Here is a 144,179-nt window from a genome sequence, read left to right as displayed (position 1 = left end):
ATACGGATGAGATTAACATTGAGAAAGGTCAGAGTCTTTTTAATAAGAACTTGAAGTCCCAATCCATATGCTGAATCCTGCTGGATGTATTCCCTTTTCGACTATGCTGTAGAGCATGGAGCCGTTGTCAGTCATGGAGCCACCCCGAACATCTTGGTATTCAATTTTGCAATCATAGTACACACCATACAGAAAAAGTTTAACATAGTCTCTGGTGTTTCCATTCGAATGAACAAGGAAAAAAAAAAAAGTGGTATCTTGGCAGTATTAACTTTTACATTAACATGTAATATTGGGTATATCCACAGGCAGCTGCCTGAATACTGTTTAAGCTGGGTGCTGAACTAGGTGCATGCAATGACAGGCAGTAGTTAAGTTGCTCTTATCTTTTTTTCTTCATGTCATTGATAATGATGCTCTAATTCTTTTCAAACTGCGTTCCTTTGGCTATGTTTTGACAGCATGGTTGTTATTCCAGTGGTCTATGCTATTCTCTGACAGTGTCATTTCTGCCAGAGGATTTTCCCTTAAATTTCATTTTTGAGCACCTTTACAAAAAAATTGGTTTTCTTCATATTTTCTAGTAATCATTATTGCTCTAAACCACAAGGCTGTCCTTAGGGACAGTGGTGTAAATCAGTGTAGTTTTTTTGGAATTCATAAGAATGTTTGCAGCTTATACCAGCTGCTTTTCCATGACTTGAACTCTGAGATGACAGATATTTTTTTGTTACAAATCAGAAATTTTATTATTTTAGCAGAAATTAAGGAACTTTTCAGAATGTTCTACAAGATAATATCTGATCTGAATTTAAAAGGACAATTTATTTATTTATTTAATCTACAGTAACATAAATCAAATCTGGAAATTCTTGCTTTATTGAAAAATTTTACTCTGTTCTTGTCAAAGTCATATAATAGCCAAATGTATTCTAAATTGTGGATGACTAAAGGTGCCTTGTGTATGCTGATCTATCTGAAGAATGCTCTACAGGAAGTAAAGATTAGATTTTGATAATGCCTCTTATGCGATATCTTCCTTTGCAACTTTCAGTAGGAGCACTCCTGAAGTCAGATAATATGAAGTGTAAGAAAATGAAAATCTATTTCAAAAGCTTTTTTTTTAAAACAAACAAACAAACAAACAAACAAACTTGCTCTTTGAATCTTATACCTTGCTAAAGAAAATGCCATTATTAAAACCACACAGGTAGTTTGCCAAGAAAAGCATTGTTTATCCAACCTGCATTATTCATTTGTATGGAGCTGCCGAATTGTCTAGGTGTCACCAATGGTCCCAACAAAGGCATTCTTGAAATAATGAGATTCTCTATGTTACCCATTTGGTGACAAGAACATTTGGCCTGTAGACAACTATTGCTCAAACCCAGTAATCCATAGGAACATAATAGTGACCGAAGTAGACTGGCTTCATCAAAAAAAGGTCCGATGTGAAGTAAATGGGGCATCTCTGTGCTTCAGAGGAGTCACTTAAAATGTGAAGATTTGTTTAAATTTGGTGAGGTGTTCAGTATAAAGAACGGCAATCTCAAAAAATTTGGCAGAATACGGTATGCCTTAGCTACTTTATTGTCTACAATTGCCCTTGCGTCTTCAAGGCTATGAGAACAGAGAGAAAAGAATAGTGTAGGATGGGACAGAGATGGAACTCAGGACTATAAGGGTGACTATGAATAGTACAGATGTTAGGGAGACAGGAACATGTAGAGCCATTGGAGAGAACAGAAGGAAGCCATACTTCCATGGATTTTGAAAAGCACATTACGTTCCTTGAATTGCAACTTTACTCCAAGTTGTGAAGCAAGTAGTTGTGAAACATACTGTAAAGCTTTGTCCCCATCACATTGCTAAGGGCAGATACCTGAAGAAGATAACATCCTCCTGCTTCCCATTTCTGTTGGTTACTCTGCATAATCAGTAGAAGACAATGTGGTGGAGGCAGACATTGCAATCCCATTATAATTCCACTTAATGCAGTTTTATGCATTCATTCTTAACTAGGGACACAATGTTCTTGTATTTTCATTTGAATTTAATTTAGGTTGCATGATCATATGGCCAGAAGCCAGGGATATCAGCCCTCAAGTTGTCAATGCAATTTGAACTTGGGTCCTTTTACAGGTTCCTGTTGCTTATGTGTGTGATCATGAGTTTTCTTTTATTGCGTCTGTGTCATTCAATAGGACAGAATAAACCTGCTGAAGGAACAAGTCGACATCGACTAGTGAATAAAGATTTTACCATAACATTTGCACCTCTCTGGTAGCAGGATTTGGAAAGTGTGCAGTGGGTGAGGCAGGAAGAGATTGCAAGACTTTGTGGCAAAGGCAGGATAATACTCAAAATGCAATTCTACCCTCTTAGTAGCCCAGAATTTCTGTGCAATTCTGGGAAATCCATGGAAATAAACATGCATTTGGGATGCTGTTCATCTGTGTCCCATTTTCCTGCAGTGTCAGTTTCAGGCACCCAGTGGCAGCTTTGCAAGATGTTAAATATATGAGAGTTGAATTTTAATTTTTTTTTAAGCTCTCAATCCATAGAATGTTATAACAAGTGAAAAATTAGATCTGAAAAATTAGATCTTAGTTTTTTCAACTAAGGAATTAAGAAGGCCTCTGAACTGTTGTATATGCCTTAGCTCTTCATTTATGAAATGGGGAAAATCCTATGCTCTCCTCTCATAGAGAAGTTTGAAAGATCAAACTATTAATACTTGGGAACAACAAAAATAATTAAAATGCTGGGCATCAATGAAGAAATTGATATCTCTGCATGTAGAACAAGATTTATATGCTGTCTTCTGCGTCGGGGTTAGTGCATGGGGCATTATGGAAAGAATATTGATTCCTGTTGTGGAGGTGTGTTCTTTCCTGCACTCTGGGTGAGGCACGGAGCATGAAGAAAATAGGATGTGACTGAGTGGTTAAATACACAAAGCTGGGCTCAGTTAAATATTCACAGGCTTGACTTTGTGGCCTAAATTTTCTAATGCACTTGATATTTTGGAGCAGTAACAGTCTAGACATTTTCTTCTGAGATGCCTGTAACCCTGTGTATCATGTATTACTCATGCCTGTAATATGGTTTTAACAGCTATTAGTCAAATATTAACATTTAATAAGCCCTCTGTAAGTGCGTCCTTAAGGTGACATGCTGTGTGAGACTCTTTCCCTAATTTTCTTCAACCAAACCTCACATTCCCAGGGATTTCTCAGGCCCACTGACAGTATTTAACAGCTTCTAGTCTCAAAACACAGGCAGTGCTGCATACATTATAAGAATTGCAATGTGCTGAAGGCAGCTTTGGCATCATTCATCCAAATGGTCAAAAGTCACTTCCAAATCTCTTTGCTCATTTCCAGGTTCCAAAAATTTCATCCCATGGGAATGAATTTCCTGAACGTCTTTTACTGTGAATAGCTAGCACACCCACTCAAAGCCACATACAGCCAATCGATGATGAGGCAGAACCTCCTGAAATAATCTGAACAATCTTAAAATAGTAGTCTTTATTTACACAGAAACCAAAAATGACATACTGTTTTTCCTTTCCTTTCTTTTCTCAAGATAAACTGAGTATTTTCTGTGAGTTTCACACTTCAGTTACTTCCAGAATCCCAAGCTGAGACTCTTGACCTGCGGTATCTGAAACCCACTGTAGTTAGGCTTTCCAAGCCAGCGCTTCATTAATTACTATTTTATGGAGATGGAGTTTCTCAGAACTGCAAGAAATGACTATCCAAATAAAACCAGTGATCAGATTCAATGTTAAGATTTTTTTTTTAAAAGTGTGTAATACTTGTTACCACTGCTCTCTGCCTGGCTAAAAATCTTCCTTTAAGTCAGTGTTTTGTAATTTATGTCTCAGTCTCCATAATGTTAGTGAGATATTAATATATGCATGAAGAGCAGCAGTCAGTGTAATTACAGTGGCAAAGTGATAAATGCATAGCTATTTTGCCTGGTAATATTGTGTATTTAACAGGTTTATTTGTTCAACAGTTCTTACTTTAATTATATTTTGCCATTTGGGAATTTTAGGCAGATAACAATCATGGCTCTTCCATGAATATTATTCTTAAAATAAGTGTTCATGCATTATTAAAAATGCACGTGTGTTTGCCTACTTATTTATTTGCAGTGATTTTTCCCCTCTTTTTTAAAAACACTGATTTTTTTATTTTTCTAAAAAACTTGGAAAGAAAAAAACCCAACTCATCTGTTGTAAGGAAGGATATAAGGCAAGTTTCTTGCTGTGGACAAGCTCTAATTAGGACTTATGCCATATTTCATGATAGAGAAGCCAGAGGTAGGTGCCACTCTTTGAAGACACGGCTCTAAAATGTTCCATTTGTCCTGTGAATGTACAAAAATAGTGAAAGAAAATAAACAAGAAATTTGGATTGCAATGAATGGACAGACACAATGGGGCAGTGTTAAAAAAAACCAGTTGATCTTATTGCTATTGGGCTCAATTGTGACAAAATACTTCCTTGGAATATTTGCACATTCCAACAGTGAAGTTTTGGGTTAAACCTATCTGGGATGCAATTCACCAAACATACAGAGAGCTCTAATTCAGACTGTACAAACCTGAATACACTTTTACCCCCTTGTACTGAATACTAGATTATACTCTGATTCTTGAGGAACACAGAAAAATACCCTTTTACAAGTAACTTGCACATTTGTCGGAGTATATGCACTGTTGAAATTAAGAGACAAAACCAGATTCTCAGTTGATGTAAGTTGATATAGCTCAATAGAGCAATTAAACTTGTGTTAGAAAGTACTCGTTTGGATTGTGAACTTTGTAGTGAGCATTTGTGATTTTTGTCACAAAGCTCACAGTATGTTTTTTAAAATCTCCATCTCATTGAGTCACAGGATTTTAAAAGAATTGCAGCCGTTGCTGAATGATCTGGAAATCAACATTCTGGCCTTCATAGTCAAAAAGCTTCAAAAAATATCTCTTAATGATTTAAAGTGCAGAGGACAAAAATAGCAATAACATTGCATCTCCCAAAAAGTGTCATTATTTTTAAGTAAATCTTATTTCTGGAGCCTGACTCGTTATTTTTGAATGGTGATGGCTTTTCAGAGTGCTAGAAGCTTCAGTGCTGGGGACATTTCCTTCAAGCTCAGCAGATCGAGTTTCAGAATATTTCCTCCCTGAAATCTGATGGATGGGAAGGCAACGAGCTTTGGACTGACGGTGGTGGGGGCTTGTTTGCTGAAGCTCAAATCCTTAGTGAACAGTCCACTGCAGCTCTAATTATAAAAACATTACAGTTCTAACAGTTGCCTGGCCATGAATTATTCTGACAATGTTTAACCTGCAGATAAGAAACCACTATCAACCTGTCACATTTCCCCCACTAACGAGTTCAGCATCAGTTTAAAAGGAAGTGCAACTCATGAAGCAATGGCTCTGTGTCATAAATTATAGGTATCCGGCATGCATTACAAGGACAGAAACAGTAAAATAGCATGGGACTCTTTATTATACATTCTGACAGTGACAGAAAAACAGCACTCCGCAGTGTTTAATCTACCATAGCTTGTTTATTCCCTTTCACATCCAAGCCAGTTTCGAAACACTTGGTGCTGTATTCTGCAGCTATCTGCAATTAGCACAAGTATTTATTTAAAGCTCAAAGGGAGAGAAAGAGGTTGTCTTTGACAAAAAGCATTGGACTCTCTAATCACACAGACAGTGGAAAACGGTGCTGTCACAGAAGATTTACTCTCATTTATTACTTTGTGCATGTATATGTGTGTGTGTGTTATTTTAGGTGAGTTTCTTGTTTTGTCTTTAATGAAGTAGGCAATCCCTTTTTGAAACCTTTAAGGAGACCTGTGTTATTGAAAAAGGCATGGTGTACACTCTCAGGAAAAAAAAGAACTGAAACAATCAAACAAACAAAAAACCTGTGATGATACCTTGTCCTGATAATAAAATGAAGAGAAACATTACACTAAATAAAAAGGAGACATGCTTTCACAAATAGTTGCAGTTGCATAAAGTGCATGAGTCACGTTTGCTAGTATGAATGGGCATGATACAGCGGCAGGAACATAGGAGAATATTGCTAAAAAACTTTCTCAGTTCTGCCATTGTTCTTGGACGTGTCCTCCATTCCTCTTTTGGAAACCAGATAAGCAAAACACATGTATAGCTTTATCACAGTAGTGTTTAACACCTAATTACGTAGAGTCAGATTACAGTATTTCTCTTGTAAATTTGCACAAAAAGATGAGGGGAAGAAGACTCTTCTGCTGATGGGACAGCTAAAAGCAGGATGAGAATCTATCTGTGAACAGAGAGCTGACCGCAGAAGAAAGAGAGGATATGTCAATGGATACAAAGAAATGCTGAATTATGAGAAGATACTCATTTTCTCATGCTTCAGGAAGGAGAGGAAGGAATTGTAATGTGGTATCCCTTTCCTGAATCATGGTCTTAGTCAACGAGCAGTCGGGTAAAAAAAAAAAAAAGCCCCTCTATTCAGTAGTTTTGTATCTCTAGCCCTTAACTCCTTGAACTAAACATTTCATTTTGTATTCAAATTGGAAAAGGGAAAAAACCCAACAAAGCCTAAACCCTGCTCTTCTTCTTGTGTTTTAATGAGGAAAACCACAGCAAGACATCTTTATTAACTCAGGATTGGACTCTTCTTTCCTCAGGCTTTACTTCACTTTGGCATGTGAACAGAAACCCCTCCTGCTTACACCCACGTGCTCTGGATCATTGTGACCAATTGCCCTCACTCTGGTTGCAGGCATTCCCCACAGGGTCATTTGAGTTTGGTCCTTGTGCAAAGACTCAAGGTGTGAGGAATCATAGAGGCAAGACTTTGGGGTGCTTATCATGTGTTGCTAGACTTTTGGCAGGTAACCCAGTTTCTCTAGCTCTCATAACCAATGACATAGGCCAAAATTCCTTTAAACCAAGAAGCTGGAGGGATTGCTATGGAGATTTGGTCTTGGAAAGTGCTCCTTGCGGCTCAGAGAAACAGGAGGTATATATTAGGTGGAGAGATTTAAACTTTGTCAGCAGAATCAAAAGCCTCAATATTGCTGCAGTAATCCTGCCTAAATTTGATACAATTGCAGGAAATGTTTAGATGGCTTCATGATGTTCAAAACGTTTCTTCCAGGCAGAGACTGAGATCTTTTAGGAAAAACCATATATATTATTAGTAGATTATTAAACATACAAAATACTTGGAATCTTGGTCTTTTAGATTATTTGTATAGAAGGAAAACCAAATTTCTTTACCAGTAATTTTATTTTTGTGTATAAAAATAAGAGTAGAATTTTGGTCCTGTTACGCTTGTAAGGAGTGGTTATGTTGATGTAAAGGGTGCAAGAAGAAGTTTGGAGCATGGTAGGCATTTGTTACTGGGTTTGGAATACTTCTGATTTTTACCTGGATGGTCCCATTAATTTCCTATTTTGTACTTTCAGCTATGAAGGGCTGGATACACTATCCTGGAGAGGTAGAGAAGCTACCTGACATCTGTCATTTTTGGTATACACAGAGGAATAATAATATTATGAATATTTTGAGCCCCTCAGTTCTATAGCACTTGAACTGCAAGTAACTTTGCCTTGAATAATTAGACCTTTTAGCCACTTTCCCTAGCTTTATTCCAGCTTGCCTTGCTGGTTTTGGCTTTTGTTTGATTCCTCTCTGGCACTTTACTGGATAGATTCAAGTCTGCTGCTGGAGAATCCAGTGGTCTCCACAGAAAAGAGTCAATCTATATCCCCAAAGTATTGTGAAGGCGTATTGTAAAAATATGAGAGGCCAGTGCCTAACATTACCTGAAGAGAGTCAGCAGAGGACTGCTGTTTTCCCCTTGTTAAAAGCAGGATATCTGCAGGCATCACTGGGTAAAAACCATCCTGCTTTGCCTTTCACTGGCCTTGTCAGTTAACACAAGAAAAGAAATAGCTTCTCTTAAGAAATAGATCTGCAGCAACACCCAGTTTTGTCCCACGTTCTTAAGTGTCACCCTAGTCTGGGTGATAACTGGCCTGCCTCAGGCGAGCTGGTAAACACATCCTGCTTCCAGGGCCGGTGAGGGCTCTCTGCCTTCCACCTCTCCTCCAGCTGTGTCTGTACTGTCCATATTTGACAGGTGTGTGAAACTGTTGAAACATCATCCTGTGGATGAATCCACGTCAGCAAATCTGTGCTTTACACTGTGCAGTGGAATTGCTTACTGGAGTGAAACAAGCTATTCGCGTTAAAGGATAATCTGTAGCTATAAGTACCACTGCACCGAAGTGTGATTTGACGTTAGGTTTGCCTGAACTGTGTGGGGTTCCCAACCCTTAAATGTGGGTGATGTTTTAGTCTGACGGCATCTGGGTGACATCGTGGTGATATCTGGACATGAGCCCTCTCCCTAAACTGCCAATGTTTCCACAAAAATTAAAGACATCTTCCTGTCTATCAATCTTCCTAGACTAATACACAACATTGTTTTCAATGCCTCATTCCTCTTTAGCGTAGGGCTTTTTGCTTAGGGTACATCTCCTGCAGTTTGGCCCAGGGAAGAAAAGGAAGGAGTGCGGGAGATGTAGGATGGCCAAAGAGGTCTACCAACTGATGAGCCTGAGGCACAAAGTAAGCAAACTCTGTGTGTCAGGAGGTGTTGTGACAGCACATCTCAAATCATTATATTTTGCATTTTGGCCAAGATATTTTCATTTTCTAGACATTTGTCTCCCACCTCCCAAAAGAAAACTAAAGCAAATCACAGAACACCAAATGACCAGGACAACATAACTCAAAACAACATGGAGAACATATGCTGCTATGTACAATTTCAACTTGTTGAAGACCGACATATTTGTTGATGGTTTTATGGATGTTTTTGACTATTTTCAGTACCAGTAGATGGTGCTCAAGAATATGTTGCACAGTTTCTGAACTTTTTAGAATCAATAACTCTTCCGGTGATTCAAGTTCCCCGTGAGAAGTTTATCTGGAGAAGTTTATTTTAACTATCCCTTTATACACTGGAAGGGGTATCCCATGCAGAAACTCTCCTGCAAAAACACATAAAACACTTAAGTGCCTTAATTGCAGTAAATAAGTTTCATAACATCACTACGATGTAGATTTAAAAACCTCATCCCACTATATGGATGACCTAAGGAGAAGATTTTCTCTAACTTGATCAAGGCTACACTGAAAGGAGTAGATGCAAATTTATTTGAATCCTGGTTGCTTGTTCTAGTTCTCAAAATCCACAGACATTTATATTCATCTGTAACACCTGTAAGCAGAAGCCCTGTTAATTTCATACTGTGCAATTATCAAGACATGGAAGGAATATAGATGAGATAGATATTTATAAATAAAAGTATTCCCTCCTTCTTTATTCATTAGTGAATCAAGCCAGTATTATACATATCAGGCATAGAAATATGTATCTATATACATATATGTATGTTCAACATTATTAATTAAGGGCATTTTCAGCTGTCTGGTTTCCTTTTAGCCTGATAGCATATGTGGATCTAAGTATGATACAGTGAATGTAAAGGAAATGCACTTTTATGAGGCTGCATTTAGAAAAAGTATGCAAGTAATATGGAAATAATTACAGGAATCTTTTTTCTTTTAAATCTGAAACCATACACTCACTACAGATGAAGACTACCCATGTATATTAAGGATGAAATCTACAGTATTCAAGAGTTTCAAGACGAACAGTACCGTCTTAACACATCCCTCAAGCAAAATCTGGTTGATATGAGGAAGTGCTCTTTTTGCTTTTATTCTGTGTGTGTTATTGGCTTTTTCTACATTACTTCTGCATATGGTAGTCTGTGGAAGGGGGGAAAAGAGGTCAGTGTAGGTTCCGTTGTCAATTTTATGCATATTTAGTATTTATGGTGGCACTGCTTGAGGAAGCCTGTGATTAATGATCAGCGCAACCCCTCTTTGCATAAAAAAAGGCTTCCTCAGTGGCAGAAATGCAGCATATGCAAGGGTGCAACTTTCAGTCAACAATAGCAATCAAGGCCCAGTTTGGTTTTTTTACTTTCATGCTGCTTGTATCATGCAACAGCAGCAGTCACTACCAAAAATTTTTACTTTTATATGCCATGTAGAAAATACTCACTTAAGGTTTCCCTAAGTCATGCTTCAAATCTTACTTTCAAGGTACTGCCAGTCTCTTCTGAAAACCTGTGGTTTATTTTCTGGAGTTTTGGCACAATGTTTAATCCCCAGCCACTTTCCCATTTATAGCTATATAACTGTTTCTTAAAGCCTAGGAGGTAGCTGCTTGAAGACTGGGGTGAGCTATGGCAAATGATCAAATTTAAATAAATATAGTAACACTTTGAATGCATATTTAATTGGTTGCTCATAACTGTCACTGTAGTAAATAATGTTATAAATAGTGTGCTGTCAGACCTTTAGGCATTGTCTAGTCTGCTATGATTTAAAGTACATTGAAGTTTCCTTCCTCCTAAAGCACTACTTAAGGCTTCAAAAAAGTTGAATCAGATACATTTTTTCATAGAGGACTTAACTGACGATTTCAAATCAACAGTACAACAATGAATTAGGAAGTAGTAAATTTACTCTGGGCATAGCTTTGGATATTGGGATTTTACTTGGTTTTACTGTAATAAAGAAGCTTGGTCAAATTTTACCACAAATACTTATCCATTTGGTCTGGAAGCTTTCAAAATTTTTCCAGCCTAAATATATCCAAAAGTGCATTAGTAACTGAGAATCCCTTCAAAGGAAGCCCTGTCTCTGTAACCGTTTAGGAACTAGTGTAATGCCCATCATCAGAATACCAAGCACATGTTCACTAGCCATGCCTGAGTCTTGCTGACAAAGAATGAAAAGGAAGAGATTAGCTTTGTCTTTACATCTAAACATGAAGATGCACGTAGACAATTTTTTTGTCCTCTGCATGCCAGAACCTAGGCCAGTTACTCGTCAAACAATGTCTCAGGAAGCTGGTTGTGGTACTCTGGGGACTCCTGCTATCAGGACAGACACGTCACAGGTTACTGGAGCTATTTGTACTTGTGCAAAAGGGCAAAAAATAATCTCCCTATCAACTCAAAAGGACATCATGCTCTTCTTCTGAGAAATTTTTGCCAAAATGTTGCATCAGAAAATGTGATTTGTGGTGTTCAAAATGCTTTGTCTAAGGCTCTCCTTCTACATTAAAGGATGCCTTGATGAGCTGCACAGTGCGTGCCTGAGATGACTAGCTCCTGGACGTCTCCTGTCCATGCTCTCCCACTTGTACAACACACATCCAAGGCCCGTGTTTGGGCTGAAATCCAGGGGATCTAGAAGCAGTGGCTCTAGACTGAATGCATCTGCGCCACTTCACACCTGAACTAATAACCCTGTTTTAGCAGTGTGCTGTGACGTGGACTTACCAGCCTCTGGGATCCAAGAACCTTGTAAGGAAACATGTAAGTTTTGGAAATGAAATTTCAGTTTAGGTGAAGATCTGTTTATGCTTCAAAACTCAAAATTGCCTTAGAATTTGTTTTTTGATATTGGATAGATGTCTAACTTTTTTAATCCTCCCCCATCAATTGGAATTATACTTTTTATAAGCTTCGAAAATTAGACTTTAAACAGCAAAGCTGTAGATGATCTAGCATCTAAATTAGGCGTTTATGGGATCCTGCGTCTCATTCTTGTGGTACCCTGGGCACCTGGACGCAAGTCCTCTATCTATCTAATATTAGTATTGGCCGCATACTGCCAGTGTGAACCCAAACAAAAAGAAGACTCCCTCTGGCTAAGCCATTCAATGCTGTTGCCAAGCGTATCTCAGCTGGAAGTGGCTTTTTCCATATCTTCCCAGTCTCATATGAATTGTTTTCTCTTCCAAAGGTTGTGAAATATCTGGGTCAGCAGGTATAATAGAAAAGCAAATGGAAAAAAATCTATTTTTGCAACTCCTGAGCTCCGTTCCCAACAATTTATTGAAGTAAGATGTCATGCATGCACATGTATCATTGATTTCAGATGTATGGTAAAGTTGCCAAAGATATACTCAGCAGAAATAACTGTAATTTTTTCAGATCGGCTCTTCTCCCATCAACTTGGCCTCCAGAACAAGAATTCAGCAGTGAAACACATTTCATATTCCTGGGCACCTGCTGGTTCATGTCCTGTCTCCCAGCTCGGAGAGGACGGAAGGTTTGATGCAATCATGATATCTGCCGTGAGCTGGACTTGCTCGCTTTACACCTTACCTTTTTTGCGATTCTCTTGTCTTTTGTAATCATTGTTTTAGCCCAGATCCCTATCTGATATCGAACTCTCATGCCGCTGATGCAGGAGCAGCAAACAACATGCTATAGTGAGAGAAAAGACTGGTTTTCAGTGCTTTTAGCAATGTGACCTTACGTATTGATTTATTGCCTGCTGCAGTGCTCTTGTGCAAAAGGGAACTGTGGTAATTAAGTTAGTATCTGCGCTTTCCAAAATAGTGCTGAGCTGCAGCAAAAAAAAGAGACCCTTTATTTTCCCTCTCTGCCTCTCAGTGAATGCAGATGCGGGCGCTGCCCTCTGACCCTGCTCAGCTTTCCCCAGCTGCGGATTATTTTTCTCTCTCTGTGCCTTTAGATGCTGATAGACGGAGCAGGACCCATTAATTCCTGTGCCTGACTTTTCTTTTTTTCGTGCGGGCAACGAAGCAAATTTCTACACTTTGTACCTGACTTTTAAAACGTGTGTCCTTATGTGCATGAAAAAAACAGAACAGTGGCCAGGGAAATACAGGCAGCATTAGAGAATTCAGCAGGGTGGGTGGTCATGAAGTGGCTCAGACTTGAAAGCAAAACCTTTCGCATGAAAATTCCCACTTCTCAGCATGACACATTATTCTGAAACTCATGTATAAGGTAACAGGGTAAACACAATGAAAAAATCTCTTTTGTATTCCATTACAGTCATTAGAGAAATAGGCCACAAAAGGTAATGGCAATAAAACGGAATACCTTGAAGTAAGCATGCGAATTACATGCTAATGTATGCAAATTAGCGCACCACGTTCAACGTCCATAAAACTACAAAATATAGCTAATTAATGGTAGGTAAGTTGCTCCATTTTATATTCACAGAGTTACAGGGGAGGCAGTATATTTTTATAATTGTGGAACGTTAGCCTTGGGGAATGCATCAAACGTTCAATTTCTCTCCTCTGGCAAATTCGTCCGGTACATTGGAAGCAATCGCCTTTCCACTTCCTCACCCAAGGACTTACTCTGAGAGCAGGCTCTGAAATTAGAATTAAAACAAAACAAAAAAGGCTCCCAGTTTTACAATTACTATCCTGTGGAAGTAGTTCTTATTAATGTTAATATAGTCTCTGTTCAGCAAAGTACCTAAACGCATTCGGTATCCTCAGCATACCTAAATGGATTTAACGACTGAATCCCCAAATGGGTATAGGCTTTGCAAAGCCCAGCTTTTTAGGCAGTCTGTTCCCAGCAGAATTCACAGTTCAAGCTCCCAATACAGTGCGAGGGGAAAATGGAGCACCTGAGAACAGGTTCAGCAAAACCAATGGACTGAGCGCAGAGCAAAGTAACTCACCCAGGAAGAAAGGCAGAAGGAGCGTGTGGGTCAAGCCCCGCTTCTGGCGGGGACGGGTAGCACAAGCAGACGCAAGCTCCTCTGCCCACATTCTTGAATCTTGCACGGGAAACAGCTCTGGTTTGGAAAACATGTCTATCCTGTGCCTGAAATCAATAGTCCCGTCTCTCAGCCTATCCAGCCGACAGAGGGAAGGGGCCCGGGTCAAGGTGGAGCGAAGCCCTGTTAAAGGCATGTGTGTGTGTGTGCAACCTGAGAGAAACCTGCAATGTCAGTTGAAAGGAAAAAAGAGCATTTGAGGGTACACCTAAATTTTAGTATGAAGAATGAGGAGAGGCGGGTGGCAACCCTGTGATGAAAGCTCTTTTGAGCTCCCTTCTGCTGTAAAGGTGCTCAGCCCGCAATTTGCAGGAGCTCCCTGGGCAGCCACCTGTGTGCCGTGGGGCTGTGGCCGTGCAGGTTCCCAGCGAGACCTCTGTTGAGCCCGTGCGAAGGCAGGTCGGCTCAGCCGCTTTGCAGAGCTTCAGGCGCCATCCAAGCTGGTGGGCGACTTCTGGATGCAGCACCTGTGCCCCCATACCAGAACAACTCCAGGGTGTCCTGCTGCCCCTTGCTGTCCTGCTGCTCCTCTGCCAGGAGTCCTTCCACCGCAGTGGCTGCTTCACTCTGCAGAGGTCCAGTTCAGCAGGGGAATGAACAATCTGGAAAGAAACCCCACTCCTCCTGTGTCACGGATGAAGGGAGGATGTGTTTTGTGCAGGGTCTTATTTGAGAGGCGCTGAGATGAGTGATGGTGATGAATGTAATACGTCTCAAGTACCCGAGACAGAGGTTACAATTTGCCAAATACTTTTCATGAGCCAGCGGTTCTCCTTCTGGAAAGCTGTTCGGTTTCAAACCAAAACATTTATCTTATGTGCATGTATGTATATATATATATATTTAAAATCTACACCTGTTTGGCAGAGCGGTTGAACTTTGATCAACTTCAGGTAAATGCTTACCTTGCACTTCATGTAAAAATTAACCCCAGTGCTAAACATGTGCTTAAGTGTTTTCTGATTTAAGATGGTTTTCAGGATCAAGGCCTTAAAGGGGACAAAGGAGTGTAACTGCTTCAAACACAAGAAAATGGAGGCTGGCAAAAAAAGAGACACTACAAAGGGGAAAAAGTATATGAAATATTGTAAGGACTGTTAAGTAGAAGAAGGAAGAAGATGTATGATAAAAGTAACATGCTTACAGAGGGAAGCAACATATGAAAATAAATGTCAGAATAATAGAATGAGGGGGAAAAAAGGAAATAGAAAGTGGAAATAGGGTCTACTGGAATGTTAATTTCAGACTGAATGCCTCCTCTTAAGTTAATTATTAAGTTAATTATTAAGTTAATAATCGGAATCACAACATGCTTGACTGATACTCACAAATTCAGTTTCTACTCTTGTTTGTAGCCATAACACCTCATATTTTGTCATGCTTCCCTGTGCTAGGGAGTTTTGAGAAAACGTGCTTGGAAGCCTCGTATTGCAGGGACTCCCCATTGCAGGAGGGATGCGGAAACATCTCAGAACGCAGAGCTTTGTTTTCTAAGGAATAAAGGAATTATTTGAGGGGGAGGGGGGTAATAATTCTAAAGAATGGGGTATCTACGGAATAATTTTCTTGAGACGAAAAGTTTAACTGTACGTCAGTCACTTTTCAGGCTACCAAGAAACTAGAACTGCCTTGCTGCCACCAGGCATCGGTGCCTGTCACAGACAGCACTGTCTGGAGGGCTGCTGATTCAGCATGTGATGTGCAGAGGGCTTGCGCTGACGTAACCGAGTGACCGCTATAAAAGGTCTTTAATGATAGACGTACTGTAGTTTGACAGAAGAAGGAACAGTGAGAGAGAGGAGTGGAAGGATCTGACCATAACCTCCTCCAACAAAATATTCTAGTACTAAAGCTTTTTAATGTCTTCGGAGACCTTGGGGCTAATCAGATACACTGAGTTATTTGCATCAGTTATGTACATCAGAGAGGCAATCTGGAATTAAAACTTTTTTTTTCTTCATCCCTGTCACCTTTTCACCCTGAACTAAAACTATTAGAAAAGTCAAGGTTCTTGCCCAGGTTGTGACCATTACCACGGTCCTTTTCTCCCCTTCTCCTGCTTTCCCCTGCTACCCTGTGTTATATATCTTGGAAAGACCACAGCAAATCTAAAACTGATGGCCTTGTTTCTTTTGCTTTTTTGGCCCAGCAAAAGCTCAATACCTGCACAAGAGGGGAGCGGGATTGGCTTGGGAAAGAAAACAAAAAGGCCTCCGCCAAAATAATAATCATAATATTAGCACACAGCTGTAGGGAGACATTTTTGGCATCCAGAGCAAATGCTACCCGTTCCCTCCCCTCCCTCTGTCACCCCACTTCTGCTTTTTAGCTTTCCACTGGCTACCAAATTCTCTGCTTCCCTCAGTCACCTCTCTATGCCACTAAATACCTCCACAGTCCTGGGACTGCTCCTTGGTGGTGGCAGTGGCAGAAGCATCCAAAGGGACTTGGGTGCGTGTATGTGTGTGTGTTTGTACTCATGTGGGTGTGATATTCCTGCAAACTTGAAAAGTGCTTCAAGGACCTGATACAATTTTCTTGATCTTGATCTCCTTCATTTGGAGGGAGGAGGAGGGAAAAAGCGAGGGGGAGAGAGAGAGGGAATGCTGCTCTTGGCAGAAGATACAGGCAATTGGCTGCTTTATGGCTTTGCCTTGATGTGTGTTTAAAAAACAGCCCCAAATTTGGCACAGAGAGATTTTTCCCACTTGTTTTACTTCTAAATATTCTTCAAAAGCTTCCACGGGATATAGAATATTGCTTTGATCAGACGAATATACTTTGTGCTGAAGTTTCTAGTTAATGCCGACTTCAATTCATATTCTGCCAATTTTTTAATTTCAGATTTGATTTCAGATTTTCTCTAGCCTGTAGACAATGGAAAAATATGACAATTTCCTCTGTGGATCATGTTATTTTACTGATGTGGGCTGAAGTTTCGGAAGATGGGGAAAGGGTGAGTGAAGAAAATATTACCAAACTTGCTTCCTCAGCAAAATAAATGCATGTCCAAGAGGCTGAATGTACACAGGGACCGTACCCCAGACCAAGATGTTTTGGAAAAGGTTCACAGCTTGAATTTCTTTCAGATAAAGCCCCCATATTTGCGTTCTCACTCAATCCTTATCTGAACTGTTTGAACTACTCACATTTACGAAATTTTCTGGAAATGTCCAGGTATGGGCTGTCACATGTGATTCACCATGCTTCCTGTTTCTCCCCAGTCAGAAAACATCTCCTACAGCAGCCTTTGTCATGCTGCTTAGGAAATTAATGATCTCATTTGAAGCCTAGAATGTAAACACATTGGGTTTTTTTCCTCCATTAGTGCTGTTTTTTGAGTATTTCCAAGACCCAACGTCCATTAAAGGTCAATAACAAAAAAAAGCCCCAGCACTTAAACAAACTTTAATTGTGATGCAGTGGGTCTGAGCCATGAACGCAGAGCTCAGTTGCGTGGGACAGTGTTTAATGCATGCCTCCTTGCCCTCCAGGCTGTGCTACTGTTGTGTTTCTGCCTTTAGCTGCTGTGGTAGTCTGTGAGGAAGATTTGGGAGTCTGTGAGGTAGAGTTGTTCTGCTCACTTATTTGACAATACCAGCTTTGCAGTTTGTGTGTCACCTGCTCTTTTCAGTCCATCACAAATTTAACATAGCAGTCACATACTTTTCATAGGCTGCCACAGTCAACAAGAAGCTGTTCCTTCCTGCTGCAGTCCCAGGGGCTGGTGGAATAGAGAGACAACATTTTTAGTGAAGGGTTTTGGATTCTGGACCTCATGTCACTAACCCAGAGTTGATAATCCCCAGGGAAAGAAAACTTTTCTTTATTTATTTTGTCCGAGGCAGTTATATATGGGATGGTTTATTTAGCTGTGACATCAGTCAGTAGTTCATGTAAAGCCATAGTATTGTTGTAATCTGAGAACCCTAGGTCTGCTCCAAGTTTCTCCAGTGCTAAAGCTTTAAAGATGGAAGAGCGGAGGCAGGAGAGCACCAATAAGAAAAGTGAATCAGCCCCAGAAAATTTCACACTGGCTTCTTAAGGAAGAAAACCAGAGTCTATATGTGTGAGCCCCTGTCCTGAAACCAGTGGAAGGTAAACCACTGACCTCAAATGAAAAAGGATCAAGCTCAGATGAAAAATCTCTGGCCATATCTGCTAAGTCTGCTAGGCTAATCCTAAGGAGCTTCCTCACAGAGCAATGTAGGGTGTGTGCCATCCAGCCTGTAAGCTTTTCATGACTCTCCAAGCAAGCTTGTTCACATTACAAGGGGCTGCTTCAACCATCTGTGTCCCACAGGCCCTCTGGCATAGTCCTTCCAGACACAAGCCCCAGACCTAATTCATCTCGATCACACACATCCTACAGACACCCAGCTGCCTCTCCATCACTTGCGTCCTACAGTGCCATGCCGATCCCCTTGTCCAGAGTGTGGCCCACAAAGATGGGAGGGCAACAGAGGGAACAGTGGGCTGCCAGGTGCTCTGCCTGGGGAGAAATGAACCCACTGCTATGACAGCCAGGGATAGGATGGTTCCCATAGCCTGTATTAACGCAGGGGCTGTTATTCAAGACTAATGCCCTCAGCAAACACTCCGTGACGGAAAACAGTTTGAGCTTTTGGTTTATGTTACAGTGTCCCACAGGGGGAAGCATGTTGCCCTCCAAAGATGGAAAAACAGAGAGCAAGAAGATAGTTCCAGGCATAAAATGCCACCTCCATGGCCCTTTGGAGCAGCTCCTACACAGGACTGGAGAGGAAAGTGCACCCACTCCTCAGCTGCCACCCTGATGTCCTCTAGACCTATGCCACAGCAGTACAGCATTGACAAGTACACCATTATTTTTACCCTGGAGGTCTGCAATGTCATGTGCTTGTGATCTGTCCTCAGCTGCTAGACTGAGACAAGTTGAATTGTCCAGGCAACACTGCAGCACTGGAGAAGCCCAGCTGTGCCAGAGCCATAAGCAGGACAGTGTTTTCTGTTTGGTGCCCATCAGAAGGGAATTCATGTCTTTTACTAATATTTCACCGTATGTCAGGACTTTGCTGGTTGGTCCATGAGCACCACCTTGTGCTTTCCAGAATAGATGGGTGGCACACAGATGATGGGTATGCAGAGCACGCCTCCTAGCTGAGCCATCCTATAAAGGAAAGTGACGTGAGAGGTGAGGGGCATCCCATGCAGACTGGTTGGGTGCGTGTTGGCAGGAGGAAGATGCTCCAGGCAGTGGTGCCTGACAAGGTGGTTCAGCCAGATGGTGTGTGTGGGACGCTTTGGTGGGTGCTGTGAGAGCTCTGCGCTCCCGATGTTTCCCATGTGGCGTTGCAGTCAGGGGAACACAGGCAAGCTAGGAATATAAATCAGGGACCAAAACAGCATAGATGCTCAGGCCCCAAAACTGCTGCCTGAGATGCTTTAATAGGATGGTGTAAACACAGGCAGCTGTTTGTCCCCAGAGGGCATTACATGTTGTTTTTAACTCTACTTGCTCTTGGGGTTTCTGCTGTGGGAGCATAATACACATTTCAAAGCCAAAGATATGTCACAGAAAGGTCCTAGATCCTCCCCCCTCACCCCAGTTTTAAGCCATGGTGACCTCAGAGAGCACGAGACTGTATTTTTTTTAATCTTTGTGAAAGGAGTCTTGTTTGCTTGCTGGCCCTTACACACCAAGGCACTGTTGTGTTACTTAAAATTGTAAATTATGTCTGTTTAAGAAAATGTCAGTGTTTTTTAAAACAGAATAACAGAACTGGAAAAGACTTGGCTGTGCTGCTTGTTACACAAGTTGCAGGCAGGCAGAACGATGCATTCATCATTATAAGCAGATTCGAGGAGACTAATGACTGCTATACAATATAGCTTCAGTTCTTTCAAGTAACATGATAGTTGTTTCTTAGCTTGCCAGCAAGATTATCTGAGCAATGTTAATGCTCGTGCACTGATGTATAGAGGAACCATCAATATGGGGCTGTGCCTACCAACAATAACTCCCTGCCCCCACTTACTAATTAAAATGACCTTTCTATAAAAAAAAGGGGGTTGTAAGATAAATACAGCTTTGATAGAGGGATATGATTTCTCTGGCACCTACCATTTTGCATATGGGTATTTCTTGTACTTTCCCCAGGAGTTCTGTAAAACATCTATTCTGTAAATATGTATCTGTAAAACATTCCTTTAGGACAGGAATAAGTTATAATGAGTATTCTTTGCTGCCAGCCTTTGAGAGCATGCTAGGAGGCTCTCTCATACTAGATAATACTGGTAAATGCTTAACAACTGTGTCGCTTCCAGTATGGAACAATCCCCAGATCCTTTGAGAAAGAAAGTGAATTAAGAGCGGGAAAAAAATCCTCGTTTTTCTGCCTCACCACTGTCATCTGTCAAAGAAATTCCTCTTCTCCCATCCCAAAATGGAGACTTACCTTTCCTGAAATTAGCAATAGCAAAACAAAAAGCAGCTGGATCTTTGCTGTCAGTGTCCATTTTATGTGGAACAATATACAAACACTGAGGAGCTTAGAGCAGGAGCTGTTGCGCTTCACAGTTTTTCATCATGAATTGCCACAGGAAAATGGCCTAAACATCTGGACTGTTTCCCTGTAGTTGCATGAGGCTTTGGCTTGGCTTTGATTCACCTTAAATATCCAGAAGAAATAAGAAGAGGTGCACTGACTTTGTAGTGGCTGCTTTGTATATTTTTGTTTGTCCACTTGTTTGGAAATATTGTTCACTGCTTCTACTCTTTTCCTCAGGGGAGGTGCTGCCTTTCCTGTGTTTTTTCACCAAACATTGAGGTTAGGCTCTGTGCTTCAGTGGTGTCATTTTGGAAACCCATAAGTGAGGCTTCAGCCAGAAGAAAATGAAAAAGATTGCATTTATATATATGTTTTCTTACTAAATAAGGAGAAAAACTAACAGAGGGCTGGAAACTGGATTTGTCTGTGTGGGCAGACCATGCTCGATGTGAAACGTGTTTACCAAATTTTTTTCCCATGAGAATCAAAAATTCCCCCGTCTGACATCCAGGTTTCTCGTCAGAGGGACTGTGTAAATATGCTATTTCAGCCACCGTTTTGGTGATTCAGATCTCTGGCCCCTCGAAGGTAACAGGTCTGAACTCTGATTGCCCTTTCGCCTTTCACGCTTGGCCACAGAGACTTACCTGGGGCACCAAGGACTAAATGTCTGGGCTCTCTTTCTGTAGGTATAGATTTTGAAAACTTAAGGTTTTTGGAAGAGATGTAGGGTCTTGGAGGTCTAATACAAGGGATGAAAAAAGGGAAAGGGGCCTGACTTTTATAGAGTGGATAATTATTTTTGAAATTCAGACCACCTTTGAAACCTGAGATTCAGACTAGGTGTCCCTAAATACAGCTGAAAACTTCGCCCATGTATTTGTCTTAAGCTGATGTTAATGGGGATAATGATATGATACTTATTTCCTAAATATTCTTCCAAGCCAGAACATATTAATCTCTGTGACCAAGTTGTCAACTTCTGGTTCACAGGTGAATGAGAAGATCTATGTTTTTTTGAATGTCTGACAGATTTATAGAAATCACAGCCAATAGCACCAGATCTCCCCCAAACCAGGCAAAACAGGGAGAAAAGGTCTTATTTCTCTGGCTAGCAGCCACCATGTAATTTTAGATGCAATCTTCAGAGCCTGTAGAGCGGGGATTGCTTCTTCCCCAAAACATGATTTCCCCAGCCTTGACCCAGACTGGACCAAGTTACTATTCACTGCTAAATTTGCTTGCGTGCAGCTAAAGCCTGATAATCTGAGGTCTCAACTAAGCCAAAGCTCTTTAACTTGTTTTACTCTACTAGGCCACATTAAAAAAAAAAAAAAAAAAAAAAAAGGAAGAATCAGCTCATTACACCTTACTATTTAAGCAGAATTGGGTTGGGTTAGTACTTGAGACACACTAACAGTCCAGACGCTGAAGAAAAGCCTATTAATATTTCAAGAAAAGATGGGGCTTCTGGCTCCCTACTGAACCAACATTTTAGCATGGAGTTCATACTGAAAAAGAGAAAATTAAGGTGCTATTTGTCTTTATTCAAATACCAAGGTAACTTTCACATTTGGGGGGACCTAGTTTCGGATGCAATTGTATCTAGTTCTTTAGGTTCACTTTACTGCACTATTTGGATTTATGCTTAAGCGCCTGCGATGCTCACACTAGTAACATCACACACTGAACAGCTGCTTCCCTTCCAGAGAGGAGTCTATTGTAAAGGGGAAAAAAAGGCCTGATACTGTTCCTTTACTGTCTGAATATCATCCCTGCTACCACACACACACACACATATGTGTGTATATTTATACATACATATCTAGCTTTCAGTAGGATTCCTGGCAGATTAAAGGTTATGTTTATTTTATAAGCATATTTATACTTCTTCTTACGTACAAACAAGGTTCCTTAAACTCATGTTTGTAATTCTCTAAATAAAACTGAAGACTGTAACTGAGACTGCAGATTTATTTTATATTTAGAATTACTTTTAGACATGACTGCATTTTTTCCCATCTTACATTTTCACCTTGTAGTTGCCCTCTTCAAACTATGCTGAACAAATCAGTCCATAAGGGCTAAATCATATTTCTCAAAACTGAATTGGAGTATCTCCTAAAATATGTAAAAAAAAAAAAGAAAAAAAAAAGAAAAAAAAAAAAGAAGGCAGTTGTGCCCTCCTCTTTTGCATGGCTCTACTTCACACCATTTTGGTTCTACTTCCATTCCTCACTGAGATCCAGGAGGACTTTCAAGTCTTTCATCTTAAATGCAGGAAGGAAACAGCTTATAGTCCAGCAGCTGGGTTTTAGTTTCTCATCTCTGCTCTGACCTCACTTTCTTGCCTCTGTCATTGGGCGCAATCATTTTTTTTAACAGAGTGAGAAAGTTCCAGTTATCTATTCTGCTGTTCAGTCCCCATGTTCTTTAAGTCTGTCCTCTAATAACAAAACCTGGATCAGCCAGCCGTGTGAATGCTAACTTCATTCCTCAGTTAAAACACCATGCTTTATCTGGCTGAGGGTGGGATTTCCAAGGGAGCCTAAGAGGGTTAGGTAGCTGAGTCTCACTGAGATTCAGCAGATAGCTTCTGTAAAAAAAAAAAAAAAAAGTCACATTTTAAACCTCATATCATGTGGAAATCTTTTGCTCTCAGAAAAAAAAAGAAGGTCCCTGGGAGGCTAAGTCTGACTTAAGTTCTCTACTGAAGTCATGGACCACTGGGGGCCCTATTCAAAGTGTTACTTTGAATATAGACAGCCCAAGACTGTGAAAAGCCAATAAAAGGAATAGATAGGACACAAGGGCTGGAGAAAAGGTTCATACTTGTTTTTCTAACCGTTAAGTTAAAAGCAATGAAAGTCTGTTTCTTTTCTCTTCCCCTCCAGTAACGACGCTCCTTCAAATAGCTGGTGGAGGCTTTTACAAAGGTTCCACAGGACTTGCTTGGGAAAAGAGAAGCTATGTAGTAATCATTGGAGCAGGAGCAGGTTTCACCCCTCCGTCTGTCTGTCTGTCTGGTTGGCATCCCCATAAAGACATCAGAGGGATCACTTGTGACAGTCAACACTTTTGAAAAAGAGAATTCAGATAAATAAATATCCATTGATTGAAGTCAGGTGATCAGATGTTCACAGTGTGGACATGTGTTTGTGGTTTGCTTTTATTTTTTAAGATGCATTGGCCCCAGCTCTAAGGGTGGAAAGTACATAAGGAATTTTAATTGCCACTCCTTCTCAAAATCACATTCTTGAGCAAACCTGGCTTACTGGAGAGATTAATTTAATGTATAGACATAAAAACAAAACATGGTTTTCCAAAGTTCATCTTTGGAATATGCTTGGCAAGCATATTCCACCATTTTCATTCTTTCCAGGTCAGCATCCCACTGCAACCCCAGCACTCCCACCACAGCTGAGGAAAACTAAAGCTTAAAGAACAGGCATAAGGCCAAAGAGTGATACTTAGCCACTAGCCTGAATAGGAGGCAATGCAAAGTCACCCTGTCTGGTGGGAGTCTTGGAGAGGGCAGGACCTGCTCTTCAGCGACACAGAGGGAACTGCTGGGGATGGGGGCACAGAAGGTGCCTCCTCCCCCTTCTTCTTGGCATGGCTCCGGCTCCCAGGGGAGCAGGGGGTGGGTACCGAGGTGGCTCCTGGAGGTGGTGAGGCAGCTGCACACAGGGCTGGGGAAGGAAGAGACTCTGCTTGTGCTCCTGGCACTTGGGAAGAGGCTTTGCTGGACTCAGGAACATTTAAAGCAGCTTTCTCCTGCTGCTTATTCCAATATCCGTACTTCCTCCGATCAGGGGAAGTCTCACCTACATGCCTCTCCCATCTACTTTCACAATGTTCTGAATTAATAACATCTTTATATTACAAGCCTGTTCTAAAAGGTAAACAAACAGGCACCGGCATAGCTCCTAATACTGTACATTTTAAGATTAATGCCAGCCAGCAGCAGGAGGGGAAGCTTGTGATCCTCGTGAAGGCAGAAAGAAATCCTACTCAGAAAGAAATTGCCTTGGTTTCGCTTGTTAGAAAGCTCTCAAAAAGCTGAGTTGGTATAAGAGGAGCTTTACCAACCCCAGCACTTGAGTGAGCAGCAGCAGCAGCTAACTCCTGCCTGTCCCTTTCTGGAGCGGTGACAGCTGTTTGCTGGATAAGGAGCGATCTGTGAAGCCCTTGGTGTGCTTTGGAGAAAGGCGATCATCCCAGACTGAGAATATGTTAAAGCCTTCTCCAGCACTGCTATTTCACTGGGATCCAGCTCCATGACCACTGTGTGGGGTTAAGAGGCTGGAAGGAGGGAGAGAAGCGTGAACAGGGACAGAGAAAGGCCATTCACTGATGGGAGCAGAGTCTCCCACGGTCCCATGTTTCTCCAGCGAGCTGATCTGTCCATCCAGCTTTACCTGAGCTCAAACACCTGGTATGCTCCGCGGAGGGGTTGGTGCCCCTGCATATAATGGCAAGGCTGTGCGTGCATGACACACAGGTGTTTTGTTTTAAAGCTGCTCCCAGTCCACGGTCAGGAGTTTTTTGAAGGGATTATGAACAGTTGTTTCACAGAAAGAGAGAGAACACTGTGCAGAGGCAGAGAGACTGCCCTTGATGTTCTCATCACCTTGCTGGCCCACCACATCCTCTGATGTAAATCGCTGAAGCAGATGGGGGCAACACTGAGCCCTTTGTCCTGTCACCGGCATCTGACACAGAGCTGCTGGAGGAGTCTCTCCACACCCTCTAGGCGTTGATGCTGGCAACCGGACTGGCCGCACATTGAGACCTGTCTAGAGGTTTCTGTAGTTTGGTGGAGGACACAACGCCCTTCCTCATGTACCCTCTCCTGGTCCTCTAGCCTTCTCACCATATGGACACATCTTTGCATGCTCCACCAACTGCCAAACCCGACCCTTATCCTTTCCCTTCCAACCTGCAGGGTTGGGAATGACTTCTAGGCCCTTTGCAACCTCTTTTCTAATCTGTATTTCCCTGTCTCGCCTTGTTTCCCAGTGGCTGTGTGTCACCCCCTGCTCCACCCGTCTGCGTGCACAGCTGAGAAACAGCTGCAGAGGTGGGAACGCTGCAGCCAGATGATGCTGACAGAGAGAGAAGAAGAGAGGGAGAGCTGCTGAGCATCTGCCAAGACAGAAACAGTGCGGAGAAGCCTTGAAGCCTTGTCATAACGCCACAGAGAGAACTATTTTGTCATTTGAACCCTTTAGAAATGAACCCTGTTACAATGGGGGTGTGGGGTTTTTCAAGCTCTGCTCTCTAATTCTTCTTTCATCTGGAATTATCTTTCCGTTCCTACCCATGCAACTGCATTTTGGGGCAAATTTGCATTTTCTGAAGAACTCGCTGGTCTTTAGCCACGATACAGTCTTGGGATGTTGGCCCCAGCTCCTCTTCCCTGGGACAAGAGTCTGGAAAACATGAGGCCATTTTTCCAGACCCAGAGTTTTTGTCAGCTCTGTGGTCATGATATTATCCCATAGGTCTGCTATCCATTTAACCAGGCAATATGAGCAAATATGAGTCTTGTGTGCATTGTGTGTACTTACACAACTGCCTTAGGAGGGCATCCAGCATTTATCGCAACTGGGAAAGCAAGCAGTTTGTCATCCTTCCTTTTAGTTTGTGGATAAGGCAGGATTTTTACCTGCCTTATGGAGTTAAGACCATCCAAGTAGACTGGTGAGTCAGATGAATGCCAGCACAGAACTGTTTTAGGCCGCGGGGGTAGGAGCTAGCAAAGGTAGGTTTTACACCAAGCCATCCCACTCACTGGGCCTATAAAACCAATCCTGTTTTCCCACTTCTTGAGAGTGCACTGTCTTCAAAATTAAGACTTTTTTTATTATTATAGGAAATATGGTAATACTACCAGTGATCTGAGCTGCGACACTCTAGGAATTAAATCAATAGAAATCAATGTTAATGTGAAGACCCAAAGATAAGATGAGGAAAAGATGGCCTGGAGGCCCTGATTGTTTTTTGGGTGAATTCTTAGTGTATCTATGCATTTTGGAAAAATTATAGCTAACTGTATTCTTCGTTCACCTATAGCTGCTGCTGTCATCGTCTCCATAGTCCATTTTACTTCTTGGGAGTTCAAGGACTGTCTGTATCAAACAGTATTTGTGGCAACGTCAGGCAGTGATGACAAAGTTGGAGGCATATATGGGAGACTTTTTTTTCCCCCTTTTTTTTCTACACTCTATGCTTGTAAATGGAAGACGAGAAAGAAGATATAAGGAGGAATAAACTTCATCAGGACTAAGAGTTTTGCATACGAAATTTTTCTTCCTTCAGTAAACTGGGTGTCTCTTGATGTAATAAATTAATTATGCTTTAGGATCAGAAAATCAGATTAGAAAATGTTTCTGTACAGTTCTCATTAACATCCAAAAGAGATAGGAGTCCGTAAGGCCACTTAAAATGCCTGTTCTGATCTTTATACAAATGGTTTCTTAGCATGTGGATCCTGTAGTGGTAGTGATTTTAGATTTCTACTCTTCCTTCTTTACTGTATATTGTATAAAATGACCTCCTATGTTTTAGCTTTTAGTGATTGTACACATATATGTATGTATACATATATACATGTGTATTCATAACATGCATGTATACATACATTCATACATGTGTATAAATACATGCATAGACACACATATGTTTCCTACATTTGAATAGGACATTATCATATGCTGTTTTGTTATAGTTATTTGGTCATAGATTCTATAATTGACAGGACAAAAAAATTGAATGGAATTTTATTCCATCCTGGTAAACTCCCGACAGTGGTTTGCGGAGAGGCACAGATACAGGAATGGCTGGACTATGTGTCTAGGTTGCAGTATGGGCTCAACGTTGCACAAGAAGGCTGTGTGACTGCCAGCAAATTCTTGGCTCAAGTTACCACAAGTGACACATCAGTCCTGTTGGTTTTACTCCTCGGTCTTCTAGCATGCCATGCACTTATAGAATCATAGAATGGTTTGGGTTAGAAGGGACCTTAAAGATCATCCAGTTCCAACCCCCCTGCCATGGGCAGGGACACTTCCCACTAGACCAGGCTGCTCAAAGCCCCATCCAGCCTGGCCTTGAACACTTCAAGCCATGGGGCATCCACAGCTTCTCTGGACAACCTGTTCCAGTGCCTCCTCACCCTCATAGTAAAGGATTTTTTCCTAATATCTAACCTAAATTTCCCCTCTTTCAGTTTAAAACTGTTACCCCTTGTCCTATCACTACAATCCCTGATAAAAAGTCCCTCCCCATCTTTCCTGTGCACCCCCTTTAGGTACTTGAAGGTTGCTATAAGGTCTCCCTGGAGCCTTCTCTTCTCTAGGCTGAACAACCCCAACTCTCTCAGCCTGTCCTCATAGAAGAGGTGTTCAAGAGGGACAGGGAACTACTGGAGCTGGTCCAGCGTAGGGCAACTAAGATGATTGAGGAACTGGAGCATCTCCCTTATAAGGAAAGGCTGAGAGAGCTGGGACTCTTTAGCCTGGAGAAGAGAAGGCTGAGGGAAGACCTTATTATGGCATACAAGTATCTAAAGGGTGGGTTGAAGGAGGATGGTGCCAGACTCTTTTCATTGGTTCCCAGTGACAGGACAAGGGGCAATGGGCACAAGTTAGAACATAGGAAGTTCCGTTCAAATACACGGAAAAACTTCTTTACGGTGAGGGTGACAGAGCAGTGGAACAGGCTGCCCAGGGAGGTTGTGGAGTCCCCTTCTCTGGAGATTTTCAAGACCTGCCTGGATGCAGTCCTGAGTGATGTGCTCTAGGCAATCCTGCTTTAGCAGGGGAGTTGGACTAGATGATCTCTAGAGGTCCCTTCCAACTCTGAAGTTTCTGTGATTCTGTGTGTTCCAACCCTCTGATCATCTTCATGGCCCTCCTCTGGACCCGTTCCAACAGGTCCATGTCCTTCCTGTGCTGAGGACTCCAAAGCTGGACACAGTGCTCCAGATGGGGTGTCGAGTAGAGGGGTAGAATCACCTCCCTTGGCCTGCTGTCCACACTTCCTGTGAGGCAGCCCAGGATGTGGTTGGCTTTGATGGGCTGACGCACTGCTGGGTTATGTCGAGCTTCCCATCCACCAATAGCCTCAAGTCCTTCTCCTCATGGCTGCTCTCAATTTATTCTCCGCCCGGCCTGTATTTGTGCTTGGGATTGCCATGACCCAGGTGCAGGACCTTGCACTTGGCCTGGTTGGACTTCATGAGTTTTGCACAGGCCCACCTCTCAAACCTGTCCAGGTCCCTTTGGATGGCATCCCTTCCCTCCAGAGTGTGAACCATGCCACACAGTTTGGTGTCATTGGCAAAATTGCTGAGGGTGCACTCAATCCCACTGTCCATGTCACAAACAAAGATGTTAAACAGCACTGGTCCCAGTACTGACCCCTGAGGAACACCACTCATCACTGGTTTCCACTTGGACATCGAGCTGTTGACCACAACCCTTTGAGCGTGGTCATTTAGCCAGTTCATTATCCACTGAGAGGTCCACCTATCAAATCCATACCTTTCCAGTTTAGATACTAGGATGTCATGCTGGACAGTGTCAAACGCTTTGCATAAGTCCAGGTAGATGATGTCTGTTGCTCTCCCCTTATCTACCAATGCTGCAACACCATCGTAGAAGGCCACCAAATTTGTCAGGCATGACTTGCCCTTGGTGAAGCCACGTGGGCTGTCACCAATCACCTCCTTATTTTCCATGTCTTAGCAGAGATTCCAGGAGGATCTGCTCCATGATCTTGCTGGGCACAGAGGTAAGACTGACTTCTTCTCTAAAGCTGTAAAAATAGAAAGAGCTATGAGATCCAGCAGATCTCATTTGTCTGGCTGGATATACATGCAATAACTTTTAAAAAAATGAAGCTAAACCACTTGCAATTCAAAGTTAAATTCCTATTCAGTACGGAGGGATTTATTGTTGTTGCTGCTACTGTTATTTGCATTTTAGGTGACACTACCCAATAACTTCATTTATCTGGACAGACATTTACAAATACCTTGTGCTAGATATTGTACAAATACATAAAAGATAGCTCCTGCTCCAAATAGCTTACATAAATTTCACAGGCCTAACTCATTCAACAAACTTTCTGAAGAAAAATGCTGGTGCTGGTGTAGGATCAATAATTTTCTAGCAGTTGATGCTCAGTATGGAAGATGTGTATTTTTAAAAGGTAGGGAAGATAATGCACATTTTCTTTCTTTTCATAATTTTTTCTTGTTTTTCCATTGTTTTCTGAAAATTGTTTCTGATGATCTGTTTCCATTAAACCAATGTCCTCTTCTCCATAACAACCCACTCCTTCACCCTGGACCTACATTTTCTATTATATTCTGAGCAAATACAGAGTATTTATGATATGTGTAAAGTGAGATGCAAACTGGTAACATGTGAAGCACTTCACTCAGAGCAGTGAAAAGTAAATCTTATCCCCATCTGAGGCGATACCCCCGTCCCCTCTTGGTCAAAAGCTGCAATGTGCCCTAGGAAGTAGGATTCATAGCTTTGTCTTCTCAGTTTTATCAGATGGTTTTGGAAAGGAGCTAGTCCATATTAATCAGCCAATGGACCTGGAGGTGGGCAACGAGAAACATGGCCTTGCTTCCAGCAGTTTCTTCTTGCTTCTCTGCAATGGTTTGTTCTCTGGGTTTGGCTCCCAAATGAGTGAGTACCAGCTCTACAGGATTTCCTGTGTCTGTGTGTTGCTTCTAAAGGCAATTCAGGGGAGGACAATACGTGAGAGGCAATCTGCATGAGTCCCTTTAGTTAGTAGCCTCAATGAAAAGGCTATTGAGACCCAAATTAAAAATTTGTCCCTGAAAAAAAGCAAGACTGAGTAATACAATATGTATATAAATTCCATTCAAGAGAGGACTACTAGAATCCTATGCAAGGAGACTACACCAAACCCTGTTCAGACTAGATCAAACAGAAGAAAATATTTCACAGAAGAGTGATATTTTAAGTATGTAAGGGTTTTTTTGCCAATACATATGGAAAGAGCCATCATAGTAATTAAAGCCAACTAATTTTGGGGGAGGAGAGTCCTCCTTTCACATTCAGGTCCCCTTACGCTGTCCCTCCATTCAAAACCACAATATGTATTAAGATCACTTAAGAAAAAAGCACTTCTTAAAAGTTACTACCGTTTTATAGTATTTGATATTATTATGCACTGCTACTGCTGCTTTAAATTATTATAATGGCATATATCCTCATGAATAATTACAGAAATACTTACATAAGTTACATAAATATCATAGATGATTTATACAGATGACACAAATATTTGGTACCCAGACTCAAAACCTGCAGATGCCTTCAAAGATAACATGAAGAAGGCTATTTCACTGTAAGGCTTCGTGCTTTATAGATACCCAAAAGAAAAACAAAGGCAAAGAAAGAGGAGACATGCAAACCAATCTCAAGATTAGAATGAAGTGAAAATGAAACAGGCTTTAAAGGATACCAGCAATGTAAATAAGAAGCACTCAATGGAACTGTTCTTTCTCCAAAACACCCGTCGACACCCCACCCCGCTTTCAAAATTACATCACTAAGTTAATCACTTAGCTCATCCCATGGCCCAAGGCAAAATATGTTAAGATAAATACTATATATTATATATATTATATATAATATTTAGGATTTTACACAAAAGATGGTGGATCTTGTACGCATTTGCCTACTAGCAGTCAGTTCATCTCCTGGACCGCTGGGTGAGTCCGCTCAGGGTTCAGTCTGTCAGGTAGGGCGGGAGTTTTCAAGTGTAAGGTTGTTCCTACAAGGCACTGTCAAGATACACCTGATGCAAATTACTGATGGATTTCAAAACACGAGTAAGGACAGCAAGCTGGGAAACTCAAGAGAAGATGTTTAAGTTAAGTTTTACATCCTTAAATTGAAATGGCTTTGTTTCCAGCAAAGCTGGTGATCTCCAGCTCCTATAGATTGATTTCTTTCTTCCCTCCCTTTGCCCACATCAGCTTTTTCTTCCTCAGTTTTACCAGTTTTTATAGCTTAAAGGTGAATATACATCTACAGTTAATCTACCCACTTAAGATTGTCACCATTAAGGAGCTTGTAGTGTTCTTTCTTGAGTGTCAGCGGACAATACTTTAGGAACCTACAGTAAATGTTGACTTTGTAATACCATCCAATATATGTATCCATCACAATATAAAAGATATGACCTTCTGCATAACTCAGTCACCCCAGGCCAGACCCATCTAAATGACATAAAAATCATGAATAATAACAATGTATGAGTTTTTGTTATTCTGAATAAAATTGCTAACTAGGACATGCTGACGTTATCAATTAATTTCGATTTACCTTGAAACCTGAAACAAAGAAAAAGGCGAACACTGAAGTGGGCCAACATTAGTTTTATTGTTGCAAATGCAATGCTAGCTGGTGTCGCAAAACGAAATATGAAATCGTATTCTTTAAAACCAGTTGAAACTAATTGTACTCAAAGTATGCAGGAAATTTGTGAACAATTGCTGCTTTATGAAAGAGAATGTCTAGTGATTTCTGACCCCTAGTGCTCAGCCTTTTCACTTGAAGAGCCCTGTTGAAGCAGAGAAAATTGCACATTGCTTTTAAGTGCACAAGCAGGGAATTACAATACATTAGTATATGAGGGCTTTATGTACCATAGCTTAGCTTATGTTCAGCGTAGAAATATGTTCAGCCCATCCTGAATGAAGTGCTCATTGGCTTTTCTTCTTTTTTGAGATATGACTCTTTCAAAAGATAATTTTATTTAATTGTTCATTTCTCTTTGCAAGCTTTAATAGAGCCTACCACGTCTCATCTCTTCTTTTTTTTTCCCTTGCATAATCCTGTATGTACACAATACATGCTTTTTAGGCCGTCCTGCAGTAAGAAATATTCAAATAGAAGATAATGTGACATATATGATTTTTACTGCAGGAGATTTTTCCAGAAAAAGAAAAAAAAAAGGCAAGTTCTGTAGCGGTCTTCACATAGCTCACATTTGTAGACCCATAGTAATCTTCAGATCTCAACAGTGCAGATTTAAACTTCTGGGTTTTATTTGTATTAGAGACATTGAGCAGGAAAAAAAGGTAGGGTAAAAGAAAAAAAAAAGAAAGAAATGAAAAAAAAGGAAGAAAAAAGGAATAAGTGAAAAAAAAGGAAGAAAAAAGGAAGAATTAAAAAAAAGAAAGAAAAAAGAAAGAGAAGAAAGATAAGATTAAATGCAAGAACACTACTGTTGTTTAGTATTAACTTTATAAAGAAAATATTTCTCTTGCTTCTTTTGTCATGCTACCAAGAAGAATGGTATTCTTCATCAGAAGCCTCTTGCAAAAAACTGGTTTGCTGTTGAATATGTGACTGTAACGTCACTGGACTAGGACTTTCAGTTTAAGATCAGGACCACCTGGGAATCCAGAGGATGATACATATGGGTATCTCGATGACATCCAACTTGATTTCTTCTTGGCTGTAGTTATTTCTAATCTAGCCATTTCAAATCAGAAAATGGTAAGCTCAAGCCTGCTACATCTTCTTTTTTTTCCTTACCACCAACTTTTTCTTTCTCTGGCCTGAATCAAAAGTGCTATTCAGCCTGCAGCCATATGTGAGCAATCACGGTTTGACACAGGGTACTAATAACACCTACTCCAGCCATCTACTTTTTAAATTGGAGCATTGCCATTGATGTGTGCTGGCCATGGCTCTGGCTTATGTAAGTTGCACGTGAGGAGCAGTGGGCACTGCGGGAGAATTAGCAGCCAGCCCCCGCGCTGCGAGGCCAGCGGCCGCGCCAGGCGTCCAGCAAATGGAGCAAGGCCATCTGAAAATGGAGCGAGGTCAGAGATCACCGCTCAGCCTGATTTCGTAAGTGGCCCTAATGTGCTCCATAAGTATAGATCAGCAAAGAGAGTCTGAGTCAGACCCCAGATTAACATTTGTTTTCATTTTTCAGTGGCTTCAGAACACACAGGGGTCATTGAACTGTTCGTGCTGACGCTATTTAGCATTCACAGTCTGGAGGAAAATAAAGTCCTAACCTCTGACCTTTCGTTAGAGTAGAGCACACAGGGGGTTAGAGGTGAGGGGGAAGAAGAAGGGAAAAAAAAAGTGTTATTCTCCCTCAGAAAATAAGTGGCTCCTGTTCACGGTGCAGGTCTGGCTTGTCATTAGCACAGGACTGTATTTGCTAATAGGAGAAGTTAGAATGTGCTGTGGTACAGTGAAGTACCACAGAAGATTAATTTTCCATGAGCATAGCTGGAGTAACCCCTTCCTCTGAGTTTAAAACTCGTTGAGAAAAATAACAGCATGGCGTGTCAGGATTAAGGTCCATGCTAAGGAGGTGCTCAAGTCCAAGACATCTAAGCTGTTAGTTTTACTGACGACTCCAGTGTCCCTCAACATTTCATTCTTAAATGGTTTTCACTTCATTTACATTGTCCCTCTCCTAAGATTTTTTTTTTCCTCAAGAAAAGTAGTTTGTTTTTATTTTTCACTCAGATGCATGTGCTCCCTCTGAGAAAACATGGATTGGTTTCACCCAGCATTATTAAAATAAATACCGTCCATAAATCTCAGTCAATGCTACGCGAAGTTCACTGCCGAGCACTGGAACGAGGGAGTGGGCTTGTGCATCTTTCTGCAAGCCAGCAGACGGAAGCAGTTTCAAAACACTTCGCGTGCATTACCCATACCACCTAACTATTTCAACAAACGGCCTGATTTTCCACTGCTTTCCCCAGTCTAGTAATTGATACGGATGTAAATTGTCGGTAAACTACAGCTTCTGGCTGAAGCCAAATGATGTACTTGCTCTTTCCATGGTTTAAATGGCTGCGCACAGTGCAAGGCAGTGCAAGGCACGGGAACAGACTGGCAGGCCAACAAAACAGCTGTACATCTTATACCTCTCCTATGAGCAAACAGAAAAATTAAACCCACATCCCAAAAATATTTCAGTGCCTGAGGCTGGCGGGGCTTGCCCTGCCCTGGAAAGGACTGCGCTTCTGAAACTTCCCCAGGGGTTTGCCAGCTCCCTGCTGCTCCCCTCCCCCCTGCGAGCCTTCTGGGCCAGAGAAAGCAAATTCACTCTTCTCTGTACCTGGATGTAGTTAGATATTTAGGCCCAACTCCAAGAAGACCGGGGCAGATATCCAGGGGAATTTAAACCTGCAGCATGCTGCTAGAAGTCTTTTTGCCAAAACGAATCCTGCCTCAACCCCATCAGGATGCCGTTCCCGATGGCTTCTGTAATATTTCAGAGCTGTTTCACACGGAGTAGGAGCATGTTTGTGAGGTTGGTTTAAGTTAGTGGTAGTGGGAGCTCAAAAAGCCTATGGATTAGGTAGAAATACATAAGTTGTGTTTGACAAAAGGATATTTGGACAGAGCTGCAGCTGTAGCTTGCTGGCAAGCTCTTGAGAGATAGAGGGATCCGTGCGTGTTTCCCTGGCCTCGCTTGGACCTCCCTCCTTCTACTGATGCAGTTATACTGAATAATCAATGTCTTGCCTACGGTACGTATTTTGAAACAGCCAGTCAGAATAGTTTAAAGAAACAGTGTATTTGTTGTATAACTCCTCAATTGTTACATTTAGGATATACCAATTTTAGAAGTTTAATTTTTCAGCTAAATATATATGCTGTGTTTGTTAATTTTATAGTATTGTTCGCTTCCCTCTTTCGGTGACCAAAGTAATAAGCCAACGGAGAAGAAATTTTGAAATCCATATCTGGGTGTAACATGAAAATTTCACTCTGGTATGGTCACACTGTTATATTGTGCAATCAGGAACAAAAGCAAAACAGTGTGATTTATGTAACTATTCCCACTGAGAACTGTGAGTTATAAACACAGAAATGAAATTCCCCATTTGAATTGTGAATGTCCACAGTCAGCCTACAACTCAGCTGAAATTTGCTAAGGTTGAATGAAGTAGGAAGAATTTTATTCTGTAGATTTTCACACCGGGGAGCTTGAGTTTGGAAGGGTTCGTAAGAAAGGTTTGTAGAAACCTTCACCGAGAAATTAACTTTCTATTAGCACAAATATTGGAAACAAATTTTCCTCACCCAGCTATTTCCTGAGCTGTAACGGGGGAGCAGAGGAGACCTGTCGAAGGCTGAGATGTGCTTGCGTGGGTGTTGAGGGCGAATAAGCCGCAGCGCAGTTGTGGTGCTTACACAAGTAATGGTGAAATTGGTGAGTACTGTAAACAGGGTGTGTACCAAGGAGCTATTCTTAGCCTTGATCCCGAGTTACTTGAGGGTGTAACTGAGATACTGCCCAGCTCGATGTCAAGGTGTGGCTCCCCAGAGCGAATTTCTGAGGATGCATGCGTGCTAACGGAGTTTAACTTAACCGCTGTCAAATCTTTCTAACTCCTATGGGGCCACAGACCTGTAGGCATGAGGTGGTACGAGAAGTCGATATTCATGAAAAATGCATGGTGCAAAGTGAAGAGAGACTTGTGCAGCACTGTAATACAGGAGGGATGCTGTGTAACCTTGCATCTGGAGGAAGAACTGTGAAAGAAACTACAGATAAATGCCTCTGTGATGAGCACTGCTACTGATTAATTCCTGCCCTCCATACATATATTCTGTGTCAACCTTTCCTGCCTGCTTTCAACTGTGGTTGTCACCTATACAAATCTAACAAGCAACACCATTGTTACCTTATATAAATAATTTAGAGACGGTGTAAAAAAGCATGAATTTAGATACAATATTTCCCAAGCTCTGGGCTCACTCTTAAAAGAGGTGAGACATGCTCCTAATTGAGTTTCCAAAAACACTTTCTTGAAGTCAGCTGGGTCCTTAGAGGGAGTTACGTTAGGAAAGGCTTTTCTGAATCACACCTAGTTGTGAACTGTAATTAGCCTTCTCATTATTTAGGGAGGAGAAGTAGGCCTGCAACAAATTTGTCTCCATGGCTGAAAGAAGCTGGATGTGGGATCTTGTCCCGGGCTGGTGCCTTGAGACTATGGTGTGTGCAAGTTACCTTGTATTTACTGTGAGCCCACAGACAGCGATCACAGGCCAATCTGAGCAATGTGAATGTGACTGTGAGCAAAGACAGGACAGCTGTGGATCTTTTTGAGGGAAAGAGAAATGTCACAGGACACTTTTTTTTCAGAGGAAAGGAAAACCCAGAAATTTTGGGAAAACTTAAGCTATTTGTCTTTATTATGTGCTTATGAAAATCAAACTTCATTTGAGAGCAAAAAAGTCTGCTGATTTAGCTAGCTAAATATACTTAGTAATTTAGAAAGTATTAGTATATAAAATAAATGTGTGCAGGTACTTTACTTTTGAATAATAATGGCCGTACCAAATTCTGAAGGCACTTCCCTCCACGCCAGTGATCCTGAGTGTATTTGCTACCTGTTGACATTGCAAAGATAGGCAGTAAAAATTAAATCTTGAAAACAGAAAGCAAGAGTGGTGCTGACACCACGCACAAAACAAGAACCCCGGTGTCTGCGGCTTTCAAAGAGAAACCCAAACAGCGAGTGGAGTTTAGCTCTATAATGCAGATAGGAAAACTCATTTCCAGAAACAATGATGAACATGGGCATCCTTTCTCTAGACAGGCTTAGCACCTGCTTGAGTTCAGGCCCTGCCTCTGCTGGTCCTTGGCTGGGTTCAGCAACCTTTTGGCATGCTTGGGCTTAATTTTAAAACTGTAGGTTACTTTATCCCCTTGCTCTGAATGGCAGGAAACTTCAGGCCACACCAGTATATTACAGAAAGATGCTTGTGAGCCTCAGGATTAAACCAAATCAGGTTGTCCACACTTGCAAAAGCTGTCAGCCTCGGGAATAAACACCATTCCTCAAACCTGGTCAGGGTCGCACTTCTGTACCAGCCAGGAACTTAGCTTAAGTTTTCTATTTTACACATCTGCTCTATTTTATCCTACGTTACTGGCCCAGATCTTTGTCTCAGTCCTTTCCCCAGCCCTAACCTTGCTACAGATTTAAAAATTTTGGAAATGTTGCAAGTTGGGAAAGCAAATATTTTCCTTGGAAACTATGGAGGGGGAGAGGATGGAAGGAGATGTTCAGAAAAACTGTCCATTTAGGGAAAAACTCCAGTATCATTGTAAACATTACTTTAAACATTCTTTCACTGTTCATTCTGACACAAAGTATTTCACATGAAAGCCTCTGGTTTTGTGGGTTTTTTTTCCCCTACCAAGGAAAAAACACTCTTCCAATGCTAACTTTTTCTGTATATGTTTCCAGGATTTTTTTCCCAGGCCCTGAAGTTTCTAAACATGTTTTAGGCCCTAAACTTGCAAAAGTGTAGGTTGTACGACATGTGAAAGTCTGAGTCACCTGTGGGAGTGGTGGTACCCATGATGTGCTAAGCCTGTGGGAAGCAAACCCTTCCTTCCTGTGTGAATGTGGGATGGAGCTATCCCAGATTCTTTCAGACCTGGAAAAAGACTGGTGTGGCCAAAAGCCTTCCTGGATTTCCCCACCCAATTCTGTCAGTCGTTCTGTTGATAGATATTGCGCCATCCTGCCTACTTTCTTGTACCATCACAACTTAGACCATCACAACTACAAGATCTGAGCAAGGCTTTGTGGCAGATGCAATGGAGAGTTGTTTAGCAAGCGGCGTTTGGCTTGCCCTTCTATAACAACAAGCCTTTGCAGTTTGGGGCTGGCTTCCACTGTCTTGTCTTGCTGTTCAACTCCCCAGTCTTACCTATAGTTTGAAAAAAAAAACAACACCAAAAACGAAAACAAAACCAAAAAAAAACCCAAACCAACCAAACAAAAACCCCCACCAAACTTCTAGAGATTTAGTAGGACTGGTAGGTATTTCGGGAATGTTGGGACGCATATTGGTAGACATCTATGCATGCATTCATAACAGCAGGTAGCTCCACGTAGCCAGGGAGCACAGTTCACTTGCCCAACAGAAAATGCTGTTAGGTTTTCCTTCACCTGCTATTTCAGGCTCTACTGTATTTTCCTCAATGTCTCTCCAAGTTGCCAGTATAATCTTTTACCGTCTGATGACAGATAGCCTTGATTCATGCAGCTGAGATGTGGACTCATGCAACTCCTCCTGCTGTCTGAGCGTTTTGCCATGCTGTCAGGAGTTCATGCTAACGAAGAGATACAGGACAGGGACCTGTCAGCCCACAGGCATGAGCTGTGCGGCAAGCCATAATGCATACGGCACGCTGGAAACTTCCACACTAGCAGAGGGAACGCTGCTCTCCCCGATTTTATCACACAAATATATACATAAACATCTAGCTGAAGTGGTAGTTAGCTCTACAGAGAGGGGACGAGAGACGTGGATACGAATTAACATGTATGTAGCAGAATGCAGCTTTAACTACCATGTACTTAAGCATTTCAGGCTTCCTAATAACATCTTCTGTAAAAAAGCAAAGTGTAGAACCTGAAAATGGTTTCTACAAGTAACTTTATTTTGTGTATTATCCTGCACTTTTGCTAAGTCAACATTTCTAGTCTTCCAAAGAAAAACTGATTTATTGATTCAAGATTTTTGAAAGCCCAGTCCTTCAACAACCGTGTTAGAGGAGGGGAAGGGGGGAGGGAGGAAAACCTTCAAAAAATTAGATGATGTTTTGAATGACTACAGATTGAGCTTTCTTGCCTGCATTCCTTTTTCTTTTCCTGCAGGGTTTATACGTTTCCCTGAGAGACGCATGGGCCAATAAGTCAGAGCAATCAAGGCTTTGATGTGGAGGCCGGCTACCTGGCCAGCCGGCCAGTGAAGTGGACCCACAGCCAGGCAGCAGCGCCAGGGTCAGAGAGGCGATGGGTCAGCTCTGAGCTCCGGGCTGGATGTCAGGGCCTCCCAAACGCCTGGTAGCCAGAGGATGGTATAATTGTCTACAGTATTTCATCAGGGGACAAATCAAATCGTTTGACCGGCAGCAAAGCTCTTTGTTGCCCTCTGCAGGGACAAGAATAAGGAACCTTATTTGTCAGATCCTGGAAAAGGAAAAGGGAAAATGGAAAGAAAAAAAAAAAAAAAGAGGTGGTTGGAGGAGTCTTGAAAGACTATATATCCATGGCAGTAAATCATGATGCATTTCTGGTTCTCTAAGAGCCCTTCCATTGTTCAGTGATTTATACAGCAGGCTCTATTTTAAAGAACTGACGAGTTTAATGCTTTAGAAAGGTGAGGGATTTCTGCTCAAGAAAAAGGGGTGTATGTGCCCCTTTTTTCACGAGTTTTTCTGTAGGAGATAGTGTGATGTTTGCTGAAAAGATGTCACTTTGGTTATGTATATGTCACTAAAATGTATGTTGTCCATCATGAACTTATTTGTAATTGTTTAATTCCTGCTGCACAAATAAAGATACTTGACTCCGTGAAAGCAGAGCCGGGCGATGGCAGGGGAAATAACTCTTTTAAAAAGGCAATACTGTCTAGAGGGTGGCTATAAGGAAGGTTCTGATCCAGTTTCCTTAAAGGGTCTGTGGAAACATGGTGTTTTATTCTGCTGTGTTACAGTTATTTTTAAATTGCAAAGTAGCTGAAATAACTAAAAGGCAAAAGGAAAATCGTTAGGTAGAAAGCAAAAATAGAACCAGCGCTCCATTAGCAAAGTACCTTTCTATGCTGTCTCAGCTTTTCAAGGCTGATGGGATGACAGCTTCTTGTTTAAGTTTTCACAGATTTCTTTACAGGCGCGTAACCCATGAACTTATGACTGAGAGGTATACATTATACATGCATTCATAAATGAACATTGATCAGTCTTTGGAATACTTGATGATGAACTCGTGCTTCTTATGTTCCTTGAATATTAACACCATCTTACAAAATCAAATGTATTCAGGTGTACCTTACGTTTTACAGGGTATTTCGGGCTTCTGCCATTTAAAGACCTCAGAATCATATAGTCTATGCTGAATAAGGAGATCAGGTGGCTATGTCCAGAAGCTAGAGTAAGGATTTTATTTAGATTAATCCATCAGGTTATGTATTTGCTGTGTAATTCTACCCTGGAACAGAAGGAGGAAAAAAATATGATAAACCAGGGGAAAAATACCCTATACCACCAGGCTTGCATTTTTTGGCTGATCCCATGCCCTAGCAGAGCTCCCATTGCCTTCAGGAGGTGTGTCCTAGGGGAGCAGAAACAAGATGAAGATTTTAGCTCTATATTTTGTTTTGTGATGTGTTTCAATCAACAGGTGAGGCTGAAAATGCTCCGCTGTTCACCATAGATTAGCCTAGGCTGTAGGAGCACGTGTTCTCTGTGCCGCAGGCAGGATGTGTCACCCTCCCTCACAGGGTAACTGATCGTACTGTTATGGCCACGGTCTCTCTCCCTTCCCCAACACAATAAATGCTCCCCCTGGCCCTGTCTCGAGGTGATCCCTGCTTCCCTGGGGGAGCCAGGGATGGGATGGGAGCCTGCCAGGCTGATGGCTGCTGCTGTGAGGGAGTGGGGAGCTGCAGCTCTCTCTGGCAGAGGCTGCACCCCCAGCAGCCGCGGTTCATCTCTCTGCTGGGTTAGGAGTGAGTGTAGATGAGCCATCTGGGTGGCATTTGCTTCTTGAACAGCTATTCCTGGACTCCTCTGGGAAAATAGAGCAGGCCAGAGTGCTTTATTGGCCAGATCTGGTGCATTGGCTGCCAGTTAATACAGAAGGGTAAGAATGGCTTTCTGGCTCGGAGCAAAGACCCCTGTGGAGCGGTCCCGGACAGATGTGTCAGGAAGGCTACAAGAACAGGCAAGGGTATAGCGATGCTTCCCCCGCTGCCCGTGGCTCAGGGGTGTCCTGCAACAACCACAATGCCTTTGTGCTCCGTAGCCTTTGTTTAACTTTTCTCGCCTTATCTTGTCTAATCACTTCTTGGAGCTGTGCAAGTTTTTGGCATCCACAACATCCTGTGGTAATGAATTTCCATAGTGTAATGGGTTAAAAGAAGGTACTTCCTTTTGTTTGTTTTAAAGCTGCCACCTGTTAATTTCATTTGAGGTCCCCTAGCTCCGGTATTGTGACAGGCAGCGAACCCTCAATCCCTGTGCACCTTCTCTGTGGTGTTCTTGATTGCACAGACCTCTGAGTAGGTCTCTTCTGATTATTAACTCTTCCTTTTCGAAAAGCTGTCCCTTACCAGGTGGTATGGGCCTTGCAAATGGTCTTAGCCTCACTGATGCAGAAAACAATGGATGCTTTAAAAATCCAACATGTGCTGCAACGTATCTCCTAAATACTATCTTTTCTCTTTCTTTAGCAATTTAATCTCATCATATTCCAGGTAGCAGCAGTTGCAAGTCTTCTCCTGTCCTGAACTTACTGATGGCTGATTACAAATACATAGCAACACATAACAATAACATGGCATATTTTACATACATGAAAAAATATGGACATACACCTGATCTATCATGACTGTAGATGATTTCTCTTACATTCAGGTCACCCTCAGTCACAATAACTCTTAATTAGCATGAAAAAATAATCTTGTTTTGTATTTTTAGTATGTGGAATACCTTCAAAGATGAACATGAATAAAGTTGCAATTGCATGCAGTATCTGCTGCAAGGGAACATTCTTAAGTTTAATGTGTCTTCTGTATTTTAAATCAATACGATATGCAGGCCTGCAAGCGATAGGGAGAGGGAAATGTGATAAATTACTGGTTATACAAGGTGAACAAAAAATATCAGGACTTACAAAATTATCATGCAGATTTGCTGGGAGGAGGAAGGGAGCTGAGTAGTTGGCTGGCTCCTTCTCTTCTGCTTAAAACTGTTGCTCAGTCCCTAAAGTTGCCAGCTTGTCTGTTTGATGGCTTGGCAGGGTTCTGTCGGGAAATGTGCAAATTGCAGCTTGTGGGAACAGGGGGAAAACACAGAAACTAGACTAATGTGGAAGAAGAGCATCTAACCTCACAAAATCAGTTTTTAACCTGGAACTGCCAGGCCTGGTTAAGGAGAGGGATTGGTTTCTTGTAACTTTAATCACATTTGAAGTAGTTAGCCTATTAAGCCTCGTTTATTCCATGATTCTATTAGCAGCTTTGATCCATGTCTGCAGCTCTTCCCCACATTAGGGGATGCATAACGTGTGGCTGCACAAAAAAGAAGCGGGAGGAAACCCTTTGCACAGTGCTGCAAAAAAAATAGCGGTCTTGTGTACAGTTCAGGGAGCTTGACGAAGTATTGCCTTACTCTGAGCATGCGTGCCCCTGGGAAAATGACGGCAATCTCTGGGAAGGAGGATAGGCATAGGAAGTAAACACTGCTTGGCTGGGTCTGACAGTCACACCTCTTAAATAACCATCCTGGAAGAACAGACTTCAGTCAGCCAGTGGTCAGGGCAAGCAGAAGTATCCTGGTTTTGGTTGGGCCATAAATATTGCAAGAACAGGAATATATGAGGTATTTTGATACTTCTGCTGTCCCTTTCAGTCAAAGCCTGGCAGGGCAGAGGTATGGGGAATCTGCAAAAGAAACCAGACTAAACTTTAGATCTAAAAAAAAAAAAAAAATCATGTCACTTTGTTAATCCAAAACCACAGGCTTCAACTTTATGAGGACACTTGTGTTTTCCCTTTTTTCTGTGGTTAGATTGCCATGGTAGAAATGAAGGGTTCTGCTTACACTATACAAGCTCCAATTTAATACCAATTAAATATTCTGTAGATGGTTGAAAAAGCACTCTAGATTCAAATTGTCTTGTTTCATGGTGAATGTATTTATTTTCATTCTTCATTTGATCACTCAACAGTCTTAAACCTATTGCAGCTATGTAAATAACTCTTTTGCTGTTCCCCTCAGGGTTTTGCAGGAGCCAGGCAATCTAACTGCTAACTGTTCCTCCTGTGTAATGGAAGTGCAGATTTATAAGCACAGGTCTGTAGCAGATATAGTTACTTTACCAGATTCTCTCTAATTTGCAAATCAGATTCTGTCCTGCCAACCTGAACGCATCCTGACACTGGAGCTCAAGAATCAGTTTTTGTGGGGCAAGAGCTGTGGCAGAGCCAGGATCCTCTTCCATGTGGCCTTCTGGCTAAAATTTAATGTACAATTTCATCGTTAATGAAGAAACACTTTTCTACTGGGCTTCAAAGTGAGTAAGAGCTGGTCGTGGCATCCAAAAGCCTACAGTTCCCTTTCTCAGTTACCTCATCTGTAATGTGGGTGAATGATACTTATCACCCAAAGGTGCAAAGTCTTTGCTGATAAAAGTGTTCCTCAGCCCAAAGCTGTTGCTCATCCTCTTGGGTTCTGTTCCATCCACAGCTCTTCTGTGAAGTTGCGAGTCTGCTGGCAACAGGAATCAAGTCTTCTGGCTTGGGAGCGTTTATAATATTCCACAGTACTGTCTACCACTTTTGTCAGCAAACTCAAGAATGGCCTTACCCCTCTCTTGGCATTCATCTCTCTGTTGTCCTTCAGGTCTTTGACTTCCTTACTCATTTGCTCTCCTTTTTGTCCTTGCACCACCCATATGATTTTTCTATTCTTTATCTCCAGCATTCAGTTATCTTTTGGTCTTTTTTTTTTTAATTACTCCTGAATTGTAGGTTCACATGTGACATTAAAAGCCTAGGAGCTAACCCTTCAAGGTGACAAAGAAAAGCTGGATCCATGAGACCAGGGTGGATACAATGAAACCAGAATATGTACAGAAATCAAATTCCATCTAACTCTTACCTTGAAGCAGAAGTATCCCAAGGCAGACCCCTCATGTCCAACAGATGTTAACCTGTTCTTAAAAGGCTCTACTGAGCCTACTCTACTCTCACAGAATCCCCATGTGGTTCACCCCTCACTGCCCTCATAACTGGAATTTTTTTGATAGTATCTTTCATGCAAAGAAAACCAATGCCTCCTTTTAGTTGACTTGAACACCGGATCACCATCTGCTTTACAACATTTATTTTTTACATGTATGAAGATTTCCCATCTGCTGTACTCCTATCTAGTTCATGTCTGTTTTCAAAAGATGTTGTAGAGACTATTGATGTACTCTTTCTTGTAAAAGCAGCATTAAAAAAAAAATCCGTAACATGAAGCTGCCACTGGAGGGGAAGGGGTGAAGGGGGTTGGAGGGCGCGGGGGGTGTGTGTGTGGGGGGTGGTGGCCATGTAAGTTTCAAATCTTTGGAGAGTTTCTGTGTACTTATTTATATCTCTGAGGACCCACATAGAAAATAATTCTCTGAATTAGAATCTTACATACTACTAATTGGATTGGTCTATTTTTGGTAAGTGCTTAATGTCTTGAAGGACTGTGTCCCTATATTCTGTCAGAATTGGTCAATTTTGCTATGGCTGTATTACTTCACATGTAACACTCTACCTTCGGAAAGTAAGTCTACTGTCATAAAGCTGATAATATGCCTGTAGTAAAACTGATTGTAAAAGTTCCCATCATATTAGTTTGGGGAATATAGCTGTTGGTATATTTGCCTTCCTCAGCAGGACTCATGAAGATGGAGCCAGGCTCTTAACAGTAGTGTGTGGTGGGAAGACAAAGCAATGGGCATAAGTTAAAACAACAGCGGTTCAGACTGCGTAGTAGGAGAAACTGCTTTCCCATGAAGACAGCCAAGCAGTGGATCAAAAGCCTGGGAAGGCTGTGCAGTCTCCATCCTTGGAGGTTTTCAAGACCCACTTGGATAAAACCCTGAGCAACCTGGTCTGATCCTGCAGCTGGCTCTGCTTTGGGCAGAAAGTTGGGTTAGAGACACCTGAGGTTCCCTCCAGCCTGAACAGGTCTGTGATCTTGTAATCCTGTGACTCTCAGACATAAAACCAGGACATAGACAAATAAGATAGAGAAGCAAACAAAGGTTTCTGATAATTTTAGTACACCTCTCCTGGGTGATAAGTCTTCAGTCCTAGCACTCACTTTCTTCTAGTGAATTAGTCAGTCAGAAAAGCAATTCACTACTGTCGTTTCCCCAAACACAAATATTAATGATACTCATGATATATTTTTAAAAAGAAACACTTAATTTGGCTCCAGTCCCTTGAATAAGTCCCTGTGTCTGCTTGGGTGTTCTTGGTCTCTGGTGGTCTTGGGCTTCCTCGGAAGCAGAACAGATCATCTGTCTTCCTTGCCTGAATTTCTGGTACCTTCAGAGTTTTCATTTCCTGCTGCTATGTTGGTGAAAAGGTATAGGAAATAAAGTGCAACCATTAGTTATACCCCAACAGATGCAACTCTGTTTATTGACGTAGAGATGGGGGTCTGGAGGAGCTGAGAGGACCCTTCACTGGGTCTTCTCTCCCATTGTTATGATTTGCTGTATGTGCCATTGATTTCAGGGGGCGCATCAGGTAGCAAATGAAGCTGAAGGCTGCATTTGCAGGGCAATTACCGGAGATGGGTTAACAAGGAAATGATTCCACTTGTTGCAGGTTCTGGATCCCTTTTTATATTAACTACCTGATCCCTCAAAAGGCTGGTCACTGCTGAACACCTTTCGCATTGGCTTGCCAGCTCCCTTACCAGTGACCTATTTCAAAGGAGAGCAGCTGGACGCTTTCTCACTCCCAAAGGACTCCCCCAGCCATGCTTCTAGTGAGGATGTGCTGTTTTGTAGAGACCACTGAGCAGAACTACGTTACCTAAGCCTTTGTTTCAGATCAATGGTAAAAGCTTCTGGACTGTCTTTTGCTCAAGTTGCTTCTACTTCAAAGAGCTGAATTATGTGCGTGTGCATGCACAAGCATATAAAGCTTATTCTGTAACCACTCTGTGCTGGATGCAAACATTTGTAGTTCTGTTTTGTGTATGCGTGGGCCAGTTGGCAAAGTTTGTCATAGCAGTTTAGCAACCAAAAGTGGCATTGCCTAAACATTGTTCTGTTTTCATAAGTGTATTTCAAATTAACGTGGCTTCCAGGGCCAGGTGGTGACACCCCTAAGGAGTACTCAAGAAGTGCTTCACTCCTCTTGCGAGTCTGTCAGTCAATGATAGAGTTGCTTGAAGAGGAAGAGTTGACTCGTGAATAAAGGCATCAGCATCTGGCCTCAAATTAGCAATAAATGGAGGCAAAAGATGACTTATCAGCTAGTATGTTCCCCACATATATATAGTTGTTTATATTTTTTCATAAGAAATTGTGTGTTCTAGTTACAGCTTTTATTTTTAATTGTTAGCTTTTCTTTTCCCCCAGGATTAAAATAAGCTTTGTCTATAGTACACAGGCAAAATGCCTCAGACTTATTAGATTTGAAATTTGAAAGATTGGTTTTCATTCTTGTGGTAGAAAACTGGCATCTGCAACACAGATTTTGAAAGTTGAGGTTGGATTTTCCCGAAAGCCTAACCAAAATCTCCCACTGCAACTTAGGTTCATTACTTCTGCAACTTCATCCCTTCTTCCTCCTCCTCAGTGATTCCTTCCTCTCCAGTGTGCAAGCCATGAGTTGTTGTGGATGATGACAAAGTGGCGTATAGAGGTAGGTTTGCCAAATATTAGGCTGAATGTTTCCCCTCAATTCATAGACTAAGTTTTATGGAGAGCAGGAGAACCCTGAAGCCCTGCGGCCCTCTCCTGTGACTTAGAAAGTTGTACCTAGTATGTGCTTGAGATTCTGATGGCAGCTTTCTGTCTTGTTAGTGACGCTTAGTGAAACTTATTTTCCTAACCTTCCATAGTCTGAAATGTAATCCTTTAAATGTATGAACCCTTTTTTCTTTTTTTTTTGGTCTCTCTTGCTTTACAAGAGTAGCTTTCTTTATAAATCCCATCCACCGTTACAGTTAAGCAGTCTCTGTCTACAGCATATATGCAAGACAAAAGATTATTTTCTAATGGACCATGGCAAATCTTCACAGAAAGCATCTCTCTGGCTTATGAAAGAATGTAATGTGCAGGACCAAACCTGTCAGCTCTCACCTATTTCAGCTGAGACTTGTTCATTTTCAAACAGCTTTTTACAGCACACTATCTCACTCCAGCAAGGAGCAAATTTCGCAGTGTGATTCAGTGAGACTTCTCACTCATTTAGCTGTCATCGCATGAGAATTCCTGTCTCGTGAACAGAGGTAACAGGAAGGTGCTGTTTGTGAGACATCTCAGCTTTATGAGCTGTTCTACATCCAATAAGGGATCAGGGAAAGTTCTGTTTTCCTGAGAGAAAGAGTCTCTGCTCCAAGCCAGCAGGAGCTTCTCCATTTCCATCAGTGGGCAGAAATGCTGTATTCCAGCTGTAAAATAAGTACATTTGTAAGAAAACATCCTCACAGTAGTGAAGGTCTGTAGCAGGCTGAGGTCAGATAAAAGATGGATGATTTTGCCTTTGTTAGTCCTGTGTATTATCTGCTGTCAAAGAATGATGTTTTTTGAGCAAAATGTGCTCAACTCTTTAACCCTGCTGATAAGTATTTAACAGCAAAGGAAACATTTGTCTATATGGTCCCTACTCTATGCGGAAGAATTGGAGTTGTGTCCAAATCACCACCCAAAAAAACAAGTAATGAAATACCTGCATTTAGTCTAGGATAATAACATACATGCCATTATATAAAATATTGTAAAAGTCTGTTCATTACAAAAAAAAACCCAAACCAAAGCATAAGAAAGAAAGCAAAAGCAAGCTAATTGTACAGTGCAACGCATTTAGAGGCCAGGAAACCTTTTATAGCTCCTTGTATCTCTGTCAGACAACCTTAACCTTGCTGGCATCTCAGAAACATGGCCCATGTTACCCAAATGTCAATATATCCCACTGCAGCTGTGACCTGTGGCAGCCAGTTTCACAACGGAGCTGTTACCCAACAAAGTCAAGCTCAGGAGAGTGCGCAGACACCAGCTTTGTCAGTGGCCATCTCAGGACCACAAGCAATCTAAGCTGTGAAAGTGGGTGCAAAAGTCCAAGAGGTTTGGGAAAGTGTACGTCCTGATTTGTGGGACCATGGCAATGATTCTCTCTGTGTAGAATGGAGATCGCTCCCTAGTCTATCTTTTCTGAACCTGGTAAAGATCCCCACGTGCTTAAACTGAATTGACAGAGCAGTTTGGGAAAACTTCGTGAGCGCATTTTACTTCAGAAATGACCAACATTACTCACCTTGCATCCTCTGCTTAAAGGTTGGACCTCACTTCAGACCAGATGACAAGTGGAATTGCTCTTTATTCTGCTCTTGCTCTTTTTCTACCCTTCTATATGCAAAGGAATGCAAGTGAACTTCATGTTGATGTGACAGAGAAGCAAGTGTATGAGCTTTCGTCTCTTATCCTACTGCTTCCATGCTGGACTGGTCAGAATTTAACCTTTAGCAAGATCTGTCAAGCAGGGACAACTATCTTCTTCCTTTCACCAGTTAACTGGTTGTCTGTGCTTGCCATTTCACTGAGAACTGTGATTACACTGATGTTTTTAACTGATACCTGGAAGCTTTCTTTAGGAGAACATAGTCTGAAAGTATTTAGAGAGAAGAGGAAGAACTGTATCTGTGGTCACAAATACGACAGACATGCACCTGTAAGCATGTCGCATGGGAGGCGTGCTGTCTTCTCCCCAGTGAGAAGGACCCTCATGTAGCAGCTGAGAATTTATTCCATCATATTGAGAAATTCCCCCAACCAAAACTTCAGCCATCTATGCTACCAGAAACATAATCAATCCTAGCCAGTAAATCATAGCACCCCAGTGTTTTGGGCAATACAAACTCTTCAGTATGTTAAAACACTATTGAATATTGACAGCAGGATAGGATTTGTGAGGCCTCTCATGATCAATCTCTTTCTATTTAAATAGCTGATAAATTACAGTCTGAGGAGTTATGATATGCCCGCTGGTCAAAAGCAGTTATGTTTTTAACAGATTCCTACACTTTTTGCAGTCAGAGCTTTGAAATCTGAGCTATGACTCACAGAGGAGCAGGTATATAAGCTCTTCTTTCACAGATCAGGTACGATGGATACTTGTATTCACACTGTGTATTTGCTTTCCTTTATTTCCAATCATGTTGCAAACCACCAATTTGTGTGCTTTTTCAAGTTACAACTAAGTATTTCTTTCCACAGCAGATTGTTCTCACGTTTATCCAATTTTTAGTTTTTCGCTTGTCAAATTAGAACTTCTTAAATAAATAAACATGCTGTGGGTTTTTTTCTGTCTTGCCTGCTATTCTCTGTGAGGTAGCAATAACAAGCGATGGTTACGAAAAGCAGACACTGATAGCCACACAGCGTCTCAGGCCAGAAAGCATACATTCTTCTAGCTGGCTGCAAAACACAAGTAAAAAGCCTTGTCCTTTCAATTGCTCTGACTTCTAAATCCCAGCTGAAGGGAAACGTATAGCTCAGCCTGTCCCAGAGCTGCTCACTCCAGCATCAGCTTTCTGTGGTGCTGCAAAGGCACTCTTCCCCCATGCAAGACTGCCAGACATCCCATAAATCCCTCAGCTGTGTACCTTCACCTGCAGATACAGCATCTTGACACCGTTGGCTGCCAGGACAAGTTAGAGCAACGCACAGTTTACTGTGCTTTAGAGGAAAACACTCGAGGAACCTTTCAAGACAACCATTTCAGGAAAGGTGGCGTAAAACTTCTATTGGAAGAATTGAACTGGGCTCCTCTGTGCACAAGTGCGCACCCGAACCCAGACGAAGAGCCAGCACCTCGACAGCGAGCTCCTTCTGTCAGGTAAAAGCACTTTCGGCACCTTCGAAACCACTTGATCGTGGGGGCAATGGCCACCTCGCAGGGGAGACTGCGTTCCTTGCGCTAGGGACTGCGGGAACACCAGGAGCGCTGCTGGAGGACATACACCTCACAACACAGGAATGTCGGGCAGTTTTAAAAGTTTCCATGGAGGCAGGTTTTCAGAACAGACGCTGCTTTCTGCTGTTTGAGACCCAAACATTGCTGCATTGTGCTCTCACACGAAAACCAGAACGCAATAGGGGGCAGGAGTATGTTTGTTTGCCTTATTCTCATTTTCTGAGAACAGAATTGTGCCAACATAAACAAATGGCGAGCAGCTAGCAAGATTTGAAAATTTTTTTTTATAATCTATATATTTTAAAGTGTCAGCGATAAAAGCTTCGTGTGCATATAGACACACACTCCTTTTCTATTTTCCTCTTTTATGTTTTTTATAACAGTTTTCCTTGAAGGAAACTATTACCATTGAAAGTGTACGAATAATTTTTAATCTGCTTGAAGAATTTTAATTTGTGTTAAAAAACAAAAGAAGAGAAACATATCCTATATCAAAACACAGGCTCTCTGTTTCTCTCTGAGTCTCTTATTTTTTAATCCCACATTTAATCCCTCGGACCTGTTAAAGTTTACTGTTATCCAAAGTTGTCCCATTTACACTCCAGGACAAATGTGTTTGAAATACAATCCTGAACTTCATCCCAGACTGCAGGAAAACATCCATCCACATCTGAAGAGGATTAAATGCAAGCTCTCCAAAGCCCCATGTATCTATCAGCAACCCTAAAAAGCCTATCACTATAGTGTCTAGACACTGAGATAACCCTCCTGATGGAAGCAGATGGTAAAGACCTCTCCACATCATGGATTTCCATGAAAGATATAATGACACAAGGTTAGATTAACAGTCTCTTGGCAAAGCTTTTCATAGGAAAAAGACACTACCATATTTAGATACACACAACAGGAGGAAGTTAATAGTGTTTTCTTTTTAAATTCATGCAGTCTGAAAATTGAGGAACCTGAGCCTGGACTGTAGCAATAAATGAAGACTAGAAAAAGGAAGGAAGGAAGGAAGGAAGGAAGGAAGGAAGGAAGGAAGGAAGGAAGGAAGGAAGGAAGGAAGGAAGGAAGGAAGGAAGGAAGGAAGGAAGGAAAAGAAAGAAAGAAAGAAAGAAAGAAAGAAAGAAAGAAAGAAAGAAAGAAAGAAAGAAAGAAAGAAAGAAAGAAAGAAAGAAAGAAAGAAAGAAAGAAAGAAAGAAAGAAAGAAAGAAAGAAAGAAAGAAAGAAAGAAAGAAAGAAAGAAAGAAAGAAAGAAAGAAAGAAAGAAAGAAAGAAAGAAAGAAAGAAAGAAAGAAAGAAAGAAAAAGAAAGAAAAGAAAGAAGCAAGTTATGGCAGGGACTCCAGAGCAGATTTACATCTCAGAAAATGAAATCAAGGAAACTGAAGAACTAAAAATGGATGCATTTTCTTGAAATAAACACATATGGGAATGCTTTTATTCCAGTGAAAGAAATCTTCCTGCATATTGAATGCAAGAGGAGTCGGAGTCTCATTTAAGACCTAGTAAGAATAAAATTTAAGACCTTCGTGAGCGAAGATGTGTACAGAGTGGAATGATTAATAGGTCTAGATCCCAAATACTCTGAAACCTCTGATTTACTCAAGCAAATGGGTCCCATTGACCCAAACAGTTTGACTGAGTGCAGCACGTGGGACTTTGCCCTCCAAATCCCCAGATGAGCACAGTCCTCCAATCACAATTCTCTATATACAAAGGAAAAGGACCATGAAAAATTTTGATTTTACTTTTTCATGTTCCCCACTGATCTTGGGTAAGAGGCTGGCTTCATCCTCAGTATTTTGGACGCACCATTGCTCAAAAGGACACTGCTGTGCCATTGATTGTGGTGATTTTAAACATTTCATTGGAGTGGAAGACAGGTAGGCCGGTTTCTGGGGCTCTGTAACACATTCATCAGCAGAGGAAATATCTGGGAATCAAGACAGTATCACAATCTTGCAAAGTTTACAGCTGCTTCTAAGTTTATAGTGAGTAAATGTTGCTAGAAAGCAGTGGTTCCCACACGGTAAAATGTGAAAGTCTGGAAAACAATAACAACAACTAGACTTGATTCTTGTCAAAAATATAATAATAATGTTTATACATTTTTCAGGAAATGAGAGCTGGGACTGGGGGGAAAAAACCAGAAACTTCATTATGGAATAATCAGAAAGGAACTTTTAAGCCAGATGAAATGACACTCAAGCAGCTAATTCCCCAAAGTAGCTTCCCATACAAAGAATACCTGTGCTGTTGGACCACGAGCACGGCAGACTGTTGCATCATGAGGAAAACTGCATCTTATGCTCTGCAGCCTCTCCTAAGATTTTATTTTTAAGCAGGAGTGATCCAGGTTGGAATAGGCATGGAGAAGGACCTCTAGAGAGTGAGCTGCACTAACAGTGATCAAAAATTGAACAAAAAAGCATGATTTTTTTAGCCTGGAAAAATAAAGGCAGACGTGGTGGTGTGACTGCTCGCTTAAATACAGTGGAGGAAAGATAACCACAGTCAAGATTAATTTTTAAAATTAGGGGCAATATTGGCATGATAACAAGTAGAACATCATTGTGGATGCATATAGCCTCAAAAAGGTTACCACATCAGAAAAATACTACTAGCTATCAGAGGGTGTGTGTGTTGGAACAGACTTGTACAAGTAGTAAAATGACCTAAAAGACCCAGACTAACTTTATTTATTGATGAGGGTCTTGCTGCCATTGTGCCAACATTGATATAGCTGGCATGTCACACTGAAATATTTATTGTAATTTACTTTCAATTCATCTAAAAGGTGGTCAAGGGATGCAATCTATAAATTAAATACAACAAATTTCTCTGGAGACCTTCCCTTCTAACAGGAACATATATAAAAACTGAATACCAGGCATTAATAATTTGATGTAATATATTTTCAGGATACTTTGTTGCATAACTGAAATATGGTGGTGGCACCCTTAAAGGTGGCAGCTTTAAGGGTAAAAGAGTCTCCTTGTCTAATAGGAGAGCATCATCCTGTTGGCAGAGTAACTTCAGAGGCACAGACCTGTGAAGTAATTGTTCTCACCCATTTTTCCTGTCTAGACTGACCTTCCCTACCCCTTCCCCACCCCCTCCCCACCCCTTCCCTGCCAGCCAGCACAATACAGCTGTTTTGATTTTTTTCTTACCAATGCAAACATATGGTTGGGTCCTCCAAGATTAAAGACAGGGAAAATCTCACACCTTTTGTTGTCCAGCCAGGAAGTCTTTGTGGGACAAAACCTGATGGCTTAAATTCTTCCTTTTGGAGGCATTTGCTTAGAAATTAGTTAGAGGCTTTACCTGAGCTCAGACCCACAGTACACTAAGCACTGTACGAGCACACACAGCTTCACTCCAGAGAGTGAACAAGCTAAGAAATGCCAGGTGTACAAAATGGGTACAATAAAACAAAAGGAAGAAATTATTTACTCAACACATGCCCTGGGTTAATCAAGAAATCCAGGAAAGGAACCAAGGGAAAGAATGCCCACATCTCAGGCTTACACTTTATGAAATGAATAATATTGCTTTGGATGTGCAATGTCCTCTGGACTGTGATTAAACAGAATCTATAGCTACATGCATAGATTCCTTACCAGTCTGTATATACAGAGACTGCAATAGTTTATTTCCTCTTCTAACTAAACAAATACCAATAATTTACAAATTTATTTTAATTTTCGTATTTGACTAAAACTAAGTAAGCCCATCAATATAAACGTGCAGTTTAAAGCCCTCCATTAAATGATGCTGTCCTGGCATTCTCTTAGTTTACAAACTATATCACTAGGATCTCTATAAGAAAAGCAAATAGGCAACAAAAGGCTTCTTTTTCCTATATAATACAGAGTGTAAAAGGAGAAAAGACAGTGTTTCAGGAGCTTTAAGACAAAATTAGGCAATAAAGCAAAGATACCAGATGCTCTGTAAAGAAAAATGCGTTGGCACAAGTGTCCCTGCCTCTTAGTTTCTGAAATAACTAAGGTGTCTATTACTGGCACAAAAGTAGTATGTAAGTAGAGCATGCTTTGGCAAAGCGGGATAGCATAAGAAATACAAAATTCACATTTAATCTAGTGCCACATTCAGAAAAGTCCAAACAAAAAATAAGACACAAAAAATCCCCATGGGATATTAGGGGAATGACTGAAAGTGCGTGCTGGGCTCCCGCAGGCCTCACAGTCCTGAGGTGACTCTATCAGTTGCGCCCATGCAAAACAGGAGTTGCTCTGTGACAGGAATCTGGGTGGTTGCATTTTCTGCAACCTTACTGCGACATAGATTTACCCCTTTTGGTGCAACAGAAACAGCAAATTTTTGCCTTTGTCCTTGAAGAAGGTATTTCCTGATCTTGCATCAAGAAATAATGTGGGTAGAGAGAAAATCCACAGTATGAGGAATGCAAGCCCGTGTGCACTAATGTGTAACAGTTCCCTGAAAAGGAAGACAACAGCACAGTACATTTTTTTCTCTTGGGAGTAAAAAAGGCAGTTAAAAAGCTCTGGGGACAGGAGAAGAAAGGGCAAGATAATCAAGGGAACATCCCTTCAAAGCATGCCAATAGAAATGTGCTATTTCAAGAGACATGTGGAAGGGAGGAGAGGAAGCAGCCGTGAGATGGGTAACAAATCAACAAAGGACAGACTTTTGAAATTTACTGCTTTCCCTAGTGGCAGACGCTCACCAGTCGTGGTTTGTAAATGGCAGTAACTCACATCAGGAAACCTTCTCTCCATCTGCAGTTAACACCAATATGTATGGATGCAGGTACATGGCAGGAGCTTAATGGGTGGGAGCATCATCAGCTGGGGCTTCAAACAGAGACCTTAGTGTTTCTGGAAGTACTGAGACCATGTTTCTGCAATCGTTGCAGAAGTAGTCAAGTTCTGCATGTTCCTCACAGATGACTGTGCCAGACAGCCAGGGAGAAAGGATGTGCAAACACATGGTTGTATGTTAGGGCAGGGCTGAGACACCAATGGTGAGGAATACCATATGCAAGAGGGCACGCTATGGTGATACTCTTACCATTTCCCTTTTCAAGGAGACTGAAGAGACCCTCCAAAAACTGGGCTACAGCTTTCCTTAATTTCTTCCCCTCCGGTTAATCTCTATTTCTTTTCAGTACTATGTACTTGTGATGCTTTCTTTAATCAAGCTGGCCCTGGCAGATGCAAAAAAGCTTGTTTGCTCACGCTTTCCTTCACAGGATGTGGCTTTGTAATGTTCCATAGGGGGATTTGGATTTGGGACAGTACTGGAATCTCAACTTTAGGGAAAACGTTGGGTGAAAGCGATGGGAAGAAGAGGAAAGTAAACACACTACCTTGCAGTGGTAGTTCACCACTGGCTTGTTAAGAAGGAAAAAAAAAAATGTCTATTTCTTCAGCACAACAAATTTTACTTCGGGTGGGAAGGAGGAGGAGGGGAGACTGCAGGACCTTGTAAGAGCTGTGCCGACTGTCTTAGCACATGGCGTTAGCTCTGCTATCATCTTTAGAAACATTTTCCATGGAAGACGTAATGAGATTCACATCACTACTTCACTGTTTGTGGTGTACTAAGACGATGGCAGTATCAGAGAGGGCTGAGACAGAACCGTGTTTTCCTAACATATTGTTGGAAAGAAGGGTGGGTATGAAGGGTGGTGGGTGGGTGGTGGAGGAATGGAAGAGAAATCTTGTAAATGCTCTCTCACAACCGTAAAAATTGTATGTAATTTGATCCTTTCTGAAGATTTTTCTAATATCTAAAAAGGGGGATAATCTTCAGCTCAGCATAAAATGTTTGAGGGGATTAGCTATCCTTCCTAGTCAGACGGATAGTGATAATTCACCCTTCACAAGTCTCCCAGTAGCTAGTCTCTAATAACTTCAGTAAGGTTAATAATTATCCTATAAAATTACCTGGCACTTGAACTGGCAACTGGTTTTACTGCCTGGAGGTGACTGTTAAACAATCTGTGTCTATTGGCAAGCAGTACCACGTGTACACTCTTGCAAGCCCCTTCCCTCACGATGGGTATGTGAAATTGCATGCACATTGATTACTTATTTTTTTGTACCCTGCCTGTGTTCATCACTTCAGATACCAGGAGATATATGAAGTGTGTCCTCCAAGGCAACATCCACTCCAGCTTGGCACCATAAACAGAAACAGGTCATTGGTACCTGTGACTTTGTCAAAGGCAGATGAGGTCAAACACTGTAAACCTGGGCTTTAAACCACAGCCATAAAGAAGATATTTATCACTGCTGCTTTAGGCGTCTCTGTGCTATGGCCTGGATCAAAACCTGCTTTTGACATGTCCCACATGTGAACATACGCTGCGTGTTGTTCAATCTTGATCACTTTGCCTCAGAAGCTAATGGCAGGAGCGTTTGGTGAGAATGTGCATGGGATTTGCAAGAGGCAGATATGACATCACCTAGATCATTGTTTTATTTGAGAGGTTTGGACATAATTCTGAAAGAGGCATTAATTATTCGTGATGGTGTGACTAACGCTGGTTTTCTTTTATTAGCTAGGAAGACCATGATTTGATTTTGAATAAATTGGCCAGTGCTGCTCAAGCAGGTGGTAAATCCCCCCCACCTCCAGTGGCAAAACCATGAATGGAGACAGCTCGCACATTCACCTTATTTTCCATGGGCTGAAATCTGAGTGTGTTGATTCCTGATCTCCATTCTGGTATGGAGATTTCTGCTCACCACAGGCTCTTTCCACATTCAGCTTATCTCTGTAAGACGAGATCTCTCAGCTCTCTCAGGGAATGCTTGGGGCTGACCTTTGCGAAACAGGAATCAAGCTGATAAGCTATCTCAATTCTGGCAACTGTGGCTTCCTTGCTATTTAGATTTAGGGTCATCATTCCAATGGACTCAAAAGAACAGAAGAGAAGAGCGAACAACTCCAGTGAACCTCATCATTTCTGAGCACCCAGTGTGAAAAATCTGCCTGCAGGGAATATCAGCTGATAGCAGCACAGGCTTTTGTAGACAGTGACAAGTGGAAAGCATGAGCTAGTTCTCAGAATATTTGCCATATTTTATTGTCATTGCTGCACATTTATGAAGGGCCTATTTATTAATGTGGTTCTCAAACCCGCAGACAAATATACGTTGACATATGGTGATAATGTATGGTCACATCCCTGTGCTCATGTAAATCCAGGTCCAGGACCAGGATTATAGACAAGGGACGAGCTATAACCTTTAAGATGTTGGCTGACTGATGTTAAGAGATTCCTCTGAGAAGACTTAGTTACAAACATGCATTTTAAAATGGAGCTGCATGTCAAAACACAGTTTGGAGGAATTTTGAGTTCAAGCCCTTTTTTTTGGATTTAGCCCTAATTTTTAATGCCAGGCCACAAAAAGGACTTGTCTCTCTTACCCATTGCCACAGTAAAAACAATACAGTGCTGTTTACCTCTGAAATGTAGCTTGCAAAGAAGACTGCAAAAGGAAGGGAGGCTAATCATTTGCCCCAGGTGGATTGTCTGCCTGCTGTTAGAATGCAACGGAGCTGGGTGACACACGGCTTTGTGGCATGGATAATTTTAGCATTAACTAGAGCTAAAATGTCAGCAGCAATTAAACAATACTAGTCTACAAAATTAGGGTAAAAGGCTTTGAGTGCTCAAGGCTGCTAAAGCTGCACAGGTACAACAAAACATTTATTTGTAATTCCTCACAGGCTCCTAGTATGAGGTTGGCCCAGCGTGAATCAGCAAAATATTGTATACTTGCTTCTGTGTGTAGAGGCAGTTGCATTTTGAAAATTTACATCTGAAACAAGTTTTCTTGGATTTATTCATTTAACACAGAGGGGTTTTTTTGTGTCAGATGAAGACGCCTTTTAATGCTTCTCCTGACTACGACATTCTTGGTAGAAACTTCTTTTCTTTGCACAAATGGATTTTCATGTGCAAAAGTTTCCCTTGTTCAGAAGTGCTCAAGGGAGAGTTTCAATGGTAAATTTGCAGTATGAATGTGTGTGGAATTCTGCTGGCTGCAGGGATCTCCTTCTGTAGTCTATAGGATGACGGGCGCAGGCAGGTTGGCTGCTATTCCCAGTTTTCTAGGCAGTCTGTTGTGTGATCGCAGGAAAGCCCGCTTAAACTCTGTGTTCTTCAGTTGAAGAACAGATGAAGAAGGACATCTCCTTTTGTCTGGGACTGTACAAGCACCCGGGAAATTCATGATAAGGCCTCCAGCTTGAAAAGTGTCTTGGCTGGATTTTGCTGTATTGTTCATCAGAAACCTCAGAACATAACAGTTTAAAGCCCTCAAAGACCTAAGTATTATTATGGCCTAACAGAAGTAAGGACAGTGTAAACCAAGCCCTAACTAAGAGTATTACAATTTGGCTTTGTACCATCATAGAATAGGTCAAGGCAGAACTTGTAAGCACTGATATTTCTTCCCAAGGGAGTGAACCAGCTGGGGATTTGGCCCCAAGGCTAAAAACACACCCAACTCAGCCAGCAATCTTTTAGAAATGTATTGCTTGTCACCCCTCACTGCTTAATTAAAAGGAATGTCAGGCATTTCTGAAAAGACAGTGGGTGACTTGTCAAATGTAACAAAGAGAGAAAATAATTTCAGAAAGAAAGAAAGTCTATGTAAATTATAATACCCATCCTTTTCTACGCTAAACCACAGCTATGATCATTTTAAGTGATTTTTGTATGGCATTTTAAAATGAAATGTGATTCTCTTGTTCATTTTCTGGCAATATGCCTCGAAATATTCCATTAAGTGTTTTCAATTACATGCCAGTCCCAATAGGATCTCAGTAAGAGGTTTTAAAAAGGTATCTTATCTAGTACATTATCTAATGCAGTTTGAATGCTATCAATGTTGCAATAAATAAAGATAAATTAAGTAATATAAAAAACCTGTTGTAGCTTTGAATCAATAGACTGGGTAGCAGCTGAGGTGATGCACATATGTACTCTTCTCCTTAAAAAAAGGTTTCAGGACTTGGCACCGGAGCAAGATTTTTATTTAATATCTCATTTCCACCGCCTTGTATCAAAGTCTATTTCAGGAATAAAACCAAAATGAAACCTAAACTACATTATTATTTCTGAATGCTTAGATGAGCGTATTTTTCAAACGTACGGAGGTACGATATCTGTATTATGACATAAATTACTGCTCAGAGACTGAGTGGAAGAGGCTGCTGAGAGCTGCAACTAACAGCACACTTGAACACTTTGCTTTTCCGTGCAGCACCAGAGTAGGAGGGGGTGCGCACATGTGTGTGCCGCTGCGTGTGCACCTGCTAACAGGCTGGCCATTTGTATCGCCTCCAGTGGAGCTGATCATGTTGTTCATACTAGGCAATTCATTGGACGAACTTATCCCCTTCCTTCAAACACTTGAACACATACATCATTTTACTGATATGAAGTCTCATGTTTCAGCAAAGAAATCTCTTTATCAATGTAAACTGTTCACAGGATCAGGGGTTTGAACCTGTTTTTATTTCTTACTCTAAACCACTCATAATAATCATGCTGTTTAGCTTGACCATGTGTTTGGTTCTACTAGTGCCTGGAATGGAGGTGTGGGAGAGCTCATGTGATACAACGCGGCATTACTTCTCTTCTCTGACTTGATGGCTTGAACATTAAACATCAGTAGGAATTACCCTTACAATCGTTATTTTTAAAATCCCATCATAATTTTGCATAGGAATGGTGGGAATGAACAAGCCAACTCATTTTCAGACAGGACTTAATTGCTTGTGTATATAATTGCATGATACGGTGGTAGTAGGCATGTTGACTCTGTAGTTTCTTCCTGGGACCGTGATTTATGTCTCTAACAGGATCCTAGGATCAAATTGCTCTCCCCCGCCTTTCTCATGGCCTGGCTGTGATCCTTCAAAGTCCATACTCACAACCCTTTGTCCTGGGAGCCCCTTAGCCTTCACAGTGAGAAGTTGTGAAAAAAACATCATTGTTTTCATATTTGATGACAGGCTGGCTGTTGGGAAATGAAGGTAAAGAAAGGAGAGCTCCATCACTGTCCAATTTGCTTCATTGCAAGCTTCTTAGCTTCGTGTCTTATTTTAACAAGGATTTATAACATGCTGGCTGCATAAGGCCCCAGGGTTGCTAGAAGTAAAGGGTGGGGGGAGGGAACAAAAGCTGCTAATAGAAATGTAACATTACATTATGATAATTACCATGAAATGTGAAGATTTTTATAAATTGCTTATCTGTTTTAATTATTCTTGAGACATCTGTAATATTAATGCACGGGTAAAGAACAGTTAATTGGAAAATAAATGAGAGACCTAAATGTATTTTTTTCCCCCTGTGTATATCAAGGGAAGCCTGGATATTAAATCTTGAACTTCCAAATTCTTGTTGTTATATTGTAGAAATGTATAAATTAATCAAACATTTATTATATAAACCAAGCCTTATCAAATCTCAACTCTGATGGATTAACTAGTGAAGGAGTACTAATGCTGTGAAAATGATGCAGTTTGTTTCATTTTTTTAAACGATTCCTTTGTCACCACCATCACCAGCAAAATCTATCTGTAAGTTCTCTTTAAATGACATTTTCCTTCTTTTTCTCTCCCTTTGCATGTTTCACAAACATGAATTTCCCATACGGACAACAGCATGTTTTACGCGTGAACAAACTCACTATAGGATGAAAGTAATTTTCCATTAAGACTTCTTGGGAGCCACTACAAGGCAAAACTATATGTGTGTTCCCACTGTCTGCATATATTAATGTGTTATGTATGTATATGTATGCTTCAGCATTGAAGAATAAATGCAAAGAAAAATTAACCGTATGGGTAGCCAAAGACATAAATTTGAAAAGATAGGAGGAGAATAAACCCTGAGAAATGTAGCAGATACAAAGGTAAACATCTTTAAATCAAAAGTAGGACTTAGAGTTTCTGCTCTGCTGCAGTTTCATGTTTATTAAAAGGATTTATCCTGGAATCATCAAGACTGAGGCCACTAGCTGTTCAGTTCTCCTCCATTTATCTTATTGATTTCCAAGTTATGAGGATTACAAAATCCAGTCATGCAAACCCCCCTCCAAAGCATTTTGCAGACTCCATGAAAAACACATTCTGCAAACAACACAGAATTCACTCTTCCTTCTCTCCTGCTTCCAACCCTCCCCTTCTCTCTAATTTTTCTTGCACTATAATGAGCGCACAGCTAATGCTAATCAGGCAATGTCTCTCTTACAGAAACACTATCATTTCTTCTGTGAATTTCTTTCTTTCTTTCTTTTTCAGCATGGGGAGAGTAGTATAGAGAAAATCCTCAGAAAAGTAGAGAGATTAACATACCGATTAATGTATATGCTAACATATGTGGAGCCTATTAACTGCAGGATGCACAATTGCTAATCACTCAAGTGCAAGTTCTGCTTTCAGACCGACATATCCCTGAGCTTTGTTTTAGAAACAGTCTGCCTTTGTGGGTCATTGTAAAGAAGCTTCCCAGTCACCATGAAGCTAACTGGTCTTTAAAGAAGGGAGTACATACCATATCTCGGACTGCTGAGGTGACACTGGTTAACGCTGAAATATGAGTTTCTCCTGTATTTCCCTATTTATGCTCTAGCTGCAACATGAGGAATTGCCTTCAGTGAGACTAATGTGGCTTGCCTTCCATATGCCTTGGTGATTTGAGGCTCGATGTAGATGTTTTCCTGTTGACGTCAGTGGAGGGCTCCATGAGGTTACAACAGTTTCACCTCCACTGCAGGGACCAGTGAAATTGGTAGATCTTGTTTCAAACCTCGCTAGAAGAAGACACGTGAGAGTACCAGCCAGGAACAGAGTGAGCTGGATTGGGCAGCAGTGGGGTCACATCTGGCTTTTGGAGAGATGAAGGACCTTGCTTGGCCTTGCAGGGCTGAACAGGGACATGCAGAGAAGACTGAGTTTGGGAGAGACTCACTCCGCCACAAAAACAGGAGCTATTGCTGCCTGGTGACAAACATGCCCTCTGGTGCTTGAGCTTGAGATTCTGCTGGAGTAGATGACCACTTGCTGTGCCTGTGTTCCAGGCTACCACTAAAAGACCGTTCATGGCCAGTTTCTGACCCTCATCTGACACCAGTTTGATGTTGCAGCTCATCCAGACCTGCTAACGCACCTTGTGTTCAAATTTCCACCTCCATCAGTACCAAATTTTTATCAGCAGCTACTTTGAGCAGGCCCCAGGCTGCTTTTGTTTGCTTTTGTTTACTCTTCTTGTTAAGGACAAATGTAAGTATAGCGAACACATTAATAATGTCATGGCTAAAGATGCAGCATCCCTTAAGTATGGTATAACTGAATCCAATTCTCATGTGCTGGGCACTCATCCTGGAAGTGTTAGGGTACATAACTCACAATTTTATGACATTGTTGTAGCAGGTATTTTGGATTTTATTGGTCAAGCACAAAATTCTGGTTATTTTTATTATTGTTTTCTCTTTTGCTTGATACAGTCAATTATGTTGTAAACTAATACCAGGGGTGGTTTGAATAAGGGGTACTGGTCATGCATGTAATTTCAGAATAATGAAAGATTTATTATTGGCAATGAAGTAGAATAATAAAGTCATATTTACAGATGTTATGTAGTGGGTATTCTTATCTCTAGCACACCTATTAAACCCTAATGGACGTGTTTTATGTGTTATTTGCATAGCAGTTTTTTTCATGTAACAAATGGCAAATACCATAAAGGGATGATTCCCGCAAACTGAAATCTGGTAAACAGAGTTACTAAGCCCAGTTCCTTAACAAGACCTCCATTGACTTCATTTTCCAGTGTTATATGAAATGGGCAACTTTACGGTCCACATCTTAGAGAGGATTTGGAAACTATATGAATTATATGAATTATATGAAGGAGTGAATATATTTCCTTCCAGTTTTCTGCTTCCTGTCCTTTTAAGTATATCCTCGGGGTGGGACATACCCTGACTGGAGCCTTGGAACAGAAATGAAGTCTGACTCATGGCGAGGGGCTACTTCGGACACTTGGGAGGTGCCTGGGAAGCCGTTTCATAGAACCCCTGTCGGTAGGTGACAAGATGTGATATGAGACCTTCTGTTCAAACTGCTCCCCTGGGCTGGGTTTTGTGTGGGAAGAAACCAGATCAATTAAAGAGGCCCACAAAAATCCCCTGCACACATTGTTTTAACCTGCGGATGGAGTCAACACTTGTCGGCAATCTGGCTTCTCCCCACGCACTTGGTACTAGGGCTTGGAAAGTGGGCAGCAATCAAGGCAGCGGGGTAGAAGGAGAACCCCTTATTCATGGCATTTTTTATGCTGAATGCATCCGTAGGCACCATTTTTTCTGACAGAGGAGTGTGGTTTAATAGGCAGTGCAAAACAGAAGATGCTGTATGTACAGACCTAATGCAGTAGGGGAGACACACTTCAATATTGTTGTTAATTATATCCAAAGCATCTGAGCCAGAATTGCAGTTTAATGGAATAGTGAAAGATGCATTACCTAGCTAGATATTTGAATAAAAAAAATGCAAATAAGTGGGAGATTTGAGCAGTGGCTTATGAAACTGTATTCTTCCTTTTTTCCATGTGGCTACTTTTGGTTTGCCTGTCTGCCTTTTTGCTGGGTTAGGCTAATTATTTTCATTCCCGTGGGTAAGTTATTGTAAATGCACAGAGAGGATGTAGCATAGACCACGTGTGCACGTTTGCATCGAAATATACATGAATTCACTCATGTATACATATGTATGACCTCCTTATATTGTGTTTATGTGCATACACACACACATGCACTCAGTATATCCAATATTTTAAGCCACTAGAGATTTGTTTTAAGCACACGTATTTCCAGAATGATTCCTTCGTCTATCAGACACAGTAGTAAGCCTTCCTCCCCCTGCTCTGTTCTGATAAAGCCGCCCTGCCACCACTGACCTGAAATCTCAGCAAGCTGATGGGTAGATCTTGTTTCTGATATGCATTTTGATGAGCCTTCAGTACAAATCCAATCTGGGTTGCAAGCTAGCTGATGCACGGCTGGCCTTCTGTTCCTTATTTAACACAACAATATTTTTCTCATTCCATATATCAAATTCTGTTTAAGGGTCTCTGTTCAGCCTAAATTTGAAAACAAAATATACCTCAGCTGATAAGAGGAATCCGTATACACAAGAGCAAGTGAAAAGGAAGAGCCGCACACGTTTATGGCCATAATTTAGTACACAGATGGTAACGATAGGAGGTGTTGGTTGCAAGAAATGAGTTGTTCAGGAAGATTTGCTCAGCTGAATTTTGATTTTGTTTCCAGCAGACCTCCTCACATGGTATTGTTTATGCAAATATACCCTCTTTTCAAAAAGCGTCTGGCTTCAGAAAACCCCTGGCAGTAGAGCACAAAAGCTAAGTTGTACAGCAGCTAGCAGAGCTGAAAAGACAGGCTGAATGGAGCAATGGATGCAATATGCAGGCAGCCAGACAAACAGAAGAACCATTCTTTTCTGGGTACCAGTGGTGTGTGGAGAAGGCAGCCTACCCCAGAGGGAGGAAGAAAAGGCCCTGAGAGGGGGGTAGCTGCCCTGCTCCTATAGAAAAAATTAAAAGGCTAAAGGGACCAGAGCCAAGCATTATAGACGAAACTACGGTTAAGACATAAAACTGCTTTAACCCACTTTTAGGACCTCTTGTGGTGTTGCTAACTTTGCCAAGGGAAAATTAATAAGAAAGCAAATCTAAGTTGCTTGTAGGTAGGAAAGATGAAAATGAGGAAAGCAAAACAATGCTTACAGTAACTTTCTAACCGCTAAGAAAGAATGAAAAGGTTTTCTTTTTGCTGTTAGCTTTGGTAAATAAGGACACTGGCAAATATTTTTCCAGCAGCAAACATTTGGCTGAGACGTAGTCTCTGTACACAAATTACATGCACTCACATATGGACAGAGAGGGCAAGTGAGCACTACTACAAGGACGTCACATGGCACAATATGCGCTTAATAGGAAATACTAATGTTTCTTAATGCAATTTAATTTTTATATACATATATATATGTACTTTTCACCTAGCAAGTGTTTTTTTTCTACTTGTAATCTAAAAGTTGGTAGAACCCAACCACTCTGTAGTGAAAACCCATAGCACTCTTTTATAACTTCACCATTACCACATTATTTGACAACGCCACTGGTGTCAGTGTCCAATATCTTTGTATGTCTCCTTAAATATTTGAGATAATACTTCACATATAACTCTCCTTCCCGCCCCCGCCTCCCCAGTTTTTAAAGAAAAAGGTGTTAGTGTTAGTTTTCTAATAGATTCATGTTTTGCCTATATTTTCCCAAGCGCTGCATATAAGTACAGCAGGTGTGTTTAGCACACAAAATACATACAACCTCAGAAACTCCCAATATCATGTTGTATTCTAACTGCAAATTCAACTGCAGATGCATTTAATCTATTTCACTTGGTGTTTTCAAAGGGTTTCATATGTTATGAAGAAACCATCAGCTCTGTTAAGCGAAATTTTTGTCAGGTCATTCCTATGTTGAATATATGAATAATGTATTTTTAATTTCAGTATTTCTGGATGCTCATCTTTTAAATGAAAGAACAAGCCTAGACTGGTTGTTTTAAAGGGCAGTCAGAGATAGCATGAACAGCACAGAGAAAGCTTCTTGAATTGCAGTTGTGCAAAATCTGGTCATTAATTCAGCCTTATATCTTATTCTTTTTATGCCAGAAAATCTGAAAACTGAGTACAAGAGAGGAAGGCATCATCTGCATTTCAGTGGCCTGCCTTCAATATAAAAGCTATCTTCTTATCTCTCTTTTTTGTCCCCTTACAAGAACAGTAGCAGAGACAAGGATTTTGGGGAGGGTTTGGTGTTAGAGTGAGGGGTTATTTGCCATCTGCCATCAGCTTGTAGTTTGCATATCAATAAAAAAAATAATAAACTAATTTCGGGCATATATGATACAGTTAATGTGGAAGGCCCATTGTTAGGGGAGAAATAGTATATTCTTATCAGTGGCTTTAAACAGCTATTCATCATTTCTAAAGGGCAATTATTTGGAATCTATTAAACTAGAATTCATAATACCCCTGCATACTGAATTTTAAATAGAAATCTGTATTTAGATGAAGGAATACATTAGTATAAGTCATTAGAGCACTGCAAATCCATGACTTGTTCATTTTTCACTCCCTCTTTTTTTGGGAGAATATGAAGTACCAAGCATCTGAGCATTTAAAGAAAACTTTCCAAAGTCTTCCCTTTTCGGGGAGAGTTTTGGATAACAGCATATTCAACAGTTTATTCGCTTTGTTTCAGATGTTGCAAATTTCTGCTGAGAAAATAAACTATCCAGGAAAAATGTTTCAGTAAACCAACAGAAGATCTATAGCTAGCTAGGTAGGCAGATAGATACATGGGTGCACCTGTATCTATCTGTTGGGCAGTCTAGAGGTAAAGGACTTGGTTCCAAAAGGTTTGCTGAGAATAGTAAGAAACGACATCAAAGGACCGGGGACAGATATTTCTTATCAAATGTTTTCTAATGGGTGTTTCATTTTAATGTGCTCGTTATTCAAAGTTGTTTTTGCAAGGCTGGATATCAATGAATAAAAACAATTGATTCAAAAAAGTGTAATAGAAAATGATAACAGGGCTGGAGAATAGAAACTGTTTATCAACTCAGTAAATGCTAATGAATCTTCTACCAGGAGGTTCACAAACAAGTAAAGCAAGGAAAAAATCCAACACCCAGTAGAGATAAATAGATAAGTTAAAAATCGCCATCACATACTGCACATATTTGCACAGTAAATCTGGTTTAAGAAATAAAAAGGCACAGCATATGGATATCTTGCATCTGCTTTGGAATTGCAGGAACACCACCATTTTGCTCCAGCAAGCACACTGTTAAAACATCACTTCCAACGGGAAGCTGCTCAACACGCACGCGCACACGCATACGTCAGTGCACACGCATAGGTGTGTGTGCACGCACACGCTTGCGCCTTCGTACCAAGAAATTTCCCAGCAAGAGAGTTAGTCTGCTGAATTTCATATGTGGTAAGCAATTAATCAATAACATGAGAATATGAGCTCCGTATCTGCTGCTCTTTAGGATCTTGCTACTCGTTAATATATAGCCACAATAAAATGACTGTATGGAAGAAAAGGTCACGCTTCAGCCCCACGCTTTCTTGTCTTTGTAAGGATGATGTTGTCATTCTGCTTCTGTAGGAACAAAAAGAAATTATACACAAACAGGGAGATGTTAAATAAGCTTTCTGGGCTCCTTGTTGCAGCACTGTGGATGGGTAGACAGGACGGAGGTTGCATTTTTCATGCCATGGGTGGGCACCATCCTTACCAGACCTCCCACAGGGAGAGCAGGACACCCCAGGGGACCAAGTGACTGCCAGCCCCTGGGAGCGTTTTGGTGTAGAGGGCGGAATGGGCTGAAACTGAGGAAAATTTTTGATGTTCCCTGAGAAAACCAAGCAGCTGATTTATGACAAGCTTTTTTTATTGCCTTGTTAAGATATTTCTTCGTTATGGCTTTAGAGAGGGAGATACATTTGTCACACTGCCTCTGTGGTTTTGGGTTGGGCAGGGGATGCTAGATGCTCTTAAGCAAGAATGCATTTTTGTTACAAAGAACTTTCCTAAACCGATTTTCCATGCTGTGGTCTGTGTTCCTCCTCACTGTAGGAAGCAGGAGGCCACCGGTGTATTTCTAGGTGAAGAACCGTGTTAGCAGTCTTGCAAGGGCATTCATAAACTAGACTTCAGATAAACTGGATTTCACGAGGTCGGGCTCCCTACAGCTGGGCTTGGGCTATGTTTGGACTCCTGTTACCCTGTTTGTGTTGCTATTACTGATGCATGATACATGATTACGTGATGCATTAATCCAAGCTGAGACTTGTGTACACAAGAAACTTGCATGGACTTGGCATAAGTGGGTCTCAGAAGTGTTTTATGAGTCACGTGATCTAGCAGCTATGGTTTGACAACATTTGAGCTTTTTCAGCTTGATCATGGGCAGATATACATTAATAATCATGGAAAATTCAAAATAATCTGACTATGCTTAAGTTGCAGTGAAATAAATTTAGGTTTAAATTTATTATATGACATATGCCACACACTTAAGAGAAAACACACAGACGTAGTGGGCCTGTGATTCCTTTCTCCTTGTGCTATTCCACACCGGGACAGACACAGTTCAAGTGATGTGCTATAATAAGGAAAGTCAAGAAGATTTTTTGCATATATGTGTCTAACTTAAAACTGATGCAAAATCCCCACTTAGTTTTCACCACGGCTTCTTTAGGTTTCTCCTAACTTGCTGAAAAGAAGACAATTTTAAATAATGTCAAGCTAATCCAAAACACATTGTTTGGCATAGCAGCAGTAGCAGCAATTTAAAAAATTGAGCTTTAGTTAAACAGACAGAAAGGGAAGAAAGTTTTAGAGGGGAGTCTTTGGTCTAAATGACTTACCTGGAACCCAGGCAACAAGATATCGGATAAGATAATTAAATGTTGTGGGTGAAAAACTACTGAATGGGGTGCATGCTCCTGGCCTGCTCCAGCAAAGCAGCTGAGTACATGTTCAACCCGAGAGCACAATAATGATCTTTGTGTTAAATTGAACTATTCATGTGGCTTAAAGTTAGGCATGTGCACAAGAAGCACTTGCAGAATTGGGCCCAGAGTGCTCATCCCTTTACAAAATCAATCCTGGCACGAGTGGCTTGAGATCAGGTCAATACAATTAGTAGCTCTCAATCCCAATTAGGAAACTTGAATAGAGAACAGTTCAGATTGCAAAAGAATTTACGCTCATATTTTAAATGCACGCTTGAAACACATCCAGAGACCCATGTTCTCCATTAATTGTCATCTTGTTAAGTTTAATACATTAATGACTTCTTCACTGTCTTGTGCAGTGTTCAGCACATCAGAGAGAATATCACCATAGAACTGTCTACCCTGTCAGCAGTACAAGTTGCAGAATAAATTGCTACTGAATCTAAATTTAGGTATCAGGAGAGGATACGCTGAGCAAGTGAAAACACAGAAGCAAAGCAACATGCCATGGCTCTGTGGATATGCAGATACAAGCAATCTCAACTTAACAGACACAGGTAAGCTGGTGAATAGGCAGAGGTCCTGCACTTGATCATGATTTGTCCAAAGATCAAAGATCTAAATATACCTGATCTAACACAACAAATAATCAAATTGTCAAGTGAATTTGAATGCCAGAACAAATTCAAGAAATGTCTCCGTAGCAAAAAGAGGCTTGAGAAGATAAATGGCATGCCCGCTTGTACTTAAGTGCTAAAGAGTGAAAGGAATGGCTTTCCAGTAGTGAAAGATAATAAAAAAGGAATATGCCCTCTCCCTTCCCATGCATTTTTCTTCCAGCTCCAGCCAAATTTATGTATGTATATATGCATTTTTCCCCCCTCCAGAGAAATAAGTCATCCTAGTTATGGCATAGTTGAGAGGAATTGGTTTCCTCTGCACTTTACCCAGCTTCATACACAAATCCTTGCCTGCAGACCTGACAGCACAGAGGACAGGTGAGTGACAGAGGCCATTCTCTACCAATGGCAGCATCAGGAGTGGCTGCACTATGCAGAAAAGGTACTCACTTCCTCACCTCCCTGATTTTGGAGCCTTATTTCTAGAGAGTTTATCAAAAGGATTATATGGGTGGCAGAGATGTAAAACTCGACTGCAATTCAAGGAGATGGTGTGTTTTAATAAGCAACCTGCCCCCTTCCCTCCTCCTCCAAACCCAAGAAATGCGGATAAAGCAGCCTGGCAGGCTGCATGCTTACTGTGCCATCTCTCAAACCCTTATAAGGAGAAGAAGCTGTGTCATAATTAATACATGGGATAGTTGAAGATATTATTCATTTGTTAAATTGGAGTATAAGCTGCAGTTAAAATATTTTTAGTGCCTGGGTATTTATCATTGTATAGTCACGATCAGCTGTTTTGGATAAAGTATAGAAAAAGGACTATAAATCTTCCTGAAATTTACAGTGAAGAGTATAATTCAGCAAATGGTTTTCCCCTGCTCATGGAATTGTAATAATCAATACTGTATTATGCTATTGCTGGAGTGCATTGTGGCATTTAACTGTTTGTCACAGTAAAGACGTGTAGCAGAATAGGGAAGGTTACCCAGGTAATTTCCTTCTGAACTTTTGGGTTCCCTATGGAAGTCCTTTGGGGAGGTTGTAGGAAACATTGCTCGGTACATTTTCTTTTGTTGAAAATTGTAATATATTCTTCAGGGGAAAAAAAAAATAAAAAAAGCCAACACACATCTGCTGCATTTTTCAGACAACAAATGTTTGCATGTTTGCATTATGCTAAACCTTGCATGCAAATCATCTTACTAAATTGATCATCTGCACAGTAGGTCTGATGTGTTTGACATGCACTGTATTTAATGAGAACGAACATATTGTTTCCATAGCACAAGCCTTGGTGGGTCACAGGTGTTGTAGGTAAGCCAGAAGAATGTAGAGCCCTTGGGACCTATTCTTTTGCTCAGGAAATCTCAGATGGAAATCTGTGAGCCCTACCTGAAACCAATGGAGGACAATTCAGAGCAATTGTAAGGCCACTTCTCTCGAATTCACTTTTGTAGCACCACTACAAAGGAACTTCGTCCCTTGATACGAGCCATGTTGGATAGTTTGTATAGTCACTGAAGTGAGAATAAAGAAAAGCTATCCTTCGAGAAACTGAAGCAAAGGTTGCGGTTGGGCCAATGTATTTCTAAATACATGCAGCAAGACCCAAGTGTCTATCTAGCAGAGTGGATCATGCTAGCGTCAATAGCTAAACACCATCTTGGTCTGTTTCATTAATCAGGAAATGCTTAATTTTTAAGAGATTCTGTAGTTTTGTGTGCTTTATCAAAAGAAGGTGAATAGAGTTTTCAAGTAGTAATTACAGTCATTAAAAAAAAAAAAAAAGGAGAGGGAGAAAGGGCAGACCATTCTTTACACCATGTACGATAAGAAAACAGAGGCACCTACAAGGAGTTATAACTAGTTATTGAGTAGGAGACACTTAAATTTTTCATGAAGAGCTATTTGAAAAAACAATGAAGAAAGGCAGATAAAATCCCCCATTATTAACTAATGTAATCATATGCATTTCAGCATGCAGCATGTGTGCTACAGATAGTCACAGTTTATTGTAACAGTGAATTAATAACATTGTCACAGTGGATAGCATCACATATTCTGGCTATCCGAGTGATAGGACATCCATTAGGGTTTCACAATAACAGCAGCTTTAAAATAAAATAATAAAAACAACCAACAAAAAACCAAACCCAAACCAGAAAAACCAAACCCACCACCATCAAGTTAAATTCTTTCTTGAGAGGTGAGCAGTGTAACCTTGGTCTACTGCAGCAGATAAAAAAGCACTCAGAGAGCGCTGCCTGTTTGTAGGAGATACATGCTTTGCACGCGCTTCGTAGTCGATGTTAATCTTGCTGATTGAATTTAGGGTGGATACTAAAAAGCAGGCTCGTTACCTTCTATGCACTTGATATTTTCAGCAGGAGCACTAGCTACAGCAGTATCTCCTCCTCCTCCTCCTCCAATAAAATAAAAATTCACGGTGCTACTCCATAGGCTTTAGCTTCTCATCAGTGCCTACAAATCTTACCACCATTTGGTTTGTATTTCCTCATCACCTCCAAAATAGATCTTCCAAATCCCTGTCTACAATAATGCACACCATCTTTCGAAGCTACAGATATTCTTTCAAATATAAAAAAAAATTGTTTCTCAAAGAATAGCCTAAATTCGTCTCTACCACTTACAAATTAGTGACAAAATCAGTGAATTTAAGTGAGTTTAAGGAATGTTTAGATAAATGAGGGATGAGGGATTTAGAATCCACACCAGACGTAGCTTTTATGGATTCTTTACAGATCTGGAAGAAAAGCAGGATTTTTCAATTTCTTTTAGAAAAAACATACAAAGGAATGAAAATGAGCATTTTCTGGTAAACTGTTTATTGAAATGAAACTTTAATTGCTACTTCAAGAGGAGGGAAAGGACTTAAAATAACATACTTATTCCATAGTGGGTACTACTCAGTATAGCTATTATATTAGTAATTATAAATGCTTTCAAGCAATAAAAAAATATTCAGCATTACAGAAATTAATTCGGGATAAAATTGCTGTACACACTGAATGCATTCTGAGGGGATTATGTTCTTTGTCTGTTGATGTGTCTTTCACTTACACATCACTAAAATGCTGAAAATATCTGAAATACAGTCAACATACTGACCTGGGAGCAAGAAATTCAGGACTGTACATCTCTAGATGGCATGTAAACAGGATTTAAAGTTGTAATTCAGACACAAACCCCACATATTTCTAAAAAAAAGACATGTCTTGGATTACTACTATGACATCATCATGGATTTACCATAAAGGCTGTGGAATCCCCATCCTTGGAGAATTTCAAAGCTCAGCTGAGCAAAGCCCCAAGCAACCTGCTCTAACTTTGAAGATAGCCCTGCTTGGAGCTAGTGGGCGGACTAGATGATCTCCAGAGTTCCCTTCCAGCTTAATTTAGTCTGTTATTCACTGAGAAACAATCATAAATTCAGTAAATTCAGTATATAAACCTACAATATAAAAGAATCGAAATAATCACACTCTGTTGGTTTTGAAATACAATGCCCCTCTTCAAAATATTTTGTAATTTTGTACATGTATTTTTGTAATTTGATGGATTGAAGTGGGTAAGCAGTAACATCACTTCACACATTTCTAAAAATGAACTCACTGTTCTCATTGACAGAAAATATTTCATATAAAACCTTCTGAACCATATCCTCCAGTCTTCTCGTTTTTCTATACCAGACCTCAAAAGGTGTTTTTTTTTTAGTGATTGTCTTTCCTGAACGTCATGTCTCTAACTCACATCATCTTTTAATAGCACTGAATTTGATTCAGTATTGCCCAGGCTACTTTACAACTGACACTCTTTTTTACTTTTAATAGTAAATAAAATGTGGCCCTTTCCCTGTGAAACACATGAATTATGCATTTCCCATAGTTTTGTTTCTTTGTGGAAAATTTTATGAAAAAATTTAATTCCTATGAATATCTTGACTTCATTGCATTAAAAACCGCTATTCGTTTAGGTAATAGAATCTGCAGCACAGAATTAAGAATATTCCCCATAGAAATCATTTGCTTTCATTTCACTGAAGAAAAAACAAAATCATCAAGCCCCTTTACTGCCAAGGGTGCTTGCAATCTCCAAAGACACTTTTTTATTAATAATATTCAAACTGTGACAAAGATTGCATCTTCCCTCGGTGTTCTTTAGTAAATTATACATTATTTTCCTTTTCAGAAGATTCAGAATATTTTCAGAGGTATTTAAAGTATATTATATCCATGTGAAATTATATGGCCATTAAAGATGGTCAAAGAATGTCAACATGTTGGGTAAACAAATCCCATGTAATCCCTATTGATGGGGGAAAGTAGAGCGGGTTTTTTAAATCTGAATTTACCTTTTGTGCCCTGTGCACAGCATGTGAGGCCCCCTAGATACAGCCACAAATGAAATATTAGTATTATAGCTGAATTCTTATGCAAAATTGACAAAAACAACAAGCAATACATCCCTTTCCATTGATTTACTTATTTATGTATTTCAAGATTTTTTACTAAAGGCTTATCAGTCTGCCTGTAAACCCTGCTGGATACTGAGCAACACTTAAGTGTACTTTTCCAAGATGTGGTACAACCTTCATAATACTGTCTATTATAATTATTATTATTACTATTGATGTTCAAAAAAGCCTGTATTGTATTTTGGTAGCAAACAATTTGTTATGCAGTCTGCCTTTTAATTGAAATATTCACAAAGAGCAAATAATAACCATCCCAATGAGGCCAAGTAAACCTAACACAAATAAAAGGATGTAAACAGCTGCAATCTTTCTTTTTTGCCTTTCAGAGCGTCTATAACTGTCATCAGGCATACAGTGCTTCTGTTTAACTGGATGGCTGTGAAGGCAACCAAACACCTACATGGTCTTGAGGTATGATGGTGTCCAATTTGAAGGCAAGGCCTTCAAGAAATCTCAGAAGAAACCTTCAAGAAAAAGAAATCTCCCGTTGTGTGGGGGATTTGAAAGCAACAGATACTGCTCCAGGATACTCTTACTACTTACGATTAATGTTACAGTTAATTATTTCACCTTGTGGCATGCCTGTAAATATTTTAGTAACTACCTGTGCGAAGTGTCCAATTTAGGCAATACTTCCATTAGTTTCTGTCTATGAAACTCCATGCACAGCTGATCCCCAACATACTTGAAAAACCTGTGTCTATACTTAGGGAGTGGAGGCGCAATGGCTGGCAGCTGTGCTCATTTCTGCCTGTTACATTTTTGAGCCCCAAGTTTCTCCTGATTCTTAGGGCCCTCTCAAGTGCTGTTCCAGTCATAGAGTCCCAAGCTTGGAGTGATTTCTCTATGTCAATGCTTCAGATCCCTAGGGCATCCCTAGGACTTCTGGGTACAGCTCTATGGCATGAAAGACTGTCTGGCTTTGGAATGTCACCTACCCTTTAAACCTTTGGTGACCATTCTAATAAGGGCCATCTAGCAATCACAGTATTCCTTCGATGTCTGCAATGTGCTGATATCAGGACCCACCACACAACAAAATATTGAGTTCATATTGCTCACACTCCTCTAAACCAAGATGTTACCAGCAAGGTTGAGAAAGGAAGTTAAAAGAACAAGAAGAATCCTGATGGCAAGGAGGACACCAAGTCATCTTCCAGACCATGCCACCTTGACTGATACCAGACAGTGTGCCAGAAATCTTCTGAAAAATTGCTGCCAAGCTCAGTTTTGCCATGTTGTGGTAGTCATGACTTTGCCTAATGAGCAAGCAGCCAAATGATGGCTACTAGAGAACTGCTAATTTATAGGTATGGCTTCATGGCAATAAGGTACCACCTCAAAGAGAGACAACACATGTGTTGGGTTGTACAGATCCTGGGCATAGCAGTTTCTGTACTGGAAAGTTCATTGCTAGGGGAGGTGTGACACGGCCCATTAGCTGCTATGTCGTGGCTGCCTGCTGTTTGCCATAGCCCCATGCCCCTTGCGGCTGCCCAGAGGAACAGAATGCTTGACTGCGTTGGGTCTGTCCTTGAGACAAATACGCCTGGGGTCCACTTGGGAGAACCTTGTCCTTATTGCAGTCACGGAGGATACCATTCCATCTTTGCCTATGACTAACGGTCATTGGGCTCCTGATACATGCTGCATACCAGGCCTACAAACTGAACATTAGTAGCCTGAGAATAACCATCTCCCCCACTGTCAGTATGGTCCTTTTGCATGTGGACTGACAAGCATGAATCCAAGATGTTCTTCAATTTTATGGTCAACTCCTGCTGAGTTTTGGCAGCTCAGAATTTGCTCGCGCTGCCTTCAAGATTGCTTTCATGATAGATAATGTCCACAGGCAACCAGTTACCCACCACACAACAAGCAGTGCCTATGAGGACAATGGTAAAACATTCATTATGAATACAACTAGGAAAAGCGGTCACTCTGGAAGCCTGTCCTGCAGATCAGCTCTGAAATTGTGTGTGCTGTTAGCTAGCATGTTGCCATGTGCGTAGGCATTTGTAAATACAGCTTCCTCTGTTCATATATAAAGACTGTGATTCCGTTTGCCTTTGCCCTGCCTTAAAAAGAATAAAAACCATTGGTTCCCTAAGACTTGTTAGAGTCTGGCTGTCAGATTCACCTGCATAAAACACAAAGCATCTTGCATTCTCTTAAAATTCCAAACTGATGGATGGATTTTTATTTTTCTTTTATACAATGAAGTGATGAGTACAAATGAGAGAGGGAGGCAGAAGCTAACGTGGATCTGCCATTTCGCTGGTTGGCTGTCATAGTGCCTAGACATGAGAACTGAGACTCTGGAGACTCCTTGTGCCTGCTGCAGCAAACACTAAAGGATGAGGAAGAAAGAAAGAAAGGAAGCAAAGATGGAATGGTGAATTAGATTAGGGGAAAAAACAAAAAGAAAGACAGACAGGGAGAGGGAAAGAAAGGAGCAGAGATGGCAAATGACAATGTGAGGTCAAGTTGTTATAATACAAAACAAAACACAGACTTGTGGTATAAAGCATATGCATAGAGGATCTGAATTAAGTGTTCCAGACCTATTTAATTTTTTATTGTTTCAAATGTTGGTGCTTTGAAACCCCAGTGCCTGGTGTTTCATCTTACTTTTCTTTTAATGCAATCTTTGTAGCAAGTATACCACATAAACTCAAGTGTGAGCCGGCAAAAGTCTTGGCCAGATCCTGAACGGAACATTTCTGCAGTTCTAAATGATCCCCGGTTCAGATATTTCAAGACATTGATCTATATGACTGATGTTTAGGTAATTATAGAAGGAAATGGAACAGGTTGATTACAGAGATATCTAGAGAGCTGAAATACAGACCAAGTCCTCACTGACTTGCTCCATCTTTTGGCTAACGCTAACAAGAATGTAGGTTTTCAATCAAATACAATGAAGCATAAAAGCAAATATCTTCACTTATCATGGACAGAAGAAAAACGAATGCAATAAGCATCGCACAAATAATAGCATCTCAGTTGGTGTAATAGTAATATCTGTAATGGAACCAAACTCTCATCATTAAAAAAACAGGGTTTTTTCCTCTGAAGATATATCTCTTCTCTTCAGCATTTATCTTTCAGCAGCTGTCTATTATCCAGTCACAACGTTCAATTTCATTGACATTATCTCCTAAATTGAATCATAAATGTGGGGGAGATCTGCAACATAACAGGCAAATTGGGTGTTACTCTGAATGAAGTGGAATTTCGGTTCCTGTCTTTGCTGATGGGTTTTTTTGTTAAAAAGGAAATGCAGATCAAGTATAAATGCATTCTTTTTATGAAAGGTTCTGAACACCAGGTGATCCCATGGCCACCTAAATACCTAAATACCTCTCTTCAGGACAACTCAGACCCATGTCACAGTCTACTGGAGAGTGTATCCTTGGTTCATACTTAGCACAGTGTTTTGGCGAACAGCACTCTGGAAGTTCAAGCTGTCTTCTGTGACTCCAACATCATCAAGAAAGTTGATAATTGTCCCTCTGTTTTTTGAGGCTTAGATACTCAAATCAAGGAACACTATTACCCATGAGCTCATGAACACATGTTACAGAATTATTTACAGCCCCTCATGACTTTCCTAAACGCTGTGCAAATCTCATAGAATCATAGAATCATTTAGGTTGGAAAAGCCCTTTCAGATCATCAAGTCCACCCATTAACCTAACACTGCCAAGTTACCACTAAACTATTTCCCTCAGTACTACCTCTACACATATTTTAAATACCTCCAGGGATGGTGACTCAACCACTTTCCTGCACAGCCTGTTCCAATGCTTGATAACCGTTTCGGTGAAGAAATATTTCCTAACATCCAATCTAAACCTCCCCTGGCACAACTTGAGGCCATTTCCTCTCATCCTATCGCTTGTTACCTGGGAGAACATACCAACACCCACCTCACCACAACCTCCTTTCACGTAGTTGTAGAGAGCAAGAAAGTGTCCCCTGAGCCTCCTTTTCTCAAAGCTACACAATCCCTGGCCCCTCAGCTGCTCCTCATAAGACTTGTGCTCTAGAACCCTCCCCAGCTTTGTCGCCCTTCTCTGAACACCCTCCAGTCTCTCCAGTATTAGAACCATCTCCAAACCCAAAGTTTTCTTTGTAAATGCCAAATTTAATCCAGAAAGCACAGAGCTGTGTGCTTTGAGACACATAGCATTTGCTGCTCCTTTAGGAGCTTCAATGTGTTACCATTTGATTAGAAGGTTCTGGTGAATGAATTTTAGCTACTGAATTTTTGGCATCTCTAAGCCTCTTGTCATCTGAGTTTTGTGTATCATTAATATGTTTCCTCTGTCCCTATTTCTAGCTAAAGACTATGTACTGCACTTTACATTGCTGTTCAGCTGGGGAGAATTTCTTCAGAGCATACCAAAAAGTCAAAATTGCCTTGTCCTTCCACACTGCCTTCTGCTTGCTGATGGTGTTGTAGCACGAACATAGTCGGTACAAGAATTAAGGGGCAATAAAGGAAGCTGGGAATAAAGGTAAAGGAGGTGGTCCACACAACAGAGAGGACGTTTGCAACTTGCAGCCAAAGGATGTTATGAATGCTAAAAGTTTAAAAGGAAGGGAAGAATAGACAAGTTTTTGCAGCAAAAAAATATTGAGGTTTATCAAACACAAACCTTAGTTCAATTCAGAGTTTAAAATGATTAGCAGATGAGAGAGTAATCATGGGGAACATCATATGCAGTCACTCTCTTCTCATGTTTCCTATAAACCTCTTTGTGCCCACTCCTGAAGACAGGGTACTGAACTACACGATGCTCTGATTTACCCACTATGGCTATTGATAGTTTCCTAGGTATCCATAGATAGTGATTAATTACCACTGTTAATAACCATAATTCAATTATTAATATGATAACTAAATCAAATGTTATCTCTTAAAATCTCTTGATTCATTTCACATCATGCCTTGAAAAGATACCTACAAAACTTTGCCTTATTTATAGCTTGTCCCTTGTTAACATAACATTACTACACACCTCTTCAGGTAGCCTTCTGTATTTGCCACTATGCCTGCAAGTGGTACCACACTCACGGCTGTGTCACATCCTCAGGGTGATGCATAAAGGAAAATCTGGGTGCACAGCTTTTACCTGCTTCTGAGGAAAATGGAGGAAGCAAGGAAGCTCTGTTTCCTCCATTATCCCATTCTTATAAATGCCTTTTAACAGCTAAGCTAGGACTAAATATGCCATAGAAATTATAAAAGCTGCAAAAATGATTTGTAAATAAATTAAAATGGGTTTGTTTTGGGGACAGGTGGAGCTGAGATCTGAAACAGGTTCACCTGCCTGGAAGGAAAGGTACATCAAGGAGTGAATAACTTAGGCTGAGGAAAAGTTTTCACCATGTGAGTGGTGTCATTGAAGAGGTGGGGCAAAGGACAGGCTGTAGTTGAAACTTTTTCCTGTTTCTTGGATGCTGAATTTCAGTCTAGGCTCTTAAGCATAATTTCTACACTCGTACATACAGAAATCTAAATCCCAGATACGAAAAATAGTACCAATGTAGGCATATCAAAACTTACTTAGCAGACAAAAAGAATTACTCTATGCCAAGATGGCTAGTGAGAAACAATACCCTACAAAAAAATGCTAACTGTCATTTAGATTAGGAAGGTGTTTTGAAGAAATACTACCTAATTTGTAATGTAGACCGACTTGACCCTTCATTTTACCAAAGAAGGCTGCTTTGGCTAAGGCTCATGCCTCAGCTGCAGGCATTTATTCTTTGGTAAGTGGGATTTAGAAAGCATTATTTTAGGCAATGTTGCCTAGAGCAGGTTGCACAGGAACACGTCCAGGTGGGTTTTGAATGTCTCCGGAGAAGGAGACTCCACCACCTCCCTGGGCAGCCTGTGCCAGTGCTCTGACACCCTCAAACTAAAGAAGTTCCTCTTCATGTTTAGATGGAACTTCCTGTGCTCAAGTCTCTGCCCGTTACCCCTTGTCCTCTCACTGGGCACCACTCAAAAGAACCTGGCCCCATCCTCCTGACACCCACCCTTCAACTATTTAGAAGCATTGAAAAGATCCCCCCTTAGTTGTCTTTTTTCCAGACTAAAAAGACCCAAATCTCTCAGCCTTTCTTCCTAAGAGAGATGGTCCAGTCTCCTCATCAACTTTGTAGCCCTTTGCTGTACCCTCTCCAGCGGTTCCCTGTCCTTCTTCAGCCAGGGAGCCCAGAACTGGACACACCACTCCAGATGGGGCCTCACCAGGGCAGAGTAGAGGGGGAGCATGACCTCCCTCCATCTGCTTGCCACACTCTTCTGGATGCACCCCAGCATGCCATTGGCCTTCTTGGCCACAAGGGCACATTGCTGCCTCATGGTCATCCTGTTGTCCACCAGGACTCCCACGTCTCTTTCCACACAGCTGCTCTCCAGCAGCTCAGCCCCTAACCTCTACTCATACGTGGGCTTATCCCTCCCCAGGGACAGCACCCTACACTTGCCCTTCTTGAATTTCAGAATTTTTCTCTCTGCCCAGCTCTCCAGCCTGTCCAGGTCTCACTGGATGGCGGCACGGCCTTCTGCTCTGTCACACACCCCTCCCACTTTTGGATCAGCAGCAAACTTGCTGAGGCTGCACTCTAGCCCTTCCTCCAGGTCATTGAGGAAGAGATTGAACAGGACTGCGCCCACTACTGACCCCTGGGAAACACCACTTCTCACTGACCTCCAACTAGACTCTGTGTCCCTAATCATGACCCTCTGAGCTCTGTCAACCAGTTTTCAATCCACCCCACTGTCCATTCATCTAACCCACACTTCCTAAGTTTCCTTAGGAGGATGCTGTGGCAGAGCCTGTTGAAAGCCTTGTTGAAGTCAAGGCAGACAAGATCCACTGCCCTCCCCTCATCTATCCATCCAGTCATGCCATCAGAGGTTATTATATTAGTCAGACATGATTTCCCCTTGGTGAATGCGTGTTGACTACTTCCTATAGCTTTCTTTTCCTCCACATGCTTTGAGATGACACCCAGAACGAGCTCTTCCATCATCTTTGTGGAGGTGAGGCTGACCGGCCTGTAGTTTCTTCGGTCCTCCTTCTTGCCTTTTTTCAAGACTGGAGTGACACTGGCTTTCCTCCAGCCTCAAGCACCTCACCTGTTCTCCAAGACCTTTCACAGATGATGGAGAACGGCTCAGCAATGACTTCTGCCAGTTCCCTCAGCACTCTTGGCTGCATCCCATTGGGATCCATGGACTTGTGGATATCCAATTTACTTAATTCATCTCTAACTTGATCCTCCTGAGCCAAGGGGAAGTCCTCCTTTGTCCAGACTTTTCCTGTTACCTCTAAGGTCTGTGACTCCTAAAGTCTGGGACTCCCATGCCTCTGGGGTCCTCTCAACAAGACGGTAGCAATAGTGTTCCAGGAGGGCTGGGGTTCCTCAGTGATCCCTCACCAACCTGGCGCCCTGCAAAGTGGCACAGCCCGCACGTTCGGTAGCGGTTGTTTGTCTGAAGTAAGGGCCTGGGTGGTAGTGGGACAGGCCGCCTTCCACAGGACTGTGGCTGTTCCCATCTGGGGAAGGAAGGACAGCTCATGTTCAAAGAACCACAGAAGCACAGAGGCCGGTAGAGACGCGTGGAGATCTCCAGTCCAAGCTTCTGCTCAGAGCAGCCCCAGTTGGATCCTGTTGTCTGTGACTCTTTCTGTCCCAATACCACTGATGTTACGTTTGCACTTGAGTAGTGGGAGGAAACAAAGCTGTAGTGACCCTGCAGGAGTTTTAAAGAAGTTGAAGGGAATCCAAGAGTTACCTGCTACAAGTCATGGGATTAAATGCCCTCCTGGCCTTTGACAGGAAATCTGCTTGTCGGGGACAGAAGGGAGGCAAAATGCCAGCGGTACTTATCAGGTGGTGGGAACCAGCAGGGATTCTCCAAGGGCAAGTGATGTCATGCCTGACCCAAGAGCTTGCTTGGCTAGCCTAGTGGTGGTACAAGGGCAGAGCAGTGAATGACAGCAGATCACTTGGAGGCACATGGAGGACAAGGTGACATCAGGGAACACCCAGGACAGCTTCACCTAGGCCAAGTTGTGCTGGGACCAACATGAGCCTTGCTTTGAGGAAGCGACTGTCCTAGCAGGACAAGGGCAGAGCAGCCACTGCCTTTTACTCCGACTTTAGAGAGGCACATGACTCAGCCTCCCACGGTATTCAGATGGGTGAGGCATGGACAGGAGCAGGGGACTACACAGTGGGAGGACCACTGCCTTGTGCTTAGCAGGATAAATCCCACCCGCAGGGCAGCTGCTCATAGTGGTGTGCCTGAGGTCAGTGGTGGGGCTGATGCTGATGCTGGCCTGAAGTAAGAGCCTGTGTGGTAGTGGGACAGGCCACCTTCTGCAAGATTTTGGGCATCCCTTTCCATCTGGAAAGGCAGCAGCTTGATGGATGACAGGCATTCTTCTCTCCTCTCCTCTGGGGCTCGATGCAGAAGAGGTGGCACCTCTTTCCCAAGGGCTGGTGGTGGGGGATGGGAAAGAAGGGCCCATGCAACCCTGGACTATCAACAAAAGAAGTGTTTATTGGTGGGAGATGTTGCAGGTGAGCCTGCAGGGTGTCCATAGAGTTTTTCTTCTCCCAGCTAATGTTGGGTGCAGAGCTCAGCTGCTGGCAGGGAGCTGGCCCAGTGGCTCCTGCGAGGCCGTTGGTGCCATCTCATGGAAGGAGCCAGGGCGTGCTGGTGTCATGCCACATCATCCCTGGGCAGCTGCATCCACTTCCATGGGTTCCTCCATGTCTCGAGGTTAGTCCACCTGCATGGGTTCTTCTAGATCTTGAGGTCGAGCCACTGCCAGGGGCACCACGCTGCTCCCTGCTGTATTGGCAGACGTTAGCCACACGCCACACCTTGCTGGATTGACACGCGTGGCCTGCACATTGTTCTTCAATGCTGCCAGGTGATGCCCATGCCTGGGTCTCACACCATTCCCTGGTGGGCAGACGCGCTCGGGATGCACCCCGTTACCTGGTGGGCCTAAAGCCAGGCACTGCATGCCACGGATGGCAGAAGCCAGGATGATGGGGCTCAAGCCATAAGAGGTGATCTTGTTCCTCCTCCTCCTGCGTTGACTGCGCTTCCTGCTCCTGGGAGGTGCCTTCCTCCTCCGCACTTGCAGGACGCAGCTCTGGAGCGTCCCACGCCAAGGTGGGCAGCCATCCGCCTTGCTCCTCTTCATTCCAGCCATGCTTGGCATCGGAGGGCCAGGAAGCTCAGCAAACTGGGGGCCAGCTGCATAGGCCCCTGCTTTTATAGGTGCCCAGCAACAGGCAGTGAGGTGGCTGCTGACGTCAGGAGGCCACTGTGATGTCGATTGTGACTCATGCCTGTGGCCAAATACGGCAGGTTTGGGCATGGGGGGCCTGTGGACTGAAACGTGCCCAAATGTTGGCAGAAGGATGAGGGCCCATGGGGCAGAGGGCCCCTTGCCTGGGGCTTGCTCCGCTCTCCCATCATGCTTGCCCAGGAGAAAGGCTCTCCCTTGGAGACAGGGACCACCCTCCAGCTCCCCTCATCACCCCTGGCCTCCAGCCCCCTCCTCGTCCCACACATTCATAGAATTATAAAGGTTGGAAGGGACCGCTGGAGATCAGCTAGTCCAACCCCCCTGCCAAAGCACGTTCAACTAGAGCAGGTTGCACACGAACACGTCCAGGTGGGTTTTGAATGTCTCCAGAACCCTGGACATTAACTCTCTGTCTAGTCTGACCTGTCTGTGCTTGATGAAGGCATAATTTCAACCCCTATTTCTTCTTTTCCAGGTATAAAATGACATGTTTCTGAATCTGTATCCCCTTAATGTAGGATGACACAGGAAGAGAGAGGCCAATAGGATGTCCACAGCCTCTTACATGTTACAAAGTACAGGCTTCCACAGGGACAAGTAACCAGGCTTAAATATGCTCCAGGGCACTTCTTAACCTCCATTTTAAATTCAGCTTTCTCCACTGCCTGGGGAACTGCTGAGGGAAAGCCAGGAGGTGGAAGGTATGTGAAAGTCAAGCACGATTTTTTTCCCCCTGTGAAAGAAGGCAGAAGCTGTGCACAGTTGTTATGGTTCCCCTGGTCTCGAGTTACACCTCCCGCTTTCTCACACCCCAGGGACTGCCTTAACCACCTTCTGTGGAAAAGAGTCTTTAAAGCAAGCATCACCCCCTCCAGCCCAATTCTGTAAAGGAAAACCACCCTCCAAAGGCTGAGAGGCTGCTCCCACATCCTCTGATGAGCAGATTAGCTGGCACGGTTAAGCAGGTGAGATGAGTGAAGGATCAACACTGGGAAAATAGTTTGGCTTTTTGTGGGATACCAGATCTGGGATGAGACCTTTCTGTCTCAGGTGAATGTCATTACTCTAGCTACTTTCAAAATACTCCCTTGCCTTTCTTTAAAATGGAGCATATCCAATTTCGAATCAGATTGGCATGTGGGAAAAAAAGGCAGTTACAGTTTTTAGTATAAATAAGTATATATGCTTTATATTTTCTTCAAGTTCAGTATAGGCCCAAAGGTCTGCTGGCCCTTAACCCCTACATCCACAGTGGAGAGTGTAGAAACTTGTTTTCTCCAAGGAAAGAAAGTGGAGCTAGGGCTTAATGCCACTTCTTAGCAAGGCGAACTGTACCAACAGTCCAGATGTGCTTCCCAGACTCTGAAAAACAGCAGCTGACATTGTAGAATTAAAGCAGTACCTCGAAATTAAAGAAGCTTTGCTCTTGTTTAGCTGCTCTGCACAAAATCTGGCTTAATGCTGACATGTTTTGCAGCTGTGCAAAGTCTCATATATGGATATGGAATTCCTCCTGCTCAGAGCTCATCGTAGACTTGGGGCTTCTGTTATTGCATTCGTAGACATATTGGCTCCAGGCCTGCTCACAAGGGTGGTAAAATGCCCAAAGGTTTCAGCAGGAGCAGGATCAGACCAATTGTAAGAGCCAGACAGCTAAAAGCAAAATAAGCCACCCTCCTTCCCCCACAAAAGCAGTGTAGGATATACCATGTGAAGTGTCAATAAAAAATACAAAACAGTGATTAGTTTTCCACATAAACATTTCATCGCATCCTTTCTGAACACCAATCAGTGTGACAGTCCATGACAATATAAACGATGACATGACTGAGGTGCTCTAATCCATCCAGCTTGTGTTGCTGTATTTGTCAAGAAAAAAAACCTCCATAAAACCTCTAACCAAAACAAAACTCCACTATCCCACATATGTTACCAATGCTTTCTAAAAATGGCCATTCTACAAGCTAGGCTCCATACCACAACTTCAAATTAAACCATATGTTCATTTATAAAATGAAAAACTTCTGGGTTGAATGAGATGGAAATCATGGTTTCCAGCGTGATTTTCTCTAGGGGAAACCTTGGCGTAATCTGTACACCCATCATACAAGTCGCTGGACACCTATGGTACTGTGCCATGAACACTGGCTTCCTCATAAAGGTCCTCTGTTTTGCAAAGAAGGGCTCAGTGTGTGGACTAACAACTTGATTTTTGCCATTTTGACATTTGTTAAAAACAAGCTACGACATAATCAGTCTCAGAAACTTTGTGGGCATTGTGTGGAAAACCTCTGGCATTCCCAGCCTAAAGCTCACACCTTTCACCAAGGTCCTGCCTGTGAGAGGAGATGGTGGAAAGTGGTGCTTTATAGTAAAGGAACTGACAAAATATCAGTCAGCTTAAAGACAAAACTTTCATTATATTTAGTTCTTTAATAAATAGTAATAACAAAATCGATGCAGAATTACATGGAGGGTAAATCAACAAACAGTAATTTAAATGGTACATTAGCTTAGTCCCCACAGCTCTCCTCTAAATTGTATATACTTCAGGGTCCATAGGAGTTAAGGGAGGAACATTTCTCCTTCTGCCCCCTTGATTTCAGTGAAATCAAGGGGGAAAATCCTTCGTGGGACAGACCCATGAAGCAACCAAGGTTGTCCTGGTGTGGAGGCCATCACAAAGTTAGGCTACCTTGGGGAAGGAGGTCAAACAATATGAATAGTGTGAGTATGCAGTACATGGATGGCCTGAGGAAGTTGGTCGCTTTTCGCAGCCCTTCTCCCAGGCCTTCTAGCCTTTCATACCCCTATCCTGGGACCTATTCACACCACACCACCACCACCACTCCCCTCACCCCCCAACTCATAACACAGGGCAAGCTCTGAAAAGATGAACAAGGTGTCAGAGAACAAAGGCAGAAGGACATTGAGGCCAAGTAGCACTGAGCACACCTGGGCTGGACTTCACAGGGTGGCACTACAGCAGCATCACACTGAGATAGCACTGATATTCAGGTTTGGCCTCACTTGGTATTGCCTACAGTTGGATTTATAACACAGTAGTGGTTTGAAGATAACACATACCTAGGCTGAAGGATAGAGCAAAAAGCCCTCTACAGCATAAGCAGAAAAACAAACATACTTTCTGATCTACCTCGCGTGTTACAAAGGTTATTCTAGGCACTTTGGGGCCATCTTTAACAGCGATAATAAATTTGCTTTTCATGACAACAGCTCCCCACTTCATAGCACGATGTGATACCCTCACAGAATATTATCCATAATGTTCTAACAAAAACGGATTGCAGATGTCATTGCTATATGCTACGAAATTGGGAAGGTGGTGCAAAATATCATCACCTTCATACTTTTCACTTCTAACAAGCCGCATACTGAGATGGTGAATGCTGTGGGACATGAACGACCTTGTAGCCTCTGCAGGCTGGACTTTTTTCTTGCTTAGCTGAAACCTTCTACTGCCTATGAATTTCCTTAGCCTCAGGGCTGCTCTAATTTCCAACTGGCTGCTCATGACCTCAAAGGCCTGTTCTTGTTGTTGGGTTTTGCTAGAGACAGCACATCCACACCCCATACTTCAGACTGAGGCCTTGGGTGGTTTAGGAATTAAGATGACAGCCCTGTAATGTACATAGCTTACTCAGCCTTGATAAAAACTAAGGTAATCATCCTTCTATACCACGAGGATAAAATGCCAAGCGTTGGTGAAAAGCAGACGCTTTGCTGCTGCAGCCCTCAGGCTGGATAGATAGGCAGGGAGCAGGAGAAGCATGGCTAGCACCGAACGCCAGCCTCCGCATGACTTGTTTACTTGCTGGCCGAGGCTAAAGCATGGCGGTAGGAAACAGGTTTGCTTTTTAAAATAAAGCCCGCCTGACCCCTCCACGGGGTGAAGTTTCCTCACTCTTCGTCACATGGCTCAGGTTCACCCGGGACCGCGGCTGACTCACCGTCTGGGAATTTGGAGTAGGCATGGCCTTTGTAAAAAAGCGGTGCTAAAAACTTGCTGTGCAAGATAAACAAGGAAAACACGCTCCTTGGCACACAGGCAGTTCAGATGTTGACCATTGTGTTCTCCTGGAGTTAATCATCACAGACCAGGCTCGCCTTTGCAGCCGGAGGTGAGCTGCGGCTGCTCGCTCAGTGCTAAGGAAGCAGGTGCAGCAACAGCTTATTGTTATAACACTGTTTTGAAAATTGGGAAACTTGATATTTCTTTTTCCCCCTGTGGGGAAGCGGGGGTGAAGCTGGGCAATGCCGGTGCAGGTGGCACGTCCGGAGGTGGGGAGGGCAGGGGCGAGCGCGCGTGGCCGCCTCGCCTAGAGACCTGACATTTTTCCTTGCACCTGCGTTCTTCCTCGCTGCCTTGGAGTCTGACCTTGGCTCCTATTGGAGGAACAGGCCCTCTGCCCAGCCCAGTCACCCATGTCTGCCAGCTTGGGGCCACCACCATGGTGATTAGCCCTTACTATAATTACAGGCTCGCCAGATGGGGCATACCCTGAAAGGTACCTTTAGGAGATACTCAGACAGAAAGTCTCGCAGACTCCCTGGGCAGTAAGCCAACCACAGGGCAGGTCTCCGAGCTGGTCTCCTTCCAGAGGCCGCGTGTGTGCATCTACCACCAGGTAGATCCCAGCATGCTGACATTTGGGCACCTTCACTCGGGAGACAGACTTCTTGCTTCATTTCTTCTCCTTCTCCCCCTCCAATCCTCAAACCTTTCACATAATGTAGTTCATGACAGTCAGCTTATTAGACCTCAGCTTGTTTGCTGCTTTTTGCAGCACTGGTTGTGTGAGGGAGCTTGTCAACAGGAGATCTTCTGCTGCTCCTACGCCCAGTCTGCAGAGGCTGAAGGTGATGATAATCTGATAGCTGCTCTTTGGCCTACCTGAAATGGGCACGTTTGCATTTCATCCTCATTTCTAAGGGACAGATGGGTGTGTTATGTTAATTCTTACTGCTTTGGCTAACCTAGCTGGCAGTGGGTTAGGGAAGTCACCAGGGGACTGGACTCACACCAGGATGAAAGGGCAGGATGGAGATGTATGTTGATGACACTGATAACCCATTCTGATCCTGTTCTGAGGTTGTAGGAAGGGCTTCATTTCCCAAAGCTGCTCTTCTTGTACTCCTCTGGAATAGCAATGTTTTAAGGAGGAGAAAAGAACACAACAGCAAGATAGCTTTTCAGTCTTTTAAGGATTTTTAGCTCTTACCCAAATAATTTGCTACTAAGTCTTCGTTGTCCTTGCTTCCTTGCCAAGATAATAAAAGGTGTGCATGTATACACACATATGCACACATTTGTATTAAAGGGATTTCTGGAAAACTTAGCATGTGTAACTAGAGGAATAAAAGTATATGGTAACTTCAAAAGTTTTGGGGATTGGGATTGTAAAAATATTTTATTTGGAGGGTAAGTCCTTCAAGCAGCACTCCTCACAGTAGGTCAAGAAAAGGCAAAGATAGGAAGAAAGCATTCATTTTGACCCAATTCTTTACATAAGGCTTTAATCTCTGTGACTATACAGAAGTGGGAGATAGTGCAGTGCCTTAGTAAATAAGAGAATAAACGTCAGAGATGAAAGTGGTTAAGTTGTAAGATTAATACACAGCTATGTGCTGAACATCGTTGTTCAGGAATCGAAAAAACCTGCATGGAGTAGTGCTGTAGGATTTTTCTATTGTGTTTAATGGAAGAAGATGTGGAACTTTTTCTACTTAATTTCTTGCTGTATTTGCCCAGATATTTGTACTCAAAGCTCTTTTCTGAGAGTCCATCTAACTCCAAGTTCTTCAGAGACCCTTAGGTGGACCCTGAAGTAAATGATAAGGACGACCTCCTACATACGTACCATGCCTTCAGATGTCCTGTGTGTTGAGTAATTCAGCCTTATAAAGGACTTGGAAATCAAGGCGAAGGCTTGCCATGTCAAACACTACACTCTGTTATGCATAACAGCCTTGTAGGTTGCAAAGCTTAAGTGTTACAGCCTTGTGTGGAGCTCTACAGTACTTCATGTGTTAATGCAAAAGCAATGGAGGGATGAAGATAAATAGTTCAGTTTGGTTTTTTTTTTCATTTGTTATTTATTAAGAAGTCTCAGGGATGTAATTTCTGTAGACGCAACAAATGCTTGATGTTATACAAAAAACAAATGCTCTGTATGTTTTCCTGTCCATTTTCAATATGGACCCATATAGAAGACCTACAGTTGGACTAAGAGCCTCATTGTAGCAGGGACAGAAAAACCACAGAGCACAGAAGTAAGGAATCTGACAGTATTTCATGTGGTTAAATGTAACGTGAGAACAGGTAGATTTTCTGTTAGATGCAAATTCTCAGAGCTGCCAAGAGCCAGCATCTTCAGCCAATTTAGCAACGTCAAGTCCCTCAGGATTCGGCAAGCACTTATTTTTGTTCTTTTTTTTTTTTTTGTGCAGCATGAAGGTCATTAGCTTTATTTTCCAGTAGCGTATTTTCCTTCTTCCAACCTACGTTGATTGAAGTGTCTACATTTAGACAAACTCAAAAGTCTCAGGTGAGGCTTGTTTACTGAAGTAAGTTAAACAAATCTTTTGTTTCCAATGCACAGCCAGTTAAGCAATTGGAATTTTGTTTGGAAGTATCCCAATTTGAATTAAAAAGATGGTGAACATTGTTAACAGGTTAGGATCACTAGACAGGCTTTTTAAAGTAAAATTTGTTTAAAGGTAGAGAATGCCGAGAGTCTAATCCTTGGGATTTGTCTTTTTAGGTGCAAGTCAAAGCTTGAAACTGGTGAGGTAGAACGTGTTTAAAGATACCTACTAACCTTGAAATAGATTTCTCCTTCTTTCCTGCTATTTTTTTATATGAGGTTTTGCAGCCCGGACTTAGGGAAGCAGATGGCCTGTTTTTGTAATGGCGTTCTGCAGTTGTTCTTTCCTTCTTCTTTGATAGAAATTGCACAACTTTCTGAAGGAAATTTTATTCCTATATTTTGATAAAGAAACATCTGAAGAAGCTGAGCTTATAACAGAGAAGGGAATAGGGTGTAGATGTAGATCTGATGAAGATCTGGCAGATTTGGTAGATGGAGATCTGCAAAAAACTGGTGGAGAAGGCATATATATGCAAGGGTGATCTTCTTTCTCTACAAGATTTTAAAAGGTTCAGATGCAAGTTTCTAGTTTCAGTGCTCCTCAATTTAAAAATTAGTAACAAAAAGATAGGTGGGCTTATCTGGTACATCCTATACACTGGAAGAAGAAAAATATCTACATATTTCCATCTCTGTATATTCAGGCATTCTGCTACACTTTTACCAAGGAAATAATAAGAAAACATAACTGTAACAAAATAATAAAAAACCCCTTATATACAAACATGCAATATAACATGATGCTATCCATGAACAGTTAAGCGAGAGGATGGGTCCTCTGCCATCCTTAGCTCCTCTTTAGCTTTATCTATGCCCTGAGTGGAAATACGGTGCCTCTGCTGGGATTAAGGTTACAGAAGTCCATCAGGTGATCAGGTAATTAAACAGAGGAGAAGATGATATGAAGTTGTCTAATGGGCCACCTTCAGGAGAGGACCCATGACTGCCTACACTCTCTATCCTTTCTCAGGGAGAGAAAAATCTGCTCAAAACTATATAAATGACAGTTTAACCTTGTGCAGTTGAGAGAGGCTCAGATAAAATATCTAATTTCACAGCAAGCCAATCTCATTTTCTTCTTGGTAAGCTTACCAGGATATTTCTTACTTTGATATTCAAAATTTAAAAATCTTATTCTCAAATAATGTCCTTAAAGCTAGCTCTTCTATACCTTGCTTCTTGATGACATAATTTCCTTCATTAAAAACCAAACCAAACCAAACCAAACCAAACCACACACAAACCCCCTGTCCCATTTTAGTTTTGTGAATGAATATACTTTAAATATGGTTGCTGTAACTTGCATGTGCATTTTTTTAAAGACAAACTGCCCTTTGGATTGTGTTGTTCCTACTTTTACTGAATCTTTACAAAGACTGTAATTTTGTAAATACCTTCAGCTGCTGCACTGGTGCTGTTACCTTACATGTTATTTTTTTTTTTCTATTTTGTAAGCATATTAACTGAAGAGTCAAAAGAACTAGTAATAGGAATATTTCACATCAGTCTTCGAAAGCAAAGAGCTGACAATGGGAAAAAATAATACACAATGTGCATTGACAAACCATCCATGGATTCATTTATAAACCTTAGCAGGGAAAAGAAATCTGTAAACTCATGATCAAGTCCTGAGACAAAGACAGGATGTAAATTCCTGCTTGGTACTTGTTTCTGATGAGTTCAATCAGATTGCTGCTAAAGGCATTTCCTTCAGAAAAGATATGGGGAGTTGTGCAATTACCTAGGACACTTCAGTTTAAAGTGGTACTGACCACAGCTGTAACTGTGTACATTACGAAATATTTGCCTGGATGAAATTCAACGTAAGTCAAAAGCAAAATTCTTAGTCCACACTTGTTCTTCACCAATTTGCTAACAGCTCAGGGAATTTAAAGTAGTCCTTTAACTTTGAAAGCATATTTAGAGACATACATTTTCTCACATCTTTCCTTAAGCAATCAAAGTTATTTGAACTGGACTATTTCCAGGTAATTCACCTCAAATGCTGCTTAAGGACTAGAAAATCTGTCCCCCAATGAACTTAATTTAGTTTAAAAAAATGTCAGAATGTTTTGTTTTTCTGCTCCTGACATTTGTTTTTCCCGCTTTATCAAATTTGGCTAGAGCCATTCACCAAAGTCAACCTACAGTATTCACTTTTTTGATAATTCAACTATTTTGCATACCCCGCTAAAGATACCAGCTACCAAAATGGAAAAGAAATGCCCACCTCTGCTCATGGATAATACATTTGCAGTGGAGTGTGTACTGTCTCATCATTTCTCAAAATCATAGAATCATAGAATCGTTTTGGTTGGAAAAGACCTTTAAGGCCATCAAGTCCAACCATAAACCTAACACTGCTAAGTCCATTACTAAACCATGTCGCACATCTACACCTCTCTGAAATACCTTCAGGGATGGTGGCTCAACCACTTCCCTGAGCAGCCTGTTCCAACGCTTGATAACCCTTTTGGTGAAGAAATTATTCCAAATATCCAATCTAAACCTCACCCGGTGCAACTTGAGGCCATTTCCTCTTGTCCTATTGCTTGTTACTTGGGAGAAGAAACTGACCTCCACCTTGCGACAACCTCCTTTCAGGTAGTTGTAGAGCGCGATAAGGTCTCCCCTCAGCCTCGTTTTCTCCAGGCTAAACAACTCCAGTTCCCTCAGCTGCTGCTCATAAGACTTGCTCTCTAGACCCTTCAACACTTTGTTGCCCTTCTTTGGACACACTCCAGCACCTCAATATCTTTCTTGTAGTGAGGGGCCCAAAACTCAACACAGTATTTGAGGTGCGACCTCACCAGTGCTGAGTACAGGGGGATAATTTCTTAGGGAAGAAAAGAGTCCTGCTGGCCACACTCTTTCTGATACAGGCCAGGATGCAATTGGCCTTCTTGGCCACCTGAGCACACTGCTGGCTCATATTCATCTGTCTGTCAACCAATATCCCCAGGTCTTTTTCTGCCAGGCAGTTTTCCAGCCACTCTTCCCAAGCCTGTAGCATTGCATGGGGTTGTTGTGACCCAAGTGCAGGACCTGGCATTTGGCCTTATTGAACGTCACACAATTGGCTTTGGTCCATTGATCCAGCCTGTCCAGATCCTTCTGTAGAGCCTTCCTACTCTCAAGCAGATCAACACTCCTGCACAACTTGATCATCTGCAAACTTACTGAGGGTGCACTTGATCATCCAGACCATTGACGAAGATATTAAACAGACCTGTCCCTAAGACCAGTTTTGTATTTCCAGCAGACATCTGGTAAGTTGAAGTCCCCCACAAGAACGAGGGCTAGTGATTGTGAGATTTCTCCCAGCTGCTTATAGAATATTTCATCAGCCTCTTCATCCTGGTTGGGTAGTCTGTAACAGGCTGCCACCATGATATCTGCCTTGTTGGCCTGCCTCCTGATTCTTACCCATAAATGCTCAAACCTTTTATCACTATCATTAAGCTGTAGACAATCAAAACACTCCCTTAAATACAGGGCTACCCCACTGCCTCTCCTTCCTTGCCTGTCCCTTCTGAAGAGTTTATTACCATCCATTGCAACACTCCAGTTGCGTGAGTCAACTCACTGTGTTTCTGCGATGGCAACTATACCATAGTTTTCTGCTGCCCAATGGCTTCCAGCTCCTCCTGTTTGTTGTCCATGCTGTGGGCATTGGTGTAGATGCGCTTCAGTTGGGCTATTGGTCCCGCCACCTTTTTGAGGGGAGAAGCCCTAATGATGACCATTCTCAGGGACTTCCGTGGTTTCTAATACATCAATAAACCTTGTGTCTTTGCTGTTGCATGGGTCTCCATCCCCTACCTTCACTGATACGGCAGACTGAAGGACCTCGCTAGCACCATGACCCACAAAAATTGATGTACTCCCCTCAGGCTTGTCTCAAGCAAGCCCGGTTTTATTCCTTTGTCCCTTCAAATCCAGTTTAAAGCTCTTTCAATGAGCCCTGCTGACGCCTGTGCAAAGATCCTTTTCCCCCTTTTAGACAGGCGTACCCCATCTGTTGCCAGCAGGCCTGGTGTCGTGTAAACCGACCCTTGATGAAAAAAAACAAAATTCTGCCGGTGGCACCAGGCTCGGAGACAGGTATTGATCTGCTTGCTCTTCCTGTTTCTTCTCTCATCGTTCCCTGCAGCTGGAAGGACAGAGAACATTACTTGTGCTCCTGATCCCTTAACCAGTCGTCAATGGCTGTGTGAGTCCTGAAGTAGTCACTGAAGAAGGACAGAGGAGAAAGCACCCGTCTGCACTGCAGAGAGTATAGTGTTACATCCGTTATGTCTGTATTACTGTCTCCCAAATATAAAAAGCTTGGGCCAATCTAGAGCTGTCTTCTGGTACTCTTGGTTTTGGTTAGCAAGTAAGTATATTACACTGTAGAATATACACTGATACTTTTAATTGTCTCTATTATGAAGGCTTCTTTCCATTTTAGAGCTGTCTTTTTGGCTGTATGGTGAAGCGCGATAGTGGCATTCTACTGTGGCGGTTGCTTGTAGAGCTCCAGATGTAGGTTTTTTTCACCACGCTTTTTGCTGCTTCATCTCCACAGTGCAGTGCACAGAACACTCAGCTTTTTAAAAAATTATAATACAGCTACGGCTATAGGGAAGGAAAGTGCTAAGAGTGTAGACATAAATTAAATGTTAATCATACAAAAATGATTACAATTTGATAATATACAAAATGAATCCATCTCCCTTGAAATTAAGTCAAGATTATTTAAATTCTCAATATGCAATCACAATCAAAACAACTTTATAAAATGATATTTTAATTTAAATTGCTTAAATTGAATGCTTTAGTGTATTCGACTGGCAGACAGGCATGGTCCCAGTACTTGTATAATAAGCTACTTCAGTTAGATAGCAATTAACTTTTTAAATTCAGTAAGTATTACAAATTGTCAATTGCTTTCTGAGAAAAAGTGTCTAGAGAGGAGATCAGGTATTTCTGGCTGAATGTAAGAAAAATGTACTGGTATTAAATTACCCTGGAAGATTTTCTATATTCAAAGTGTGATAAAGCTAATGCTTTTAAATGTTAGCGGTAGACTATTGCTCACTATTATTTTGATAATAGTATTTAAATTCCATGCTGAATTGTGGCTAAATTTTGGATACAGTTTAGGCTGAATAAGTTTTATGCAAGCTGCTATATGAGTAGAAAATTGGCTCCTTTTGATTTACAGTCCAAAAGGGAAGCAGAAGCAAAGGCGTACAGTTAAAAACCCCGACTCTCAGAGCTGTTGAACAGGCATTTTTAGAAATAGCTTGAGAGCATTAGGAAAGTGGCATCAACCTTCAGGGACATTAATGTTCCTAAATCACTTTGTGTCCTTTGAAAATCTCAGCTTTCATACTCTTTTGGACAAGGACACATTACAAACTGGAGAACAGAGAGAGGCTTGTGGTAGAAGAACTTCTCACAGGACTGATACAAAGGACTTGTAAAGATAACAAAGAGACTCCCGCAAATTTCAGTGGGTTTCTTCCCTGACATGTACAGAGTCTCTTCTGTTTCTACACTCAGTGCCAGGGAATGGGTTATATTATGTGAATTTAAACCTCTGTGCTATCCCCATTTCGCAGGACTGTTGGCCCAAGTCCTGGCTGATAGCTGGTAGCACATGAAAGGGGACAGTCCATTATCAAAAACCCATGCCAAAGCAGTTGTTTAGATGCTTGTGAGTAGAAACAGAGAGAGTGTGACTGTGTAGGCTTTGTTTCCTTAGGAAGCCAAGAGAGAACTTGAGTGTATTGACTGATGTCAAGAGTTCCAAAATGTAGGCAATTTGTTATATGCTGTGACTGTTATGTGCTGGGTCTCCATCAGCAGTGACATGAGAAGGTTATCAGCTCAAAGAGGTTGGCTTCACTCCTCAGTACCTGCTTGGTTGCTCAAAGTACTGAGTCTTTATCTCCCGCACCTTGCAATCCTCATTCCTGCACACACTGAAGCTGGCCACTGGGAGAAAGTCTTATTTATCTAAATATTCATTAATCTGATAAGCAATGGAATAAGTGTTCGCACTTGCGTAACACCGTTGAGCTGGCAAACTGAAAGCATTTTACATACATTACCCTTTCATATATAAGGATTGGGAAAGAGTAGTTGGTTGGGGAGTCTTAACAGGCCAGTAACAGGAAAGACTCAGGGAGATCCTATGGAGCACGGGAGCAGGTGGATGCTACAGGCAGGCTGGGGGGTGGCAAAGAGGCGCGGTGCGAGGGAGGAACCAGGATGAGAGCAGGCTGGCATGCCACCAGCAGTGTAAGCAGTGAAAAGCAGAGCACTGCATAGGTAGGTGGTATACAATGAGGAAAACCCATATACTGAAAGAGGGCAGATGAAAGGAGAAATGGTCCAGCCTCCAGGATTCACACAGCTTGCCAAGAGCTGTCCGTAAAAGTGTGTGAAACAAGCGTGGCTAAGTGTTTGTTTCAGTCCCACAAGGAATCCCGGTAATGTAAAGTAGAATATCAAGCATTTTGCTCCCTTCTTTCTCTGTATATCTTGAATATTTATGCAAGCTCCTGAATAGAGCGCAAACAAAACACTGGATGGTTAGCATATTTTTGGAGCAAACATTTCTTTTAGAAGCAGGGGACGAAGGTCAGTGCTGCCCATGGAAATAAAAAAAAAAACAACTGATGGGAAAAGCATGTTTAAAAAAATATATGTATAATTATTTATGCATAAAGTATTATACACAATAGGTTGCAAGTCAGATAAAGACAGGATAATCTCACTAGTTTCTTTTTTCCACTTCTTCAAAATTTCACATGGAGAACATTACCCTGGTGGAATAATCATATTGAGAAGAGAGGGAAAAAGGCAAAAAGAAAAAATTATGTCTGAATGCGTGCCTTTTTTTTTTCCTGCATAAGAGAAACATCTACTTCCTGATTCATCAGGGAAACAATTGGGTGATTTGTCCTATGGAAGCATAATTTTCATATTTTCAAGAAGAAACGACATGTGTATACCAAAAGGCTGAAAATGGGTTTATTGTCTACTGTAAGTAACTTTTTAATGGCATTTGAACTTACATATAATTTCAATTTTATATAAATGGAGTGAGGTGAGGATCTGTGTGAGTATGTTCATCCACATGGAGGTTTAGAAGAAGGAATTGTTTCTGTTCAAAAAGATTGTAAAGGTGGACTTCTCTGTAGTGTCACTGCCTGAGAATTAGGAATGGACATCAGGTGGCTTCACACTTATCTGAGCAACGTGGGTGCCTGAAAACCCATTTTGGGGGACAATTTTAAGCTCTAGTTGGGCCCCATTCTTTGGAGAAGCAAAGAAGGATGGCAAAACAGGTCATTTTCAGCCATTCCAGGATAAACTATCTTTCTGGTTAGGTCCTCATGTGACCTGCTTTTAATGAAACAGTTTTACATTATACCTGTCTTCTAAATGCCACACTGCTCAAGTACAGCATTTCTGAATTCTTGCCGAGTACCGTTCAGAGTGGTAGTGCTTCGGGAATGAAAATAGAAGTGTTTTTAGCACATGTCTAGGTCTCAGAAATGTAAGCATACACAGTCCCTTGAGAAGGGATTTGGCTGCTATTTTTGGGGGAGATACCCACCCTAATTCATACCTTCAAATTACCCCCGCAAAAGATGATAAGTGTTTTCAGGTTGATTTTTGTTTTGGGCTATATATAGAATTCCTTCACCTGTTGTGGTTTGTTTTTTTGTTTTACGTTAAAGAGCCTTCTTATAAAAAGCAATGGGAAAAACCCTGTCCAGACCAGAAAAATCTTCCTTTGATGGCAGATGCATCCTGTCTTTCAAATTGTCATTGTGCGCGGCATTTTATTATGCCATCAGTAATCTTACTGACAATGGCACGGCCTCATTCTTCATGATGACTGTAATTCAACTGCTTGGTGAAAGCACTCCTTGACAACACTTACCACCATAGTAAGGCAAGGCGAGAAGCGTTACAAAACTCTTTCAACAAATCTTGTGCTATTCCTCTTTATCTTCACCTGCACAAAAGCTACCTACTGGTATGGAGCGGATGGACATTTCACTTTGTTTCATGATCACTATTCCTCCCCAAGCGAGTCCTCAGTACCCTTTTTAGCGTGTAATCGGAATACTGTGGTAATAGATGGGGAGCTGCAGTAATTTTTATAAACACGCTGTGTAAACAAGCGAGATGATAGGAAATGTGGCCCCACCGAGGCCCTGCCTAGTGAAAGGAAACTCTCCTGCTCGCTCACTCGCCTTCATTTTTTTGGCGTATGGAGATGCAATCAGACGAGCTGTTGAGTTAAAGGTTAAAATGGAACTGTTTCCCACCCTTTTTCATTTTTCCAAGCTAAATATTTTATTTGCTCTAGTACAGTGAAAAGAGAGGAAAAAGAAGGGACAATATATCTTCACTAGACTAAGGGTTATCCCTCTTATTTTTAAATAACTCTGAAACCCTTCTAGCATTTTTAGTTTTACTTTTTTTTAATAAATCACTCAAATTCCCATATTTTAATTGTATCTGAATTGACACTGTTTGTGTGAGAGAGGCAGCCAGGACTGACTTGACTTTGGAGAAGGTTAAGACAAATTTTGCACCGATTTACACACCTTACAATTCCACTGAAACCAATATATGTGCATATGTGCAGAATACAGCCCAGTCAATCTCTACATGCTTTCTTTGACCAAATACATGCATGCGTGCACACATTTTTAATCCTTTGAATGTTTTTTCTTTCAAGGCATCGCTTAATTTCAAGTTACAGCAAGTCTATCCTATTTCAGTGTATTTATCATGATTCTACCCCAGTCTGCACAAACTGTGCAGGGTCAACACCACCAGCAGATTGAGTCTGCCTAGGTGCTGGAGATGAAAGGTCATGAACAGAATGTTATTCCTGATAAATGAAATCTGCTGCTGCTCCTTCCATTTCTCTGCAAAAAGCTACGAATCTTTCAGAGCTGTGTGTGCAGACTGGTAGAGTTAGAGGCCACCTGCTCTCTAAATGATAAGGAGAAATGAATGAATTTAATACTGACAGCTCGTTAATCCATTACCTGGCGGCCACTGCTCTGAGGCCTGATCACAATTTACAAAAATTCATGTATGGTTGCCTCAAGTCTTATTTAGTAATATCTGTGCAATCTATGACTGAATCCAACCTAGAGTCATATATAATAATCATAATGGGATTTGCTGGCAGATATTAGCTCTCTCCCTCTGATAACCCAAGGAAAGGTTTTTCCCATTATTCTTTCCAACATGGTAACTATTATTAAATTTAATGCGTGGCAGAAAAGTAATACTTTGTCTTGTTCTAACAACAGAAACGTATAATATGGTTGGAAGGGACAATCCCTTGGTATTTATGGATTACACTTAATTGCAAGCAGTAGAACTAGTGGTGAGATCTAAACTTTTTTTTTTTAAATATTGTTTGAATTGTTAACTACAAGGCAGTTTGTAGACAGATAAGATTTTTCTATAGGCACCTGCACTTATTTTACATCCACTTGTCATCAAAACTTTTTGGCTGAATCCTAAGGCATTTACTTACTGCATGGGACCTGCACACTTAAGTCACGTGAACAAAGAATACCTATTACTCAACTTGAGGAAGGGCGCGAGATTCAGATCCCTGATTTTGACTAAATCACTATGTACATCAAATTCCCAAAGATGACAGATGGCGAGAGCAGACCTGCTGGGGACCAGGACTGCTTTGTTGATGCCCCCAGCTGGCGGTCACCGCCCAGCTCTGACCAGGAAGCCATGCAGCCATCAGGATGGTGCATGGCTAGTAAGCCTCCTCCCAGGGTGTGCCTGTTAGGGTGCAGTGCCATGCCGAGATTAGCCAGGAGAGAGGAATGGTCAGCCTGTGGCTCTGGCTGCCTGTGGCTCTCAAGCCCTTGCAGTGTAACTCCCATCACAGAGCTGCATCACTTAGGGGCTGTGCTAGCACAGGGCCTCCTGGCTAATGCCAACCTCCAGGCATTAGAGGCAGACGTGCACAGGACCCGTCTCCTTGTTGCACCACCTGGGACCCAGTGTTGATGGAGCAGAGGAGCACCTGAAGGCCAATGTCACCACTCCCCTTCCTGGTGGTGGGTGCGGGGCTCGTTTCTGCAGGTGCTTGAATATATTCGCCTCTGGGAGAGCCAGGAAGGATGCCTATTCCTGTTGCCTGCATGCTTGGTTTGAGAAGTACCTGTCTCTCTCCACCCTTTCCACAGGAGTACCAGGTGTGGAGCACAGGCTTTTAGATGCTGCCTGAGGAACCAGTTGACAAAAACTCCGAGAAGACGAGTCTGAGCCATCCAGAGCCACTGCTTTCATTACAGAGGGTTCTGGCTGTCATGATGCTGAAGTTCCTGCCCCAGGGAACTGCCAGTATCTTTGAATTTCAAACATTTGGCATGTTGCAATGCTTCTTTGAATCTCTGAATCGCATGCTTCCACAGATCCGTAATATTATATGTCTCGAAAGAAGGGTAGAAAGATAGGTCACATATAATGGAACTAAATAAATTTGGTTTGGGGGCTGTATGATGAAAACACAACTTTTGAATATATACTTTTAAAACACACTAACTTCAATGCAAATCATGAAAACCAGACCCCTTTGGGGTCAAAAAAACAGGTGCAAATAAGCAGTTTGTTGTTGTGGTTTTTTTCCCTTCATACCTAAATAATCTAAAATGTTCTCCTGATTGAAAATGTGAGTCACAAAGATTTCCTACCACTGTGAATACCATCAAGACCAGGTCAGATTGACCCCATGCAATTCAGTATTGTGAAGGGTTTCAAAAGGAAAAAAATGTTCAATTACCAGGTGCCTGGAGCTCATTTTGCATTGCTAAGTTGTTATGTCTCTGTTTCTGCTGCTTACCGCCTGCTGCGTGAGAATAACAGTATTGTTTCACAAGTACTTACATGCAAAGTGCCTTTAAAACCCTCCCTGCTCTTCCTCTCAGTGCCAAAACTGAGATAAACATTTACCTTTTTACAAATCACAGAAGTAAGGAATCAACCCCCTGCCTCTATCCCCACTACATGACAGTCGGTATGATAGAGTACAGAGCTCCAGAAGCCAAAGATTGCTTGGGAAAATGGCCATATAATAGCCCAAGGAGTCTTGTAACCTCCTTTTTTCCTCTCGTCATGTACCAGCAGCAGGCACCTGCCTTCTGTGGCTGGCAGGGACTTTTGGTACATGTGACCAGCAAGCAGGGAAATAAAAGTTTGTAGTGTCTAATGGCAAAGGACACGTGAAACGTCACTGATGGATTTTGTGATGAAGAAAACAACTGAGAAGAAGCGTCCTCAGAGCAGGGCCTCCCCGTGGACCCCATATGAAGTGTGCACCAGGCATGGCTTTCTGGTAGGAGGTCTTCTAATGCCCACAACGGACATTTTAAAACCTGCTATCTTAGTATTTAACTCCAATTAGAAGGCACGAGCATGTGATTTTCATTTGAAAATATTCCTTGAGATGAGCAGGGGGGAAATAAAGTAAAACAAATTATTAACTTGCAGGGAGGCCTCACTGAAGTTGTCATTTTTTTCTACTGTAATAGGCACGTCAGTCAGTGTGTTTTCTTTTCATCTTCACGCAGTCCCATTAGCTATCTTGGTGTCAGCAAAAAGAATATAATTTCAGCACCAAGGGCTTTTCCTGTGATTATCCAAATCATATTAATAATGTTTAAGGAACAGGTTCACTATTGGGTTTTACTGCTGTAATATATGTGCATGCTAGGGGCATACATTTGAAATTCCCCAATCTGTATTAGCTCTTTTATTACTCAAGGTAGAGCTAGATGAAATAGATAAGGCTTGGTAGCTGTTTAACGGTCTATATGTCTACAGCATCTCTCCAAGTAATTTGGCAATACTGTATTGAATAACTGAGTATTAACAGACTTTTCTCCCAGTGTTACTCTTTTGATACTGTCCAAACATACATGACATAAGGTTTCATGCAGTCCACTTGAACAGCTATAGCTTAAAACGTAATGCCAGCCTCCATTGCATAATCTCTTAAATACTTCTAATAAAATGGGGCTCAAAAATAACTGAGGCAGCCTCTAGCTTATCTGTTTTTTTCACAGTTCTACCCATTCCTGTTAATCCCTGACACTCGTATCTTCTGTTGCACTTATGATCTCAGAGAGTCTCTCTGTAAGGGTACATCTGAGGAGCTGGAACAGTCGTCGTCTTGTTAATTACGCTTCTCATGATTTTTCTCCCTTTTTGTTTCACTGCCATTCACAGAAGGACTGAAGCAGAGAGGGTAAAAGGTCAAGAGAAAGGAAGCACTGCTGGGATAGAAGATGTTACAATAACCCGAGTGTATGGGGGGAAAAAATGGAGGGGAGTAGTTCATAACAGGGTCTCTGTTCCTGTGAAGCCTGTGCTGAGAGATGTTTAGCAGTTCAGTATGCTATACGCACCTGGGCTAATGTGTACAGCATGTGTATACGTATACATGGATATTTTATATAGATATTTTCTAGCCTCATTTATATTCCAGCTTTGGCATTGTTTTATAGCAAAGCACGTGATGGAGACTAGAGGAAGAAGAAGAATTTACATTGCTCTCCAATCTGAGTACTTGACTTGCAGCTGGTTTTGTGGGACCCCTATGGGAAGGAAATGTAGATGCAGTAGAAGAGCTGATTTTAGTTTGGTTTCCCTAAGCTGCTTTAAATGCACTGCAGAAATGCTGGGTACTCATGCAGAAGTTTTTACCAGATGAAAGGGGTTTTTGTTTTCCCAGTTAACTATTTGAAATCACTCTTGCACAGCTCGATATTGTCAATAATATAGCTACGCAGCCACAAAGCTGGAGCTCCTTGGTGTTGTTCCACATCCCAGCAACAGCTCCAGCTCTCGAGGATCCCACTATCAGAGCTGCGTGTGTAAAATCAAAGTGTAGTATGTCCTATACTGTGTTGCAAAAACCCGCACCTGGGATCAGTATAGAAGCAAGCCACGTGCTTGAGGTAAAAATGGCCTTTTCAAATTTGACATTCATGAAAATGTTTCCATCGATTAGGCTCATGAGCCATGCCTGACATTTTCCAAAATCACTGTTAAAATCATACTTATGCTGAGATCAGTGCCTGAGTGTGTGCTAACTCCAGTGAGGCCAAGATTTCATCCCTTGATGTCAGCATCTTTGGCTATCTACATCCCAGACTCATTTGTGTGAATTATCATGGCAGTCCCAGTGCATTTTCAAGCGTTGGATCTGAAGGTTGCTCTGTCCTGAAGGTAAATGCACATTTTTACCATCTCTAGAAAAACAGCAAAAGCCTCTGAAACCTTTGAACATCATTGTTGATATGTCTTGTGTTGTCACACTAATGCTTCTCCTCACTTTAAGAATGACAGCAGAGAGGTGAAGCAACTCAGTAAAGGGAAGTGCAAATGAATATACATATTCCTTGCACAACATTTGAAAGACTGGGAGCATTCATTGTCGATGACAGTTGTGTTATTTCATCTAACCCTTAACCAAATCATCTGTATCAATACATCTCGTGTTTGCACTTGTAGTTTAACCTAGGTGCTTCAGACTTTTTCCACATTTTCTAATTAAAAAGACATTTTCAAGAAGCCAACAATGTCAGCATAATTAGTGCGCTATGATTCCTGTATTACCGTTACCAGACAGAACCCAATACACTTGTGTGCTGTTACCGGATGAGCTAAGCAGCTTTAAAACATGCTCATTCAAGTCCTGAATAGCTAAATTGCTTGAGATGTACTGGCTTATTTGCAGCTTCAACTGTCCACTGTAGACCAGAAAATCAGTTAGTTCTCATTTGGCTCTCTTGTGATATTTCCAAAGGATATTTCTGGCAGATAAGATAACAGGCATGTGTATATGACATAGTGCGCTTGACATGAACGTGCAAGACAAATACTTCAAAGTGAGAGCTCTGCCACTGATAAATTGTGCCTGCCCGCTAAAGAGCAGGATATACAGCTGAATGTCAGGGTCCTTTCTCCTTGGAAACAATATACATAGTCATAGTTCCTGTTGAAATCTGGAATCAGCTGTACCCAGTGTAGCACTTTTAGGGTTTCCTTGCCATTCTGGGCAACTATCAGCTTAAATGGGGGAAAAAGGTGCAAATGAAAAGCCGGAGGAATTTTGAGTCTGAATATTGTAAGGACTTCTATCTTTCTCTTTTTCTTATTCCACTTACTCGGCTTTTCTCTCTGTTTTCTGTATCAGACTATTTTTCTCTCTGTGCCCCGAGATACGACTGGTAATACTGAGAGTTCAGTACAGTCCCAAGGTAAATCCATGACATGATTCAACTAATGCTTGCTTTACAGACCCGATTGTTACGCTTTCTTTTCTTTCCTAATTTGTCCCAGAAGAGGCTTGGTATCCTATCTACCTTTCCATTTTTAACTCATCATACCAGCTGTCACCAGCAAGTGCCTGACAGCCTTGCTGCACAGTGGCAGATTTTCTTGAACACATTGCATATCTCTGAATATAGCCTGAGAACTGTCCCATACCAATTTGAGGGCTTTGGAAACGACACGGACTTGTGCTCCTGCACACACATGAAACGGTGTACATTACAAAAGATGTAGCCCCCCGAATTTCTTCGGTGAGATGCATAGCCTGGTTCTCACATTACCCACAGTGCCATCAACGCCACCCTCCCAATGAGCAGTTATTGAAGACATTCACATTTAACAAACGTTTCTTTCTTTGTGCCATTCTTGAACATCTGTTCAACTCAAACAAATGCTCAGGTGATATTCTCTGTAGAAAAGTCTATAAATATAAAAAAAAAGCCCAAATCCTTCAGTGAAAATTCAATGTTGTTATTTTGTAGTATGTCTTGAGAGATTTGAGAGAAAGGAAGAATTATATAATATTGCTGCAAAAGAGCAAAGGCCTGGATTTGTGAGATAGAAAGATTTTACTGAAAATTAAATAACTTAAGGTAAATGACAGAATGTTATTGGAGAGAAGAAACAAATGCATTTTAAACTTCACACAAATATATTCCTGATCTATAGATATGTCCTTGTATAAAGTCTCTCTAAGTCTAGTGTCTCTAGGGAAATTTTCACTGGGAATGAAGTACGAAGTGCCTGGATATGTTAGTCAATCTGCAGAAAGTCAGTAGTTTATACAAAAAAAAAAATCTTGGCAGTTTCATCTCATTATTATTGCTGCAGTTAGATGGCATTTTCATATCAGTGATGGTGTGATACTGCAAAGTACAACTTCAGTGAAGGCAGAGTAGCCCAGCCAATATTTAAAACAGGACTTCTGTCTGAAGAAGCCTGTTCGTGGGCAGCAGATGAAAGAGATTTTTACAGGGATGCTGAGATATTTTGGCATTCAGCTTTGTGACCAGGAAGTCCCTCCTAGTCCTTTATTCCCGTGTTATGCACATTAGTGATGAACGGGACAAAGAAGAGTAAAACACTCTGGAGAAACCAGTCGTGCTATCCAATTCCTCAAACAGTCCTTATCTGTAGACACCAAAGTATAAAATTTATGATATTATACAGTATTGCACAGTGAAGTACAACATTTAAGACTATCTCTCTTAATGTATTTTTTCCATTTCCATAATACCCTCACCCCTTGCTTCTCAGCATGTACTTTCAAGAACAGGGTGCAAGGTAGGAAGGGGAATTAATTTTTCTCAGTATAAGTTACTATGCTTGTACTTAAAATGACTTAAGGGTTTGAACAAATCATGACCTTTCCACAACAGAGCCAATGGCATAAAGACAAGCACTATTGCTTAATTCAGCAGTGAGGGAGAAGGGAAGGGAGGAAAAAATGTTTTCTGTCCATTCCATGCAATTGAAACATTTGCCCATGCTCCCATATATTTAATAACTTTTGAAGCTGGTTGTAGAGTGCCTCCAGCATACACCACTGAGCAGCATCACAATCCTCTTTAGTAGCGCAGACACAAACTATGGAAGATTGGACTGAACCTAAACCCACCCTTTCTGATAGAATGCAAGATGGATAATGGCCACAACTGGGCAATGACATATATAACTTCTGTGTCATGTAGCAATAAGCACAATACTCAGCACTTCCCTAAAAATTGTAAGAAACATTTGATGCCTCCTTTTTTTTTTTTTTTTTAATTTTTACTTCTGTCCTGTCTTGTAGGTATAGTTTTGTACCTCTTTTTTTCATCCAATAAATCCATTTGCAATTATAGTAATCCGTATTGTTGTGCAGTAATAATAGTTTTGTTGACTCTCAGACCTGAGCTAAGGGAGAGGCCACAAAGGCCCAGCACATGAGGCTCAGTAAGATAAAGGGCTGCTCAGAAGAAAAGCAACTTCTCCTTAGAAAATCAAGTGGTGTTGAATCCCAGAGCACTGCTACTGGCTTTCTAGATAATATGGGAAGACTCCAGATGAGTCACTGTGTGCAATTTTGATGCTCCATGATGAGGAAAGATGTACTGAAATAAAAGAGGAATAGAGACAGAAAAAGAGCTGACAGAATGAATAGAGCAATAGTTAGAAAGCCTAAACGGCTTGGCTTGTTTTGGCCTAGCAAAATGACAGCTAAGTGGAGACATGTAGTGGTGGCACAAAAATAAGTAAATATAGACTGCTTATGAATGAATTTGGGGTTGAAACCGAAAACAAAATTCCCATCCAAGAAATGAAGTTCTAGAGCAGAATCTTATTACCACAGATGTGGGCAAAAATTGTAACTCGTATTACATTAAATTTCGTCGGTTTTGGTGGGAATGCCTTGCTTTTCACAAAATGGATAACTCTTATTAACAGTGTGATACAGTGAAAGGATTCATGTTAGAACGTGACCACTGTAGACAGAGGATCCATTTTCCTTAGTGTTCAGCTGCGTTCACTGCAATGACAAATTGAACTGTCACTTCACCATCTCTAAAAAGGGGCTGTATTCCATGGCCCCGTGTTTTGGTTTTTCATATGTTCTTTTAGTTGAAATGAAGACAGTGGCGTCCTTATGAATCTCCTTTCTGTAAGGAAAATTAGAGTATGAAACAATCACTTTTGGAGTGAAATGGGAATATTCCATGTCATTTCCCATGTTCAAACTACAACAGCTCTGTAACTTTGCCACAATTCATTACTGTTGTAAATAGAAAAAAAGAAACTATTAATTAATCCTTCCCTGTGATGCTCTCCTAATACTCACAAATATAAGTACTATAAACATACAAGTGATTAAAAAGGCCTCCAAATTGATAAAACTAGAAACACTTGCAAAGTAAATGCTACTTAGTTCTGCTTTTTCTCTTTTCCAGAGAAGATCCCCCAGTCCAGCTATTAGTCCTACTATAATTGGAAGTCGTGTGTGTGTGCTGAAATGTTTACAGAGATATGCACCTTATTAAATGTTCAAATACTGCACGCACATACAAATGAGTTGGGCAAGTTTTAACTGGGAGGGAGGGACAGAAAACGCAAGCTTACCCAGATAACAAAATTATCCTGAGTAAATGCTGGAGTCAGCAAAGTTGCTTTTGCAAACCATTTCTTATGGTCAGGGTAGCACTTATTACCGAGGAAAGTATTGCATGCTCCGTTACTGCAGAACAGTCAGCCACTTCGGTATGCACCTGGGACCCACGTTAAGCCCACCTTTATCTGCACCTGAACTCTTGCTCCTTCTCTTCCTCCAGTTGCCAATCTTACCAGATAAAGTTATCTCCTCTTGTAAAAACTAGTTTCCAAAGAGAGCTTGACTCCCTATCCATTTGGTTAAGACAACAGTTTAGGAAGAGGAAGGCACGTTGTCACTGCAAGTCAAACACAGGGGCTTGCATGTGGGTCCCTTGGTAGCCTCCAAATCTGTTAGGTTCTCGACAGCAGTGTGCCTTTTTCATTAAAATATTTCAGCACAATTGATTTTAGTCTATATTAAAGCAAAACTAAAAACTAACCTCCTTAATTTTCAGTAAGCATATTTGCATTTTATGCAGATGTTGTATGGGTGCTTGTAGACACACAACTGCAATTGCAAACAAATCCTGCAGTTGTGACATTACTACCTGTTTTATAAATCAAGAAACCAGACCCAGTCAGGATACGTTTGTGCCAGCTGTCGAATACCATATAATTCATGAACTTGGTCAATTTTAGGTGTCTGTTGCAATCAGAGTCAGTGATCTGTTGAAACACATTGTTTCCTTGATCTTACTTCCCTTAAAAAAAATTACGATAACCGTCTTTTCATTTTTAAATGGACCAACCTCTCTCTATTTTTTTTTTTCTAATGTACCTGTCTAACTTTGGTAAGTTGTGACTTTTCAGTATTTTTCTGACATAACCCGTGGACTGTTTTGAAAGCCTGTTGCCAGTAGCTGCTCCGGTTATGCCACACTGGGGGAGAGAACAGAGTTTCTTTCACATTGCAAGAACACTTCAGTCAACTCCTAGACACGTTTCAGCTGTGTGAATTATCAGGTTAAAGAAGTGCCCATGTAGAACATGGCACCGGCACAGTCCTGACAGATATAGACTGCTATTTTGTTTTCGGAAAATCAGCCTGGGGCTATTGTGGCTGCCTTGCTGACAGACATCATGTGTTGCTATTCCAACAGAGAAATGTTAACTATAAAATCAAATAACCTGAGGGTTTGCAATTATACTTAAATTTTTAATAAGTTGTCAAAAGCCCCCTTTACAGCATTCATTTAAAATCAGACTAAGCAGCCCCACTGTCACTTAATATGCACTTACCCACACTGGAAGTGCCAGCAAGGAGAAGGGTGGCAGGGCTGCTAACCTCCTCCACGAAAAGGATTTCTGCTTTCTGTTTTATTCCATGCCATTTTGACTGGTTAGGTGTATCTGCCCCAGATGATCACACTGGATTGCAATATGGATTTCCCATCCACGCCCTCCCTCTGGTATTCAGCTCCTTTCAGCGTACTTGTGTGATCCGGCCACTGGTTACCATACCGTAACCTCCAGCAGTATGGCTGCATACCCTTCTTCTCTTCCATGGATCTTTCTTGCCCCTGAAACACCAATTCCTTTGAACAGGACCATTTCATCCCTCCCCTCAGCAAGGTCTGCCGCACGCCTCGCACAAGCCTGAATGCAGCATGGTGGCCTGTGTAGGTTTCTTGCTCCACGGACAAGGCGATTGTGCCTTGCACCAATCCAGCAAGAAGAAAACGAGTGCAAACTGCTTTTTATGTATGTGTGCTCTGTAAAGAGATAAAGAACATGTGTGCCAGGAGAGACTAGCTATGATTGCATTGTTAATCTAGGATTATTGCACTTGTGATCCTTATGTGCTATAAATGGCTTCCTTCATACACTTCATGCTTTCGCAAAGGGCCCCAGGTAATGCATAGCACTTAACCATATATCAAGGTGCAGAACAAGCCTCATCTAAGCAGAGTTCTGGCTCCTTAAAACAGATTATCCTCGTTTCAGACTTCTGTCCTGCAAACAGTCTGAAGTGCCCACACGTGTGGTTTTTGTGAAGAAAAGGCCCCTTCTATTTACTGAGGGAATAGGGCAGGGGGAATAGACAGGGCAACAACCAGGAGCACCTGAAGAAATATGAGGTTACAGTGATGTGGTATATTTCCATTAAAATATTTATGGGAGCTGAGTTATTTTCCAAGCCATCCTTGTAAAAGCAGGTGATGAGTTGGAGGGTGAGCCAGATAATCAATTGCCCTAACCACCATCTGATGTCTGTGTTGAAAGCCCAAAAGTGAGGGCCATGCATTGTGAGGGATTTCTGGCTATAGGTAGCTCACTGCCACAACACGCATCTTGGCTATGCCCTTGTACTCCGGTTTCCCACAAAGGAGGCAGAACCGTGGGAGCTGTTGTACTTTTAAGAGCACCTTGTTAAAAGCCCCAGTAAAAACAGTGATAAGTTCTTCAAAGAGGAAGATGGTGGAGATGTAGGGAATGTAAAATGACACACAACTATGGATGCTTCTGTCCCCTCTACAAATACACCTGCAAGAACCACAACCTGACATGTTTGCCATACTTTGTGTGTTTTTTGTTTTTCCCCATGAATGATGGCTGCTATCAAAATTGACTTCTCCACTCAGTCTAACAAGCGGTTTGGATTCAAGGTGTTCAGTCCAGGGATTACCATTCAATGTGGGACCCAAATGACAGTGACACTGAGTAATGTGACCAAGCACCATCAGAATCTGGAGCTGAAAACTCTACCTGACCTGCACATGTTTCACTCTAAAGGGCCTTGTTGCAAAAATATTCCAGTCCTTTAGAGTTTTCTCTCTGTCTTCTATACGTGGGTAGTGATGGTTATATGCAGTTACATATTACAATATAAAGATTGATATAAAGATTGTGAAGTCATGCAACTTTTCTATGCTAAAATATTTTATTGCTAAAGCAGAAATCATGGAATAAATAGCAGGAACATCCCAAGCTATCATTAACTCTTTTAAAAAATATATGTAACAATGCGTTGTGTAATTATTTTATTCTGTAGTAGCTGTAAATGTTTTATTGCCCTCATCAGCCATTGTCTTTATTTTGAGTCTTTTGTGTGGGAAGATATTTTCTCTGAGAAAACAGACTTTATGCAACTGTTGCCAGTACTCACTATTTCTAAACTTCCAATTTAAAGCAGCCATTAATACTAAATTAGCTATAAAGCCTTCTGTAGGTCCAATATTGAGATAGTGCTATACTTGCCAGATGGATCCAAAGTTGGGCAGTGACCCCTGCAGCGTTATAGACATTAATAGGGGTGTGTAAACAAGGAATTTCTAATGGTCAGGATTTACCTTAACATAAAACTTAGCCTGAAGCATGAACAGACCAGGCCAGTCTTAGAGAGCAACCTGACCTTATTGTTCTTTGTTTTTAATAAGCAACATGCCCTGCCAGAAGAAGAGCTAAATCTTTCTGTTTGGTTGTTATATCTGTGTCTGTCTGTCTATCTGTCTGCCTGTCTATCACCTAGCTGTCTATTAATCAAAACGAGCTTGCTAAAAAGTGTATGAGACAGCACTATTTGTAAACAGGAATATGACAAACATTAAAGTAAAATATGTCCATGCAAGGGAAGGGGATATGGCTGGATGTTCAAGTAAAGTTTTCTAACTACCTGACTTTTAGAGATTCTGACTTCAGCAATTATTTTTTTTTAATGCAATTTCCTAATACTGGAAATAACAACAGTAGCTCCTCTGTATGGCATTTTTCCTTCCCTTTGAGGAGGCGCCTCCCAAGCGCAGTATTCCCTGAGACTTCCAATTGGTGACGTTCACATCTATGAGAGTTCAACGTTTGAAGCAAGGTACAGGAGCCCAAGACATCGATTGATTTTTTTCTCCCTTACTCTCCAAGACGTGGGGATAACTAGGTATGTCCAAGAAGGGAACACCAGTGTAAACATCTTCATTTGGGGAGGACTTGGAGGGAAGGGAATGGGTAGGCAGACAGCTAAAGCCCAAGCAAGCGAGGAGGCATCCAGAAGCATGCAGAACGAGAGATGCTGCAGTTGTGGGTTGCCAAAGAGGAAGAGGAGTGGGAAGCTTGGGGCAAGAGTGTGTGTGCAAGTGAGAAGAGTAGACAGTGATGGAAAGATTCTTCCTCTAAACCAGCTGGTAATCATTGCTATGTGTCAGCTAACAAAGGTTGCACAGAAAAAACAGTCCCTGCCTTGCAAACTCTAAGCCTACAGAGGAATTAGGGGAGCTTTGACTTTACCAATAATACAGTGAAACAATAAAGGTCAGTCACCTTTACAGCTCTTGTCTTGTCCATCTCATGTTAAATCATACCTTTCACAAATGCATTAACTGTATAGCCATAATTGTTCACACACTTATCACTATTTTTGGTAAATGGACTACTCATTGAGAATTTTCAACAGAAGATTCAATAGCACCTTTCCCCCTTAGAATTCTGTAATTATTAAAATTTAACCTGGATTTCTTTTTTTCTCAATAGGAAGCGTACATTTTTCTTAACTACACTTTTTAATGATTTTTTCTAACAACATAGCAAAAAAAAAAAAATATCAGCTGCAGGCAGGGACCAACACTGAAAAAATGCTTCTTCAAAGGGGAATGCCTCAGAAAGTGATGAGCTGGTGAAGAAAGAAGAGGTAATATCTGGATACCAGGAAAGGTCATAGCAATTTATAGGAGAGAAGAGATGAAAGTTTGTGTGTAGGATCCTAAAAGCAATAGTTAGCATCCAGCCCTCAGGATAAGCCATTACCAGATTTTTATGATGGTAGCTTTTGTTCTCTCCTTTTTTTAATTGCTCATTTCTCTCTTTAAATCTTGACTTGTTAAACCATCAGAAAACATAAAGAGGATCAGACTTAGGAGATTTGCAAACTGCCTAAGTATTTGCTAATATGCAGTCAAGCTGTGTCTCATGACAGTGACATCTAACTTTTCTTTGAGCCACTGAATTATCTTGGTTTATGTCAGCTCTACAATCTCAGACAAGGCAAAAGAGAGCAGAAGAGGAAAAGGCAGGTTGAAGAATCTTATGCCAAGTACCAATAGCTGATAGTAAAACATTCCAGTTTTAGCATGCAACTGTGAAGAAGAAAGAACAAAGGTGCTGAAACAAATTGCTGCCCACCCTTTTGAAATTTGGCATGAGGAGTTTAAATTTTCACAGAGAAATAATCAGACCAGCATTCCCACCTGACAGCTGTAAAACCAGTGATATGCTAACAGGAGATCCTCAGAGCTCACAGTAATACTCTGCCAGCAAACACGAGTGAAAATTTGGGGTGAATTGTCCATCTCTGGTGTTGATCACTTCTCCCATCAGGTCTAATCTCAGAAGTTCATTAAAAACACTTTAGAGAACCCACCCCCTTTTAATGTAATGAATGCCAATAAATCTTTGGAGGAAGAGACAGGATGCATTCAGACTCCTGTCTCCTAATGTGCTGGCTCCGTCTCACAGTCCAGGACTCCCTAAGCACAGGGTGATCTCAAATAGGCAGGATCACACTGACTGGGCCAGGTCCCCTGCAGTTGGAAAGCTAACCTCTGCAGTAAAAAGAGAAAAAAGGGACACTTCGAACATCTGGGAAACTACCGTGTGTGCAGACCCCTTACGTTCTGCAGAGCATGCCCACAGAGAGCACTGTGGAAAACCATCACCCATCAATCAGCTGTACTACATGACCTACACGTACGCACTTACACAGGAGATTTCTGGTAAGTCAGACACGAGACTCATAATTGTAAGGGCCTTCATGCATTGCCTAAAGGAAAAATAAATCATGTCTCCAAAATCCCTTCCATCTCACCAAAGGAATTGGCTTATTGATCAGAAAATTACTTGTCTTTTTTTGGTTGTTGCATTGTGTTACATCTGTTGCTTCCCACCATTATTCACTGCACAGCATGATGAGCCAGTGTGATACAATATGCATGTCAGCCAAAAGATGAATCAATAAGACAACATCAGGCATGCAAAAAAGCCATTGATCATGCAAACCAAGTGTCTGCACATGAGAGCACAAGCGTGCTTTGAAGAGTGCCCAATCCAAGGAGTGAGTCTGTATCAATGACTTAATTGGGAGTAATGTCTTCATGGAGGAGTGGACAGGGACACAAACTACTGAGCCACAACACCCACAGCTGGCTTCATAAGCTTCGTTGTATCAAATACTGAACCTCCCGTCCTGCATTATCATCCTTTTGGATTATTGCAGATAGAGGAAAAAATGGAACACATTCTTCCAGATGGGTTTGTATTGCAGTTGCGGATACTGTTCTTACCTTTTCTGATTGCTGACACTGTCTTTTGATCCTGTTTCTGTTCTTAACTATCCTTATGAACACGATGCCTCTGAATGTCTAGGGTGCGACAATGAAAATGAAGGACTAGGTGTAAGGGGTGGAAGCATTATGGAGCTTGTCCTGGGGATATGACAATCTCCTGTTTGAATCTCAAGTCATTCACACAGATAGTGGAGCTACATCACCTCTTCATTTTTTTCTACCTGTTAAGGACTACCGTCTCCTACAGCACTCAGACTTACTTGAGCCAAAATGGAATTGCAGTAAAGCTGGTACTTTAAATATTCATTGCAGGAGCTTATTACTATCATCCATAATTATCAGTTCTCTATTGCACTATTGTAGTATATTATAGTATATTATAGAGGATTGAATCAGTAGAGGTTGAACTTCTGAGATGCAAAGACTGGGTAGAAAGCTGTGAAGCTCCTCTGTGTTGTTAAAAACCCGCTGCTTGATCTGGAGTTAGAATAAAGCAGATCTCTTGCAATTTACTAAGTGATCCCCAGTCACAACCTGCGTCATGAAATTACGTGAATGGTAGTTTGTGAAGCTAGTAGTTTATACTACAGATCAAAGTAGATCAAAAAGGTGCAATAATATGACGGTGAAGCAGAGAAAGATGGGGAAGATCAGGTAACAGAGAAACACACTAGGATTTAAATACAGTACGAAGGAAATAATTCAGTGCTTCAATATAATTAAGAAGCCCAAAATTCAAACCGTATCTGAAATTTCTGGTATCTCCTCTTGTTTTTGCTCTCATCAGTCATCTCCTTTACACTGCACTTCTATTGTCAACCCCTTTATCCCTCACCACTCCCACTTTCCTCCAAACCATTGCTCAAAGCTGGAAGAGCAGAGAATGACCTAAGAAGGAACTCAGCAGGGATCTGGATAAACTGATTTCTTAAAGTGCCTCTTCGATTTTGACCTTCCTTCTCATTCTATAACTCTAAAATACCATTTTCTTATGGAGTAACAGTAGGAACCATCTTCTGATACATGACAGGAGGATCCTAGCTGTTGGGAAGCTCCAGAGGGCAGGCCCCTTGTCTAACAAAACCTCCTAACAAAACACTGGCAGTGTCCTTCTTGTTCCAGCCCTAAATACCTACCTCACCCTTCTGAAATTGGCCCTCTCAAAACTGTGTGAAAGTTCTGTGCTCTCAGACATCACCTGCATAGTTATTCCTTACAAATCCATCAGACTTCAGAAAGTTTTCATGCCAGAAACCCACAGGGAGCTTGCTTAGCAGATTGCACAAGCTCACTGTTTTCCTGGTGAAGACCATACTGCAAGTAAACTACAAGGGTATCAGAGCAGCATTCAGGATGCACAGCATCTTCACCTTTGCTATCGACCCATCCAGCATTCACTGTGGAGATCACAAGATTTCTGTTACTGGAACATTTTCATTCCAGTGTGCACATGTTGGGAGGGTAACAGCGAGGGCCCTACCACGATTGTGAGAAACGTGTTGGCAGACTTGTGACTTGACAAACGGGAGCAATGCACAGTACAGGTCACTCAGGAGTGCATCCTTGAGTTCACTGTAAACCTCAGGTGCTCCTGAAATATTGCTCTTTTTATTCCAAATGGCTCTTGGGACACCCCAGATGGTATGCCAACAGTTACATTATGTGGATGGATTTTCTTCATTCTTTTTTATAACAAAATGGTATTTTGGTTTTGATGTGTTTCAAATGTTTTGACTCTTCCTTCTTCTCCCTTTCAGTATGGAGAAATAAATTTACTAATAACTTGGTCTTTAAGGGCCGCTATCATTTTAAACTCAGACCCACGATTTTTTCTCATATGCCTTTTTTTTTTCTTCCCAATACTTTTACCCAGATTACTTGTATATCAAAATTAAGGGAATCTGAGTGCTTCTGATTTGTTTGTGTTAAGGAAGAAAAAAATAAATCATATTAATCTTTGAGGATTCTGTCACAAAGCACTAAATTAGTTTCCTATATCCATAACCCATCAAGTGGCTGAGTCATAGCTGTGTCATGAATGGCTTTAACATTCTGTGAAGGACATTGATATTAATTTGGAAGCAGAATCCAATGGCTTGGAGATTTCTAACCGAAGGATATTTGTGCCTTCAAAGTTCATGAGCCGTGCTGCTTCTTAATGGAATAAACCCATTCTATGTACTTTTAATGGATTTTATTAAAAAGAGTAAGCTGGGTGATATATACATAGCAAATATATTGTTGATTGCATCATAATTTTACCAACTTGAAGTCATATCTGCAACTAAATCTTTCAGCAAACAGGATCTATTGTCAAATTAATACAACAGGTAATTAGGTCCAATTAAGAGGTTATCTCTAGGAGGAATAATTGTGCTTTCACTTTATACAGGATGAATATAATGGAAGTCTAGATGACAGAGAAGGAAGACTCTCCAGCACTGCAGAGTCACGATTACAGTTGATTGACCTCTCTGATGAATGGCATTTGTGTCTATAGGATGGAAATGCTCACAGGATCTAAATGTCCATTCTCATCCTAGGCCTAGACAGATTAAATCACTCAAGCAAATAATATATGTTTTTTGACTAATCTGAGAAAAGGTATAGCAACGTAAGGGCTCACAGCACCTTCCATTTTAACCCCTGTATCTTCTGATCTCTTATTATATGTTCTTAGTTTATTCTTATTTTTCTCAGTCATTTCCTGATGATTAAATCAGTCCTCCCTTTTATTTATCAGTGCTTTACCTAGACATTCTTAAACAAAATTAGCCCAAATTAATCCAATGATAGCTGAATGAATGATAGCTGTGTTTAATCCCACTGCTAAAGGTATCATTCCTCATTACTATCTTTCCCTATAGACAGACATACTAGTGTAAATTAAAGAAATTAGAAATAAAGATTTTCACCCTTACAACATAGGAGAAAAGGTAATAAAGAGCTTGAGCTTCTGCTTCATTTCTTAGCATGTGTAAGGTATGTAGTTAATTTTCTCAAACTGTATGCTGGAGGTCTGCAATCCATGCGGTGCCTTGTGTCATGCTGCAGAACGGTCAGGCTGCTTTTTGACATTGCTCTTTCCAAAAGAAGCAGCTGCATGTGGTCCCGCATTGTGCTGACAGCATCAGGAGATGCGGGTTGCTTTCCCTTAGCGTGCTCCTTGCTTTCACTGCTATGGCTCCCCGTTTGTGCTGCCTTCGGAACACCCTTTTCAGCCTAAGACCACAGTGGAGGTTTCTGCCACTGAACATCTTTAATTTTGCCAGGTCGGCCAAGAATGGCTGCAGACCACAGCTCTTTCAAAAGGGAAAAGGAGGGGTGTCTCGTCATGGAAGGCTGTGTTGTCGATTCCCTCTGAGAAAAGGGACACAGGACCCACAAATAGCACTCACAAAAAATCTTAGAAGAAGCTCCTACTCTAATGAACACATTCATATTAATTTCTCTCATGGCAATTACTTCAGATTCTGGACTTTTTACTGACAAGCTTTAGTGGAAATATACCCATAAATGCATGGCATGCCCCAGGGGAGTTTGACTGAAAGCATAAGCTGCTATTACACTTTCTCAGGATTACCTTTCCTTCTAAATTATCCACGTCCAAATCAAATGTGGGTCCTTATTCCTCAGAGGCTGTAGAATGTTTCTCTGTCTGAAAACTGTGCTTCTATTCTTTCCAGCTAGACTCAAGGTATGGAGTCAATAAGCCAAAGAGCAACATCCACCCAAGTGCAGATGCTCAAACAGCCAGAGCCGTAATCAGCTGACATTTAGAATTACGCATGAGAAGCTGAGGCAAGGTTTTTACTTTATTAGGTGTGAGAGAGCCAGATGCGCAGATGTGAGACAACACAGAAGCAGTGTCAAGAAAAACATTTTACCCCCAGGTTCTGGCAGTTGAACACACCAAAAGCATTTTTTTTAAAACAACTGAAAGACAGTTTTAAACAAGCCAGTGGATCATGGGTTCAACACACAGTGCAGGTGTAGACTTAAACATTCTCCAGACAAGCTAATTGATTAAGGAAAGTCATTACTTATATCTCTTGAGTTTACTAATGGGAGACCTGAGGAGCTTAAAAGCATATCAGGTTTCTGAGAGACTGACTCTGGACTGCATTTCAAAGTACATCAAATGCTGCTGTACCTCCACTGGATATTTGATAGGCACCATGCCGCAGAGAGGCAGGACTGGGTTACGGCAGCCAGGGGAGGTGGGGGACATGCTCCCTGCACATCGCTGCCTTGGGGGTCTGGCCGGTCTTTTCCTCCACGCTCCGTATGCTTAGGGTAATCATGCAAAGCACCCAGACAAGAGCCATCTGTGTTTAGGGTCACACTGCTCCTCTTCTTTTCCTTAACCACAGCCTCTCCAGTCCCAAAGACTCATCCTGGGTGGGCTGGATCTGTCCCAAAGCGGGGAGATGCAGCCTGCACCTGCCAAACTCAAAGCACTGCCGCTGTCCCAGAATAACTTTGAAATCCTTTGCCTTTTTTTTTTTTTTTTTTGGCAGGAGCTGTGCTGGTGGGAGAACCTGTGGAAAAGGCGGCTTTAAATTAAAACTGGATGTGGCAACATTTGAGGTGTAAGTGCATTAGGAAATCACCTAGGCTGGCCTTTCAGGAAATGGAAAAGATGACGTGCTAGGTATTTGCCATCTCCAATCTTTATTATAACCATCAACACTGGATTAAAGGCAAAATTGCGTGCTTCTGTTCAAATTACTTGGCCTGGAACAGTTAATGGTGATATTAAAATTGTCATCATTAGGTGTCAGAGCCAATGCTTCTCTGAGACAAATGAAGTTGTTCGCACTTCTCCAGAAAGTATTGCTCCTGACTGCCTGCTGACTCTGTCAAACACCACTGCCTCTCTTCCCTCTCTTGGCAATTGGGTTGTCTTGGCAATCCTACGGTTTAAAACCCTTCAACTTCAGAAAAATGAAAGCATACATTTGGCAGAAAGTGAAGACAACACAAGAAAACTCTGAAGTGCTGTTTGGATTGACTGTGTCCTAGTTCATGACAAGTTGACCAGGCACGTAAGTCACTACTGAAGGGAATTTTAAAGTTCTGAGTACAAATATTATACAGATTTTATAAACACACTCTGTTTTCAGGTACTCTGTAAGTAGTTTGTACATAGCTGTATTCTTATGCAATCACTTTGCTATCTGTAAGTTATTTCTTAAAGAAAGAGGCACTGTCCATCTTCCTATAATATGACAAATTGTCAAAGCTTCTAGGAACAGAAGACTATATTTTCACCTCATTATGTTGGGAGTTAAATGTATAAAGCTTCACACATCAAGGTGAGATAATAGCTCTGACTAAGTTTAAGGGTAAACTAAATATCTGCTCTGATGTTATATGCCAAAAAATATTTATGTTCAGTAGTGTTTGTGCCCTAGGTATGTTTTCAGCAGGGATTCATCTCTTTTGTATAGCTGTTAGTATGAAGGCAAGGGGAACCAAGAAAAATAATGCTCAAATAAAAATAAAAACATTCCATGCTGCTGGCTCCTACGTGAAATGAAAAGCAGGTACTCGCTGAGGTGGGATCTTGCCTGAAATCAGAGTGGTATAATGTAAGACGTCCACAAAGATTGGTAATGCTTTAAGGGACAGAATAAATGATGTATGGGATCCAAACTGCTGTTTGTTTTGTCTGCTATCCTGTTTGCAGAAATGACTGACTTCAGTGGTTGTGGGGAAGCAAGAAATCTCTGGCTCAGCCTTTTCCAGTGGGCAGTTACACCCCTATAAATGTCCTCTCCAAATAAACCTCTTCCTATAAATGTCTTCTCCAGCAGTGAGAGAAGGCCACCAACACCCTGGCTTTTTATATACCTTCTGATACACCTTTTAAAGCTTTAACTAATGTAGCTATGCATAGTCTATTTGTCTGTAGGAGTGCATTACTCCTCATTAAAAGACATCATGATGTTGGTCGACCTTGGTTGTGGCTGTGCAGAACACAGCGGCATTGTGCAGCACACCCTGGTAGCTCCAAATGGGCCATGATAAGGAGAGCAAAGCACTATGTCTGACCACCCTGACCTCCCCGGGGTGCGGGCACTCTTGCGAAGCTGCTCCCCTGTGGCCCTGCAGTGTGCCTTGTTGGTAAGGCTCCTGTGGCAGAGAGTCCCACAGCATCTTGCTTGGATTTCAGGTTTCCATCCCTGAAGGTCCTCTGGAATTTGGTGTTATGAGAGATGTAATGGGCGGTTTTCGTCTATGTCATTCGATTGTGCGTTTATTTTTAAACTTGTGTATCGCAGTGGTCTCTTTCTTATGGTCAAGAGAATTTTCTTTGCAAATTTGCCCTATATGTTATCTGCCACTCCTTTATCATTTTCCTTGTGTTTTTCAGAAACCCTTCTAAAGTTTTTGTTTGTGTTGAGGTGACAGGCACTGTACCCATTGTTCTGCACAAGGCGGCATCACTGACGTAACTTGTGGCATAACTCCCTTTTCAGAGGAGAATCTTGGAAATCTGCAATAAGGCTATCCACTGGCTATAAATGCGACTTATGTGTCTCTCAGTGTGTGTATATAATTAATTAACATGAAAACTGTAAAGGAAATTTAAGAACATGAAGTAGCAGCCCCTGGTTTTCTATAGGATCAATAAACTTAGCATTGTCTTGTGTGTAATTCCTTAGTCAACACTTATCCGTAAACGACACATAATCACCACCCCCCTTCCCCACCTTGCAAAATGTGATCCACAAAAGAATATATTATTTTTCTTTAGGCATCCAGCACTAGAAGCTATCAGTAGAACAAAAATGGATTCCGAAACACCATATTAAACATGTGGAAGAGGGGGTAGGCAATTCGCTAAAGCATTAAAATGAGATTAAAAGAAGATAAAAAAAAAAATCCATCTTGTGATTGGAGTAAACATGGAATTATATAGGATGGTTGGGTTTTTCTAAATGTCATTCAGTTGTGTGTGAATGTTGCAAACCAATTAGATAAAATTAAATTTCAAGCCTGATTGACTTTTAAATATTCAATTTGAGCACTGCATTTTGTGTTTATTGCATTGCTCAGGAAACATCTAGAAATGGCTGTTGAATCAAGGAATTAAATGAAACTTACACTGTCAATAGCCTAGCTGGGGTTTCTGCGAGAGCATGATGGCAGTTCTGTTTTATTCAGCACCATTAAATGCTGCATATCCACAGAACACAGGACTATAAGTCTGAAAAAGGACACACTGGCTGTTGGAGAGCTTTGGCATTTATAGCTGGAGAGCACTGGCAGATAACGAGAAGTTTGATACCATGGAAATCATAACTATGAAATATATAACAATACTAACCCATGAAGATGGAATATATATCATGAAATATTGCAGGATAATTCAAATCTGCACGGCAATCTGCTTTTCATTTCAAGCGTCGAGCCTATGTAAGCCATAACTTATCCAGGTATTACTCATGTGGGAAATAACTACAAATTTAGTACAACCCATGGAACAAAAAAAAAAAAAATCCACATGGGAAGAACAGGAAGGATGTAATGTCTTCTCTCTCCCCACCCCCTCTGTCTGTGAGAAAGAAAAGGACTTCTCTTAGAACAATGCGCCCACTGCTTGTCGAGCGAGTGGAAAGCCTATCGCAGCTGCAATGGGATGTGCCCGCTGCAGGGACGCGTCCCAAAAGCAAGAAGACCGCTACCTCTTTCCACCTGCCCAAGTAAGAATGAGCAGCACGTGGTTACCCCCAGGTCCCCCCTGTCCTTAGCACTCTTTGACCACCCTGAGATGAAGCAGAAAGTGATGTTACACAAAGTGCTTCATTATGGTCTATATCAACTGGGTCTTCTTTCCTCTGGGGCAAAGGTGTCATTACTGCCTTTCATGCTGCATTTGATGCTCTGGGAAATGGGCTTTGGAACAGAGAGAGAAGGGAGGAGAGGAAACCTGTCTCAGGGCTGAAAGGTTGAGACAATATGTCATATGAATATTGTTTTTTCATGCTTTTTATGACAAACCTGCTCTCAGTCAAAGGTCAGAGTTTCCCATTATCCTGTTCCAGCGTTATCAAAGCCAGGGTAAGAAAATATCTGAATGAAAAGCTACTGATACCTATTTTTTTCCCCTACTGATAAAATAGAGCAGCTCCAGGCAACAAAAAGAGAGAGAAAAAAAAAAAAGGTAGATCTCTTTCATTTTTTTATTTTCCATTTTTTCTGCTGTTATAACCTTTACACTAGCATCCTTTCTACTCTCCTGAGGCAATCAATTTTCTTATTGAAACCAAAAGATACAAATGGTGAACGGAGCCATGGCAATGGAACATCCCCAAAGTCATCTCTTTGTCTCTCTTTAGTCACCAAACCCAGAAATATTAACAACTGGAGGGTGCTATGGAAAGGGATCTTGTGCACTTTCCTGTGCCTGCTCAGAAGAGCAGGAATCTGTCATTCAGCGTATCCACAGCAGGTTTTTTTTTTAATTAAAGAAAACTTACTGCCAGAGGTTTCAGGGAACTGATATTTTATTTTCTTTATTTTACTGCAAGAAAATGCTCTTTCTAGCTGACTATTTCTTCTTGACAGAATCTACAGACTCTTTTATTTTCTTTGATCACACTGGTAAAATCTATGTTGTCTCATTAATGAATCCAAGTACAAAAGAAGTGCATAATTTTCAGTATAACTTTACAGAGAACCAGCCCTCTCAAAAGCACCGTTCAAGGTAGTTCCTGCTAGAACACAGATGAAAAAGATCACTTTGACACACAAGCCAAAGCCAGCCAAGCCTTTGGATCATTCCCAGGGCTCAGAATTAAATGTGTCTGTGAAACAACGCATTCTAGATAATGATATACAAATGAGTATAGCGTGCATCCAGCTTTGCTTTGGCAAGTGTCCTGGGCCATGATTTCCTGCGTTGAGGATCCCACCCTCAGACAGGAATAGCCAGCTACACAAGTACAGGGTGAGGAGCAGCTGGCTGGGTAGCTGTTCTGCAGAAGGCATCTGGAGTTGTCATGTCTCTAACCAGATTGTGCTGAGATATTGTTGGGAAAAAAGAAGAATTCACGATAAGGCAAGTAGTGAAGTCTCGCCTGCAGAGCACATGAAGCAATCCTGACTCTGCTCAGCTCTCCTACAGCCTCAGCTGAGATCTCTGCTCCTCCAAGAAAGATGTGGGTCAATTGAGCAGAACTCAAATTATTCAGTAGTCTGGAAAACATGACCTGCGAATAAAAATTGAGCAAGTTGGAGTTATTCAGTCTAAAGAGAAAATTGGAAGGATATGATGAAAACAGCCTCCAGACAGGTGCTGCAGCAAAGAGGGATAGCGTAGGAGATGGAGGAGGACAATAATTCAGAGTCTTAAATGATAGCAGCAAAAAATCAGCAAAGATGTTAAAACTATTCTCTAGCAGCAGCGACAGGGTGCCACTGGGCTAGATTGCCCTCGGAGGGTTGCCAGCACTGGAGAATTTTGAGGATACGTTAGACAAACATTGATCAAGAATAAAAATAGATACCATCAATACTTCCTTAGGGCAGGGATGTACTAGATGGCCTAGGATGCCACAGAATTCTCTGGAAGGTGATACTAATGCAATCTCTGGTCAGCCGCAGCCCCTATATATCACACACCCTTCAAATTACTTGCGTTGAGAACTTCCTCCGCATGGCCTGCGTGGAAGAGGTATGTGCCAGGTGACTGTCCTAGGGGCAAGGCAATGCTGCCTCCACCTCTGGTACCTGTGACTGGCACTTGAAAGCTCTTTTTGGGACAACTTTCACAGAGGTCCCACTGAGAGGCTTCTCTGCCATTTCAGTAAGAGACAGTGATGGGGCAGATAACTTCCCCCTGGAGCTGCCTCCATACCACAGTAAGGATTTGAAGCTCTACTATGCCTCCTAGCTGGATGGCAAGGCAGTTGTTGTGTTGGTGATCAGCAACCTCTCAGTTAAACCCGAGTGTTTCAGGGGAAGTAATGGGGAAGTCTGGCACTCTGCATGGGAAGTGACCGATTTATTTTGGGGGGGAAACACAGAGCATTTCATGAAGGATGCATCCCGAGGTGAGCCAGTTTATGCATACCATATGCCATCCAGCATCAGGGCTGCTTCTTCCCCTGTTGCCCGTACACCAGGCTGTACCTGAAGTCAGAGAAATGTCATGTCACTGTCAGCGAATGCACAGGAGGCCGTAATGCGGCTGAGTATCAGAAGAAGGGTGGCACACGCTTGACTGACACTGACTGACGTTTGACAAGTGAGTTTTAGATAGGAGGATTTTTCTCTATGCTATGAAGCGCTTTGCAAACATGCACTAATCTTCATGGTACTTCTCATACCGCCTCCTTCTTAGGAACGCAGGAGCTACAGCTCACCAATTTAGCTTCACTCCTGGCAGAAACAAGAGATAGCTTGGTGTTGGCTGGACACTGGGGGTCACTGTCTGGCATTTTTACCACCCTGCCTTCAGCGTGATGTCCCGAGCGGGTTTAGATGCCCTGTCAGGGTGCTCAGGCGCCGTCAGCACCCCCTCCTGCAGATGCTCTGGGGTGCGACAAGCAGTGCTTCTACTACATTACCAGCTGCAGAGCTTGCACGCAGATATCACAGAAATGGGCAGGACCTCACAGAAAGGACCGACTTCCAGAACCCCATCTTCAGACAGCCGGGATGTGCATGCGTGCGCTCCCGCTGACATCCATCACACTCACACATGTTCTCACAGGCCTGCAGAGCTGAAACAAAAATTACTTTGTTTGTGTCTACCAAATTAACCCGCATCTCCACCTTAGGTATAATTAAACACGGATGTATCGTGAGCTAAGGCAAGCCCCAGGCCTGCATGAATAATTGTACAACAGCAGCAAAGGGCAGTGCGTCCAAAATTAGCAACTTTGCTGTAGTCGCAAATTGACTGTTTGCCACTGAGGCATTCTTTTTGCCTTTTCACCTTGTTGTTGGGGTTTTTCTTTGCTTGTTTGTTTGGGTTTTTTGTGTCTTTTTTTTTTTTTTTTTTACCCATGAGGCCCAGTTGAAATTATGACAAGATTTTGGGGGTTTTTTTGGTTTCTTTTTTTTTTTGTGAGAGGGACTGAATTCCCAGGCGCCTAGGGACTTCGTTTTATTTTTACGTCTTTGGAGGCTCATGTCTCCTCTCTGTGAATGCTGTGCCCCAGAAACCATTTCCCTTGAGCACTAAGCTGTTCAGGCTGGAGCAGCTGAGCTCAGTGTGAGCGCAGATCAAGCGGTGGCTGCTCTTATCTTGGCCCCGTGACTGAGACGGTGGCACCAGCAAACTTCTGAGTGCTGGCTGAAGAGGGCAAACTTCTGTGCTCCCTCCCTTGCAGAAAGCCCCTAGCAATGACACTTTAATAATGCAATATTCTTGCCATGCTGCAAGTGTTTTATCAGAGGTCAGCAGCAGGAAAAGTCTTTGAGAAACGATTCTGCTCTTCCGGAGTCACTGGCAGATGGAAGAGCAGCACCATGGAGGCCCTGCCAAACATCCCCCCCACGCAACTCCGAGTCTCTGAGCGCAGGGCTTCTCCTGGCAGGCAGCAGTGAAGCAGCCCCCGGGAGTCAGCAGATCACATGAAGTTTTAATTTCCCCTTCCTCCTTCTGCTTGAGCGGCAGACCCCACTCCCATTTTTAAGGTGGGTGCACGACGTGTGCTGCAGCCAGGGCGAAATCCAGCATGAAGAGGAACTTGGCTCGGGGAAGCCGATGAGCCATGCACCCACAGGAGAAGTCTGGTCTCCTCACGCAGTGGTGGGACGGGCACGAGCAATGCAAAGCTGGTGAAAAGCTGATCAGGAAAAAAAAAGTCAGTAGTAGCCATTCACGTGTTATACCAGGTTCTTAGGATGGCTTCAACAGCAAACGTTACTCCTGTGTCATCTTTACCGTCAAGGCCATAAAAACATTCACCAAGCAAAAATTCTGCGTTGTCAGGGGAAGCGTTACCACGGTTGATGAAGAGCCTAGGTTTTACATGGTATCTGAGTGTTAAGTCAGCTCTGTCAGTAGTTTCTAATTGACTTTGGCAGGCCCTCTCTAAAGCTGTTACGTTACTTGCTTGTTTATTAGTAGCGGTAAGAGTACTGCGAAATAAGCACTGACTCGGCAAGGAGTTTGAGTTCCTCGGTGATTTCCAGAAAAATTGGGAAACTCATGATGAAAGAGAGAAAAGCTACATCTTGGTTATTACCCATGGGCAAGTAAAAAGGAACAAGATGAAGCAGTCATAGAGCGCTTATGGCAGAGTAACTGGGGAATCGATTATTGTTGGTTATAAATCGGTTTCTACTGAGGCAAAATTTGGAAGTATTTTCACAGGGGATGTGCTCATGTCGTTGTGTTAAGAGCAGACAAGGTGATTTATCGGTAGCTAGAAATCTCACCCTGTTGGGTGCATCTGGTGATGCTTTAGTTATATACTTTTCTGACATCACTTTTTAGGGCTATACATCTTATGTATCAGCAGATACTGATCCCACGGCCCCAAAACTTTCTAATCTGCTACCAAAAAGCAAAATGTGTCCGTGGCTTGTTGGGTGACTGCAAAACCAGTGAGTTTTGGGATTTTTTAAAAGGGGACTGTTCTCATTTTTCTTAAATCGGGTTCTCATTGTATGTTGTAACATATGGTCCTCATTTTGCAGGTGCTGATCTTCTTTTCCTCTGCTGCGTGTTTTTTGCTCTGCCCACATTGCTTCTGGGTAGAAAGAGAGGACTTGCCTTGTCTCTGTATATGTTACTGACTTTGCAAATACAAGTTACATGACGGTTCTACAGTGCCACCAGTTATGGTTACTTACATGAAACTGCAGCATGAGCAAGTCCTGAGAGGTAAAAAACACTGAGCTTGTAGGAAAATACAACTTAACATTATCACAAGTGATTCTTCCTTTCCTTACTGGAAATTGCTGAGGTGATCCCCAGACCTATTGCACAGAACTGTCATGCATAAATTTAGTAATGAAATGGATTAATTGGCCAACATTTGTATTTAGAACTGATCGTTTAAACTTAATTCTGGCACTATGTTGTGACTGGAGGTGTATGCTATTGTAAATGGTTTCTGATGAGTCAGACTTAGCCTACAAATTGAATTTTTAGAAAACAAGTTTCTGCAGAATCTAGGAACAAACAAAGTATTTTTCTGCAGTTTATTATTCCAAGAGAAATGTGGATTTATTTTTAAATACAGAAAATGAGCAAGTAGTGTAAATCCTTGAAAATAAGTTAACGCTTTTTTAATGTTCAAAAAAAAGGGCCACTTCTTTCCCGTTGTAGAATGATGACTCTCCTGAGAGATGCCCTGGTCTGAGGAGGAGTGCACTTGCATGGATCAGATATTAGCTGGCTTGGGTGTAGGAGGCAGTGGTCCCAAGTAAGGTTCACTGATGCCATCAGCAAAAGATCCTTTATCTCAGGAATCCAAGATCTCACCTCCAGATTCTGGTGGTGGTCTTAATGGTCTGAAGTTGCGGCAGGGGAGGTTTAGATTAGATATTAGGAAGAATTACTTTACTGAAAGAGTGGTCAGGCACTGGAACAGCCTGCCCAGGGAGGTGGTTGAGTCACCATCCCTAGAGGTGTTTAAGAAACGTCTAGATGTGGCATTTCAGGGCATGCTCTAGTGGCAGAGGTTGTAGCTTGTTTGGTTGGACTCAGTGATCTCAAAGGTCCTTTCCAACCATGATATGATTCTCATCTCAGCACAGTTGGTCACCTACAACCCATCCTGCGCACATTCCTTCACCTCTCTTGGCCTCCATCTCCTTTCTTCCATCCTTCCACCCATGATGAAGATTGCAAAGTATCATGGGTTAGCTCAGAGCCTGCTACTGTGAAAGAAACTCAGGGTGACACTGAGAACAGTGATCATCCTCCTGCCATTATAAAATACTAAATAAATAATGAAATATTTCATTTTAATCACAATTCATCTCTCTCAGATCGAAAGAAATATTCTAAATGGGAAGGAACTTTTAAAATTAAGAATGTGCTGTGAGGAAGTCTGATTTAATGTTGTAGTATGAATATTAACCAGAACAACTCTAAATCACGAACCTCCGTACAATTATTAAGGAAGAAGAAGAAAAAGAAAAGAGGAAGCATTTAAGAGAGGTTGTAATTTTATAAGGCAGGAAAGTAGCGTGAGAACAGAATTTGCGGAGCAGCTTGTGCCCAGCACCTGGCCTCGGTTTCGCATGTTTCCACAGTCTTTTAATAGGAGGTAGGGGTTGTTGTAACCTTGCAGTCTGAACTTGCCTCTCTGTTTCTATTCTGCATGCTAAGGGTGTCACGTTAGTGTCACTGATGTGTCGTCTTGACAGTCCTGTCACAGTAGCAGTAAACACACTGGATAGTGACTCTTGCCACATAGAAATTTCCAGAAAATTCTATTTTTTCACCCTGGGAAGTATGCATGTACTCCTGAATGATTGCAAACATTTATTTGGAAAAAAACAAATTAAAGAGAAACCGAAGCCTTCTGTCTTTTTTTTTTTTTTAAAGGATGCAAAAGCTCAGCAGTTACAACTCCTGTCTTTAGCTGTTTCCATAAACCATTACATGCTCAGTAACTTTTCTCAGACCCAAACATTAAATGCGTATAAGACAGCCTCTATTTTTCCAAACTGCACAAAGCCTCGCTCTCTCCTTAGAGGTCTCAAAGCAGATGTTTGTTTATGGGCTCCATTCGGTGTTGCCTATATGACTGGCTTCCTCTCCCCTTCATTTTCCCCGTTTCCTGCCTTCTCCCTCCCCTTCCTGACTTCCAGCCTCCCTGCTTACTAGCAAGCACCGTGCAAGGAAAACCAGCCCAATGCTGATTTCCATTCCATTTTCACTCCCTCTCCTCTTTCTCTTTCCCTTCCCCTTTTTCTCTGTGAAACATTTGCAATATTTACTTCGTTGGCAATTTCGGTGTCTGCAGACGCCTTGGAATAACAGTGACACACAGTCTGGCTCGGCAGTGAATAGATAGGGTTACGTAGCTGATGGGAGAGTTAAAATTGCTTTGGAGACAAGCCAGCAGCTCACAGAAAGGAAACGTAGGTGGCCCTGCCCAGAAACTTACCCCAGAAACAGGTGGGCTACAGAAGATAGGCCTCTGTTCTGTTTTTAAAAGCCTGTTAAGCATTTGGGAGTTGCTATTGCCCTTGTGGCTGGGAAGCCACCAGGCTTATTTTGTGCCGCTCTGAACAAAGCTCAGCATCTCCCCTCAGTCTCCATGGGGCGAAGCCGCTGCTGGGAGGGCGGGCTCAGCCAGGCGTGATGGCAGGACAAGAGGACCGACGGCGGCAAAAGACTTTTGGATTGGGAAATATTCCGTCAGAGAAAAGGGAGAGGTTGCGAGAGGGCAGAGAGGGGAGAAGGAGGCGGAGAAGGGGAGTGGGACAAAGCGGGCGGCTGGGTATTCACGGCATCCTAAACCCCTCAATAGGGCATTGTCCCCCGGGCGGGGGTCCCGCTGGCGGCGGGGGGCAGGGGCTGCTTCCTGCGGAGGTGGCCAGCTGGAAGGTAGCCTAGGGGGCCCAAGGTGGCCCCAGAGGCACAGCCCCCCCACAGCTAGGGAAACATGGAGCATCTTCCCCAAAATCCACGCGGTGCTGGCTGAGTTTATTCAGGTCCCAGCTGCCAGGAGCCTGTGAATGACGAGAGATTTTTTTTAATGATGGCACTTTCAACTGTAATGATCAGTTTGTGTTGCTTTCCATTTTCAAAGCTGTTTTTTTTTCCAAGGAAAAAGGCTGAAACCTTTCTTTAATGAAACGCGAAGCCCAAGACCCTCCTTTGCATGTGTGCCTCCCTCCACCCCCGACGGAGGAGCTCATTATCATGGGCTTTTCAGGCCCACAAAGACGGGCTCTGCTAATACTCCACAGCACCTTTCACATGCTCATTCATGCCTCTTTTTATTAATTTATTTTTTTTTCCAGTCTAGTTTCAGCAAACAATCTGGGGGGAGCATTTCTAATTTGGGTTTTAGGAGGGAGGGAAGGACGAAGGGAAATTACTTCAGATCAAGGGAAGTGGTAAAGCTTTTGCTTAACTATAAGCACATGAATATGCTCACCGAAATCACTGGAAATGCAATATACCTGCCCGGGGCTTTGGTTCTCTTCCCAGCTCGATCATTCCACAGTGCAAGTACCGCAGCTCCCCACCTGTAAAATAGGGCAAGGAGCACTTGCCTCCTTCGGACAGTGCTATGCATTTAAAATAAAAACCCCATAAAAGCCAGGTGACATTACCGCGTCCATAAACTCAGCAGTAACTGCACTTTACTGCATCAATGCCCTTCAGCATGAGAAAAGGGTAGGAAAGGGAAAAAGGTAAACTGGGCATAAATGAGCCATTTAAAACATATTTGAAATGAAGAAAATGAAATAAAATTTGAACCAGCTGTCCTGACTGCACGCAATACTTTGATCCCTTCATTTTTAGAATTTTTGTTAACATAGGACTTCCTCGGGAGACAACTGAAACTGTGGACAGGGCTCCCATTGGTTTCAAACACCATTAGGGAAGACCAGCAGAGCCTATTCCACTAACATAACCAATAGTTGGTATGTAGCAGATAAATGCCTTCTATCAGATGCATGAAGTCGGAGGCCATTTCCAGCCCAGGGGCAATCAGGGCCAAATAGGTCCATTCCCTTACTGTTATTTGAAGTAGATCCCCAAAGTTCAGAGTTGAGAGCTCAATGGGTAGTCCCGCAGCACCTCAGCACCTTGTTCCTCCTGTGGCATCCAGACCTAGGTGCTAAGCACTTTGGTGTCACAGTTAAAGGAGAAAGTGGGATGACTCACAATAAGAGTGAAGAAAAAACCTAAAAGAGACAGCAAAAAGGGCACAAAGAACACTGAGCAGAAGAAGCTGGCTTGCAGCTGGGGGGGTCTTGTTAGAAGATGCAGCTCCTGTTGTGTAAAACGGGGGAGCTCGGGTGGGCAGCAGGGTCGCCACGCATCTGCTAGCTGGTTTCCTCTGATGGTCCTCAGTCAGAAAAAAACAAATTCCTCCAAGTAGCAGACAGCCTTTCTCATTTAAAAGAACTGCTAATACTTTTCATAATGGCCAGATTATGTTGATCTGCTGGTCTCCATTCCATAAACAAAGACTAATTAAGCACTTGCTGAGGCAGAATGGTTTCAATAGGAATGCTCATGTGCTTAAAATTTGCTATCTGTTACTAGTTTGCTGAAGTGCCATTGCATACAAAATGAACTGAGGCAAAAGTTGCTTCTGGCTGTTATCCCACATCCCTGTCTGTGGCCTTAGTACAACTCCAGTGCCACCTACGACTGCTTGAATTTATGCCTATGAATTTAAGATTGATTGAATTTAACAAAGCATTATATACACTTATAGTATCAAGAATATTTTGTGCTCCAGTCACACTTCCTCTTCTCCCACATCAAATCCCAAATCACATGCAGTACCTCCCTTACCATGCTGGTACATCATGGAAAACAGTGGTGTTATACCAGGGAATTGAGGATACTGGTTTTACACTACAAAACCTTTTCTACAGTTATAGCTTCATTAGTATAAGTGACAGCGTTTTTCTTATTTCCTTTTTTCTTTTTGCTGTTTCTGTTGAGAAAAAAAAAACGGATGTAGAAACTTGAAACATGAGCTGAACCTTTCTCTAGATGATCAAACGATGAGAAAAGTCACGCCAAGAGACAACATGAAGAAAATCAGCTGCTGGGCTCAGACAAAGAGAAGGATCTTCTAATCAATTATACAGACGGGTAGGACCCAAGAGTCACAGCCACATTTGTTTATTACTTCTCCAGAGCAAATGTCTGAACACAGAAGAATCCTCTAAATTTAAGAGAATGGTGCAGAAGTGTCTCTTGGAAAAAAAAATAAAAATTCCTGCCACCAGTCCCCCCAGATGAGAGGCTGCAATATGCTGAAATAAATTAATCCAGGGCCCACTGCTGCTCTTCACCGAGCTCTGGGGAGTGACAGGGGAAGTAAGGGGGGGTTAGTGGGCGCACGGGAGGATGGAGCAGCCAGGGCCGGGCTGGGGAGCTCAGCCCTCTTCCCTCCTCAGCACGGGCAATGGGAAACTCAATACCTCAAAGACTGGAGACTGCCTGAGCTTGTTTTTTTCCCTTGTGCAGAAAGCACATAGGGCATGGTCTGTCCTGCAGAAATTAGAGACTGGGAAGACCAATTAAGTCATTCAGTTTGACTCCCTGAGGGCAATTCAAAGACTGTTCTCTCTACTGCTCTATTGTGGGTTTTTTTCGGTGTAATTTTAAAAGTCCCAAGTGACAGTGCTTTCATTATTTCCCTGGGGAGACTACTCCACAGTCTAATATATTTCACTGTCAAGAAGTTTTTCTTGAAATTCCTCTTAAAATTTCACTCCTAATTTTCTTCCATTTACTCAGTTCTATGTGTTATGCTATGATAAATGTCAATTATTAGTTATACTAAAAAATTCATCTCCGTTTCCCAAATGTTGGTAGAATGCCACAATATCCTGTCCTTGTCATTGTTTTGCCAGACTGAATTTTATCGTTAATTTTTTTTTTTTTTTTAGTTCAGGCCCTTTCTTAAATACGTTGATCCCCTCTGGGCACCTTTCCCATATACAGTGTATCTGCTGTAATGATGCAATATTCCAGATGATGGTTCTCATACAACCTTGACGCATAAAATATTTCCCCTGCCTCTGCAACACAGTGACTGTTGAAGGTGGTGTTATTTCTCTCATGTCAGCTCGTACTTGAAGCCCATGACTAATTTCATGGCCCATGCTCACCAGCGAGTCTGCACCAGTCCCCAGTCCTTCTGTGTCCGGAATTATATTTCCTACTGTCCATCAGATCATATATTTCATAATTCAGTCTCATTTTATTACGTATGTTTATGCTTCTAACAAATCAAAATTTAGGCTGGTTTTTGTACTTAATTCTCCAGTATGAAATAATTCATATTTGTAAACCACAATAGCCCCGCATAATTTTCATGGCTAGGATCTTTCTCTGTGTCCAGTGTTGTAATGCAGGATGTTAACAATTCGCTACTTCATTATTCATCATTATTCTTTAGCTATTGTCTTTTACAACTGTTGATATACATTACACTTTTCTGCATAAGAATATCTTAGGGTTTAGAAAAAGATTTCAGGAAATGCATTATGGAGCATTCAAACAAACGCATGTCCATCCAAATAAAGCAATGAAACTTCTATAGTTAAACTGATTTTTCTTTTTTTTTTTTTTTACAAACGTGAAGCATTTGTGAAATACTCTTTTTTTTTTTAAATGAGTGTTACATGTACCTTTCTGCTCAAGACCTTTGTACCTTCTTCCATCCCCTGTTGTTTTCGAAGTAGTTGACCTTTATATAGTAACATTATTAGGTAATTTTATTATTATGCTAAGACATACTGTCACCTGGACTTGCAGACTTGTTGAGAATGATGTTTTCCTAGAATTTTTCTTTCGTCTTTCATAGCAAATGTTATGTTGAAAACCTACTTTTTCCCTGCAAGTTTTATGAAGTCCATTCCTTCATTCATGCGTGGAGTCAATGCTGAGCATCACAAGGAAAAGCAGACAATATCACCAATAGATGCCTGAATGATCCTGACTATTTGCACAAAACAAGACATCCATATGCCACTGTTTAAGTCCAAATGAAGAAATTGTCAGGAAAAAAATAAAGTCACTCTGATTTGTCAGCTTGTCTTATTCTAACAAAACCCTGCTTTGGAAAAATGTCTTTCTGGACAGTGGGTTCGTAATGTCTTTTGACAGTTGCTGGAGATAGACTCTGTTAATATGAATGACTTTACCTTTTATAAATGCCACCTGTATTATCAACATTGATTTGAAGCTGGCATAATTTTCTTGCAAAACCCATTAGTTTTTCATGCTCTTGGCAAGCAGCGCTGCTTTGATGATTAGACATAGTAACTCTTCTTTTAAGCAAGGAACCTCAAATATTTGCCTCGGCTCTTATGTGCGGGCTGCATAACCAGACATAAAGTAGATGATTTAACTTAAAGTTGCGTTAATGATCTGACACTTCTTTCTTCATTTAGCTATTTAAGCACAACACTTTAATTATGGCTATATAATCATCAATATCTATAATGACACATTGTGGGTGATGCTGTCAAACAGGATAAGCACGCTCCTACTCTTTCAAAGCCTTTGTGATCACACAGTCCTTGTTATACAGCATCTTTCATTCAGCACTAAATTACACTAAACCCTCTCACTTTGACATCTCTTCTTATCAGATGAACTGCTTGCTCCTCAACAAAAAGTTTGTAACTCAACTATATGTTTCCTGGTAGTTGGATATTACTGTCTCCTAAAGGATAACTGTTATGATGGTCACTAGAGGAAATCCCCAAATGATAACGAAGGCCAAATTTGCAAGGGAATTCAGGTGCCCCAAAGGTTCGATATTCAAGTGCCCAGGTGAGAACATGGAGGTACGTGCCATTTCTTAATGTGTGTATATATATATATAAAATACAGATTTCAGATGTCTCCAGCTCTAGGCAGCAGCTGCAAGGACATGCTGAGGACCCACATTTTAATTCAGTCACTTAAATTTCACTTTAGGTAGCTAGATTCTATTATGACTTTGGCTCTGGTTGACTAATTAGACAAGACAGAGGAAGGAAGTATTACCCTTATTTTACAAATGAGGAATTCCAGTAGAGAGAGATTAAATGCTTTGCCTAAGGAAATGTACGAAACTTGAGGCAGAGTCAGGAAGGTCCATTTAAGCTGTGCTTCAGATCTAGATCTCCTTAGTCTCTCATTCCTGTGCCTTAACAAAAAGGCCTTTCTTCCTCACTTCTCTCAGCTATGTCAGCTCACAAATGCTGCTGAACTGGTCATGTCGAGACCATAATTCTTTTTACTTCCTTTTATTTTTTTTGCTTGCATTTTCTGGTGAAACGGTTAATTCCTCTCTTTTACGTAGATTTTTTGTACCACGACAATCCCCCTGCTTTGCAAGTGTCATTCAGTAAAGCCTTCAGCAACATAGCTAACACCTGTCACAGGCTGTTTGCATCTTCGTTGTCTCCCCAGGGAAGGAGCGTTGTTTCGGTATGATTTTTGCTAACACTTCTGCTGCCAGGTGTCTGTGTTCAAGGAGGCAGGCGAAGGTGAAAGTGCACCTCGCGCTGCTCGCTGTGGCGGTGAGGTTGTGACAGTCTCTGCTCTCCCGGGGAGTTTGTTGTGGGCAGGGCCGACTCAAGCCTTCAGGGCAGCGCACGCAAAATTGCACATCGCTTTCCTGGGGCGGCGGTGTTGGAGCTGGGATGCTCGGGCTACAGGAAGGGAAGGCGAGGAGAGCAAAGCTGGGAAGCGAAGCCAAGGGAGGCCACAGAGGGCTGGCACGTGTCCTCCTGCCGCTGCCAGGCGGGCACGGAGCAACCGCCGCCAGTTTTGGTCTCACCCTCCAGCAGCAACTTTGTCTTCCTGCGGGTCTGGCACAGGCAGAGCAGGCAGCCTGGCCACCGCCGTCACTTTGCTGCTGGTAGAAATCTGCTGCCCCGGGCAATGGCTAGGCTTCCCTTTCTGCCAACCACCCTGGCTCCAGCCTTTGCCTGCAAGGTAAACTGAGGCCAACCACTTCCACTGCATCAGGAATGGTGGCACCGCCATCACCCATGTGGGACACAGGGCTACAGGACCATGAAACTCAGCAGCAGCCACAGGTTTTTAGGGATTACAGGCTCGCTCAGGGAAACCGAGGGATCCAGATCCTGGTGCTGTTGGGCTCCAGGTAACTCCTCTGGCTTTTAGATGGCAGAGTTTAGGAAACATATTTAGATAGAGCTGGAAGTGTGGGCTCTTCAGCATCTAGTGCTACCCACCAACTGTATTTACTTGCAAGCCCACTGACTGCTCACCCAAATTTTGGCCAAACTTGGTCTATTTTCATAGAACATCTCAGGTTTAGTTATAGGGTGCTTTCTAATGAAATATAGCTTTATTTTAAAAATGTCCATCCATCTCTGTCTTGACTGGACCACTTCTATGGTGCTACCTCTGGCAGCCCTGAAGGTGGCTTTTGCTATGTCTGGGTAAACTCAGAGCTACGAGACTGGGTGACAGCTGGCCAAGAATGAGGTCTACAAGGTAGATTTCCTCAGCACTGGACTGACAGATGAGATGAATTAAAGTGCTGAATTCAGGGAATATGGGTGGGCTGTTTGTTGGTGGGTGGGAAGGAGCAGGTTCAGAAAACCATGTCAGGAGCACTTGGAAAGCTCCCTGAATGTGCATGATCTTGTTGGCAAAGTAGAAGTGGCCCCTTGGTGGTTTGTCTAGAGTTCCACTTAGTTATATGCCACGGTCCTCCAAGTCCGATGAAGTGTTTTGTCAGGGTGTACAGCAATCTGGGGCAGGATAAGTGTTTTGTCAGGGTGTACAGCAATCTGGGGCAGGATTCAGTAGTTTCTTTAGAGGCTGACAGGAAGCCTCCCCTGGCCTACTCTTTCACATTCACATTACTACATTCCTTGCTGCCCTCCTGATTCTCTTCTCCAAATGTGACTTCTGTCAGATTTTTAAGGTAAGCATGTCAGATGTGTGCGATGATGAGATACGAGGGAGGCAAAGCTGATCCTAAATTTTCATTATCATTTTACTTCTACATAGGAACTCATGTCTTTCAAATGCCTGTAAGCAAGTTGAAAATGGTAATCTGCATAGGTCTAACTTCTCCATAATTCAAATAGATCAACTAAATATGGGCAGACTGTTTTTGAGCTGAAGCAGAAGTGTACGGTATTAATGCTGTGATACTATACAATTTTTCTTTCTGCTTGTTAGGAAAATGGTACGCTGACAATTCTGCCACAGATAAATCTGCACAGGTGTTCTTCCTAATACAAATTACATCAAAGCTTTGTACAGAAAACATGCTGTCTCCATGACGTGATTTTGAAAAAAAGAAAAACTTTTTCCAAGGCACAGCAACATTGTCCATCGTTCCTCCCTCTTGAAAGGTATGGTAGGTGATCCTGAGGTTGAACTTGATCCCAGCCTAACCAGTAGTGAGCTTGGTGCTGACTTAGGCTGTATGTCAGGAATATTTCTGCAGACCATCATCGCAGAATAGTGGGCTCCTTAGAAGGCTGTGTCTCTGTGAGACACTGTAGTAAGGGCACTTTTATGTCAAAAACCAGATATCATTCCTAGAGAAAGACAACAGCTATTTTTTCAAATAAGCTCAAATAAAGACATAGTTAATTTTTCACTTCTTTCAGCATTGTAATTTGGAAAATATAAGTAAATTCTAAGGTCCCAGTGATTCAGAAACTGGCAGCTTTGTTAGTGTGGCAGAAATCTATATGATAGGCACTTGCTTCTCCTTTCCCCTTTATTCCTGTCACCTCTGCCACTGGAATCAGATACTCTCCAAATTGAAAACAGGCATCTGATCCAGAAGAGTGCATTTCCCATTAAATGCAATGAATCCTGATGTAACCTGACTGGCTACAAATGAACTGCAAAAAAATGAAAGAAAAAGGCCAGTTTGCAATGTAGGTGCAGCTTCTTAATATGTCTAACTGAAGATCCAGGTGGCTGGGGAAAAAAAGGCCGGTCAACTGCTATTACTGCAAGTGCTCAGCAAACCTAAATACCTTCCAGTCTCTCCATCATTAAGTGTTAGGAATCTGGATCAGAATCAGTTCTTTACTGGCACTGTCATTTTAATAAGGACTGATGTATGTTTAGAAGAGAATGATTTTTTTGCCTTTTGAAGAACATTTAGGCCCTGTATTATGGGCTTGACCCATTTACCATGATAGTGGTAAAAGTCAGCTGCAGCTGTGCTGGAGACAAGAGGTACGCTTGTGCCCAAGGGAGGTAGATGGGAGCTGAATCAGGCCCCATGCGTGTGAAAACAGGCCACAGAGAATCTATTGCTTTAATTGCCTCCTAAAAGATTGACATGGTCTAATTTGCTTATGGTTAAACACCATCATTTATGATGAACAGGATGATTACCTTGAGCATTCAGCACCAATTACTAAGCCCTCCCCTCCACATCCCCCCCCCAGTATTATTTTACTTAATTCTGTTCATAGCAACAGCAACAAACCCCATCCCTCAGAACATCTCTGCTTGAAAATAATAATTATTAGCTAAACTAATTCCTGGGCAAACTTTTATATTTCTTCACACAGATACATTCTATATTGAGGTACAGCGCTAAACCTCTGGCCATCACAGCAATTTACCGGTTTTTAATGGCTGGAATATTTCACCTCCCTGTTAAATATCCCTTTACCCTTTGTTAAGTTTGTTGCCTATTAAATTGCATGTCTAGCTTTGGAGCTTATGTTGCTGCACCCCTGCTGCTTTAGCTCCTTATCTCCATAGGATTTGCTGTAGCACACACAGCCAGTGGATGAATTTGCACATATTTGCAGTGTGGAGCTTTGACTTTTACTGCTTGCATGTAAATGAAAAAAGGGGGGAAAAAAAAAAAGAAGTCATTTCCTTTTCATGATCAGCAATTCATCATCACTAAAGCACTGGGAGGAAAATAGTTATCAACTTCCCATTTTAGGTTATAACTTCAAAGCAAACCTTTGATTTGAATGCCAGACTCCGAATGCTGGGGAAAGAGGGGAGGAATGGGAGGGGGGAGAGGAGGGAAGGAAGTAGGAGGGACTGGACCGTCACCTTGTGGTGGTGACAGCACCCACCATCAGAGAGAGAAAAACAGCTTGTTAAGGTACCAGAACAGCCATCGGTTTCTCACTTGCCTTGTTTACGCTCATTCAGGGATTAAGGAAGACACTGCAGAAGCTCACATTCAAATCCATCCTTACAGTCAAAACTTACTCTGATTCTTGTGGAAATAATCTTCCTTTAATATGAAAGACTCAGCTAATAAGTAAATGAAAAAGCCTACATTTTCATAGACTTCTGAAAGACTGACTGTGATGTACCCTCGTACTTTCTTTTTTGCACTTGAAGCACTTAAATTCAGCATCCGTTCATGGAGGTATTTGTTTCTGACGAATTTCAATTAAACCCGTAGATAGTCTGTGTCATAAACAGCCCATTTTATTGCTACATGTTTTTACAGTAAGGTAGAGAATTTAATTCCCTGCAGAGCTTGTTTAAAGGCTTTAAGTGCCTGCCTGAGCCCAGATCCACCTTTCAGGAACCTGTTTTTCTGCTTGCAATAGAGCAGCCCCTCTTGAGCTCCTTCCCTTCCTCCTTCTCTGCCTCTCTCACTCTGTCTCCCTCTTTTAAAAATTGTATTATTCCATAGCCAGCATACTCAAGGCTGTTTACAGAACTGATACCTTGGCACATGAGTGCTGCATTGATTACGGTTGCAAATAATCGCAGGAAGCCACGCATAGCTCCCACCCCGTGTCCTTTTTGCCGTGTAAGCACATTCTTTTTGGCCGAATGAAAGGAGGATGTTCCGTATACAAGCTATTTCCAGGCCTTGAAAAAGTTCCGTATAGGTGCCTTTGAGGACTTTCTTAATCCTATTTTGGTGTCAGTCTCCTAAAACTATCATATATCAAAAGCCATTCGAGTCCATTGTGCTACTGAGAATACTGCTTAATCCATTTCCTTTGACGGGGGAAGCGGGCTGATGATTTTTGAAATGTGCGTGCTATTCTCACGCATTAGGTTATTCAGTAAAAATTCCTATTAAAAGACCATTAACATACATGCACTGGAAACACCTTTGCAGACGTCTCCTAGGCTTTTAAAGAGAGCACAGAGAGCCTGACTCCAACGAGCACTTCCATCGGAGCACAGCTCAGTGCCAGATTACATTTTGCCTCAGTGTTTATTTCTACAGTAAGCAGATATGCCTAAGATTTAGACTGGCAAGATTTAGACTTTAAAACGCAGCCCATTCCAAACCCTAGGCTGCCTGTTTAGGACCTTCACTTGTTTCTGTACAATCCCATCTTCAGTGGAGCAGCACCTAATCCTCCCCTTTCTCAGCACAACGTTCTTTTTGGCAGGAGGGCGTGAGGGGTAACTAAGGGGCCTGGCCCCCGGGTGTGTTGTCGGTAGTCCTTTATTTGCAGCCTGCTGCTCCTGCACTCAGCGGAAGGAGGGATGCTCTGCCGGAGGGATGCTCTGCCCCAGCGATGCTCTGAGGCCAGGGCTCGACCCCTTCCACCCGCCGCAGAAGGGCAAGAGCTCCCCCTGCACTCCGAGTGCAGACTGAATCCCCCAGAGAGGGTCTCTTCTGCTCCGCCCCAAACCCACCCTGCAATTTTAATCGGGTAGCTCTGTCCATTCAAGGGTGACAACAAGTCATAGCTGGCATAAACAGGGCCCAGAAGTATGTATCTGGCTGTTCACAAACAGGAAAAAGGGAAAGAAGAATTGCTGTTTTGCTAGAGCCATTTGAAATTAGTGGGGTCATTAAAAGCTTTTATTCAAATAAATAAATTCATAAAATTGCCTAGAACTCAATAGCGCAGGATGTCTAATCAATAGTAATTCATTTTCAGAATTGCCGTCTGTTACACAAGCCAGGAATTGCAAGAGGTAAATCACGACAAACACTGCACGCACAGACAGCATCCATTATATCACAGCAGGGGTCACGCTGGAATCACTTCATCTGTTTTTAAGGTTTGAAAGCCCAGGATGCAGCGGATTTTCAAACAGGCCCATCTGTGTGATATTTCTGGCCACAGACCTCTGGTTTCCTCACCGACGGTAGTAACTAAATCTCTGTGATGTACTCCATGCCACGGGATGGATTATTTGCATTAGGAGTAATCTTCTGGTGACTCTGCAGGTGTCTGTAGCTGGCAGAATGAATTGCAGGGCTGTGCTTAAACAACTTTGCTTCTGGACATGATTTTGGCTTGAAAATGATTAAAATGGGTAGCTGAACTTTTGGAGCTGTAGCCTTTGCCCTGTGCTATAATTATTGCCTAACTCCATCCACAAAAGGGGCAAAGCTGGAGTGGTTCCACTGCTTCTCCAGTTTTTCGCTGAGTTTTCAGAATAACAAAAACAAAAGAGAAAAATAAAAAGCCAAAGCCAAACCCACCGCCTTTCAGGCTTGCTACCGCCTGCTACTCACCTAACTGGAACTTTCTGACAGTAAATTCGAATTCATTTAAAGTTCTGGTTTTAATTCTGTCTGTAGATGACTGTGAGAAATTCACTTTTATAGTTTGGAGGCCTTCCACCTGGAAAAAATTAGCTCTGGAAAATGATATTTCCATCTGTTAAAAAATGGGAGGGAGTGGAGGGGGCAGGGCAGGGAATAAATGATGGTCTATGTAGATTAGGGCCAACATTTTCAAAAGCAGGAACTAAAATTAGCCTTCTCTATTCATACTTACACACAAATAAATATATAGTGCTTTGGGAAATTGTGCTAAGCCTCTGCTAGCTCTGTCTTGTTGGTTTTTTTAACCTGACCTCATCATTTCAGGCCATAGTCAGCTGTCCAAATGTGGATGAGAGAGAAGTTCGTGCTCATCCTTCTTTGTGACAATGTTGATCCATGTCCCAGGGAGCAGGCAGAGTGAAGTGCCAGTCCAGGCTCGAGCCCGTGGATCTGCTCATGGATAAAGGTTAAATACTCCAGCCTGCCATGATGTTGAACTTCTGTCTGGCTACATTTCCTTTAACAGCAGCTTCCACAGGAAAATTACAAACCCACAAATTTCTGCTTAGTGTTTTAATTGTCTACCACCCATTGCTGGGAGCGACAGTGAGTTTTGTAATCGGCATATGTAGCTGGTACTGAAAGACCAAAGTAACGGCAAGTCCAATTGAAGCAAGACCACTTAGCACAAAATTACGTTCTGCTAATCCTACTGAAACAACCATGCCCAAAATGTCAAGGGACACGGCTGTGCTTTCAAACCCTTGTGAACAGAGCACAATTTATTTTAAGAAGTTATTTGGCGGCAGCTACCCCTCATTTCTTTGTTTGCTTCTTGTCTAAGAAAGGCATAAGCTACAGTCAATGCTCAGTATTTGCTCCCTTTAAATGTGGGATTTCTGGGGGTTGATGTGAAGACTCATGCCTTCCTTTCAGCCCCACGCACAGTGGCAGATGAGACAAGTGCTTGCACCTCCTTGAAATACTTTCCTACCCCTTTAAGGCAGGCCTGCATTTGCTGTGGCTTTATTTTTCCTTTCTGAACTGATGTTTAATTATTCTTTGCACGCTTTCTTTTGCTATTGTTTTCCTGTGTTTTATGTCATGTTGTATTTCCTGGCTCATGCTTTTCAGCTTTAAATTATCAGGGGAATTAATGCAGCTAGACAAAAATACCTGGATCTACCTAAACCCATCTCTAGTTTTCCCCAGGTTAATAGCTTCATGGAGGACAGCAGGGCAGCGCAGGTGAGAGGTGTTCTCACTGAAGTATGCACAGAGCACGGTATCACCTGAGGTGTAACTTTGGAGGAGACGGACTCACACACTGTAGTATCTTCTCCCACAAAACTTCTACTAAACTAACTAACTTTCCTGAGTGAGGACTGAACTTAATGCCTCCGAAACATACCGCAAATAATTTAGCTTTGCACTGATGTAGAGGAAGTGCAACCGCACTCCATAAACACTCATCAGATCAGACTCACAACGTGTAGGTATGCAGGCACATTGATCTCCTTGACTATGCCTCCCTATTCAGGAAAGCTGTTCCCATTCAGGAAGGATGCTTAAAACTCCTCGCAAATTTAAACACGCTTTCTCGTCTCTGGCCCTCACAGACGTGAAAACGAGCACACAACAGGAAATCCTGACCCACAGAAGCTCTTTTCACATACCTCTTCTAGCTTGAAGAACAATTAACACAGCCTAATTTATGAGACTGGGTTTGTAATAATCTTGTGCTGTTGAGCCAAGACAATTAGTCCTATCCAGGCATCCTCTGGACTTGCATGAAGCATATGTTCTGCAATTTGGTGGGTTTGCTGCTGTTTGTTTTTAGCTGTACCCGTTTGGCACAATCTAACAGTTTGCCATTTTCTCCTAACACCACATTTCACAAAGAACTTGCAAGTGCTTCCTGACCTTGCAAGTGCAACCAAGACCTGCAACTCCGGCACAGCAGGTTCCTACTGCGGGATCGGACTTTCCCATGGGACCTGCTTCAGCAAGGCCTGGGCTGAAGCAATGTGTTGGTCTGCAAAATCAGAGATCCGCTCCTGCACTAGGGTTAGGGCTGCTCTAGCGCCTTGACAAACCAGGGTGTTATGGCTTGAAGTGTCCTTCCTTGCTTCAGAGATGTAAGGGGCTGGAAAAGAAAAGAGTTTTAACAAGATGGTGTTGACAGATGTCACAGCAACCAGGGAAGGATGTGTGCAATCAAGGAGAAAGGAAGAAGGGATAAAGAAAAGGGGAGAGAAGAAGGAGAAAGGGAACCAGTGACATTACAAATACTGAAGCTTAATTTGCTTGCAAGTGGGGCGTAAGACATTAGGCAGAACAATATCCCCTAAGCCCAAATTCCTGAAAAAAAGATCGTTCTCTGTCAGTCCTCCTTTAATAATGTATACCATGGTGAAGACCTAACAGCAGGCAAGCCGTTATTTTACTCCATTCATTGTGTCTAACATCCTTCGGGTTCGATCTTATGATTTGCATCGGTTTCTCCCTAGTTTTTCTATGCAATACAATCTCTGAAGACACATCACAAAATAGCTGTGGCTATTCATCATTATGTTCATCATGATGCTATTTTGCATCACCAGACCATCATTACCCGTTCCTCAGAGATTTAGGTAGAAATCTTTAGTCTCTCGCTTCTCCTGCAGTAGCATTGTTCTGAGCCTTGCCAAACAGGCTATCTCACAGACAAAATGTGTGAAAGAGTTTCACTGGTCTAAGCTCGCACTGTAAGAAAAGAACAAGGAGGGGACAGAGTCAACACAGCACCGATGAAAGCACTGTAGACAGATAGGGTAAATAAACCAAACCAAAACCAAACCACTGTCTTTATTTCTACTGTAGCTTGACTAACGCCTTGGACGTAAATACCTCTACACCGTAACACAACATCAGCAGCCATATGAACTTTGCAGTCTGAAGCTACTTCTTGTTATAAAGGCTGCATTTGCTGGAGTGCCATAAATATAAAGGTAGCTGTGTTTTGAGTGGGAATGAGCACTAGCCTATGGTCTTAAGATATTTAGTGACTTATGTAGCTGATTGCTAGGGGAAGACATGGTACTTTCCATTTAAAGAGAGAGAACGAGTGAAACTGAGATCTAGCTGTGCACAGAACAGCCAGTTTGGTAGTCTGAGGTGGAAGGGGACCTCACGTACTAAGTAAACCTCAACCTGGAAAGCTGTCAAGAGAACCACTATCTTTTACTTTGGAAGCAGCAGGGCTTTTTGATGATAATAAAGGCTGGACATAAACTACAACAGAGCCATCGCCACATTGCTACAACATCCAGCATTAATACAGACACATTTTACCGGTTCCTGAAATTATTGTCAAATTTTTCAGCGCACTTGTAATTGGGTCATGATGATGAAAACAGTTCTTCATACGAAGGGTCGTTATGGCTGGCATAAAATCAAATATTTAGTT

The sequence above is a fragment of the Chroicocephalus ridibundus genome, chromosome 2, assembly GCF_963924245.1.
Source record: "Chroicocephalus ridibundus chromosome 2, bChrRid1.1, whole genome shotgun sequence".
Lineage (NCBI taxonomy): Eukaryota > Metazoa > Chordata > Aves > Charadriiformes > Laridae > Chroicocephalus > Chroicocephalus ridibundus.
This window is presented reverse-complemented; position numbering follows the sequence as displayed.